Source organism: Panthera leo, chromosome C1 (genome assembly GCF_018350215.1).
Source record: "Panthera leo isolate Ple1 chromosome C1, P.leo_Ple1_pat1.1, whole genome shotgun sequence".
Classification (NCBI taxonomy): Eukaryota; Metazoa; Chordata; class Mammalia; order Carnivora; family Felidae; genus Panthera; species Panthera leo.
The window spans coordinates 87,907,421-88,051,599 of NC_056686.1; the positions used below are offsets into that span (position 1 = coordinate 87,907,421).

The 144,179-nt window shown below is 35.0% G+C and overlaps 2 protein-coding genes across 6 annotated transcripts; both read left to right on the forward strand.

The window, feature by feature from the left end:
- The first annotated feature begins 27,968 nt into the window (after positions 1-27,968).
- Positions 27,969-55,187, forward strand: RNPC3 (RNA binding region (RNP1, RRM) containing 3). 3 transcript variants are annotated; one of them, XM_042953110.1, is made up of 18 exons: positions 27,969-28,069; positions 28,187-28,395; positions 30,061-30,108; positions 33,877-33,995; positions 35,192-35,275; positions 35,942-36,053; positions 37,604-37,672; positions 39,332-39,474; positions 42,890-43,012; positions 44,041-44,192; positions 47,571-47,732; positions 49,015-49,109; positions 49,197-49,255; positions 51,389-51,521; positions 52,436-52,507; positions 53,532-53,575; positions 54,255-54,333; positions 55,113-55,187. In XM_042953110.1, the coding sequence occupies exons 2-15, from the start codon at positions 28,201-28,203 to the stop codon at positions 52,493-52,495; spliced, it is 1,554 nt and encodes a 517-aa protein (XP_042809044.1). In that variant the 5' UTR covers positions 27,969-28,069; positions 28,187-28,200; the 3' UTR covers positions 52,496-52,507; positions 53,532-53,575; positions 54,255-54,333; positions 55,113-55,187. The 3 variants fall into 3 exon arrangements, with proteins under 3 accessions (XP_042809044.1, XP_042809043.1, XP_042809045.1); XM_042953109.1 differs by lacking the exon at positions 27,969-28,069 and having other exon boundaries at positions 28,114-28,395; positions 53,532-53,590; XM_042953111.1 differs by lacking the exons at positions 27,969-28,069; positions 53,532-53,575; positions 54,255-54,333 and having other exon boundaries at positions 28,114-28,395.
- AMY2B (amylase alpha 2B) lies at positions 55,119-101,066 on the forward strand. 3 transcript variants are annotated; one of them, XM_042953112.1, is made up of 12 exons: positions 55,119-55,187; positions 85,395-85,598; positions 93,016-93,229; positions 93,557-93,703; positions 94,507-94,704; positions 95,123-95,353; positions 96,125-96,258; positions 97,048-97,170; positions 97,270-97,369; positions 98,880-98,998; positions 99,101-99,226; positions 100,831-101,066. In XM_042953112.1, the coding sequence occupies exons 3-12, from the start codon at positions 93,062-93,064 to the stop codon at positions 101,018-101,020; spliced, it is 1,536 nt and encodes a 511-aa protein (XP_042809046.1). In that variant the 5' UTR covers positions 55,119-55,187; positions 85,395-85,598; positions 93,016-93,061; the 3' UTR covers positions 101,021-101,066. The 3 variants fall into 3 exon arrangements, with proteins under 3 accessions (XP_042809046.1, XP_042809047.1, XP_042809048.1); XM_042953113.1 differs by lacking the exon at positions 55,119-55,187 and having other exon boundaries at positions 85,307-85,598; XM_042953114.1 differs by lacking the exons at positions 55,119-55,187; positions 85,395-85,598 and adding an exon at positions 85,753-85,823.
- The last annotated feature ends 43,113 nt before the right edge of the window (positions 101,067-144,179 follow it).

Here is a 144,179-nt window from a genome sequence, read left to right on the forward strand (position 1 = left end):
TAGAGTTTCTATTATGAACTGGAATCTTGGGATACGGTGGTGAGGAAAAAAAAGACAATATGGTTCCTAAAAGTCTCATGAGGAAGACAGATGTTACTCAATCACCAATTAACGTAAAAAAATGCATCAAATATAACAATGAAGCACTGACTCTGTGCCAGATTAATTCATATAATACTCATAAAAAGACTATGGGGAAGATATTTTCTACATTTTACTGATCAGAAAACTGAGGCAGAAAGTCACATTACTTCCCCTAGGTCACACAGAACAGGAATATAAACCCAGACTGTTTCACTCTCAAATCTGTGTTTTTAAACACTTCTGAACGTGGTGGTTAAAACTGAAACTTTGATATATGCAAGAAAGACAAATATATGATTGGAAAGCACTCATTAATTCACTATTTTGGGGGCATCTGGGGGCTCAGTCGGTTAAGTGCCTGGCTTTGGCTCAGGTCATGATCTCACAGTACATGAGTTTGAGCCCCACATTAGGCTCTCTGCTCTAAGCACAAAGCCTGCTTTGGATCCTCTGTCCCCCTCTCTCTCTGCTCCTGCCCTGCATGCTCTTTCTTTCTCAAAAATAAGTAAACATTTTTAAAAAATTCATTATTTTTGGCCTGTGAAGAAGCAAATACTAAAAAGACAAGACAAACACACTTAACTTCTTAAAACTTATATCATAAACACACACACGCATGAACACACTCATATATATGAGCACTAATGTATAATGCATAGGCTGTTATATGCCCAAAATATAATACATCAGGATAAGTGATTAGTGATGGGAAGGTGAGGAGGTACACTATTTCCAGGAAAATCCTCTCTGAGGAAAGGACATCTGAATAGACATTGAATAAATGTGAGTGATATGAGCATCTAGAAGAATGCTAGAGAGGTAGAAAACACAAACGCCATTAGGAAGGATTCTATTTTTCATTCTTTGTCTCCACCCTCCCACTCCCCTCCCCATATGAAACAAGGGTGACTAAAGGGGAGTGCATAAGAAACATAGTAGGATTATATGAATTACAGAAGTACCTTAAAAAGCTTTAGAGGACATGGTAAGGACTTTATATTCCAAGTGTGATGGGAAACCAATTGAAAGGTTCCAACAGGGAAATAACATAATCAAATTTGTCTTTTTTTAACGTTTATTTATTTTTGAGAGAGAGGCAGAGAGAGAGAGAAAGAGTAGGGGAGGGTCAGAAAGACAGGGAAACAGAATCCAAAGTAGGCTCCGGGTTCTGTACTGTTAGCACAGAGCCTGACACGGGGCTCGAACTCAGGAACCGGAAGATCATGGCCTGAGCTGAAGTCAGATGTTTAACTGACTGAGCCACCCAGGTGCCCCTCAAATTTATGTCTTTTAAAGATCACACTAATTGCTGTGAACAGAGTAGCTTGTAGGATGTATAGAGTGAAAACAAAAGAAATTGATCAGAAGGTTATTGCAACTTTCCAGGTAAGTCACAATTATGAATCTAAAAATCAGGGGTGCTGGCTGGCTCAGAAGGGAAAGGATGCAACTCTTGGTCTCAGGGTTCTGAGTTCAAGCCCTACGTTGGGTGTAGAGATTACTTAAAAATAAAAATCTTTAAAAAATTTTTTTAATCTAATAATCAAACTTACAAATAACTGTAATACAAAGGAAACTATAGGTGTCATAGTAGAAGTTACAAAGTATATAGGGCATCAAAGTTTGTATTTGTATGAAGACCAAGAAACTCATCACTAGGGGCCAGCATACACAAGCATACTTAAGTACACAGAGAATACGTGAATGTGTTCAAGAAAGAGTAAATACACTTTACTATGTAATAAGGTGCATGGAAGGGTGAAACATAAATTAGAGTCAAATAATGGAGCAACTAAAAGGACTAGGGACATTAAAATTAGTCTCTTTATTTTTTTTCTTCTCTGCTTTCTTACACAGCTTCCTGTAACAACTCAGTTACATGCTAGTTTCCATCTGTCATTGTGGTTGGTCTATGTCTTTTTAAATGTCCTTGAGACTGTTGGGGAGAGAAAATGTTGTTCAAAAATGGTTAATAAATCTGTTCAAAGACCACCAAACTGTACCACATCTCTAGTCTGACAAACGTAGGTGTATTTGCTGCCAAAAAATTATACATTAGCAAGAAATGCGGGGATTTCACCAAAACAAAGGTAGAGCCAGTGGTCTTATCCATTTGGGGTTAAGGTAGAGTTTAACTAAAATTTACTTTTTCATTTATTTTAATTCCAGTGTAATTAACACACACCGTTATATTAGTTTCAGGTGTACAATGTAGTGGCTTCAACAATTCTGTACATTACTCTGTGCTCATCACCATAAGTATACTCTTAATCGTCTTCGTCTATTTTACTCATCCCCCTACTTACTTTCCCTTTGGTAACCATCAGTTTGTTCTCTATACTTAAGAATCTGTTTTTTTGTGTGTGTCTTTTTTCCTTTCTTCATTTGTTTTGTTTCTTAAATTCTAAGTACGAATGAAATCATATGGTATTTGTCTTTCTCTGACGTTTCACTTATCATTATACCTTATAGATCCACCCACACTGTTGCAAATGGAAGATTTCATTTTTAATGATTAATAGTCCATTGCATATATATAAAACACCTCATCTTTATCCATTCATCCTACTGATGGAAACTTGGATTCCTCCCATATTTTTGACCATTATAAATAATGCTGCAATAAACATATGGATGCCTATATATTTTCACCTTAGTGTTTTTATATCTAGTTTTATATCTAGTAGTAGTCTTTGGGTAAATGCCCAGTAGTGTGATTACTGAATTGTAGGACAGTTTTATTTTTAATTTTTTGAGGAAACTCCATACCATTTTCCAGAGTGGTTGCACCAGTTTGCATTCCCACCAACAGTGTACAGGGGTTCCTTTTTTGGCATATTCTTGTTGATACCTGTTTCTTGTGTTTTTTATTTTAGCCATTTGGACCGGTGTGGGGTAATATCTCACTGTGGTTTTGATTTGCATTCCCTGATGATTAGTAATATTGAGCATCTTTTCATGTGTCTGTTGGCCATGTGGATGTCTTCTTTGGAAAAATATCTGTTCTTCTCTTCTGCCCATTTTTAAATTGGATTATTTGTGCTTTTTTGGTGTTGAGTTATGGAAGTTTTTTTATATATTTTGGATTAGCCATTATCAGATAGGTCATTTGCAAATACCTTCTCCCATTCAGTAGGTTGTCTTTTAGTTTTATTGATTGTTTCCTTTACTGTGCAGAAGCTTTTTATTTTGATGTAGTCCCAATAGTTTATTTTTGCTTTGTTTCTATTGTCTCAGGAGACATTATCTGGAAACATGTTTCTATGGCCAGTGTCAGGAAAATTACCACTTCTCTTCTAGGATTTTTATGGTTTCACCTTTCACATTTATGTCTTTCTTCCATTTTGAATTTATTTTTGTTCACAGTGTGAGAAAGTGGTCCAGTTTCAGTCTTTTGCATGTACTTGTCCAGTTTTCCTAACACCATTTGTTGAAGAGACTTTTTCCCATTGCATATTCTTGCCTGCTTTGTTGAAAACTAATTGACCATTGGTTCATGGGTTGATTTCTAGGTTCTCTATTCTGTTCCATTGATCTATGTATCCTTTTTTTTTTGTGCCAGTACCATAATATTTTGACCACTTTATAATATAATGAGAAGTCTGGAATTGTGATGCCTCCAGTTTTGCTTGTCTTTCTCAAGATTTCTTGGGCTATTTGGGGTCTTTTGTGGTTCCATACAAACTTTAGGATTGTTTGTTCTACTTCTGTGAAAAATGCTGGTGGTATTTTGATAGGGATGGATTAAGTGTGTAGATTGCTTTGGGCAGTATAGACATTTTAACAATATTTGGTCTTCTAATCCATGAGCATGAACTCTTTCCATTTCTTTATGCTGCCTTCAATTTTTTTCTTCAGTATTTTATAGTTTTCAGACTGTAGGTCTTTTACCTCTTTGGTTAGGTTTATTACTAGGTATCTTATTGTTTTTGGTGCAATTGTAAATGGGATTGATTCCTTAATTTCTCTTTCTGCTGCTTCATTATTGATGTATAGAAATGTGACAGATTTCTATAGATTGATTTTATATCCTGTGACTTTACTAAATTCATGTATTAGTTCTAGTAGTTTTATGTGTGTGTGTGTGGAGTCTTTTGGGTTTTCTATATAGAGTATCATGTCATCTGCAAATAGTAAAAGTTTGATTTCACTATTCCTTACTATTGGATACTATTGGATACTATTCACTACTTCCTTACCTATTTGGATACCTTTCATTTCTTTTTGTTGTCTGATTGCTATGGCTAGGACCTTTAGTATCACATTGAATAAAAGTGGTAACAGTGGACATCCTTGTCTTGCTCCTGGCCTAAGGGGAAAGGCTCTCTGTTTTTCCCCATTGAGGATGATGTTAGCTAGGGGGTTTTCATATATGGATTTTATTATATTGAGGTATGTTCCCTCTAAACCTACTTTGTTGAGAATTTTTATCATGAATGGATGCTGTACTTTGTCAAATGCTTTTATGCTTCTTTTGAAATTATCATATCATTCTTATATTTTCTCTTATTGATGTGATGTATCACATTGATTGATTTACAAATATTAAAACACTCTCACAACACAGGAATAAATCCCACTTGATCATGGTGAATGTTTTTTTTTTTAATGTATTGTTGGATTTGGTTTGCTATTATTTTGTTGAGGATTTTTGCATGCATGTTCATCAGAGATACTGCCCTGTAGTTTCTCTCTCTCTCTCTCTCTCTCTCTCTCTCTCTCTGTGTGTGTGTGTGTGTGTGTGTGTGTGTGTGTGGTATCATTATCTGGTTTTGGTATCAGGACAATGCTGGCATCATATAATGAATTTGGAAGTTTTCCTTCTGTGTCTATTTTTTGGAGTAGTTGAGAAGAATAGGTATCGACTCTTCAAATATTTGGTAAAATTCGCCTGTGAAGCCATTTGATCCTGGACTTTTGGTTGTTGGGAGTTTTTTGATTACTGATTCAATTTCTTTGCTGGGAAATAGTCTGTTAAAAATTTATATTTGAAAATTTCTTGTTTCAGGTTTGGTAGTTTATATGTTTCTAGAAATTTATCCATTTCTTCCAGGTTGTCCAATTTGTTGGCATATATTTTTTCATAATATTCTCTTAATATTGCTAGTATTTCAATGGTGTTTGTTGTTATTTCTCCTTTTTCATTTGTGATTTTATTTATTTTGGTTATTCCTCTTTTTTTTTCTTGATGAGTCTGGCAAGATGTTTACCAATTTTCTTGATTTTTTTCAAAGAACCAGCTCCTAGTTTCATTGATCTGTTCTACTATTTGTTTTTAGTTTCTGTATCATTTATTTCTGCTGTAATCTTCATTATTTCCTTCCTTCTGTTGTTTTTAGGTTTTACTTATTGTTCTTTTTCTGGCTCCTGTAGGTGTAAGGTTAGGTTGTTTGAGACTTTTCCTGCTGATTGAAGTAGAACTGTAATACTATAAACTTCCCTCTTAGAGCCTCCCAAAGATTTTGAACCACTGTGTTTTCATTTTCATTTTTTTCCAGGTACTTTTTTATTTCTTCTTTTACTTCCTGGTTAACCCATTCATTGTTTAATAGCATGTTATTTAACCTCCATATATTTGTGGTCTTTTCAGATTTTTTCTTGTATTCGACTTCTAGTTTCATACTGTGGTGGTTGGAAAAGATGCATGTATGACTTTCATCTTTTAAAATTTGTTGAGGCATCTTTTGAGGCCTAATATGTGATCTATTCTGGAGAATATTCCATGTGCACTTGAAAAGAATGTGTATTCCACTGTCTTAGGATGGAAAGTTCTGAATATACCTGTTAAATTCATATGGTCCAGTGTGTTATATAAAGGCATTGTTTCCTTGTTGATTTTCGGTTTAGAGAATCTGTCCATTGATATAAGTGGGATTAAGGTCCTCTATTATTATATTATTGTTGATTAATTCCTTTATGTTAATTCCCCTGTTAGGTGTATAAATATTTACAATTGTTATCTTCTTGTTGGATTGTCCCCTTTATTATATAGTATCCTCTGTATCTCTACAGTCTTTGTTTTAAAGTTTATTTTGTCCAATATATGTATTGCTACTTTTTCTTTTGACATCCATTTGCATGATAAATGTTTTCCATCCCCTTTCTTTATTATTTTAATTTTTTTTAACATTTATTCATTTTTGAAAGACAGAGAGACAGAGCATGAATGGGGGAGGGACAGAGAGAGAGGGAGACACAGAAACAGAAGCAGGCTCTAGACTCCGAGCTATCAGCACAGAGCTTGATGCAGGGCTTGAACTCACAGACCGTGAGATCATGCCCTGAGCCCAAGTCAGCCACTTAATTGACTGAGCCACCCAGGTGCCCCTATATCCCCTTACTTTCAATCTGCATGTGTGCTTAGGTAAAAAATGAGTTTCTTGTAGGGAGCAATAGATGGGTGTTGTTATTTTATCCATTCTGTCACCCCTATGTCTTTGATTGAAACATTTAGTCCATTTATATTCAAAGTAACTATTGATAGATATATATTTATTGCCTGCCATTTTATTACTTGTTTGTGGTTGTTTCCAAAGATTTTCTCTGGTCCTTTCTTGTCCTTTTCTCTTTCATAGTTTGTTGGTTCCCTTCATAATATATTTGAATTTTTTTCTCTTTATTTTTGTGTATTTGTTAGTGGTTTTTGACTTGTGGCTACAATTAGGTTTGTAATAACATCTTCCACATATAGCAGTCTATACATTTTTTAATTTTTTTTAACGTTTATTCATTTTTGGGAGCATGAGTCACGTAGGGGCAGAGAGAGAGGGAGACACAAAACCCAAAGTAGGCTCCAAGCTCCCAGCTGTCAGCACAGAGCCTGATGTAAAGCCCACACCCAAAACCCAGAGATCGTGACCTGAGCCAAAGTCAGACCCTTGACCAACTCAGCCACCCAGGTGCCCCATAGTAGTCTATATTATGTTGACAGTTGCTTAAGTTTGAACCCATTCTTTACTCCTCTCCTCCCCATATTTTAGGTATATGGTGTCAGATTTGCATCCTTTTGTTTTGTGAGTTCCATGATGGAGTTTTTAAGTGAAATACTCATTTTTCACTCCTTTGTGTTTCCTACCTTCATACTGTCATTTTTGTTCTTTCCTTTCCACTCTAACAGTCCTCTTTAATATTTCTTGCAGGGCTGGTTTAATGATCAAGAATTCTTTTAACTTTTGTTTGAGAAACTCTTTATCTCTCCTTCTCTTCTGAATGATAGCCTTGCTGCATAAAGTACTCTTGGCTGCAGGTTTTTCCCATTCAGTACTTTGAATACATCTTGTTGCTCCTTTCTGGCTTGCAAAGTTTCTGCTGAAAAATCTGCTGATAGCCTTATGGGATTTCCTTTGTGTGTAACTGTCTTCTTTTGTCTTCTTCTTTTTTTTAATGTTTATTTTTGGGGGGAAGGGAAGGGCAGAGAGAGGGAGACAGAGGTCTAAAGTGGGCTTTGTGCTGATAGCAGAAAGCCTGATGTAGGGCTCAAATTCATGAACTGTGAAGTTGGACGCTTAACCAACTGAACCACCCAGGTGCCTGTGTCTTGCTTCTTTTAATATTTCTTTCTTTATCACTATATTTTTCCATTTTACTCACAATATGTCTTGGTGTGAGTCTGCTTTTGTTGGGGGTTCTATGTGTCACTTGGATCTGGATATCTGTTTCCTTCCTTAGATTAGGGAAGTTTTATTTCTTCAAATAAACTCTCTGGTCCTCTTTTCTTTCTCTTCTTCTTCTGGACATTCGATTGAGTCATTGAATTCCCTAACTATTCTCATTTTGCAAAATTATTTTTCTCTTTTGTTCAGCTTGATTACTTTCTATTACTGTCTTCCAGTCATTAATTCATTCCTCTGCTTCTTCCAGTCTGCTGTTCACTCCAAGTGTGTTTCTCATTTAGTTTATTGAGTCCTTTATTTCTATTTCCTTCCTTATCTTTGTGTTAATGGTCTCACTGATGTCCTCCACTCTTTTTTAAAGTCCAGTGACGACATTTAGGATCATGTACTTTAAATTCCCCATCAGGCATGTTACTTATATCTGATATCCTTTGGTTAGATCTCCAGCCATGGCCTTATTTTGTTATTTCATTTGGGACAAATTCCTCTGTCTTCTCATTTTGTCTAAGTCACTGTGCCTGTTTCTGTGTGTTAGAGAAGTCAGCTATACCTCCTGTTCTTGAGGGTAATGGATTTATGAAGAAGAGGTCTTAGAGTGCCCTGGAGTATAGTGTTCCTTGTTCCCCAAGGACTGGTGCTTCCAGAAGTATATCCAGTTGTGCTGTGTGCACTCTGCTGTTGTGTCATGGTTGCTTTATCCTTCAGGTCAGTCACCAACAGAGGTTCTCTGACTGTTGTGGGCAGTATTTGGTCCCTGGCCTAAATGTGGCATATTTTAATTAGGTGGGCCCTGGTCTGCTTGTGAAATGAGACCTGCTGCTGGAACCAAGATCCTGAAAAACTCTAAGGTCAGGATATGCAGTGTTGGCAGGGGTATGGGCCAATCTTCTGGGGGTGGGGGTCCACAGTAAAGGGACTGAGGCATGCATGACTAAGAAGGGTGTTTCTTACAGAACATGGTGTGGGGTGGGGGTGTATGCAAGTTATGTAGGGAGAGCCAGCACTGCACTGGTTCCTGCAGGTGATTCTGTGTTTATGCTAAAGGGCAGATAGAGGGAAAAGGTGCCTGTCAATTCCTTTATTCCTGGAGTGTTTTCTCTGTGAATGCTGCCTCTCTGGGAAACACTCCAAGATGAGCAAGATGGGCCACTCTGTGCCCCAAGCATAGAACATAGAACAGATGACTGCTTCTATGTTGTATGTCTATGCACTGTTTGCCTGCCTTCTAAGAGCAGTCCCAATGTCCTCCAAGCTCTCTTAGAGCCAAGCACACTGACCTTTAAAACTCCAGGCTTTAAGCCCTGCAGGTTGCAGGAACTTACAAAATTCAGGGTCTCTCACTTTCCAAGCCAATTTGCTATGGAGATTCATTTTCCCCATGCACTCTCTTGTGTGTTAGTCTCTCAAGCTTCTCCATAACCATGGATCCCTCCTCACCACAGTGACCACAATCCATTTCTCTCCCAAGCCACATCTCTGCACTTCCTACCTTCTTCAATGTGGCCTCTTTTCTACCTGTAATTGTGGTGTTTGTTCTTCCAGTCTTCAGATCAATTTCTGGGATAGATAGTATGCTTTGATAGTTACATAATTGCATTTGTGGGATGAGGCCAACCTAGGGTCCTCCTATTCCTCTGCTATCTTCCCCTCCCCAAATATACTCTTATTATAAGACTAATATATAATATAACATATATTCTTCAATATGTATATAAAGCAAATTTAAAATCTTATAATAAATAAAAGCTATATATTCACATAGAGAAAATACTTATTTTGAGGAATTGGCTCATGTGAGTATGGAGGCTGTAAAGTCCCATGATTTTCCTTCTGTCAGCTAGAGATCCAGGAACGCTGGGTATATAAATCACTCCAAATTTGAGTGTCTGAGAACCAGGGAAGGTAATGGTATAATTCCCAGTAAAGGCCAGAGGTGAGATATTCCAGCTCAATAGTAAGGCAGGAAAAAAAGGGACAGACTCTTCCACCATATACTTCATGTTCCATTCAAGCTCTCAAGGGATTGTATGATGCTCACCAATATTAGACTAGGCAAACCACTTTACTGAGTCTACCACATCTAATGCTAATCGCATCTAAAACCACCCTCAGAGACAAACCAAGAAATAATGTTTAACCTGGGCATCCTGTGGCCAGTCAAGTTGACTCATAAAATCAACCATCAGAGTGTATTTTTATTCATAATAGAATTTGCTTTGCTATGGTTAAAAAAAATAATAACCCTAAACTATCAGTGCATTAACATAATAAAAGATATTTCTTAATTATGGAAAGTTTGGTGGGAGTCAAGTAATTTTGTAAGGCAGTTGTCATTTAAATGGTGACTGTGTATTCTGTTATGTTTACCTGTCTACTTATGTTTACCTTATCTCTATAATCTCAATGTGTGGTCCCCATGATCACTGCTTTCACATCTACTCTTCCATGCTATGGTCTGGAATTGACACATGTTGCTTTCACTAACAGCCCATTGACCAGAATGAACTGCATAGTCATACCTAAGAACAAGGGAGTTGGGAAATGAAGAACACATGGAATAATTGTTGAGCCTTTTTGTGTCTGCTCAAGGGGCAAGGACAAAAGTAGAATGGCCATAAGGCCACTGCAATTTCAGAAAGTTCATGGTGGCTTTAACAAGGGTGGTAACAGTGGGGATGGAGAAAAATGGTCCAATTTTTGATACATTTTGAAGGTACAATAAGGGTTTGTTGAATGGAAAGTCATGGGGTATAAAAGATAAAGAGAAATCAAAAGTAACTGAGATGGAAAAAACTTGAGAGTTTTAAAGAATATCAAGAGCTCAGTTTTATTTATTTATTTATTTTACTTATTTTTGAGAGAGAGAGAGAGAAAGTGAGCAAGTATGGGAGGGGCAGAGAGAGGGAGAGAGAGAATCCCAAGCAGGCTCAGTGCTCTCAACATGGAGCCCGATGTGGAGCTTGAACCCATGAACTGTGAGATCATGACCTAAGCTGGAATCAGGAGTCAGACATTTAACCGACTGAGTCACCCAGGAGCCCCAAGAGCTCAGTTTTAAACAAGTTATGTTTTTGATGATTATTATATAACATGGAGGAGGTATCAAAGCAAGAGGTTAGATATAGGAAAGAGGTATAGGCTGGAGATACTAAATTAGGAGGCATCAATATATGGATGGTTTTAAAAGCCATGAAACTTGATAAATTACCTGTAGGATGGGTAGAGTAAAAAGAAACTCCAACATTTGGAGGTCAGGGAGATAAGGAGGAACCAGCAAAAGAAACAAAGAGAGTGATCAGAATGACTGATGGAAAACATTGCAAGTGTGGTACCCAGTAAGTCAAATGAAGGGAGCTTAGTTTGGGAGTTGTGCTTTGTTTTGGTTGTTTTTACAGCAGAGAGTAAATAATTGTGTTTAGTGATATTGATAGATCAAGTAGCATAAGATCTGAGAAATTACCATTGGATTTAGCAATGTGTTGGTCATTAGTTACCTTGAAAAGGGCAATTTCAGTAGAATAGTGGGGTTGCTCACTTGATTAGAATAAACTGCTAATGAAAAAATTCAACTGAGTAAATTTGAAGATCTAATTGGCTTTATTAAGTGATTCATGAATCACTTAATAATCAGGCAGCATCCGATCTAACAAGCAGGTTTTTATAGGTAGGGGGCTGAAGCAAGAAGTTATTAGCAAAAGAAAAGAAAGGATTGTTCCAGACAGGTTTACCTTCCCTTAGGGGAGCTTAGGCAGATTACCTCATCTTCTTTTCCGGGGCTGAGAGGGTGCATGTGACAGACTACCTAATTGATGCTTAAGAGAAAACTCTTGATTACTTAAGACTAAATTTCTGGGGGAGGTTAAAACTCCAAGTAGGTTATACATTAAGCTTTGATTTGGTGACAGCCTAAGTGAAACCATTTTGGGCCTGTGGTTTTCTTTTTAACAATTCCCCCCCTCCCCCCGCCATTGATCAGACTCAGTTTAACTAAGAGATGTGATAAAAATGTAAGGCATCAGCACCGCTCTTCGCTACTGCTCTAAAATTCTTGCAATTTGTGTTTTTCCTTCAGTGTGGTAGCCATATGTCATGCTTAACCTCCATGATATTCACAAGTCATGGTTTCAGGTTCAAATTCTTTAAGTCAGTCATTTTCTTGGCTTCTCCTCCAAGGTTTCACTCTCAGGAAGATCATCTGCTTGGTAGTTAGCAGTTACAAACATGCATTTCAAGTTTTTGAGAGGATACAATATGCCAAGGAGATTATAAGAATAGTTCCCAATGTTCAGAGTGCACTTCAAAGCCATAGTCCCCAAGACATAAGTATAATCATGAATTCATAAACCTAAATCAAAAGTAAAAGAAAGACTTCCTTGAAGAAGTGAACTTTTTAAGCCAAGTGGCTTGCTCCATGATTTAATATAATGAAGTTTTAACTTCCCCAGAAGTGTTAATCCAGATACAGCAAGTGGTGTTGGCCACAGCTCAAACACCTCCTTGCTCAGCGGAAAGATAATTATGGGCTATCCTATTATCAAGAACTTTGGCCAGAGAGTCTAAAGACCTTTTTGGGGCCACCATTACTTCAGCAGATGGTTCTGCAATAATTAAGAATTAAGGAGAGTTTGTTGGTCATAGCCTCATTTACATTTAGCCCTAACCAGGGAAATAGAGACCTGACAAACAGAAAGAATCCTAAATCATGAAAACCTCAATAGGTCCTTTCTAACTCAACAATGTAAATTCAGGGGAGTCAACCAATGAGAGATCTTATTTTGCTTGTGAAAAGTTAGGGGCACAATTAGATTTTCTCCTAGCCTGAAATAAATTCTAGATTACCCCCTCTTAGCAATGGCCTGGGAGATATAGATGATGGCATTATCTTTCCAGGCAAATGCCAAAGTACAGGAAAAGAAAACAAGGGGAAAGGGTTTCATCTTTAAAATCTGCAGTTGATCTATTGTCATGGGCAGAATCAGTTTACCTTGATGTCACCTACTTCTCCTCCTTGTCAATGTGATTCAGAGGTCTCCAGTGTCTTATAGTTTCACAACAGTATCAGTGGTTAGGAGAACTTGGTAAGGTCCCTTTTAGCTGAGCTCAAGAACTGTCTTCCTTTGATAATGTTTCCAGAATACCCAGTCACCAGGCTTTGGACTGTGCCCAACAGGTTCCTCTGAGTTGGGATCCAGAAAGTCTTCTATAACCTGTTGACAGGTTTCAGCATAAGACATGGAAGATTTACTGTAGTTGGTCATACTAGCATGAGAAAACAAGGGATCTACAGAAGGCTGTATGCCAACAGACATCAGTCTGCCTGTGACTATATAATGTGGTATGAGTTTATGCTTCCCAAAGGAAAGCTTCTAATAGTAAGACCAAGGGCAATACCTTAAGACAGAGAAGTCCAGTAGTTTTGGCAAGTTTAGAAATGTTCAGTTTGAGGATCCCATTAGTTCTCTCAACCTTGTCTGATGATTGAAATGATATGAACAGTGATAATTCCAAAAAGTTTTCAAGATTTCCATTAAGGCTCATGTGATTTTTCTCCGTGAAGTAGGTGCCTTGGTCATCAGAGATCATGGAAGGTATGTTAAGTAGGAAACACATTTTCTAGCAGTTTTCTTAGCTACCATGAGGATATCAGCCTTATAGGAAAAGAAAGCTTCAATCTATGTGGAAAACACACAAAAAAGAACAGGAACATATTGGTAAACTATACTAAGAGACAGTTGAATGAAGTCCAGCTTCAGGTATCCAAAGGGTCCAAAGGGAGGAAGTGTGAATCCTCTTGGAAAAAAACAAGTTTCTCCAGGATTATGAACATGACAGGTCAGACATCATTGGTAGACTATTTTTGCAATTTTATAAAAGTCTTCCCTTCAATGTCTATTAATAATTTGAGACATCTTGAATGCATGAGAGTGGTTAAAAAAATGTAAACACCAAAAAAATGGGGCATGCCAGGGAGCCAGAAAGAACTGTGCAGTCATCTTGGGTTTCCCATAGCCTTAATTTAATTTTTCTATGTTTATTTTTGAGAGAGAGAGAGAGAGAGACAATGTGAGCAGTGGAGGGGCAGTGAGAGAGAGGGAGACACAAGATCTGAAGCAAGCTCCAGGCTCTGAGCTGTCAGCATACAGCCTGACACAGGGTTCAAACTCACGGACCGCAAGATCATGACCTGAGCCGAAGTCAGATGCCCAACCAACTGAGCCACCCAGGCACCCCAACCCCCCATAGCCTTAATTGTTCATTTAATTTACAACTATTGTTTACCCATCTTAATTTCTTTGTTTTAGAAGTAGGCTGTTGCCATGGGCAAGGACATCAGGATGGTAAAAGTCTGGCATCAAAGGGTCATTTTCTGCAGAGGCAGAATAGACTTCATCCACATATGCCACAATCTTTATAGATTCTGTTGCTGCTGCCTCTGCATGAAAGTCAGCTAAAGCATTTCCTTGATACTCAAGTTTAGTCCTTTTAATATGAGTCTCATTTTTGATGAGACACTTCAGAAGGTGAAAGAATATTTTCAAGTGGTAACATACCAGGACACATATTTCTAGGAATTTCACATAATTTCTAGAACTCTTATATATTTATACAAAAACAACATAAAAAAAGAATAGTATTAGTTCTTATTTGACAATACTTCCCATATAGTTTAACATATGAAATAAGCCTAGTTTATTAACAAATCCCTTGGAATGTTCCAGGGAAATTTCTAGAAAAATTCCAGTTTCTTCTAGGACTAAAAGACTTCACTTAGAATTTGATTTGGGGAAGTTTGTAAAAATAGCACACAAAAAAATTTTTTAGGTGCTGACCTGAGTAGTATCACAGACCATTATAAAACTTAATTACCTATTAGCAAAATTTAGCTTTTTTTTTTTAATATCCATTTATTTTTGAAAGAGAGAGAGAGAGACAGAGCACAAGCGGGAGAGGGGCAAAGAGAGAGGGAGACACAGAATCCCAAGCAGGCTCCAGGCTCTGAGCCATCAGCACAGAGCCCGACACAGGGCATGAACTCATGAACTGTGAGATCATGACCTGAGGTGAAGTTGGACGCTCAACCAACTGAGCCACCCAAGATCCCCCAAATTTAGCTCTTTTAATATTAAGAAGACTCAGGGGTACCTGGCTTTATCACTTGGTAGTGCATGCAACTATTGATCTTGGGGTCATGAGTTTGAGCCTCATATTGGGGATAGAGATTACTTTAAAAAGAAAAAAGATATATACGTACATACATACACACACACACACACACACACACACACACACACACACACACACATATATGGAAAACTCAGTTTTCCTAGGTAATCAAAGACCTGATAAAGACAGTAGACACAAGAAATTATTTTTTATAAAACACAGAATATTTGTTTTCTAGGCAAATCATTCAAAAGGTAAAGAAATGTTCATAATCTATTAAGAAAAGCAGACCAAAAATCCAGCAACTTTGTCCTTTTAATGGAGAAAACCAAATTCCAATTTTGTAAGTTTACTTCTGATATTAAAACTTACTCATTCCAACCTCCTGACTGATGGGATTTTGGAATGGTGGGGGTCTGTAGCCCATGGCCAGGAACGAATTCTTGAGACATCTTTGGTGCAAAAAAGGTGATTTTATTAAAGCACAAAGACAGAGGACAGGCTCCTGGGCAGAAAGAACTGCACTGGGGTTATGAAGAGTGACTGGTTATATACTATGTAATTTGAGGGAAGTAAAGGCAAGAGGGAGGCCTCCAGAAGGACTTTCATATGTTAAAGAGAAAAAAAATATATGCTAAAGAGGACTCCTAAAATACCTGAGTCCTTGCTTTTGTGAGGCTAAGGTTGTTTTCCCCCTAATAAGGGATTAACATTATGACAGTAGGGGGTTCCTGGAGAAATATTATACTCTATTTGCCTTAAGTATTTATTTGTCAATGGGCTGCAGGTTATAAAGAAATTTAACTTTATCTGCCATTTCCTTCTTGCCTTTGTTCCCCACATCACTATGGAGGGGAGGGTGATATTGGGGCTACACGTTTCTAGACATTAGGCTATTGATAAGATTGCCTTTTTCTTGTAATTTACTAAGATATTTGAAAATTGTCCTGTATGACTGTGATCTCTATCAGTTAACTGTTTGTTTTCTTTCCTTTCCTTTGTTCTTGGGCAGCCAGGAGTACCTGAGGAATATCACACATATACCATGGGTGGGGGTGGCTATAGGGTGTCAGCTTGCCTTATGGTCCCTTATCACTGACCACATATAAAATTATTTTCCAAAGTTTCCTTTTTCACAAACTTTCTACAATTTTCTTTTTTATATTCAGATTTTGTCTATTTTCTCTTTAAACAACAAGTCTCATTTTAGGACAAAATTACTTTCTTTTTCCTCAACAAAAATTGCATCTCAATTTCTCGTATCTTTTAATATCGAAAATACATCCTACTTTCTTGGTATGATAGGAAAAGATAGGATAAAATAAGCAGAGAGGGAAACTTCCTGAGGTCCCTTGGTGGGGAAAAACACGTATTTTGGAACAATGCTGGGAGTATCTGACCACAGCAAACCCCCTGGGGCATAAGGTTCCTCTTAAGAATGTAACAGACACCACCCCCTTACGTTTTTCTCAGGAATTTGACAAAAGACCTCACTAAAAATAAGTAGATCATAAAACCTATGATTCACAAAAAACAGGTATGGCCTTAGACCACCCCTTATACAATGGAAATGAGTCAATCAGGAATGGACAACCCAGCACCTAGCTAACCAGTCAATAAGAGTAGAACCTGAGAAGGAATAAGGAGGAAGGGTGCGGGGGTGTGGGGTGGTGGTGACCAGAACCTTATAAAACAAGGACCCCTGCCTATTGTCCATAGGTATGATGACTGAGCATGAGGCAGGCTGAGGGCAAAACACAAGCCAGAACCAACCTTCCCTCAAGGTGGGACATGTGTGATACTCCTTGGACACTCCTGGCTACCCAAGAACAAAGGAAAGGGGTTTAAGTGCTTGCCATGATAATGTGGGAAACTAAGGCAAATGAGAAATTAAATTCCCTTACTGCCTACAGCCCATTAACAAGTTCTTGAAACCAGCAGAGTGACCTCCCTCTAGAAGCTCAGTGATGACACTTGCTGGGGGCAAAAGAGAACCTTGGCTTAACATTGTCCCAACCTCACGGATCCTGTAAGTTTACCTCCTTTATCTTAACTGCCCCAAGATATATGCTGGCAATCACACTCCAAGCTTATAGCTCCCCAATATGCATCTGAAGGGTCTTATGACTGAGGTTTTATTAAAATGTTGATGAATGGTGTTTCGCTAGCAATAGCTAGCCCCTCAAGGTCCTGGAAACCTTGTTTCCAAAATTCTTTAGAGACTTACTCTATCCCTGATCTCCTCCCAACCTGAGGGTATATAATGAGTTACCCATCATGACTCCAGTGCAGCTCTTCCTGCTCATGGATCCTGTCCCCATGCTTTAATAAAATCACCCTTTTGCACCAAAGACATCTTAAAGAATTCTTTCTTGGCCATCGGCTCCAGACCCCACAAACCCCCCATCATCCCAAAACTTTTTCAAGTATTCACCTTCGTATGCCCCTCTCTGTAAAGAGAGCTTTCCTACTACTCTTCCTTTCTAATCTTATATTCTAATAAACCTCTGCCTGCTGCTCATTCTGTGTCCACCTCTTCAGTTTTCAAAGCAGTGAAACAACAAATCCCAGGTAATGAGGTAAAAAAATCCTACAACATAAGGAGATATTTCCCTTATTATTTCTAGTTGTTTTAATCACATATTAATTAGAATTCTTAACTCTTAGAAACCTTAATTTCTAGTGAAAACTAGAAGTAGGCAATTGTGAACCTTTATACCAGCATTCTTTACATTGGAAAATTTATGAATACATTTCATAATTTCCAGAAGCATGTGCCTTTTCCAATGTAGCATTAACACATCCGAATATCTTAGTTTCTCTGTTATAAAAAGCCAAAAGTAGAGAAATCTATGTTTAGTAATTAACGTTTTATTATTTTATTAGGAAATGATCCCAATATTCAACAAATTTAATTCATCCCTTAGCAAAACTTTAACGTTTTGAGTTACCAAGAAGATTTGGGGAAATAATTTTTAAAGTCTACCCAAAACGTTATCTGTTCAATCTGCTCGTTTTTAACAATTATGTTTAGATTATGTATAAAAACTTCATAAGACACCAGATAAAATCAACTATAATTCTAAATTATTTTTGCTAACAAATTGCAAATGATATTACATGAATTTAACTAGTAAATAAATTTAACTAGTAGAATAAAATTTGTTTATCAGAATTATATTCAATGTTGATAACTCTAAAGACATGCCTCTTTTAATTAAACCAGTGAATTTATTGAGCTAACTTTAATTTACTGAAGATTATCCCAGAATACAATGATGTAGAGAATAAAGGTAAAAGAAATATAGATAAAATTAAATCTCCTTAGGATTTATAGCCCATTGACAAGTACTCGGGACAGCCAGAGTGACCTTCCTCAAGGAGCTTAGCTGCCTCAATGATGATAAAACTTTGCTAGAGGCAAAAGACAACCTAATCTTAATATTAACAATATTAACCAGACAGCCAAGATCCTGTAAGTCTTCTTTAACAAATGAAAATCCTTTTGGAAACTTCCTTTGTCTGTACTTCCCCCAACTCCAAAGTATAAAATCAGCCATTTCTCACAAGTCCAGTGCAGCTCTTTCTGCACAGGGGTCTTGTCCCAGTGTTACAATAAAAACACCCTTTTGCACTTTTCAAGAATTCTTTCTTGGCCATTGACTCACGGACCCTAGTTCAAACCATACCAACAAGAACCTGAAAAACATTTGGGTTAGTTTCTATTACATTTCTGAGAACTTTTATGTACACTAATTTACGTAAGTGCTAGTTTGTTTAAGCCAATTAAACAGAGCTTTAGCAAATTAATTTTGGCAATACCATCTGGAGGTAGAAAATATCACACATCTACAAGACAGATACAGACACATATGAACTGTATGTTCAGATATACAGAGACCTTATAGCTTCCGTTTTAAAATTACTGCCATGAGGTGTGCCTGGTGGCTCAGTCCATTAAGCATCCAACTCTTGATTTAGACTCAGGTCATGATTTCATGGTTTGTGGGTTCGAGCCCCATGTTAGACTCTGAGCAAACAGCATGGGATCACCTTGGGATTTTCTCTTTCTCTCTCTCTCTCTCTCTCTCTCTCTCTCTCTCCCCCTCCCCTGTTCACATTCTCTCTCAAAATAAATAAACTTTTAAAAGAGAGATAGCTGTTTAATAGCCTCTTCAGAGTAGATATAAGTCTTATAATCTTTGTTTTAGGTACATTTTCTCTATTTTTTTATTAGACATTTGCAATGAATCTTCCACTGAAACTATTTTAGAAGTTTGAAAACTTTTGGAGACTTCTGCATGCAAATTAAAATAAGTATCCCATCCTATTTAATTTGGGGACTATTAATTTCAAGTATTCTTCTTAAGTGATCTTATCTAATTATAATGTTTCCCATAATGGCCATTGTAATTTTAGGTTGTTTTTAGTAAAACTGTTCATCTTGCTAGATATCTGCAACTTTCAGGACTATAGCTCTTAGATATAGAATAAGCAGGTGTGTGCTCAACTCTCTAGATCTAAAGAATCCTATTTCTTTAAGCTAGGCCTTTTAGTTAGGATTCTTGGAGGCAAACTCACACCTAAGAGGGATGTGCCATGGGGTTGGTTTTGGGGAGGTATTTTACAGTGTACCTCATTGTACAGATATTTTCTTGAAGCTGGCAAGTAACCTAGTGTCAGTCTAACTTATTCCATAACCAAGTTATCCTACCATGGGAGTCTTCTTGAGATGGCAAATACTCCAAAAGCCTTTAAATGCTCAACCTATGTCTATCAATGTTTGCATCTTTATTTTTGGCTTCCAATATTCCCATTAGCTACTAATTTCTATTTAAAACACCAAGTCTCACACTAAATGCAATCCAGCTTAAATCAGACCCAGTCTAATCCCGGACTCATTCTAGTTCTTAAATCAGACCCTGATTCTGAACTCAGTCTGGTTCTTAAGTCCAACCCAGTCCAACTCTAGCTGGTAACTACCAATATTTCCCAATACAGACCAAACTAGAAAACTCCAGTAAACAGGGACTGCAGACTGGAACTGGAGAAGGGATTCATATATCGCATTGTGGACTGAACCAAGGGTTGACTGACGATCTGTTACAGCTACTTTTAAGTCCAGAATGACTTATTAACTCTGGACAAAAAAAAGGCCAATTAGGTCACAGTTCAAACGTAAAGAGAGCAGAGCTGAAACTGAGAGGAACTCACCAATGGCATTTGGAAACAGCGAGAAAGACAGTGAATTCAACAAGGTTCATAGAGCACCATGCTTCTGTTTCTCATTGTCCCTGAATTTTGATGGAGGTTTGCTTTGGATCCCACTGCTGCCACCAAATCTGTTAAAGAACAAAATTCAGCTGAATAAATTTGAAGATCTAATTGGCTTTAGTAATTCATGAATCAGACAGCATCCCATCTAGAAGGTGGAGGGGAGCTCCAAGGAATTGCACAAAATAAAAGGTTTTTATAGGAAGGAAGATGGAACAAGAAATTATTAGCAAAAGAAAAGAAAGAACTGTTCCAGGAAATGTTGCTTTCCCTTATAGGGAATGGTAGAAAGTCTTTACTAAGTAGACCACCTCATCTTCCTTTGGGGGCTGGAGAGGGCCCATTTGACAGATGCTTAACAGAAAATTCCTGATGGACCAGTTAAGATTATATTTCTTGGGGAGGTTGAAACTATAATTACGTTATATATTAATTCTTATTTCAATGACTTGGCCTAAGTGATGCCATTTTGGGCCTGCAGTTTTGTTAACAAAACTGAAGAAAATATAGGAGAAAAAAAGTGGAGACAACAAATATAAATCCTATTTTTAGAAGTTTTGCTATAAACAGAAAGAGATGGCAGCTGGAGAGGGAAGTGGAAACAAAAGTTGTTTTTTTTTTTTTAATTTGTATATTTGCTGATGTGAAATGTTGGGGTTCAGTAGTGAATGTTCAAGAAAGAATTCTTGAAATGTCTTTGGTACAAAAATAAAGATGGTTTTATTAAAGCACAGGGACAGATTCCTGAAAGAGTTGCACTACAATTGTGAGGAGTGACTAATTATACACTTTCAAGTTGGGAGGGGGTTAGGGATAGCATAAGTCTCCGAGGAATTTGCAAGCAAGGTTTCTAGGACCTTGAGGGGTCATTTACTACTGTCTAGTAAAACCTTAGTCATGAGATCCTGCAGATGTATTTCAGTGGGCCATATGTTTGGAGGGCTATTGCTAACATATATCCTCTGCAGGAGGAGGAGGTGAGGGTAAGAGATAAAGGAAGTTTCCAAAGGGATTTTTATATGTTAAAGAAGACTTATAGGATCCTGGAGGTCAAGCTAATGTCAAGCTAAGGTTGCTTTTGCTTTTTGCCTCTAACAAAGTATTAAAGGTAAGGCACTTGAGTTACTAAAGAAAGATCACCCTACCTGTCCCAAGTACTTGTTAATGGGCTGTAAGTTGTGAGAAATTTTTTTTTTCTATATTTCTTTAGCCTTTGTTCTCCAAATCATTTACTTTGCTTTTTTTTTATTTTTTTTTTAATTTTTATTTTTTGAGAGACAAAGAGAAACAGAGCATGAGCAGAGGAGGGGCAGAGAAAGAGGGAGACACAGAATCCAAAGCAGGCTACAGGCTCTGAGATATAAGCACAGAGCCTGATGTGGGGCTTGAACCCATGAAGCATGTGATCACAACCTGAGTTGAAGCTGGATGCTCAACTGACTCAGCCACCCAGGTGCCCCTGCTTTGCTTTTTCAAAAAGCAAAATGATAATAGCATACATACTGAATGAGAATGGTTCAGAGTACCCAAGAAGGCAGGGGATCCACTTCTGAGGTGAGAGTTTGGCTTAACCAAAGAGAACAAATATAATTATGATTGATGGGTATGGGAGTCCTCAATTTTTTTCAATGAGATTAACAAACAAGGTTGTAATATAACAGTAAAAGTGGAAAGGAAGTTCAAAGTTAGGGGACAGAGGGAAAAATAAGGAATTGAAAATTTATTAGAATCAGGTTAGAGAAAAAGTGAGCTAGAACAATAAGAGAAATGGTATGTTTTGAAAACCAAGGGAAGCTGATGCTTCAAAAAGAAAGCTGTCAAATGTTTCAAGTGCTGTGAAAAGTTAAAATGACACTGAAAAAGTCCACTAGATTTAGAGATTTGGAGGTATCTGTTGACCCTAGTGAGAATTACTCTAAGGACTAATGGAATCAGAAGTCAGATAGAAATGCATTTTTGAGTGAGTAGAAGGTAAGTGAATAAGGATAATTTATGTTTCTCTCTAGATGTTTGGCTATGAAGGAAGAGGAGACTGTTTTTAACAAAAAATTTGGGAAAGAATTCATGAAACTCAATAGCAAAAGAATATACAATAATTCAATTAAACATGAGCAGAAAATCTAAGTAGATGTATCTCCAAAGAAGACATACTGATGGCTAATGGATACACAAATGGATGCTCAACATCAGTAATCCTCAGGGAAATGCAAATCAAAACCACAACGAATTTACTTTTTTTTTTAATTATTCATTAAACTATCCATTTATTTTTATGTACTTTTCTGCATGTAATTTCACATTAAAAAATTTTTTTAATGTTTATTTCTTTTTGAGGAAGAGAGACAGAGCGTGAGCAGAGGAGGGGCATAGAGGGAGACATAGAATCCCAAGCAGGCTCCAGGCTCTGAGCTGTCAGCACAGAGCCCTACATGGAGCTCAAACTCATAAGCCATGAGATCATGACCTGAGCCAAAGTCAGTGGCTTAACCGACTGAGCCACCCAGGTGACCTCATGTATTTCACATTTTATTTATTTATTTATTTATTTATTTTTTTTTTTTTTTAACCTATTTTTTTTTTATTTTATTTTTTAATATATGAAATTTACTGTCAAATTGGTTTCCATACAACACCCAGTGCTCATCCCAAAAGGTGTTACCTTCACCCATATTAAGAAATATACTATTACAAGAACAATAGAAATTTACTTCATGTCCCTTCTTGATAATGACCCCTACTCCTTAAATTTACTTCATGTACCTTCTTGACAATGGCCCCTACTCCTTACCTTGAGACAGTTCTTAATTCTGCCTTAGTTTTGCCTGTTTTTGAAATTTATATAAATGGAGTGATATGGTATATATCATTTGCCCTTTGCTTCTTTTGTACAACATGATGTTTGTGAGATTTGGTCGTGTTTTTGTTTGTTGCTATTGTTCAATCATTTTAATATCTGTATAGTATAACAATGCTGCCATATGCATTCTTGTACATGTATATTTGGGCACATGGGCACAGTTTCCTGAAAACTGTATACTCAATAGTAAAATGGCTACCTCAGTGTGCTGCTCCTTAAAAAAAAAAAAAAAAAAAAAAAAAAAAAAAAACCACAACGAAATACCAACTCATGCCTATTAGAATGGCTATTATCAAAAAGAAAGAAAGAAAGAAAGAAAGAAAGAAAGAAAGAAAGAAATAACAAGTGTTGGCAAGGATGTGGAGAAAAAGGGAATCCCTGTGCACTATAGGCAGAAATGTAAACTGGTATAGCCATTATGTAAAACAGTATGGGGCCTCCTCAAAAAATAAAAGAACTACCATATGATCAGCAATTCCACTTGTGGGTCTCAGCTGAATAAAACTAACTCAGAAAGATATATGTATCCCCACATTTACTACAGCATTATTTACAATAGTCAAGATATAGGCTAAACAACCTACACATCCCTTAATGAGTGAATGGATGAAGAAAATGTGATATGTAATGAAATATTATGAAATATTTATCAGAAATAAAAATGAAGGAAATCTTGACTTTTGTGGCGAAGTGGATGGATCTCAAGGTCATTTTGCTAAGTGAAATAAGTCAGACAAAGAAAAATGACATCTGATCTCACTTACATGGGACTCAAAAACAAAACAAAACAAAACCAAGCTCAGAGATACAAAAAGTGGTTGTCATAGGCCGGGGGGGGGGGGGGGGGGGAGGGTGTGGGGGGAAGATGGGAGAAATGGGTGAAGGATGTCAAAAGATATAAAGTTCTAGTTATAAAATAAATACTGGAGATGTAATGTACAGCATGGTAACTAGAGTTAATAATATTGTATTGTATATTTGAAAGTTGCTAAGAGTAGATCTCAAAAGTTCTTGATCATAAGAAAAAAAAAATTTGTAACTATGTAAGATGATGGATGTAAACTAGACTTACTGTGGTGACCATTTTGTAATGTATACAGACATCATATCATTATGTTGTATACCTAAAACTAATATAATATTCTATGTCAATTATATTTTAATTTAAAAAAAAGTCTGAAAAAAAAGAGTAAATTCCTTTCTCAGGTTAGCTCTCCACAGCCTTCCAAAAATAGCAGAAATAGGCCCCAGCAGTGCTCCTAGCTTCATGGGAAAAAATAGGGAGCTTGAAAATGGAAAGGAATGCAGATAAACTAGGGACAGAAACCAAAGTAAGGGCCAAGGAGCAGGGAAAGCTATTCTTCTCTCAGAAGGTACTCAGTGATAGAGGGGGAATTGATGAATATGAGCCCCTAAAAACCACATTAGCAGAGGCTTCCATCCACAGAAAGATAGAACCAGAGAGAATCAGAGTGAGATAAAGAACCAACATTTGGTCAATGAAGTAAGATACTCCCAACCTCTAACATTCCCTCCTTCCTTGCAATGAAGAAAATCAAAACCAAAAAGAAGTTAGAGCCACAATTCTCAAACTGTATGCTGAGGTGCCCCAGGTGCCCCGGCCACCTCACAGGAGTGCTATGGAATAATTTATTTTGATTTTTAATTAATTAATTAATTAATTAATTATTGTTTTAAGCAATCTCCACATGCAACGTGGGGTTTGAACTAATGACCCCAAATCAAGACTGAGCCAGCCAGATGCCCCTGCTATGGAATATTTTAAATATTTGAGGGAAACAGCAACACTCAATATCGGCCAGACACTACATGAATCACCAGCTTGAAATATTTTTGAATTTAAAAATGTTTGGTGGGGTGCCCATTGTCTCAGTCAGTCAATTCAAGCCCCATGTTGGGTGTGGAGCCTACTTAAAAATAAATAAATAAATAAACAAACAAATAAATGAATAAAAAATCTTTGCAAAGCTGGGTTTTTGTTTTTTTTTACCCCTGTTGCTTTGAGAAAAAACAAGTGCCTCTTGAAAGTCAAGGTGGAACAGGAAGCAAGGAGGCACCAAGGGATGTTATGAAAAAATTATTGAGACAATAAAAGCAACATGAGTTGAGAAAATTTGGGAACCTCTGCAGTATAACAAGAAAAGAAAATGAGAAATGTGCAACTCAGAACAGAGCACATCCACTTCTACTCAAACATGGGAGAAATAAAAGCAAATTATATCTTCCTCCTATCTCTCAGGTTAAGGCTAATATGAAAAGAGGGTAAAAAGTGAGGCCTGAATGTAATTTAGAGTTGACATTTCAAGACCACTGGGACTATTAACTGAAAGTGACTAAGAAATTATGAAATCTGTCTGAGCTATTGGCAAGAGAAGGATAAGACAGATTTAAGTGAGTGCAGATAAAAGTAATTAAATTAAATGGTAAACTATCCCAAAGAGTTGTGATACTCAATTATAATATATAAGGACCATTAAATTTATGTTGATGGCCGATGGAGCAATTTTTGACCATAAGAAGCAGTTATAAATATTAAGGTTAATCCATTCCTGAATTCATTCCTTGAACAGATATTTATACATTATACACTCATCATTTAACTAATGGTACGAGACACAGCAAAAGTTTGCAAAAGACAGTGTTTAAAGCAGCATGCCTTCTCTAATAAGTTTATCCCTCTACCCTGTCCCTATTTTTTTTTTTTTCTCCAAAGCACATATAACTCTCCAAAGGAACTTATTTACTTATCTACATGTTGTGGTCTATCTTTACTACTAGAATATAAGTGCCAAAAGAAAAAAGAATTATCTTGTTCTTTCTCCTCTCCTCCATTTCCCAACATTGGCATGCTCCATAGATCAATACTGGGCCCCCTTCCCCTGGCCTACACTATCTCTCATCCCTTGGATAGAAACATTATGTGTGTTGATGCTATATGTGCATCTCCGGTTGATATTTCTCTAGAATACCATATTTACACATCCAATTTCCTACTTGAAACATGGATACTGAATAGGTACTTGAAATTTAACATGTATTCCTCCATTTCCCACCCTTCCCTGCAGTCCCTAATCTAGTTAACATTTTAGTCGCTCTTCTCATGCTCAGTAAATGGCACCATCATCCACCTAGATGGTGAACAGTTTAGCGCTCAAGCTGAAAACTCAGAACTATCCTTAATCACTCTTTTTTATCTAAAAGTCTATCAATTCTACTTCCAAAATATGTTTCAATTCCAATTTCTTCTCTCTATATCTACTGTTACCAAACTATTTCAAGCAATGTCTTGTGCCTGGGCTACTATAGTAGCTTCTACTGGCTTCTACTATATTTTTCACACTGCAACCAAAGAGAAATTTTCATATCCAAAATTTAATCATTATACATAGACACACACACACCCATACTAGAAAAATCAGTCAGTTTACAATTAGTCTCCATATAATCAAGACTCCAAAGAAACATACTGGAGCATCAAAGTCTGACTCTACATAACTGACATTTGGGGGTTTTCCCATGTTTTCCTAGTTTTTATTAAAATCTGTCCCTTCCTGGGAAAAAATATTTACAGAGAGGGATGGAGACAAACCACAAGAAACTCTTAAATACAGAGAACAAACTGAGGGTGGATGGGGGGTGGAGGAGAGGTGAAAATGGGTGATGGGCCTTGAAGGGGGGCCTTTGTTGGGATGAGCACTGGGTGTTGTATGTAAGCCAGTTTGACAATAAATTATGTTTAAAAAAATCAGAAAATCGTCGAGTACTACCAAATACTAATACTAAATTAGAGCCTCCTGAATTGCTCATAGTGCTTAATACAACTATAGAATTTAGACGTCCAAGCTTTATTATGATAATAAACATCAGGGATTTCATGTTAAAAAAAAAAAAAAAAAAGTCCCTTTCCTGCTTCTCCAACAATGCTCCATGAAAGCAGAAGTTTAGTATATTGCTTGCTGTTATATCTTTAATACCTAATTAAGTAGGAAATAAAAAGTAGGCTCCATAGGCCCCTAGACTATAGCAGCACCTGTACAGAATGTAGCCGACTGTAACCAATACCTCTCTCTAGAATCCTCAAGGGATTCTAGAGAGAAATTTTCATATCCAAAATTTAATCATTATACACAGACACACACACCCCTACTAGAAAAATCAGTGAGGAAGATTTCTGATTGATTTCTTGGGATGATCTCTCCCTCACTACATTCAGAAACTAGGCAGGATAGTGGATCAAAGTGTAACGCCAGTCACGCTAACAGGGTCGAATCTCAGCTTTGCCATTTATTAAACATCAATGCCCTCATTGTATATCAATGCCCCCTGTACATCAACGTCCTCACTTATAAAATCGAAATGAGTACCTACCCCCTTAGGGTTGTTATGAGGATTAAACGTGAAGATCTATCGCTTTATCTATATAATCATTTATTTACATTTATTAGAGTATATCTCCCTAGAGGCCACCAATTCCGTGAAATAAACAGTGGCCAGAGCCTATGAGGCTGCTATATGCACGATGATTCAAGAAAGCAAAACACATTTCTTTGTTAACTTTTTGTTCCTTAAACTGAGTTCTAAGGGCACTTACTGAAGGAAGAACATGCTATCTTTAGGTTTTACTCTTCCAAGACTGTAAGCACCCCCCCCCCCCCCCCCCTCGCCGGCCAGCCAGTCAATACGCTTTCGCGATTGGCCAGGAAATAGGAATCCAGTGAGCTCAGCTCCCGCCCAGGCCAGCGCCGCGTCCAGTCTTGCTCCCCGCCTGCGCTGTCGCGGCGGTGGCTCTTTCATTCCCTGGGTTTACGTTCTTTCCCCTTCACGCGACTGGGACACCTCATTCCTTACTTGATACATTTTTAAATCCTCACGCTTCTCTAGGGCAAAGGTTTTTTTTTTTTTGTTTTTTTTTTTTATACCTTCAGCAGCTACCTGTAATTTAAAACCACTTTGCTTTTCCTTCGTTTGGAACCTAGTTCTTCATTTTCAGAAACCGGTTTCCGAAGAGACATCCGTCGCGGATGCAAGTCTCGCGAGAAAGTGACCGTCTATCGCGGTATTTCTCTGTTTCCAGAATCCTTAGCGCGAGGCGGAAAAATACTCATTTATCCCCAGCTTCTGTTGATTAGCTCATTTTCACTGCGGCCTCTTCTCTTCGCTTTCTGTGTTGCAGTTTCTCTGAGGGAAATGGCGGCTCCCGAGCAGCCTCTACCGCCGATGGCAAGAGGATGTCAGAGCTCTGCTTCACTCTCTCCGTCACGGGGCGACCGAACCCTTCTTGTGAGGCACCTGCCAGCCGAGCTGACTGCTGAGGAGAAAGAGGATTTGCTGAAATATTTCGGGGCGCAGTCGGTGCGCGTCCTGTCAGATAAGGGACGACTGGTAAGGGCGCTCCTGTCCCAAGCCGCCGGGGAAGGCCCTAGACTCGGGGAGGGGGAAGCTTTGACAGAAGGAAGACAGAAAAGAGTGGGAAAATGCGCTTGTGTAGTGAGGGCGTGTCTGTCTTTCCTCTTTAATGTCCAGATGTCTTGCGTACCATGTGAAGTTTTAATTGGCTTGAGCCTGCATTAGTCACAGCGCCGCCGAGAAGGGCAAGGCAGAAGAGTGGCTTATGTTCCCTTTTCTGATCCATCCGGGGAATCTCAAAACTCCTCTGAATTTGAGAGCATTTCTTTTAGACTCAGTACTCAAATATAAAGTACAAAGGACTTTGCAAAAATGTTGGTTCACGTATATGCCACTGTGAAGATATTCATTAAAATAGAGGAGAAACTACAATAGTAACTTCAGTAAGCCAGTTATAGAATTTCTACTAGACTTTTTACGAAGAAATTATTCATAAAATCTTTTTCTAAAGTAAAGTGAAAAAAATAAAAAGGGGCACCTGGGTGGGTCAGTGGTTGAGGCTTCATTTCTTGATTTCGGTCAGATCGTGTTCCGTGGGAGGTGAGATGGAGTTCCTCTCCGGCTACCCGCAGAGCTTGGACCCCGCTTAGGATTCTCTCTCTCTCCCTCGCCCCTCTGCCCCGCTCATGCTCGCTTGCTCACGCTCTCTCTCTCTCTCTCTCTCAAATAAAATAAAAATAAAATAAAAATTTATTTCTGACGGAATCTTTGGGGAACAATATTTTGAGACTGCAGGAATTTACTCAATAACTTCATTTGCTTTTATGCCTGAAGATGTTTTAGATGGGTTTCTCTCCATTAAAATAGTACGGTGATGTTAAGTTTCTGCAAGATGGTCTATGATGCAGCGAAATCAGTGGTTTTAGTCTCCTCTGGTGATTCTAATATGCAGCCAGGGTTAAGAAGTACTGAGAAGAACGACCAGTTTTGATCAAAGTGTCATGTATACCAGCAAGTACAAGTATTCTGTGTTATTCAGTTTAAATACACTCTTATTAGGTCATGTTGGATCAGATCTGACAAAATTAGAATGTGTGATATAATATAAGCAACTCTTGACAACAACTCTTTCACAGCATAAGGATTCATTTACTTTTGACTTATGTTTTTTTCTGATGGTTTTTAAACTATTTACAGTTTATATTGAAAAATAGACTTCTCCCATTGAACCCTTATTACAAGGATAAATCACAAAGGAAACATGCACTTAATGATTTTCTGTTGGTAAACATTTTTAAACTTCGCATTTATCTTATAGAGGAAAGTTTTTAAGATCTTCATATATATTATAAATTGCAGATATTTGTATATTGAGATAGTTTAAGAGTTGTCCTGTGTATAGTAGGGGTTTTTAAACTTCTGGTCTATTGAACTGTTTAAAAGCATGTGTAAAACATACTGTATATGTGTGTACACCTTCGTATTTAAAAGGCTACATAGCTGTCATCTCAAGGAACTCTGAAGCAAAAAAGATTCAGAACCACTGTACTGAAATTAATTATCAGTTAAAACAATCTCGATTTTCCATCCTTTTCCATGACTATTAATTTTTGAAATCACTGTCAACTGGTGAAGTATCAGACTTCCTTATGGAAGACTGAAATTATGTTACAAATAATTTGTACCTTAATTATTTTTCAGAAACATACAGCTTTTGCTACTTTTCCTAGTGAAAAAGCAGCTATAAAGGTATGACTTTTTTATTTATTTATTTTTTTACTATTAAAGTTGTCAGCAATTTCCTATTAACTTATCTTTGTTCAAAAATGAAATGTGATGTTAAACCACAGTTTTCAAAAGCAAAAGGGTCTGTATTTCAAGAGTTTTCCTCACAGACTGCATTTGGTTTATCAGTTGGCAAATCTTCTCCAATGTTTAGGTATTTGGAAATTAGAATAGATTCACTGGAGGGGCGCCTGAGTAGCTCAGTCAGTTCAGCATTGGACTCAGGTCATGATCTTGCACTTCGGGGGTTCAAGCCCTGTCAGGCTGACAGCTCGGAGCCTGGAGTCTGCTTCAGATTTTGTGTCTCCCTCTCTCTCTCACAATAAATAAATAAATAAATAAATAAACAAACAAACAAACAAACATAGATTAACTGGAAAGCAAATTAAGATTAAATTGTAATTTCATATGTACTTAAAAATAAATTCTAAAGGATGCAAAGATTGATAACTCTCTTTAACTGCAAGGTAAGATGTTTTAAGTATTAAAGGGAAAATACATGTATTTTAAAAATCCTAGGGATTCATTCACAAAGAAGTTGACCTTTGAGGTAGACCTTTAAATGATTAGTTGGATTTTGAGAAGAAAACAAAGGGAGATGGGCCCTTTCAGGTTGGGTGAACACTAAGTGAAGCTGTCAAACATGGAAAGTTGTAAGTAGAGCAAGAATTAAGGGTTGAAATGGAACTAGGACTTGGAAAATAGGTTGAGATCTAAATTTGGGTGGGAGGGAGGGACTGAATTTTGTTTAGTAGATATTAAGGCACTGATAGTTTTGAGCTGGCCAATAATATAGTCAGATCTGTGAAAATATCTGGTAGAGTTCATGTAATGGATTAGATGGGGAAAAACTAAAGGTAGGAAGACCAAATGGAAAGCCAAGACAAGAGAAGTGTTATAATGGGCAAGGCAAGATAAAAGGTCTGAATAAATCAATAAGAAGACAAAGGAAGAAGTAGATATATACTTGGTAGAGATTGAGTTTGTAGGTCTTGTGATTCCTATACATAATTAGGTTTGAGATTTTTGGGCTGAGGTATTAGGTTATTACATTAGCTGACATTAAGGGCAGGATTTAAAAGATACTTGCAAAGGTAGATAATGAATTCAAATGCTATCTGTTAACTTTGAGGAGTCAGTGAGCTACTTCTGTGGAAATATTTTTAATACAGTTAAAAATATGGCTTTAGAGCTGAGACAAGCTCAAAATGGAGTTTTTTGAATCAGGTGAATGGGTATGGTTGCCCAAGGAAGACAGACCAGCAAAGGAGAATGAGAAGAAGAAGTTGAAAAGGAAGTAGAACTACAAAGTAAGTAGCTGAGAGAGGTGGGGGAAATTAGCTAACATTAAAAATGAAAAACCATATATCCTTAAAGAGAATATGTATGACATCCATTTTGCGAGGAAGAAAATAATAATAAAGATTTATGTTCTCATTGAGGCTCACATTCTCTAAAGGGGAGGCAGATTATAAATAATAAACATAATTGTTTAATATTTTAGAAAATGATAAATGCTATGGAATACAAAGGAAAAGGAAATAGGATCAAGAGTGCTAGATGGGAATGGTTAAGTTGCTGTTGAGGTGATAAGGGTCATATTTGAGCAACGATCTGAAGGAGGTGAAGGACGTTAGCTAAGAGAGTACCTGGGGAAAGTACATTCCAGTCAGAATAATGGCTGGAACAAGGGCTGTAGTATGGGAGAACGTCATGTTTAAGTAAGCCAAAGTGGCTGAAGCAGACAAAATGAGGGGGAAATAATTGGATTTGAGGTTAGAGAAGTAATAGAGGCCATATCATGTAGGTATTCTTTTTTTTTTTTTTTTTTTAAAGTTTATTTAGAGAGTGAGCAAGAATAAGCAAGGAGGTACAGAGTGAGAGGGAGACAGAATCCCAAGCAGACTCTGTGCTGACAAAACTCACGAACCCTGAGATCATGACCTGAGCTGAAATCAAGAGTTGGACACCTAACCAACTAAACCACCCAGGCAACCCTCATTTAGGTATTCTAAGGATCCTAGATTTTACTCTGAGTAAATGGGGAGCAATTGGAATATTTTGAGCAAAGCAGTAACATAATCTAACATATCTTTAAAAGGATCACCTTGGGTGTTGTGTTGAGAAGAGATGTAAAGCAGGGAAGAGTAGAAACAAGGAAATCTGTAAAAAGGTTATGGTGGCAATTTAGTTCAGAGATGATAGCTGTTTGGAATGAGGTGATAGAAGTGGTTAGATGCTGGATATATTTTGAAGATAGAAGCAAACAATTTCTTGATGTGGGAAGAAGACTTACAGATGATTCCAGTATTTTTGACATAAGTGAGTAGAAGAATGGAGTTATACCAGCAACTGAAATGTGAAAAGTCCCAGATAGAAAATATTTGAGGGGATGAGGAGAGAACATTAGTGGCTTAGTTTCTGAAGTGTGAGAAGTTTGAGATGTTTGTTTGACACCTAACAGGAGCCATCCTGTAGTTTGGATATGTTTTCTTGAACTTCAGGACAGGTTTGCACTGAGGTTATGAATTAGGGAATTATAAGCATAGTGATGGAATTTAAATTTAGGATGCTGATTAGATCACCAAGATAGTAGCTGGAAAGAGGGCCCATAATAGAACTCTGGGGTGTATGCCAACATTTAGAATTTGAGAAGGCACAAGCCAAGAGAGTAAGCAGTAGAAACCAGTGAGCTAGGAAGCAAACAGCAAGAAAGTATGATGTCTTGACACCAAGTGAAGAACATGTATCAAGGAGGGAGTGATCAACTGTGTTAAATGCAATAAGATGATGATTGAAAGTAGACCATTGGCTTGGCAGTACAGAATTTGTTGTCTTTGCTAAGCAGTGCCAGTGGACTGAGTTGGTGACTGGATGGGAGCAAAGGAATTTTAGGTAAAGGGCTTAGGTAATTCTTAAGGAGTTTTACTGCAACAGTAATTAAAGGAGGGGGGAAGAGCAAAGTGGGATCAATGGATGAAGAAAAACAAATTAGGATGGGAGAAATAGAAGCATATTTGTGTGCTAATATGGACGATTTAGTAGAGGACAGAAAATTAAAGAAGACTTCCCATACAGTTTCAGGGAGCAGAAGAGAGACTCTTGAGTAGATGGGAGGGTGGGATTTAGTATACAAGTCAAGCAACTGGATTGAGATTAAAAACATGACTAGTTAATACATTATAGCAGAAGGTAGAATATGTAGATGCATATGCTGGTAGATGGGAGTTATGGTGGGAATCTGAAGTTCTCGTATAGTTGTTTCAGTTTTCCCAAAGTAGGAAGCAAAATCCTAAGGTAAAGAATGGGAAAGGAATGTTGTGAGGGTTGAGGAACCAGGAGAAAGTACAAAATAGTCTTAGAAATTAGTAGAAAAAATGAACTAAAAATGAGATATGTATGGCATCATTAAGTTCCACTCCAGATTTGTGGTTGTGGTCATGAATTTAAAGTGAGTCCAGGCTGATTGTGTTTGTTTTTCTAACCTTTTCAGTTGCCTAGGTATAGGCAGATTTGGATTTCAGCAGATTTTAGTTTTGGTAAGTGATAGGAAGCAGTCCCTTAATAAACGACAAAGGCTAACCAGCCTGACATTAGAAATGGGTAAGAAATAGCCAAGGAAATATTAACAGCATTAACAAAGAACATGTGTAAGTTATTATATAGATGTTCTCTAACAAATAATTTTTGGTGGAATTATAAAATATTTTACTCTTGCTTTTCCAACTGAAGGCATTGACAAGACTACATCAGCTGAAACTTTTGGGTCATACTTTAGTTGTTGAATTTGCAAAAGAACAAGATCGAGTTCATTCCCCATGTCCCTCTTCAGACCCTGAAAAAAAGAAAAGGTATGTAGATAGGTTTTCCTAAAATTTTAAAGTGTTTTTAATCAATTGTGTTTCTATTGGGTTGTCTTCAGACTAGCAAGTAAATGATTTCAGATAATAAATGATACATCTCTTGAATCTAGTATATTATATTTATGTTTGTTCTTAATTGTGCATTAGGAATCTTCAGTGTTGATTTAATATTAAGAATTTAATCAGTGTGAAGTGAGAAGAGGGTAGGGTGAAAAGTAATCAATTTTAAGTGGAGGAATATAACTAGACTTCAATTTTAAGTGGAGGAATAAAACTAGTATAAGTCCTTGTATTACAGATAGCAGGGTGTCATGAAAAGGCATGGCCTTTGAAATCAAAGACTTGTATTTAGTTCCCAACTGTAACTCTTTGTAGTTATAAAACTTATAAATTTGCTTTGCACTAGTGGTTCTCAGAGTACTCCCTGGACCAGCTGCATCATCTGCACCTCAGATTCTTGGGGTGCCTGGTGGCTCAGTTAAGCATCCATCCAGCTCTTGATTTCAGCTCAGGTCATGATCTCACTATTCCTGAGATTGAGCCCTGTGTTTATTATCTGTCAACACAGAGCCTGGTTGGGATTCTCTGTCTCCCTCTCTCTGCCACTCCTCTGCTCACTCTCGCTCTTTCTCTCTCTCTCTCTCTCTCTCAAAATAAATAAACATTAATGAAAAAAGAAATACAGATTCTTGGGCCTTACCCTAGTCCTACTGAATTTGAAATTTGGTGGGGGGAAGGGTAGGAAGGGGAAGATAAAGCCCAGCAGTCTGAATTGTAACAAACTCTTTAAGTGATATTGATACATGTTAAGAAATTTGAGTACCACTATTGTATACCCTGTGAACTCCAGGGGTATTTTTTTTTGCTTTTTGTTGCTGTTTTTTTGTATGTTTTGTCAATGAGATTTGTCATACCATCTTCATAGGGTTTCATTGAAGAGTAAAAAGACTAAATGAAAATGTGTGCCTTGTATAATGTCTAGGATAGAGAAGGACGTTTACTAATGTTGATTACTATTTACCTTTCTTTTGCTATTTGTTTGAGAAATGGTTGGAAGTTTTATTTATTATGGAACTATTTTCGTAATACAGTACCATGTTTGAAAAGGTAATATGTCTTTTCTGTATGTAGTTTTTTTACTCTATTTCTAAACATAAGATCAACTTTGATTCTGTATTTTTTAGATCTGATGATCCTGTGGAAGATGATAAAGAAAAGAAAGAACTTGGTTGTTTAACCATAGAAAATGGGATTGCACCAAACCATGGGTTAGTATTTTTTGTTAGTGTCTTGTTTTTTCAGTTTTGTCATTCAGAGTGTGTGTGTGTGTGTGTGTGTGTGTGTGTGTGCGCGTGCGTGCGCGCGCGCGCACGTGTGCGTGCCTGTATTGCAAATAAGATGTTCTACAGGATATTTTATTATCTGTCATGTATATTTTTAACATGTTGATTGAACATTTTCAGCAGTTAGAGTTTGTCACTGAATTTGGGACCATTAAAATGTTAAGAGCTATAAGGGCACCTGGGTGGCTCAGTTAAGCATCCAACTTTGGCTTAGGTCATGATCTCACAGCTCATGAGTTAGAGCCCCGCGTCAGGCTCTGTGCTGATAGCTCAGAGCCTGGAGCCTGCTTCAGATTCTGTGTCTCCCTCTCTCTCTGCCCATCCCCTTCTCACACTCTTTCTCTCTCTCTTAAAAATAAATGAACATAAAAAAAAATGTTCAGAGCTATAAGATAAGCTCTGGTAAGAAATACCTTTTTTTAGTGCAGTCAGAAAGCAAGTTTCTTTTTAAATGTACTTGTTTGGGATTATTAGGAACAAGGTAAATCTAAAAGTACTGAATTATGTGAGCAATTTTGTATGTTACCTAAAAGTGAGTTATTGATATGAAATTTGCTAAAACATGATAAACATTTTAAATATTTTTTTTAGGCTGACTTTTCCCCTGAATTCATGTCTCAAGTATATGTACCCACCACCTTCAAGCACAATCCTAGCAAACATAGTAAATGCTTTGGCAAGTGTGCCTAAGTTCTATGTACAGGTAAGTAGAATGAAACGTAACTTTCCTCAAAGTAAATGCTTAAATGACTTGATAATTATTCTCCATGTTAATTTTTATACTTTTCATAATAGTATTAATCAGACTAATTCCAACATGCAATGTATTATAGTAATTAAGGGTGTCTTAGTTTGGGTTGCTATAACCAAGTACTGTAGACTCACTGGCTTATAAACAGAAAATTATTTCTCACAGTGCTGGGGATTGGAACTCTGAGATTAGGGTGCCCGCAAGGTTAAGTTCTGGTAAGGGCCCTTTCCTGGGATGCAGATGGCTGTTTTCTCTTTGGATCCTCACCTTGCCGAAAAAAGGTGAGAGAGGTCTCTCGGGTCCGTTTTATAAGGGATACTAATCCCATTCATGGGAGTCTACCCTTATGACCTAATTACTTCCCAAAGGCCCTACCTTCTAAGACCATCCATCACACTGAGTGTTAGGATTCAGTATATGTATATGGGTGGAGGTTCAGTCCGTTGCAAAAGGTAATGAAGTGTTACTGGATTCAAGTAGAAGTTTTTCTAAACTGTGGTATAAGCATAGTAATATGCTTACTATTAATAATACTAATAAACACAATGTAATTTGGGAAATATAATTTCTGGTAATTTTTGTTACTTAAGCATACACCTTTAAGGTAGATATTCTTTCTTAAAGAAAAAGGCATAGTAGACCCTTAAGCAAATGCTTGAAAGTATTGATAGTAGTAAGATACTTTGAGGTACAAAATGTAGATGATATTTATTTTCTTTATTGTACCTTCTGTTTCATAATTCTACAATAATTAAGGGGAAAGACATAACATTTTGATAGCATTCACATTGCAAGAACATGACATTTTTAATAATGAGAATAATAGTATTTGTAGAATTGACAAACATTTCAGGAAGGCTAATCTTCTGAGATATACCAGCACCTGGTATTATCCCTGTTCTGGGATAAGGCAAGAGGTGGCCAGCCTTTGCACTAAATCAGGAGTGTTATTGCAAAGTTTTAAATTACATAAAATAGGGGCGCCTGGGTGGCGCAGTCGGTTAAGCGTCCGACTTCAGCCAGGTCACGATCTCGCGGTCTGTGAGTTCGAGCCCCACGTCAGGCTCTGGGCTGATGGCTCGGAGCCTGGAGCCTGTTTCTGATTCTGTGTCTCCCTCTCTCTCTGCCCCTCCCCCGTTCATGCTCTGTCTCTCTCTGTCCCAAAAATAAATAAAAAACGTTGAAAAAAAAAAAAAAATTAAATTACATAAAATATAAGATGTGAGTTGAATCGGGTGCCTAGGTGGCCCAGTTGGTTAAGCATCCAACTTCGGCTCAGGTCATGATCTCACGGTTTGTGGGTTCGAGCCCCGCGTTGGGCTCTGTGCTGACAGCTCAGAGCCTGGAGCCTGCTTTGGATTCTGTGTCTCCTTCTCTCTCTGCCTCTCCCCCACTTGTGCTCTGTTTCTCTCTATCAAAAATAAATAAATGTAAAAAAAAAAAAAAGTTGTGAGTTGAATTGTCATTTTATTATATGATTTTAAATGTGTTTCTGCTTTAAGGTTCTTCATCTTATGAATAAAATGAATTTGCCCACACCTTTTGGACCAATTACTGCGCGACCTCCCATGGTAAGAAATCTCTTAGAATTTTAAAGATTTACAACATCTCTTCTGAGGTGGGATTATTTAGGATCAAGTTCACAAATATTGTTCCAGTAACCTCTAATGTGCATTGAAAATAAGGGACAAATACAAAGTTAATAGAACATTAGTCAAATGAATAATTAAAAGTGGAAAAAAGCCAGAACATGAAAGAGATGCATTTGGTAATAGAGGCCATCATTTCTGTGATATCTTTTTTTTTTTTTAAACATTTTTTTAAATTAAGTAAGCTCTACATAGTGGGGCTTGGACTCATGCCCTTGAGATCTAGTCGCATGCTTGGGGTGCTTGGGTGTCTTAGTTAAGTGTCTAACTCTTCATCTCAGCTCAGGTCTTGATCTCTAAGGCCATGAGTGTAAGCCCTGTGTTGGGCCCCATGCTAGGAGTGAAGCCTACTAACAAAAAAACAAAAAGAGTGGCATGCTCTACCTACTGAGCCAGCCATTGGCTCCCTAGAGGCCATCGTCTGCTGCCAGTGTTGTTGTTCAGTCCTCTGATCCAGAACATTCTGCCATTTTATAAAATAATTACATTCAACAATTATGAAAATTTCCATTGTTTCTGGTTTTACTGCATATAGAACTTCATTTGCAAAAGACAAGAAATGTTGCTAATAATTTTTATTAGAATTTACTGTGCAAACCTATCAGTAATTTAGATCATCTGTGTCTGCTGTTGAATAATTCTAGTTTCTATTTTGGTGTAGTACTCTTAGTATTTGTTTAGACAGTAGCACTGAGAAATTATTTTGAATCCTAACATTTAAGTAGAACATTTGCTTTTCTACTATGTATTGCATATTGGCTACTTTTCTAATGTCTATACTATTAACCTTGATAATATTTTGTAATCCCAACATCTCAATGCCTGGCACATTACAGGATTATTAGTTAAGATTAGGCTAACTGTTGGGTGCATGGGGGCTCAGCTCAGTTGGTTAGGTGTCCAACTCTTGATTTTGGCTCAGGTCATGATCTCGTTGTTTGTGGGATTGAGCCCTGTATCAGGCTCTTTGCTGAGAGCATGGAGTCTGCTTGGGATTCTCTCTCTCCCTCTGCCTCTCAGCCCCACAAGCTCACATGCACACTCTTTCTCTCTCTCAAAATAAACAAAGATTAGGCTAACCACTGTTAACATAAAACTCAAATCTTAGTCACTTAACACAGTATAATTTATTTCTTATGCATGTTAAGTCCATCCCAAAATGGACAGAATGGTGTTGTACTCTACTGAATCATTCAAAAGACATAACTTCATTACGTGCATTCCCATATCAATGAGGGTATTACCATACATCTTGCAGATCAAGAAGGAAGAGAGGATTATGGGTGGATTTTTTTTTTTTTTTTTTTTTTTAATGCTAGCATTTTGTTGGTTAAAACTATTGTATGGTGAAATCTAACTGTAGGAGGTTTGGAAATTTAGTCCAGCTAGGTGTGAAGGAGGAAGAAACAAGTTTTGTGATCAATTAGCCATCTTCTGTAGCAGGTGTTACTCAGTGTTGCATGTGTAAAAGAATATCGTGAGGGAAAGAGATCTGAGAATAATGTGTCTGGATGGAAATGGTTTTTCTGTTCTATAAATATCATAGATTGCTGTAGTCTTTTTGTTTTTTCTTTTAATTAGTATGAAGACTATATGCCATTACATGCACCTCTTCCACCTGCATCTCCTCAGCCACCAGAGGAACCTCCTTTGCCAGATGAGGAGGAGGAATTATCAAGTAAAGAATCAGAATATGAAAGTAGTGATGATGAAGACCGACAGAGGTTTGTAATATCAAATAAGATTTGTTTAGATTTGAAGAAACAGAATGATTCACTTGCTCTTATTAAATTTTGCCTATAATTGTTCGTAATTTGGGGTGATTAGAATTTGTCCCCAACCCTCCAACTCTTGACCATGCATATTAGGTACAGATTAAGACCTGGGACTATATATTAAGACCTAAGGAAAAATTTTTGGATTATGAGTGATTTTTTAGATTGACGATTATGATACTATAAAGTACAATTGATCCTCATTATTTGTGGATTGCTTATTTGTGAATGTGCCTACCTGCTAAAATTTATTTGTAACCCCCAAATCATTACTTATAGATAGGGCTTTTATGGTCTTTTGGCAATGTGGGCATGGTGCAATGATGAAAAATTTGAGTTGCTTGACATGTGTATTCCCAGATGAGGTATAACAGGGTGACATTCTGCTCCCATACTGTTAACAGGTATCCTTTTCATGGTCTATTTAATACTAATCTTTTCACATTTTTATGCTGTTTGTTGGTGATTTTGCTGTTTAAAGCGGTCTCCAACCATAGTGTTGTAGTTCTGTCTAATGTTTACAAGATCAAGGAGGCTGTGATGTGCCTGATGGAAAAAACACATTAGATAAACCTTGTTCAGGTTGGAGCTGTAGTGCTGTTGACTGTGAGTTCAGTGTTAATGAGTCAACCATATTTAAAATAAGGTGCCCTTAAACCAGAAACACATAAAACAAGGTGTTTATAGATCAGTTGGTGAAATGTTAGAGAATAGGCTTGCAGGAAACTAATCCTGACTTTCCCCTAGGGGCATTGATTCATTCATTATTCACTAATTCTTTGTGGAGACTTTTTTTGGCAGAGGGGACACTTTATAAAACATAACTCTCTCGAATAACAAGAATAAGAATAGATTGTATTCATATTTTTTCAGCTTATTCCGTGAATTTTATTCACCTCTGAGTATTTCCAGAGCATTTCTGAGGGATTTATGCAAAGCCATTCATAGTTACTAATGCAGATGAATTTATTGGTTGTTCTTGACAGCCTACATATATTTTATTTAAAGATTCTGGTGAAAAGCAGTAAGTTGTTAACAATGTCCAGGTGTACAATCCATAGCATAGCCTAGAATAGGAATTGCTAAACATTTTCTGTATAGGGCTAGAGAGTTCTGTTATAGTAGGAAAGTAGCCATAGACAAACCTAAATGAGCAGATTTTGTTGTGTTCCAGCACAACTTTCTGTTTACAAAAACAGGTAGCTGGCTGAATTTGGTCCTAAGGCTGTTAATTGGCCAATCCCTCCTCCAGCAGACTAGTATGTGCACATGATGGGAATCTTTTTTTTTTTTTTCTTGTTTTTTAAGATTTTTATTTATTTTTAAGATTATTTATTTATTTTTAAAGTTTAATTGTTTTGAGAGAGAAAGACCAAGTGTGGGAGGGGCAGAGAGAGAGAGAGAGGGAAGGAGAGAATCCCAGGCATGCTCCACACTTGAGTGTGGAGCCTGACACGGGGCTTGAACTCAGGAACCATGAGATCATGACTTGAGCCAAAATCAAGAGTTGGATGGTCAATCAACTGAACCATCCAGGTGCCCCTAAGATTTTTTATATTTAAGTAATCTCTACACCAAACGTGGAGCACACCAACTGAGCCAGCCAGGTACCCCATAGGTTGGGAATCTTAGGTAACTGTGTACAGAAGTCAGATACAGGAATGCTTGACAGGAGTCAAAACCCAAGCAGAGAATCTAGGCAATATTTACAAATAATCAGTAAGAATTTCACTATTATTGAGTCAGTGTTCACTTAAGTAGTGGCTCAATATATATATTCTTTCAAGAGAAATAGTTAAAATCAAAGTGTAGGTGGAGCCAAAACTACATAAATGGGGTGACTAGAGTGTCTTCAATAGAGACATTTTAGGAAAGCTGACAGCTCTTGATAGACTATAACTTTAACTTGTTACTGAATAAAGAACAGCATAGAGTGTTGCCTTGTGTTAATTCCATAACCTCTGTAAATTTTACTTTCTTTGTAAAAATTATGCAAACTGGTGAAAACTCTGTTGTTTTATTTAGGTTTTCATTTAGGGATATAGTGAGGAATTCTCTAAGTAATTCATCTTGAGTAATGAGAAACAGTCTCTGGTTTCTGCTTTTCTAGTATCTTCTGGAAATTAAAAAAAAAAAAAAAAGGAAAAACAAAAACCTGTACTGTTCATTCAGCAAATATTTATTGATTACCTACCTAACTTATGCCTGGCATTGTTGTAGAGGCTTAGTGTACTTTGAGCAGTTTGTGAACAGAGGCATGTTTTTGTATTACTAGATTTATTCATAAAATTTTGGGTAAACTATGATTGTTAAGAGGCTTTATGTTTACATAGCATAAGTTTACATTTTTCCTCACTTAGATTTAAAGCTTATGTTAACAACTTAATTCTCTTTTCTTGAATTTTGTGTGCATGTTTATTTTGCTTCCAAATTTCACAAATGTAACTATAGATATAGAGCTATCTATGACTAGTGGTTTTTGAGCTTGTGCTCTGTGGAAACACCATGTCCGATCCTGTGGAAGATACAAAAAAGGCTAGACAAGATCTTTTCTAAATATTATTCACACTCACAATGAAGATAAACTACATACAATGTATCAATTGTTACACCTTGATAGTTATTTATAAACTACTTCAGAGTATAGTACTGTATTTGAAAACATTGTTCTCAAGTAACTTATCTTGTTTGTGTAATGATTCATGTGCAACAATTATACACAAAATGCTTTAAAATAAAAATACTTCAGTTTAGGCTATCTTTAATTAGAAGAAAAGTCAGTCAAGGAAAGAGAAAAGTTACATAAGTTGTTGTATTACTGTATCTTGTTTTAACTGTTTGGCATCAGGTGTAGTCATTTTATTTGAACAACTAATAATTTTTATACTAAAACCTATCTTTTAGAGATAAATTGAAACTAAGTAAATTTCCAATTCCTTTAAAGTAAGATGAAAGTTGACCAAGGAAATTTAGAATATGAGCTTATTTTAAATTATTATCTTAATTGATGGCTTAGAAACTGTACTTAATGGGGCCCTGGGTGACTCAGTTTGTTGAGTGTCCGACTTCAGCTCAGGTCATGATCTTGGCGGTTCATGAGTTTGAGCCCCACATTGAGTTCTGTGCTGACAGCATGGAGCCTGGAGCCTGCTTCGGATTCTGTGTCGCTCTCTCTCTGCCATTCCCCCACTCGCACTCTGTCTCTTTTAAAAATAAACATGAAAAAAATTTAAAAAAACAGACTATACTTATGCTACATAAATCCTAATTTACTAGAATATGTCATTTATACTTCTAGCTTAATTTATATTATATGCGCCTACATGAGGAATTTTTTGTTTTTATTTTTCTTTCCCTAATGTAGAATGACCAAACTAATGGAACTAGCAAATCTTCAGCCCAAAAGACCAAAAACAATAAAGCAGCACCATGTTAGAAAAAAGCAAAAAATAAAGGATATGTTGAAAACACCATCTACTGCACACAGGTAATTTTGTTTTGGGTTATGAAATAAGCATTTTCTGTGTACTTTGTCTACTTGCTTAACTCATGTCATTTAAAAACAATTATGGCAGATATTTTACTTGCCTGTTTGCCATGGAATTCTATGCATTTTAATATCTTAGATAAAATTATCATTAATTGCAATTTTAGTTTTGTTTTTTTTTTAGCTATTCTACAATATAATTTCCCTTGAACTTGTAAGTAACTTCATAGAGAGTTTGCTAAAAATCTTTTTTCCATTTGAAAGGAATGAGTCTTATTTTTTTAAAGTTTCATATTAAGTATAAATATGATGTATGTTTCTTACCTATGTATGTCTTGATACCACAGTCCCATGCTTTTAATCTCTATAGCAGCACAAATAACTAAAGATAAGTCATGTGAACCAAATTCAGTTTTCCAATAGCCACATTAAAGGAGTAAAAAGATGCAGATGAAATTAATTTTGATAGTATATTTTATTTATCCCATAATATCCAAAATATTATTTTAGCTTATAATTAATATAAACAATTATTGACATTCAACATTTTTTTGTACAAAGTTGCTATATTCTTGTGTGTATTTTATATGCTTATATTTTAATTTGGAAAGCAATATTTCAGGTGCTCATTAGCCACATGTTTGGCTAGTGGAAATTCTGTTGGACAGTACAGCTTTATTGTACAGCATATAGAATACAGTACATAAAAATGTGTATATTAAACATAGAATGAACTTCTTTGTGTATTGGTAAATATCCTCAAGTTTGGAATCAGTAGTCCCCAAGTACTGTCTCTATCATCTAATGAGTGATATCCCTTAATGTCAATCTCCTTGTCTAACTAGGAATTTAATAATACTCATATTAGAAAATTTGTTAGGATTTATTGAAGTATTAAGTGGAAGTTACTTTGTGTAATGCTTATAGTATTATGAGCACTTTATCATTGTTATGGTAAATATGAAATGAAGTTTTACTCAGGATTTTATTTGCAATTACAAAGTAATGCTGTCACTGTTTATAAACAGCAGTTTACATCCAGTGTTGTTACCTTCGGATGTATTTGACCAACCACAACCTGTAGGTAATAAGAAAATTGAATTTCATATATCTACTGACATGCCATCTGCATTTAAGAAAGATCTAGAAAAAGAACAAAATTGTGAAGAACAAAATTATGGTAAGCATATTCTAGTTCTTTAATATGCTATGTAAAAATTCTTAATCTGCTTTTTGTGTTAGAATTAAATATTTGAAATATGCAGACTTCCTTAATATCATGAAATACTATCCGTTTTGAACTTTTTCCTGTAATCAAAATTAGTCCTTAATGATGAGACCATCACTGTTGTCTTTTGCTAGTAATGAACTATGGGGTGAAATTTAGTCTGGTTTTTGCTGATGTTTACACTAAAAATACAATGGAAAAGTTTCTTCTGTTGACTTATGTTTTCATTGTTAGATGTGATGTTGTATTATTGATTAGGAAACAAGCTATGTGACTATTGTGTCTGTTGTAGATTTCATGTAAATATTTTTTTTTTTATCCAAAAGACATGGAAGATTGTGTACTAAGATGGTGTTAAGTTTAAAGATTATTAACATTACAGATACTTTTTCTGCTTACTTCAGGCATTAATTTGATATTATAATGACATTCCTTTTTTTTTAATCTTGTTTTTTAATTTTGGAAATAATACGAGCTTATAGAAAATAAACATATAAAGTAACATTTTAAGAGTTAATACCTCAAACCCCACTGTGCCCTGTCTTACTCCATAGAGACAGCCATTGTTAATAATGTAGAATATAGTTATTCTTCAGACCTTATCCTACACATGTGTAAACACGTTTTCTTTTTTTTTAAATGGGCATCATGTTTTATGTATTTGCCATTCACTTACTATTGACTTATTGAAAGTGTAGAGCATAGCAGACTTTGCTCGGCACTAAAAGACAAGTTAGGCATCGTCTCTGACCTCTTGGAGTTTAAAATCTAGTGGGAGTGGCTTACTGTATTAGAACATAAAATATATACCTTATTTTGTTTTATGGTTGCATAATACTACATAGTCTAGTTGCATTAATCTTTATTTTTATTTTTTTTTAATGTTTGTATATTTTTGAGACAGGGAGAGAGAGAGAGAGAGCATGAGTGAGGGAGAGGCAGAGAGAGAGACACACAGAATCCGAAGCAGGCTCCAGGCTCTGAGCTGTCAGCACAGAGCCTGATGCAGGGCTTGAGCCCACGAACTGTGAGATCATGACCTGAGCCAAAGTTGGATGCTCAACTGACCGAGCCACCCAAGTGCCCTTCATCAATCTTTATTTAACCATGCTCTGTTGGTAGAAGTTGAGGTTGTTTCTGTTTACTATTTGAGAAACCACTGGAACATAAATTTTTGCACATGTGTTTTTGAGCACTTATGTGAATATATGATCAGAGTTCCAATAACTGTTAAAAAGTGAGTGGAAAAACTGCTTTTAAGTCCTTTCTCATGGTTAGTGAGAAGGCATTACCTTTTTTTTCTTCTTCTTTTTTTTTTTTTTTTTTTTTTTAAGAGAATGGTATGATGCCTCCATCTGTACTCTTGTCCTGGCCCTGCTGGCATTAGGGTTGGGCTTGTGTCAGCCATCTGACCATAATCTCCACCAGAGAGGCAGCATGTACAGTACCCTGGCCCCAGAGCACAGTGCCCATCACAGAAGAGGAGATAATAAATATTGTGAGAAACAACCAAGATGATCCAAGTAAACTGCTTGGCCTGGTCTAAATGTCTAAATATTAGCTATTGTTGTTTAATAAATGAACAGTAGGTAGAGCACAGATAGCTCCTTTTTTGCTTATATATGTATGTGTGTGTGTGTGTGTATATGTTTGTTTATTTAGAGAGAGAGAGAGAGTGAGCCCAACCAGGGGAGGGACACAGAGAGAGGGAGAAAGAGAATCCCAAGCAGGTTCTTATGCCATCAGCGTAGAGCCCGATTCAAGACTCAAACCCACAAACTGAGATCATGATCTGAACCAAGATCAAGAGCCCAATGCTTAACTGACTGAGCCACCCAGACACCCCTATATTTTTTTTTTTGTATATTTTTCTTTCTTGTTTCATGTTAGTCACCCTTACATGCAATATTTTTAGTTTTTAAGTTTAATTTTCTCAAAGGTTTAGACCTCTTTGAGAGGGTAATAGTCTTCCCATTCTACATCAGTGCAAGTAGTAATGTTGAAGTACTAGTAGAAGCAGTCTTAAAGTTTTTTTTTCTTATTGATGCTTTCAGGCCACAGGAGATCTGTTTGTACAACAATTTTTCAACATTACGTACAAACTTTTATAATTCTAAATATGGCATATTCTTTGCACTATTTACATAGCTTTTTAGTTTTTTGGTAGTATGACTAGAATTTTTCTAGTGAACGTTTAACCCTAACCCTATCCTTCCCATACCAGTTTAATTTTTGCTGAAGGTAAAATTCATGTTTTGTAAATGAAATCTTTAATGTTGCTATATAAAATTTAAAATTTGCCATGTTGGGGCACCTGGATAGGTCAGTTTGTTAAGTGTTAGACTTCAACAGTTCAGGTCATGACCTTGCAGTTTGTGAGTTCAAGCCCCACATTGGGCTTTGTGCTGATAGCTTAGAGCCTGGAGCCTGCTTCAGATTTCGTGTCTCCCTCTCTCTCTGCCCCTCCCTGCTTGTTTGTTCTTTCTCTCTCAAAAATAAATAAACATTCAAAAAATTTTTTAAAATTGCAGTGTTTTTTAATTTTCCTAGTCAGTAATCTCTTAAGTATGATTACTTGTTTTTCTGTACTTCTTGCAGGATTCAAGAGTAGGATTGACTTTTTTTTTTTGGTGGGAGAGTGGGGAGAGGTTTAATGAAGTTTTTTTGGTAACTTCGAATGAAAGTGTCTTATGATTTCAGCAGATGTTCTGATCTTAATCTTTTAATAATCTTTGATGGTTGTTTTCTAATATTCTGATGTAGCATTATGAAGTCATCAAATGCATTGTATAATCTTGAATGACCACATGCCATTACAGAATGCCTTTGATAGTTATGTAATTTATTTAATGAATTGCAGATTTCTTTCATGTAATTATTCATAGTTCAGAGTGGGTAGGTTAAACAAAATACTGTTGACACCCCCTCCCCTCCAACACACGTTTCTGCTTATCTTGCTCACCACATTTAATCAGCTATCCCCTCTGGCACCTCAAACTAAATTCCTTGAAAATAAATTCAGTTTCTTTCTACTTTGCAGGCCCTTACAGGTAACAACACAAAGCAACCATTTGACTGTTTAGCTTTTGTCTGTGTCTGTTTCATGTTACAGTGACAGAGTTTAATAGCCATGATAAAAACCATATGGTCTGCAAAGCCTAAAATATTTGCTATTTGAACATTTACAGAAAAAGTTTGCCTACAGAAAAGTTCTAAAGCATTGAGAAAAACACTATAGAGTTTTAGTGCCAGAAGATACCTTAAAATGGAAAACAAAACCTGTTTGAAGGGAGGGAATTTTTAATTGCTGTTGTTAACGTTAACTTTTAGATTTACCTGCTACTGAGGGTGATGCACCCAATGTAGGATTTGGAAAAATCTTCCCCAAACCTAATTTGAACATCACAGAGGAGATTAAAGAAGACTGTGATGAAATGCCATCAGAGTGTATTTCTAGAAGGGAGTTGGAAAAAGGCAGAATTTCTAGAGAAGGTAATTTTGTGAAATAAACCAGTGCTCATTCCATTTCTTTGATGCTTCAGAAACAAAACTTTTCATGTTCTTTACCATATTTAAGGCATATCCTTCAAAACATCTTTCCAGTTAATGTTTTTAATCACTTTTTTTGATTTTTAATACCCATATTCGGTAGGGAGGAAAGTGTCTCTCAATACAGTGTTTTCAGTCTATATATAATTGGAAAAAATTTTTGTTTTCATTCCTAAAACTTTCATATGACATTTAAAAAAATCAAGTGGCCCATAATTTGTAGTTCTATATTCCAAATACAGTAGATATATCATCACAATATTGTGTCTGAGATGCATGCAAAGCAGTTGTTTGTTTTAAAAAAAAAGTTTCAATTTTGTAGTGATTAAAGTCTGTGTTTATGGATTTTATTTCCTAACATGATAGTTTTTTATTTCTAAAGAATTTTTCCTGTTTTACTACATTTTAGGAAATTAGGGGTTTTAATTGACGTGTAGCATGTTATAATTTTTTCCATAATAATGGGAAATAACCCTCCAACTAGCATTTTTGCATAGAATGTCAGTTGTTAGGAACTGATAATTGACACTTAATAGGAGTAACTGTATAGGGATTCAGAAGCCACAGTGTGTATGAAATACTTGATTATCAGGTTTGACTAAATTAATACTTACATTTGACTGTGTTTGTGCCTGGTGGTTTGGGAAATTGACTTTAAGCAAAACAGTGACACAAATGATTGATAACATTAAATTGCTTCAGTCTTTTTAATAAAGTAACATCATAAAGGAGCCTCAATAATATTTTATTGGATAAGTTTTGGTTATTCTAGATGCCTGAAGTTCTTTTTTTTTTTTTTTTTTTTTTTTTTAATGTTGATTTATTTTTGAGAGACAGAGAGACATAGAGCATAAGTGGGGGGTGGGGCAGAGAGGAAGACCCAGAATCTGAAGCAGGCTCCAGGCTCAAAGCTGTCAGCACAGAGCCCCACGTGGGGCTCGAACTCACAAACTGTGAGATCATGACCTGAGCCAAAGTCAGATGCTTAACTGACTGAGCCACCCAGTGCCCCTAGATGCCTGAAGTTCTTAAATTTATTTTCATATTATCAACTCACATTTTTAGTGGGTATTTTTGTTAATAATACTGCTATTAATGGCTATAGTTTTGACAATTTCATATGCTTTTTTCATCTATTTAACATTTGTATTATTATGGTTTTTCTTTGAAAAAAATTAATGAAAAAATACTAATTTTATATTGTTTTGTTTTCCTTTTAAATAAGAAATGGAAACACTTTCAGTTTTCAGAAGTTATGAACCTGGTGAACCAAACTGTAGAATTTATGTAAAGAATTTAGCTAAACATGTTCAAGAAAAGGTAAGTTGAAATTTATAAATTGGCTTTTTATTTTACCTTTTTTTCCCCTGAACCTTCTTATTTGTCTTTTTCTTATTAAAATTCTAGGACCTTAAGTTTATTTTTGGGAGATACGTTGACTTTTCTTCAGAAACACAACGGATAATGTAAGTGGAAGCATATTCTTAAATTTTTTTATTTTATCTGTTACAAATTAACCCCTTTTTATCCCAGCATTTCCCTGTTGCATAAGTTTTAGATATCTAAAGCTGTAGTCAGCAAACTTCTTTGTAAATGGGCAGGTAGCAGACATTTTCTATTTTTAATTTATTACAGGTCATAAAGCGTCTGTTGGAGCTACTCAGTTCTACTTTTGTAGTATGAAAGCAGGCATAAACAATACATAAACTATTATTTATGGCTGAGTTCCAATAAAACTTTATTTATCCAAGTAGCATAAATTCCATTGTTTATCCCCAGTTGTAAAGCTGTGGTTCTCAAACTTTACCCTGAGTAAAAATCACCTGGAGAGCTTGGTAAAAACAGTTTCTTCAGTCCATCTGGGTTGAGGTAAGACCCATGAATTTGTACTTCTAAAAAGCTCATGGATGATGCCAAAGCTGCTGGTTCAAAGACTACACTTTGGAAACTACTGCTTTAATAACTCATGCAGGAATATATAGCAGTCAGGCCTAATTTTCAGATTCTTAACATTGGTAGTAACTTCCCTTCTTTTAATTAGTCTGCATTAAGCAAGTCTCCCACTTTTGGTGAGAGCAAAAGAAATGGATGTGATTTGTGAATGAGTTAAGAGCTAATGTTTAGAGTTAGAATATCATTCTTTAAAATGCCATCATTAGTGAACTCAAGTATTTAAGACCCTCAACCATATAAATTAGAAGTAGGGAAAAGTAGAAAAGGCAAAGAGAGAGACTTGAGTAGAGGTAAAAGAGTGGAGATAAAAGAGTAACTGGAACTAGTTAGTCTTGTTTTAATCTTTTAAAGTCTGTCTGGCTTGTTTATACTTGTCAGTGGCAAATATCTCTTCTTATACTATACCAATAGTTTCTGTTGCTAGGCATGCAAAATACTGGTCCTTTTTCTTGTTTCTACTTTTGAATCATTATAAGAAACAGAAGAATATATGTATGAAATGTTTAGTGTACATAAATACATATGTGTGTGTGTCTATCCATTTCCTCTGTTTTTTTGTATTGCTGCATTTAGAATTTGAGGGGAAAGATAATTCTATATGGAGAAAGCTGTATACGTCAAAATGATCAATTAATTGTTTTCCATGGGACTAGTCATGTGAATTAAAAAAAAATTACTGCATTTTTAAAATGCTTTGTATGGACTATCACAGTTGTAGGCAGTACTTTAGTTGTAAATTACAGTTTGGTTTTTCCGATTTTCTAATATAGTTTTCCAAAAAATGTTGAAAAATGAATATGCTATAAAATAATAGAACACTACACTTAGAATAAAAAAAATCTGATTTCTGTTTCACTCTAACTTTACCTGTATGACCTTGAAGAAGTCACTCATTCTCTGTAGGCGTCACTTGTAAAAATGATTTTGACTAGATAATAAAGTCCGTTTCTACTTTGAAATTCTATGTTACTTTTCTGTGGTACCTCTCAGCCTTTCTGTTCTTGGTTATGTAGTTGTTTTTTGTCACTTGGGTAGATAGTATTGAGTTGGCTGTATGAAATTTTTTAAAAATAGAGCTACAAAATAAAAATTTAAATTTGTTTTCATAGTTTCTAGCAATATAATTTTTAAACTATGTAAATACAGCATGGCAGAGTATCTCTTTGACAAGCACACGTTGGGAAACAGTGATAATGAGAGCTAAGCCTTAGGCTGTCTTCCCATCGCCACATGGGTGACTTCCCTGGTCACTGAGGCAGTGCATGTATGTTGGGGTGACATTTTCCCTTTTCTATAAGTTGTACCAAAACATCTACTTAACTTCCTTCATTTGTAACATTCCTTCAAACAAAGTAATTTGGTACACCCCAAAAAATAAATAAAAATAAACTACCTAAATACATTTAACATAGCTTTAAAAAGCTAGATATAAGCACATTATCAAACTTATATTACGTAGAATCAATTTTAGAACAGAATACAAAACATAATTTTAAGAAGTCTTGAGTAATGTTCTAATCAGACACTGTAGTCATTTATACTCTGAAATAGAAAAAATTTTAGATGTTTGACACATTTCTATTCCCCTCATCAAAATTGTTTGACATTCTTTAAATCAAAACCTCTTTTTCTTCCTTGACTACTAGGTTTGATATACGTTTGATGAAAGAAGGTCGCATGAAAGGACAAGCTTTCATTGGACTTCCAAATGAAAAAGCAGCAGCAAAAGCCTTAAAGGAAGCTAATGGATATGTTCTTTTTGGAAAACCTATGGTGGTTGTATCCTTTAAACAGTCTGTTCCAAAGACAATGTGTCTTTTAAGCAGAAGGGTATACTTCCAACTAATTTTTATGTTATTGTTAAGAAGTCTCAACACTTGGCATTCTAGCTCCAGATACTCAGTTACAAACATACTTAGCTGAATCAGGTGGTTGTTTAGATTTTTATTGGAGAATAGAGGAACCTCAGCAGCATGGGGTTATTAAAATTTAGCCATGTTTAAACATTTCATTTCTATAGCTCAGTAGTACATTTTTATGCTAAGCCTAAAAGACTATAGTATTCACAAATCCACTAGGAGTCATTAAAAAAAGATATGATTCACTGCAGTTTTACTGTTTTATTTTGTAATTCATATTTCTATTTGAAAATTTACCAAAATATATTATTGATTAAACATTCTGCTTTTAGTAGTTAATGCAGTTTGCAAGATGGAAATCAGAGGGATATATGTAGTGAAGGTCCAGGTGTAAAAAAAATGACTATAAAGAAAAGGTAAATTTTTTACTTTTGCAAATCATGGGGAGCAAGTAGGCACTCAAAAAAATATTTGACATGTCTGAGAGTAGGAAGACAAGTATAAGAGATACATTTTAAAAACTGTACTTCTTGAGCGCCTGGGTGGCTCAGTCGGTTGAACATCCGACTTCGGCTCAGATCGTGATCTCAAGGTTCATGGGTTCAAGCCCCACATCAGGCTCTGTGCTGACAGCTCAGAGCCTGGAGCCTGCTTCGGATTCTGTGTCTCCTATCTCTGCTCCTCCCCTGCTCGCGCTCTGCCTCTCTCAAAAATAAATAAACATTAAAAAAATTTAAAAACTGTACTTCTACCCTATATTAGAATGTTCTTAATAATTATTTAGAGAGGATTACTGTCATGTTTGTGAAGGAAACCTTAATTTTTAAATATTAGCAATTTGCTCGATCTGCTAGACCAAAACAAGATTCTAAAGAAGGAAAAAGAAAGTGTTAAAAATTAATAAAGGTAAGTGTGGATATAACATAATAAAAGAACAAACTGTCTTGAGATAAAATTAAGGAAAGATAAAAGCCTGATAGTAATAAATTCAGGTATCTCCTAAGGTTTTTAAAGGATGTGAATCAATTGATCGATCCACCCATGTCTCTATCTCTGTGTCACTGTGCAGTTAATTCTCAGTGAATTTCAAAATTATAACTACCTTATGAATAAAGCCCATATGTATGTAAAAATTTAGTTTGGAGAATGAATTTATGAGAGGAATGAGTCTTTGTCTTAAATCTTTTTCTAGCTAGAGGAAAGCAATGCTTCTTAAACTTTAATATGTATTATGGTATTCTGAAGGTCTGATAAAACAGTTTGCTAGGCTTCCCCTCACCCTCACCCATTTTCTAACTCAGTAGGTCTGGAGTAGGGGTCTTGGGTAGTCAGTCATCCCAGTTTTCCTGTGCTGAGACTGGGAAAGTGTCTACCAAGCCAAGACAAATTGGTCACTCTTAATGGGCCTAAGAATTTGCATTACTAATTATATATGTCACAGAACTATTTACATATGTTTTGAGGCATGAAATTTTTTGCCTTTCCAATAAGTAATTTTAATGCGTACTTAAGAAATTTAATGATTAGAAGTGGTAGAATTAACCATTTTAAGCTTCAAAGTTTGTGTTACATTGTTTGATTTTAGGAAATCAAATGAGTAGAAATACATTCATTTTGTTTTATTTTAAATCTTCCTGCCTTTATAAACTGGAGGAACATGAAATAACTTGGTCAACTTCACTGGTGTTAAGCTGAAAAAAATATAATTAGGGAAAATTTTGCAAAATGTTTATTCCTTTTGTGAAATGCCATGATAATTTGAATTTTGTGAAGTATATATCCTGATGTAGTCAGAATTCTTACAAATACCTTAATGGACCAGTTAAAAATAAACAATTTTCAGTGTGTGTTTAAAAAAGTAATTTATTTGTAAATATAATGTGAAAACTGAGAAAAAAAAATTAAACTGAATTCTGCTGTTCTTCTTTAGAAGCATTCCTGCGTAAATACTGCTGTAATACTGTCATACAAAGTGTATCCTTTCTTGTTGTATCCTTTTTGGGGCAATGTTTTTTGTTCTTCCTAGAAATGTTTTGTCACTTTCCCACTCATGGATTCAGAATAAGCAATAGTTTTTTATAATTTTATTCAAATGAGTTATTTTTAAAATTATCAACATTGATTGGACAAATCATTTATGTGGTTTTTTTTTGTTTTGTTTTTTGGGGAGTTTTTTTGTTGTTTGTTTTTTTTGTTGTTTTGTGTTTTTTTTTGTTTTTGTTTTTTTGGTTTTTTTGCTTTGTTGCTGAATTTTCTATGCCATTCTTGAGGTTATGTAATTTTTCCAGGGAAAGTTAGTGAATCAGGTCAACGTATTTACTTGGAGAATGTATGCATTTGCTTTAACACAGAAATTAGTCTTGTTTCTTATATTTATGTATTTCCTAAACCTAATTCAGTAACATGCCTTCTGTTTTGTGATGTATCTGGTTTAGGTATTCTATATAATGTGTTGTAAATTTTGTTTGGGGAAAGGATTTTTTTCATTTAAAAAAGTACACATAATGAAAATTAAAATAACTGGATTTCCTTGTCAGTTCCAAATAAGAGGAGCAGACCTCACCTCTGAGGTTTTAATATTGATATGTCTTTTGAGATAGATAGCAAGCAGAAGTATCTTTTTTCCTCTTTCTTTTTCTAAACAAAACAAAAGGAATAAGAAAAGAGGAACAGAGAGGAGAAGACATAATGTTGACTCAGGGTAGCACATTAAGTGAAAAGAAACAATACTGGTAGGTATACATAATAACAATGGTTTCCAGACTAGTTGTTGACTGGTATTACCCAAAACAGTGGTTTTTAATCCTGGCCACATTTTGGAATCACCTGAGAAACTTTTCAAAAATACTGATAAAGAAAAAAGAAAAAAACCCTGAAAAATAACACTATTGCTTAGGTTTCTCTCCATTTTGATTTAATTGGTCTGGTGTACAACATAGATACTGGAATTTTTCAACCCTCCTAATGTGTGACCAAGGTTGAGAACCACTGAGGAAGGATTTTTACATATAAAGGTTCCTGGGCTTTCTCCTAAAACTAATAAATCAGAATTTCTGTGAATGAGACCAAGAATCTAATTCGAAAAGGTTCCTTCAGTAGTTACAAGGGCTGACCAGTTTAGATACTGCTTAGATTAGAATGGTTAGATGCGTAGCCATCCAACCTTCTACAAGTAGGAAAATCAAGAATTAGAGCCTCTACATTTCTTGCAAATCCTGCTATTACTAGTACTATGAAAATAATTCAAAATTCTGTTAATAAATTATCACTCTAAGAGTATGAAAATTTGCAGATGTTGAAATTGCTATTTTTTAATAGAGACAGTTAAAATGTTTTATTCTAATGTTATAAATCCGTTTCCATATAAGCTGTTTATGTTGACAATCAAAAATTTGTAGTACTGACATGATTCACTAATTTTCTAAATATAAATGTTTTAGCTTTTAGTTATTTTAAAACAATTGAAATGTTTTATAATCATTATTTTTAATGAATTCTTATGGTGTTTTAGGTTCCTTTTGCTTCCATGTCTTCCAACTGCTTTCCAACTTTGAGGAGAAGAAATTGACACCTGGACTATGGAACTGTGCGTAACAGCTTTTAAAGTATATTTAAAAATTAAATCTATATGCATTTAAATCTGTTTATTGGGGATATATTACATGTATTTTAATCATCTTCCTCATATATAATAAATTATTTTCTTTCCAATAAATGTTCTTAATTTTTCTTTATGTTTAATACATTTGGAAAGTGTAATTTGATAATTACATAAAAAATTTTTCAGGTAAAAAAATTTTTTTTTCAGGTAATTTTACAATACTAAATAGAAATTTTCTTTTATGATTACGGATACAGCTTTTTTTTCCTTCTTACCTGGATACCACTGCACTCACATACTTTTTTTTTTTTTATACTAATGTTACTTCTTATTTCTTGTAATTATTTTAGGAGTGGTTTGTTTGGCTATGAGTTTTGCTGTTTTTTGTTGTTGCTTGTTTTGTTTTAGTAGTGGGAGATTTTTCCCACTTCAGGGGATTTGTATTCTTGTTCTTAATTGTCTTTTATTTTGGTGCCCCCAAACCTTAAAGGTGTAAATGTTTTCCATACAAAAGTATCCTGTTGTCTTAGTGAAATTAGTTTCAGCTATGTGTTAATTTAAAACTTTGATATATTTAATTTGTTTATTAAAAGTGTCCTGTGAATATGTAATAGTAGCTTCATCTTAGAATCACTGCCCAAAGACTTGGGTCTTTGTTAGAATGCTGTTGTGAATCACATTTTATTCCTCATAGCATCGTGAAATAAAGAAAATAGAAATTTTAAAGGTAAGCATTAGAAGTATGGTGAAGTGAATCCGGGAACATGCTTGTGTTTAGATGTCAAATATGTAAAGAAGACTAAGGAATAGGCAGAAGCCAAATGAAGAAGGTATCTCAAGTAGGAAGGGGTGGTCAACTACATCAGATCTGTTCTTAACACACCTCTCCTGACAAACTGATTTGATGGATGGAAGAAATGAGAGGAGGTATTAGAGAGAATAGCAGAGAGGAATTTAATATAGTGAGAAATGAAGATGACTGTTAGAAGAGTCTTGCTCTCAAGGGGAATAGAAAAATGTTCTCTTAATCTAGGGAGGTACAGTATGAAAAAGGTTTTTGATTTTGTTTTGTTTTATAAAGATTTAGGATATAGCACGTTTGTGTGGACTAATCCAGTAGAGGAAAACGCAAAACCAAGGATGATATAGGAGGGAAAGGGATATTGCTGGAGGTACAGATATGGTGTACAAATAGAAGAGTTAGTTTTAAAGATGGGCATGCAAACATCTCATTAATAGCAACAGAAGGGACAGATTGTGTAAGTCTAAATGGTTATAGTTTGGTAGATACATAGTAGGAGCATGTAGAAGTTGTGTTCTATTTTTTTCAGTGAAATAGGAAGGAAGTAAGATCTTGAAGAGGAAAAGAGTGTTGGATCCAGGGGCAAAAAGGAAGGTGTAAAATAGACACTTGAATGGCAGAGTGAATAGACTTAGAAGGATGGCTAGAAGGTACTTAAGTGGTGTTTTGAAGTCTGTTGTTAATTTAAGTGACACTAGTCAAATAGTTCTATGTTCATTTCCAAGTATTCTAGAATTGGTGCTATCACTAAGTAGACAGAATTGAATTTAATTAGAATTGGAATATTCCTAGGTGAATACAGCCAAGTGGGAGAAATGAAAAAGTGTTGATACACTCAAGGGAATGAGTATAAAGAAGGGGTGTAGAAAGAGATCTGCGTAAAGAGCAAAGTGAGAAAATGAAGGTTAAGACACAATGGAGAAATGGTATGATCAATTACAGATTGCAGTATGATTAAAGATATGTTGGAGTTATATACTAGAGTAAGAAGTACAAATTTGGGAGGTTGAAATAAGAGAATAAGGTGACTGCAATTGACAATAGTAGAGAGAATACGGTAATTAGTGACTGCAAGTTCCAGGATGTGGACATGGTAGTTGAGTGAAAGCAGAGTCATGGAAAGAGATTAATTAAAGATATTGAGAAACTTGGGTATTAAAAGAAATATCTAAGTGGATTTTGAAATTATTAAGATTTATGACAGGAGCAGTGAGCTAAGAGCTAAATAAAATTATTCCTTAGAACATGTAATTGTGTTAGGTATGCAAAAAACAGTTTTTAAAAATTAATCATAAAACTTTTCTACAGTGACAGGAAGTTCAGGTTAATTTACTGAAAAGTGGTATACTGCAGTGGTTTTATAGATGTATATTCTAACATCACATCTTGTTTCTAAGGCTTAATTGCTTTATGGCCTTGGTCAAGTTATTACCTTCTCTATCAGTTTCCCTGGGCATAATCATAATACTTAGGGTTGTTGTAAAGATGTGTGATGAATATAAAATACTTAACGAGTCTGATATATGTATATCTATATTGTATTCAAATTCTCCATAAATATTAACTCTTGTAGTAGTAGTTGTGGTGGTTCTCAACTCACACCGATTCCAAAGGTGACGTAAACATTCTGAGATCTTAGACAGTCAATTTCTCCACTGTGATGACCAGAACTTCTATTGCCTCTGTTCAGCAGGAAAATTTCCTCTATTATTCAAGTTTCTTCTAGCTGATCTAAGAATTAAATTGACATGAGACATAATTCATAATTTCAAGAAATGTGCTTCTTCAAAATATAATCTTTCAGTAAAACATAAAATGTTCAGTATCAGACTCAAGCTTATCTTTAGTTTCTCTGTAACAAGGAAACCAAAAGTAGATAAATCTATGTTCAGTAATTAATGTTTCATTATTTTATCATATTTGGAAATGATTTATTAGATATTCCTTAAATTTACCTTAACTCCTCAGTTAGCAAAACTTTTAGGTTTCAGATTACCAAAAAGATTTGGGGACAATATTTTAAAAGTTGACCTAAAACCTTTTTATCTTACCTATATCTGTCTACTTACTTGTTCTTAACAATTAGGTGTAGGTTGCCCACAAAAACAACTCTGTCTGCAGAATCTGACATTATTCTCAGTTTATATTGTTTTGGGCTGACAAGTTTTGCAGTAGAGATTACATGAACTTATTTGACTTTCAGTAAACCCAGGTGGAATAAAAGTATTATTTTAATGCTGATAACTCTAAAGACATGTCTATTTTAATTAAACTAAAACCTTCAGTTAGTTTTAATACCAAATACTTTCCCAGATCACATGAAGTTGAAATTCATTTGGATTTTCTTTTTTATTTTTGAGAAATTTTAGGAATTCAAAATTATTATGTGCTTAATTTTCTTTAAGCAAATTAAACAGAGGTCTTTTACAAATTAATTTTAGCAATACCAACTGGAGTTAGAAACAGCCATATATCTACAATAGATACATATACTGACAAAGGCAGAAACCTTACAGTTAGCAATATTTGAAGAGAAAAAGGGGCAAGAGAGCCCTTTTGCAGTGTACTTTTTAAAAAGAGCTGCTTTCAGGGGGTGCCCAGGTGGCTCATTTGGTTGAGCCAAATGACTCAACTTTGACTCAGGTCATGATCTCCTGATTCATGAGTTTGAGTTCCACATAGGGCTCTGTACTGACAGCTCAGAGCCTGGAGCCTGCTTCGGATTCTTTGTCTCCCTCTCTGCATCTCCCCAACTTGTGCTCTGTTTCTCTCTCTCGAAAATAAATAAGAATTAAAAAAAAAAAAAAAAAGACCTGCTTCCTTCTTTTTTTCCTTTGCCTTGGTAGTTGTGGGCTGTATTTACACTTCAGAGATATAAGATTTATGACTTTAAGGGACAGAAAAAGAATGTAAAGTGTGTGTGTGTGTGTGTGTGTGTGTGTTTTCTAGGAGTTACAGGATAATTGCTGTTTAGAATTTACCTTTTTCTAAAATACAGGACAATTTTGCTTCAATATCCTGATCTTTATAGTATCTATAAATGTGTCAAGAGGAATAGGTGAGGTTTTGGAATTGGTAGAGACTGCGGGGGGGGGGGGGGGGGGGGGGGAGGGAGGGGGTGATTTGCTTCTAGAGTTGCATTTTTGGTTTTGTAGAAATTTGGCAGGCAAACTTGTTTCTAATTCCCACAAAGAACTGAATTACAGCTAGAATATCAGGATTGATCAGCCATTTTAACTAAACTTGCCTCTTTAGATCAGGGAGATTTCAACTAAAGTGGGAATCAGAAGATTTATATCTTTGTAAAAAATTCTGTAGAAATTATTTTAACAGAAGCCTTCACAATTCAATGTTGGCTTCTGTTAGCCCCTGAATATCAGCCTTCTGCTGTTCATTTGTAGGAAGGCCATAAGAAATTATGGGCATCTGTTTATTCTGTAGTGGGGAGGTTGTGAGTGGCTACTAATCTTCTAATTTCTTTCTAAATTTGGTGGGATCTTCTGAAAGTGGAGGTAAAAACGGGCTTTGTAATTTTTAAGATTTACTGCTCTCCTAGGGACATGAAATTTTTTTCCCCCTGGGTGGGGTGGTTCAGGATATATCTACAAATGATATTGCATAGGAATGCCTACAGCTGGCAGAGCCTGATTACAGAGCTCTGGAAAGTAGGAGTTCTTATGAAACAGGAAAGTGAGCCGTATCACTTGCTTCAGTGCTTTTGTTAAATTCCACTTCACGGGTTTTTATTTAGCATTGACATAAGTAACCTATATACTTTGAATCTAGAGTTTAGGCTGGAGTAATTTTGTACGGAAAGGGAAGTTAAAATAGGCAGATGGGGCCAGATTTTAAGAAGGGGAATTTACTTTGAATGTAGACATCAGTATTTGTCTTAGGTCTAATTTCTCTTTCATTTTGTCAAGGGAATCCCTAAGGCTCGCAATTATTATACTATTAAGACAAGAGCTCTGTATAAAGAAATTTTTTTGAAACAGCCAATGTGAAGGATTTATTGTCTCACCATTGATGAGTAAGATTTTATTAATTTTATTTATTTATTTAAAAAAACTTATTTTTTTTTTTTATTTATTTTTGGGACAGAGACAGACAGAGCATGAACGGGGGAGGGGCAGAGAGAGAGGGAGACACAGAATCGGAAACAGGCTCCAGGCTCCGAGCCATCAGCCCAGAGCCTGACGCGGGGCTTGAACTAACGGACCACGAGATCGTGACCTGGCTGAAGTTGGACGCTTAACCGACTGCGCCACCCAGGCGCCCCCGAAAAACTTATTTTTTAATGTTTATTTTTTGAGAGAGAGAGAGAGACAGAGCATGAGCGGGTGAGGGGCAGAAAGGGCAGGAGACGTAGAATCTGAAGCAAGCTCCAGGCTCCAAACTGTCGGCGCTGAGCCCAATGCAGGACTCGAACTCATGAACTGCAAAATGATGACCTGAGCCAAAGTCGGATGCATAACTGCTGAGCCACCCAGGCACCCCAAGATCTTACTAATTTTAATAGCAACTCAAACCGATAAGCCTTTTTATGGAAAGACTCCTAGGTGACTTTCTAGGCTTAGGCCATGAATGTGAGAGGCATATCTAGAGGGCATAGACGATAGATACAGTTCTCATGATCCCAAAGTTAGCTCCCAGAAATAGTCTAAGGAAGCAAAAACCTTTGTTACATAGGCAGTGTGGATGAATTTAGTGAAAACAGTGTCTTTGATAGCACACAGAAACCTGAGATACCTCCAATCATAGACCCACTAATCTGTGACACCAGGCAGATGCTACTGGAATGGGACTTTTCAGCAGTAATAAGCGGCAAACCACAAAAGTCCCTTATGGACTGGGACCTTTTATGACTTACCTTTCTGAGAGCTGGCTTGGCTGGACAAAGAGAGTGCTGCTTTCAACTTCATATCTCACATCCTCACTCTCTGTGGCTACCAAGGTGCACCCCAGTAAGTACACCCTCCAGAGTGGTGGAGACCAGAGAGAATATATTCACAGATCACAAATCCAAGTTCTCAAGACATAAAGCAAGACAAAAGGAAAAACCTCATCCAGTTTTTACGTGGGAGACCCACACAGCAAAGTTTGTCAAAACATATGCCAGTCTGATGAGAATTGTGAACTCAGAAGTCTGTAATACTAGTTTGAACAGCAGACTTGTAAGGGCCTTTGTTGATATTCTTAACCTGTAGTAATTCCTTTTTATAACAATGGAGCGACGATCTCTGGGAGGAAATCAGTCAGTAAAAACCAAGAGTACTCTCTACCAAATTAATTCGAATTGCTAAGCCCAAGCAACTATTTCCAAAAATATTTTCTCTCGCTCCTCTAAATTTAGAAAGAAAAAGGACTCATGCCGCTTGTTCCACCGGACCTTGCAGACAGATTGCAGGAGGTTGACATGGTAAGAAATCTTACCTTTTGCCAGCTGTCTCAGATGTGCCAGGATTTCTCAACTACAGCAATCTCAGGGTGAGCAATATTTAGCCAGTTAAAGTTTATCCTGCCAACTAGCCAACTGTTGGGGAGGAAAAAATTTCCTTCAAGATTCTTCTAACTGGTCTAAGAATTAAGCTGACATGAAACAAATTCATAGTAGGAAAAAAACAAATTTTAATTAATGGAGGCCCAATAATAACATGAAGTCTTAAATATTCAAGTTTTATGCTTCTGTACATTTTATGCAGATGTTGCCAGGTGAACTGGGGAGACCCAGGGAGATTCCAGGCCAGGGGGGGCCTCAACCTAGCTGAAGGAGTTGTCAAGAGTTGTCTGTCTTGTCTTGAAAAAACTCAAGGACAGGCACACAACACAGTGGATGAGCGACATAAGCAGGAAAGTTTATTAAACTGAAAAGTATACTCTGGAGATATGAGAGCAAGTGAGCTCAAGAGAGAGCTGTGTGCCTTAGGGGTTGGGTTTCTAACTTTTACTGACAGTTGTTAACTAGGGGGTGGAATATTTATTACTTAGGGCAGGAAGCAGGCTTTTATACTTTTTCTTACTAATTTGGTCTGGGGTTTCCTGTCATGGCATCTGCCATCTTGGGCCTGTCAGGTTTGATCCAGATTCTTGTGGACTGCTACCAGGACAGTCCTCTCTCTGACGTTTCTGATAGCTGGCCATGACTTCCTTGTTGCTGGTCTCCAGGTATCCTGTTAGAACCTAACTGCTTACTCCAACACAGACATAAATCAATGAGGAATTGACAAGATAAAGAAAACTTAATTTGGGAGCTTCAAATAGCGAAGGATTCTAAACAGAGTTTAGGCTATGGCTGTAAATTACTAAAACTAACAAGACATGTTCACACAACCTTCATAGCTCTGAATTTCCTATCTCTGGTGATAAAGATACCTCAGGGAGAGTGCCTTTCATTTATTTCCTGCTTTCTGGAGACAAGGTGGGGAGGGGGAGAGCATTCTTAATAATTAGTATGCCAAGGTGGCACATTTTGTGGACAGCCTGTCCTTGGCCTTCACACTTCTTGCCACACTTGGACGATGAGACTTCTTGGCAAGTTTAAGAACTTTGGTGTCCAGGAATTATTAACCTGTTTATGGATAATGTACAACCATCCCACCACTGTGTCTATTTCATAAATTGAGCATATGACCCGAATAGGTCCAATTAGAAGGATTTCCAGGGCTTGTACAGATCTTCCTTCCTTCCTTCCTTCCTTCCTTCCTTCCTTCCTTCCTTCCTTCCTTCCTTTCCTTCTTTCTTTTCTTTTTTCTTTTCTTTCTCTTTCTTTCTTTTTCTTTTCTTTCTTTTCTTTCTCTCTCTCTCTCTCTCCTTCCTTCCTTCCTTCCTTCCTTCCTTCCTTCCTTCCTTCCTTCCTTCCTTCCTTTCTTTCAACTGGATAGAGCTATACCTGGAGCTGCTAAGCATTATCCTGGTAATTGTGATAATTGTTTGTTATCAGTGAGTTTTTTAAAAAAATCATGGAGAAGTACTAATAATTTAAACCTATACTAAAAACCCTAACAGCTAGTCTGTCATTGAATTTTTTAGTTACTATAAACAAAGTAAACTTTAAATAAGTACTTTTTCCTTTTGCTGGAGGGATTTGGCACCCTTATGGGCTGACTATGGGTCATATATGTTACCCTTAAAGCATAAGGAGTGAAGTTTCATATAAACCACATAAAGTGAGAGTTAGAAAGGGTTTGTTCTTCAGAGGAAAAGCACAGTGCTATGAAATTAAGAAAGTAGGTACTTGACAGCCAAAATCAAATGTTTTACTACAATATACAATATATACTTTTATTTCCATGTGATTTTCCATTTATGCCTTCTACAAAGGCTGGGATTAGTATGAGGGAAGTGAGACCTATAGGGTATAAAATTTAAGTAGTCAGGCACAGAATAATGCAGGTGCTCCTCATCCCAACCTAGCATGGCTCTGCCTCCTACTATAGTAACATAAATGGAATCAGCATAATCCTGATTAGGTAAATCAAAAGGCAGTAGCATTCAGGTTTCTGCTTTAGATGATTTGGAAAGTATATGCTATACAAATAAGACTCCTTTAAAATCAATATCAAGATATATCAAGGCTTTTAAAAGAAGTAAGGGAAAATAATATTTATTGAGCACCTGTACTTACAGTAATTATTTGATCTTCATCACCCTATAAGAAGAGAACATTTCCCATTGTGAGCAATGGAGGAGTTTTTTGTTTTTTTTTTTTAATAAACTTTAGCTGTAAGTTAGTAAGATATTTGTTTTATTTATAACTCACTAATACATATAAAACAAAGAATATTGACCTCAGTATGATTGCTCAGGAGAGGTGATAGCCAACCACATATGTTAGGTACGTAAGAGAACTGATGATCTCAGGAGGAATAGTGTTCTCACTCTATTCAGTTCTATCCAAGAACTGAAGTTACTATATATCCTACTCTGACATTTTCTGAAAGGAAGCTGTTATAGAGGTATTGGATTCACATAAAGGCCAGTAAGAAATCTAAAGTAAACGGCTCAAACTCACTAAATATTGAAAAAATACTGGGAAAGGGAGAACCTGTATGCAACAAGCATAAGCTTTAATGCCTTGGGGTGAAGTTAGGAGATGAATCAACATGTTAGAACATCTGTGATTAAAAGGGGTTACATCTATTAGAAACTACATCAACTGAAAATGAGAAAAGGGGTATTTGACTATACGAGAAATGTTAATTTTTTTAAATTATGATATAGTACTGATACACTAGGATATTTGAAAATCTTAAGAATTCAAGAAGCAAGTCTGAGCAAGAGGTAATTTATTGTATGAAACTTCAGAGCTTAGAAAAAGATGCATAAAATACCATTAAATAATATTTATGGAGGCATTTAATATCTTGCTGTGGGAGAAAAGGGTGGAAGGAAAGATTGAGGTTTGGATAGCTCTATATATTGTACATTTCTTTTAAAAAGTTATTTGAAGAATATTTTGGTAAAATATTAACATCTGTTAAATCTGGGTCTTGGGACATGGGGTCTGTAATTTGTTGTTGTTGTTTTGCATCTTTCTGTATGACCTATATCACAACTTAAAATAAAATAGTGGAACACCTCTAATCCAGTGTTTTGCAGCTATGTTTTCATATGCCCTCCCCAAAGGAACATTTTTAGAATTTTTTTCACTAATCACTCTACATGAAATTTTAATATCACAGTATACTTTTTGTTTTTGAACTGTATGTTTACCTGTTATGCATAAATAGTAAGATTTTTCTTCCTTTCCATCCCAAGAACTAAACAACAGTGATTCATTTGGAAGACACATGATTTGGTACTGATAAAACATTAATAAGTTCAAAACCTTAACAGATCATATAAAGTATATTGTCTGACCTTAGTTGAACTGAATTAGGTATCAGTAACAGAAAAAATGTGAAAAATGTTCAAATTTCTGGATATTAATATTTCTAAATAACGTGGATCAAGACAATTCTTAATGGAAATTAAAAAGTATTTGAACTGAATGAAAGTGAAAATTCATAAAAAATTTGTGGAATATACCAAAAGAGTGTTTAGTGAGAATTTGCTTATATTAGAAAAGAAGAAAAATCAGATTTATGATTCAGTTTTCCACCTTAAGTAACTAGAAAAAGAAGAGCAAATTAAACCCAGAACAATCAGAAAGAGGAAATAATAAATAAATCAGTGAAATTGTAAGCAGAACAGTAGAAAGTATTGTAAACAAAACTAATGCCTAAAAGATCAATAACACTGAGAAAGTTCTAGCCAAATTGCAAAGAAAAAATACCCCCAAAGTTGTAAGAAAATATTTAGAATATTTTGAAAATGTGTTTCCATAAATTTACAACTTTGATGAAATAGGCCAATGTCATAAAAGTGACAAAATATCAAAGCTTGTTCAAGAAGTAGGTAACCTGAACAATCCTATAGCTACTTAATAAATTTACTTTGTAGTTAAAAATCTTTCTGCAAAGAAAACTAAAGGCCTAGATAGATAGCTTCACTGGTGAAATTTGCTAAACATTAATGAGGAAACCAACAATTCTATACAAGAGAATACTTCCAAATTCATTTTATGAGTCCTGTATTACCCTGATGCTAAAACAAGACAGGATACAAGAAAACTACATATCAATATTTCACATGAGTGTAGATTCAAAATATTAAGTTGAATCAAGTAATGTGTAAAGAGTTTTATAAATCATGACCAAATGCAGTTTTTCTTGGGAAATACAGGCTAGCCCAACCTTTGAAAATCAGTAAAAGTAATCCATATCAAGAGGCTAAGGTGGAAAAAAAACAAAACATGATCATCTTAATAAATGAAAGGAAAGCATTTGATAGACATTCATTCTTAATAAAATCTTAGTAATAATAGGACTAGAAAAGAGCTTCCTAAATCTGGTAAATAGTGTTTACAAAACCTACAGATGTCCTGATGGTGGCTAAAAACTAATTCTTTCCCCCAAGATTGAGAACAAAATGAGAAAGTGCACACTAATCTCCCCACTTCAATATCTACTGATAGCCAGTGCATAAAACAAAAACCATACAAATTGGAAATATATAAAGTCCCCATTCAGAGATGACTTGATTATAGAAAATCCCAAAGACTTAAAAAGCCTACAACTAATAAGTGAGGTAAGCAAGGTTGCAAGGTTAAAAGTCAATGAACAACTGGATATTGAATTTTTTTTCTAAAAATACCATTTGCAATAGTATCAAATAATAAATCTACATAATATGTACTAAACCTACAACCCTTCACCAGTTTTGATAATGAAAAGTGACTAAATAAATGGGGAGAGATAGATACTGTGTACATGAGTCAAAAGACTCATGATTCTTAAGGTTATCAACTCTTCCCCAGTTGATTCATTACTACTCAAAAATCCTAGCAGTATATTTTGTGATATTTCCAACATGATTTAAATTTCTTTAGAAAAGGAATAGAACTAGAATAGCCAGTGCAATTTTGAAAAAAAAAAAAAATCTTTTAAATTGCATAACTTAGACTACCTAATTCTAAGACTTATTACAAACAAGTTAGTGTGGTATTGGCAAAAAGATGGACACACATATCATTGGAACAGAAAAGTCCAGAAATAGACTCACACATGTACAGTAATTTTTTACAAAGGTGAGAAAACAATTCAGTGGAGAAAGTATGGTCATTTCAACATGCTGCTAGAATAATTGGACATCCATAAGCTAAAAAATAAAAACCTCTGTACATTGCTTTCACTTTACACAAAAATCTCTTCAAAAATGAATCATAGTCCTAAACATAAAGTGTAAAACTATAGAACTCCTAGGGGGAAAACAATAGGATGAAGTCTGTATGACCTTGCTTAGACAAGTTCTTAAGTACAACATACTAAGAAGGAAGGAAGGAAAGGAAGAAAGAATTGGTTTCTGTTAAATAAAAATCTTGTATTTTTCAGAAGACACTGCTAAGAAAATGAAAAGGCAAGCCACAGACTGAAAAAGTTTTGCAAAACATATATTTGAGTTTTATCCAGAATATATAAAGGACTTTCAAAACTAAATAAGAAAAAAACAGCCCCCCCAAAGGATAATAAATCTGAAGATCCTTTACCAAAGACAGATGGCAAATAAGCACGTGAAAAGATGCACATCATTAGTCCTTAGATAAATGTAAAACAGCCGCAGTAATATAGCACCGTACACCTATTAGAATGGCTTAAAACGAATTCCGACAGTAGCAACAATTGCCAAGAATGGAGCACTATAGCTTTTGTACATTGCTGATGGAAGTACAAGATGGTACAGCTGCTTTGCCACAGTTTGAAGAAGTTTGTTATAAAGTTAAATGTACACTTATATGTGATCTAGCTTTCACACTTCAGACTATTTAAAAGGAACAAAAAACTGTGTTCTCACACAAAAAACTTGTATGTGAAAGGATTCTGGAAACATGGTAGAGTAGGAAGCACCAGGAATCCGTCTCCCCAACTAGATGACAATTGCACTGGTAAGTATTTATTTGATGTAACTATTTTGGAACTCTGGAGTCTATTGAAGCCTTGCAACTTAACATGGGAAAGCTCTCACAGTAAATAACAAGTTAATTCGATTCAAATTTAGCTCTTAACAGAGTAGCAGTTACCTATTAACCAACCCCAGCCATATAGCCGGCAGCTCTGCATGTATTCCTGGAGCAGCTTGTGCACAGCTAGTGGGAGCCAGAGTAGACAAAAAGAACCTTCACCTCCAAATATTGGGTATCAGTGCTGATGGCTGATTTCTTTTTTTGATCATGGAGGTAAAGAATTGAGAAACCATGTTTGTTCTACCTCTTTCCATTGTAAGCAACCCCCCAACCCCTTATGAAGTGACTTCCAAGGGTATAAAAGGACTGATCCTCCTATATTCCCCGTTTTTCTTTGTTTTCCTTTCTGTTTCTGTTTCTTTTCCTTTCTTTTTTCTTTTTCTTTCTGTCTTTTTTTTTTTTTTTTCCCTTTAGAGAGCTAGACATTAAAGACTAGATATTCAAAAACCGCATATATCGGGGCGCCTGAACGGCTCAGTCGGTTAAGTGTCTGACTTCAGGTCATGATCTTGTGGTTTGTGAGTTTGAGCCCGCCTCAGGCTCTGTGCTAACAGCTCAGAGCCTGGAGCCTGCTTTGGATTCTGTGTCTCGCTCTCTCTCTGCCCCTCCCCTGCTGACACTCTGTCTCTGTCTCTCAAAAATGAATAAATGTTAAAAAAATTAAGAAAAAAATGCATATATGGGAAAAATTAGAAATTGACCACAAATACCCAAGGAAAGACTCAAACAATATCTGAGAAGACCTTAGGTTTTATACCTCAGGCTGATCCTTAGCACAGAGACAGCAAAAAACAATAAAAAACTAAAACAGTAACAACAACAACAACAACAACCAAAAAACTCCTCAGTAAATCCTAGGGAAAGAAAAGAATCTGATTTTCAGAATTAAGATATTGTTAGGTTAAAATGTCGTTTTCAACAGAAAACCAGAAGACAGAATAAAAATCAGGAAAGTATGACCTATTCAAAAGGGAAACAAAAAACAGAAACTGTCCCTGAAGTAGACCTGATGGCATTTACAAGAGAAAGACTTTAAAACAACCTGTAACGATGCTCAAAAGATTAAAGGAAGATGCACAGAAAGCTAGGAAAAAAACAAACCTGACTGAAAAGGACAATAAATGGAATGAAAAAGTCTCTAGAGGAATTCCAAGGAAGATGTGAGTAGGCAGAAGGAAGAATCAACAACCCAGATGAGAGGACAATGATTAAGTCTGAAGAACAGAAGCAAAAAAGATTGAAGAAAAATGAACGGAGCATAAGGGATCTGTGGAACACCAGCAAACAGATGTATATACACTATGGGAGTCCCAGAAAAGGAGAGAAAATGACAGAATATTTGAAAAATAATGGCTGAAAACTTCCTAAATCCGATGAAAATTATGAATATAGAGATCCAAGAGCTCAACAAATTTCCAGTAAGATGAACTCAGAGACCCATATCAAGACACACCATAATCAGACTTTCAAGACAAAGACAGAGTGTTGAAAACAGCAAGAAAGAAGTGAATTGTTAAATGCAGGAGATCCTCAATGAGATTATCAGCAGATTTTTTTTTCTCAGAAACTTTGGAAAACAGTAGGCAATAGGCTGATAGATACAAAGTGCTAAAAAAAGAAGAAAAAAAAAAACCTCTCAACCAGATATCCTATATCTAGCAAAACCATTCTTCAAAAGTGAGGGAGAGGGCTCCTGGGTTGCTCCGTTGGTTAAGCATCCCAACTTCGGCTCAGATCATGATCTTGTGGTTTGTGGTTCATGTCCGTGCTGACAGCTCAGAACCTGCTATGGATTCTGTGTCTGTCTCTTTCTGCCACTTCTCTACTCATGCTCTGTCTCTCAAGAATAAATACATGTTTAACAAATTTGAAAAAAAGGGAGAAATTAAGACAATCCCAAATAAAGTTGAGAGAATTTTGTTACCATTGGACCTGCCCTGCAAGAAATACTCAAGGGAGTCTTGCAGAGTCAACTTAAAAGACACTAGACAGTAATTCAAAGCTGTTTGGAGAAATACAGATCTCAATAAAGGAAAATATATGGGCAATTATAAAAGCCAATATTATAATAGTGGTCTATACACCTGTTTTCTACACAATTTAAGAGACGAATACATTTTTTAAACAATTATTAATTTATAAACCAGCATTGTAACTGTGGTTAGTAACCACAGTTTGTTTTCTACATACTTTGAGACGAATGATATTTAAAATAATTATGTTTTGGGGTACACATGTATGAAAATGTAATTTGGAGGACTTCAACAATGAAAAGTGACGACAGAACTGTAAAGGCAGAGGTTTTGTATGTTATTGAATTTAGTAAGTGTTAAAACTTTAGAATGTTAAATGTAAACCCCATGGTAATTACAAAAGCTACAGAATAAACTCAAAAGGAAATGAGAAAGTAAACGTCACTACAAAAAATCAACGTAAGACATTAATAAGGCAGGAAATGACACCAAAAAAGCCATAGCGCATATAGAAAATAGACAAAATGACAGAAGTCCCTCTTTTTAGTAAGTACCTTAAGTATAAATGAATTCAACTCTTCAAAACTCAACAGTTGCAAGAATATATGAAAACACAATTCAACTATATTATGTCTACAAGAGACACACTTTAGATCCAAAGACACAAAAATATTTAAAATGAAAGGATGGGAAAAGATACTGCATACAAATAGTAATCAAAAGAGCAGGGCTGGCTTTACTAATATCAGACAAGATAGACTTTAAATCAGAAAGATTGCAAGAGACAAGAACATTAAATTTTAATAAAAAAGCAAAAGGATATAGCAACTGTAAACTTTTATGCACCTAATGACAATCAAAAAATATATGAAGTAAAACTGACAGAATTGAAGGGTAAAATATTCAATTTTACACTAATAGTTCAAAACTTTAGTACTCCCCTTATGACAATGGATAGATGTGACAGAAGATAAGGATATAGAGGACTCACACAATAAACTAACTAGAACTAACCTATACGGAACACTCTACCTAACAACAACAGCATACACATTCTTCTCAAATGCACATGGGACATTTTCTAGGGTAGACCATGTATCAAGCTACAAATTAAGTTTCAATAGATCTATAAAAAGAGATGTACAAAGTATGTTGTCTGACTACAGCAGGATTAAATTAGAAATCAATAATGGAAGAAAAGTTGGAAAATTCACTTTACCACTGACATTAAATGAAATTCTTGAACAACCAGTGGGTCAAAGAAGAAGTCACATGGGAAATTAGAAACTAGTTGAGACAATTGAAAACCCAAATAATGTACCAAAACTAGGGGATGCAGCAGAAGTGGTGCTAAAGGAAGAATTTATTGTTATAAATCACACTAAAAAAGAAATATCTCAAGTCAACAAGCTAACTTTACAACTTAAGGAACTAGAAAAAGAATCCAAAGCTAGTAGAAGGAAGGAAATAATAGAGATAAATGAAATAGAGGATAAAAAAGTAATAGAAATCAATGAAACCAAAAGTTAATTGTTGAAAAACATCAACAAACTTGACACACTTACAATGGGTAGACTAATAAAGACTTACTAAAATCAGAAATGAAAGTGGGTACATTACTCCAGATTCTACAGAAATAAAAAGGATTATAAGAGTATGATGAACAATTCTACTCAAACTGGATAACTAGGCAAAATTGACAAACTCCTAGAAATACAAAACTTACTAAGACTAAATTATGCACAAAAATAGACCTATAGCTAGTAAGGAGATTGCACTGGTAACCAAAATCTGACAATGAAACACTGTGGAACTGATGGCTTTACTTTTGAGTTCTAGCAAACATAAAGGAGAGAGAATGCCAGTCCTTCCTGACCTTTTCCCAAAAATTGAAGAGGAGAGAACACTTCTTGCCTCATGCTATGAGACTAAAATTACCCTAATAGCAAAGCTTACTCACTACAAGAGAAAAAACACAAACCACTATCCCTTATGTACATTGATGTGAAAAAATTTTTTTTTCATCCAAATACTAGCAAACTAAATTCAGCAGCATATTAAAAGAATTACACATCATGACCAAGTGGGATCTATTCCTGGAGTGCAAGGATGGTTCCACATATGAAAATTTATCAATGTTCATTAAATACAGCTCATTAAAAAAATGAAGGACTAGGGTGCCTGAGTGGTTCAGTAGTCTAAGCATTTAACTCTTGATTTCTGCTCAGGCCATGATCTCGTAGTTCATGAGTTCAAGCCCCACGTCAGGCTCCATGCAGTCAGGGTGGAGCCTTTTTGGGATTCTCTCACCCTTTCTTTCTGCCCCTCCCCTGCTTGCAGGCATGTGTGTACTCTCTCAATCAATCAATCAATCAATCAATAAAGGACAGAAACCACATGGTCATCTCAAATTATATAGAAAAAGCATTTCACAAACTTTAATACTTTCTCATGATAAAAACATTCAACAAACTGGGAATAGAAGGAAACTGCCTCAGCATAATGAAAGCCATATATGAAAAACCCACAGTGAACATCATACTCCATGCTGAAAAGCAGGGAAAAATTTTCCTCTACAATCAGGAACAAGTTAAGGATTCCCACTTTCACCATTTCTCTTCAACATAGTGCTGGAAATTCTAGCCAGGGGTGTGGGGATGGAGGCAGGGAAAGCATTCAAATTGAAAAGGAAGAAGTGAGGGGCGCCTGGGTGGCGCAGTCGGTTAAGCGTCCGACTTCAGCCAGGTCACGATCTCGCGGTCCGTGAGTTCGAGCCCCGCGTCGGGCTCTGGGCTGATGGCTCGGAGCCTGGAGCCTGTTTCCGATTCTGTGTGTCTCCCTCTCTCTCTGCCCCTCCCCCGTTCATGCTCTGTCTCTCTCTGTCCCAAAAATAAATTAAAAAAAAAAAAAAAAAAAAAAAGAAAAGGAAGAAGTGAAATTATCTCTGTTCACAGATGGTATGGTCTTCAGCATTATTGAGTTATAATTGAGAAATAAATTTTTAAGATAGTTAAAGTGTACAGTGTGATGATTTAATATACATATACATTGTGGAAAGAATCTGCCCCCCCCAGTTGAGTTAATTAATATATCCATCATCTGACATATTTACCTTTAAGTTCTGTCCACAAATTTCAATTACAGAGTGTGTTACCAAGTATAGTCACCATGTTATACATTAGGTCCTCAGACTTTATTTATTCATTTTATAACTGCAAGTTTATACTCTACCAACTGTTTTTGTATTTCTGCCATCCTCCAGTTCCTGTTAACCACTTTTCTACTCTCTGACTATAGTTTTGACTTTTTTTTTTTTTCCTTTTTTTTAGATTCCACTTACAAGTGATACTGTGCCATATTTTTCTTTCTGTGTCTGGCTTAGTTCACTTAGCATAATGCCCTTCACGTTCATCCATGTTGTCACAAATTACTGGGATTGGTGGATCATATAGTAATTCTATTTTTAGTTTTTTGAGGAACCTCAAAACTATGTTTTCCACTATGTTTTCCATAGTGGTTGTACTCCTTTACACTGTCATCTACAATGTAGAGGGGTTCTCTTTTTTTCACATCCTTGCCAGCATTTATTATCTCTTATCTATTTTATGATAATCATTCTAACAGGTGTGAGGTATTAGTTCTCTGTGGTTTTGATTTGCATTTTCCTGATGATTAATGATGTTGAGCATCTTTTCATGTACCAGTTTCCTTTTTGTATGTCTTTTTTGGAAAAATGTCTATTTAGGCCCTATTTCCACTTTTTGTTTTATTGAGTTTTATTTTATCAAGTTGTAAATATCTTATATTAGAAAATCATAAAGATTCCATTACAAAACTTGTCAGAATTAATAAATTCAGTAAAGTAGTAGGATACAAAATCAACATGCAAAAATCAGTTGCATTTTGGGGTGCCTGGATGGCTCAAACATCTGACTCTTAATTTTAACTCATGTCATGATCCCACAGTTCATTAGTTTGAGCCCTGTATTGGGATTTTTTCCAAGCCCAATCCAAGCCCTGCTTGGGATTTTTTCTCTCTCCCCGCCCCCCCACCACCGTCCCTCCCACATGTTCTCTAAATAAATAAATAAATAAATAAATAAATAAATAAATAAATAATAGGTAAACAAATAAATAAATAGGCAAATAAACAACTAAACTTAAAAAAAATCAGTTGCATTTCTGTATACTAATGAACAATCTGAAAAGGAAATTATGGAAAAAATTACATTTGTAATAGCATGAAAAAGAATAAAATACTTAGGAATTAACCAAAGAGGTGAAAACTCATATGATGGAAACTATAAAACATTGCTGAAAAAAGTTAAAGAAGACATAAATTGAAACACTTCTTATTTTCATGGAATGGAATACTTAATAGTATTAAAATGTTAATACACCCAAATGTGATCTACAAATTCAATACAATGTTCTCTATAAAAATCCCACTGGCTTTTCATTTTTAATAGAAAATCCTATCCTAAAATTCATATCTTAAGGGACCCTGAGTAGCCAAAACAATCTTGAGAAAGTAGAACAAAACTGGAGGACTCACTTCTGGTTTCAAAACCTACAACAAGGAGTACCTGAGTGGCTCAGTCAGTTAAGTTTCCAACTCTTGATTTCGGCTCAGGTCATGATCTTACAGTTCATGGGATTGAGCCCACATCAGGCTCTGTGCTGACAGCACGGGGCCTCCTTGGGATTCTGTCTGTCTCTCTGTGCCTTCTCACTTGTGTGTTCATGCTCTCTCTCTCTCTCAAAATAAATAAACATTTTTTAAAAAATCTACTACAAGCCTATAGTAATCAAAACATTGTGGTACTGGCATAAAGGCAGACATATAAACCCATGGAATAGAATAAAATCCAGAAATGTATCCTTACATACATGTTCAAATGGTCTTGACAAGGGTGATGCCAAGACCATTCAGTGGGAAAGCTCTGTCTTTTCAACAAATGGTGGTGAGAGAACTGGGTATCCACATGCGAAAGATTGAATATGGACCTTTACCTAAGACTGTATATAAAAATTAAATCAAAATGGATCAAAATACAAAAATTTAAGAACTAAAAAACCTCCTAAAATAAAGCAAAAGCTCACAACATTTGATTTGACAGTGATGCATTAGATACAATGCCAAAGGCATAGGTAACAAGAAAAAATAGACAAAGTGGACTTCACAAAATTTTTAAAAATGTGTATATCAAAAGATGTACACAGAATGAGAGAAAATATTTGCAAATCATAAATCTGATACAGGATTCATATCCAGAAAACATAGAGAACACCTAAAATTCAACAACAAAAAAGTCAACCTAATTTTAAAATGGGCAAAGAATTTGGGGTGCCTGGGTGGCTCAGTCGGTTAAGCATCTGACTACAGCTCAGGTCATGATCTTGCGGTTCATGACTTAGAGCCCCGCGTCAGGCTCTGTGCTGACAGCTCAGAGCCTGGAGCCTACTTCAGATTCTGTGTCTCCCTCTCTCTGTGTTCCTCCCCTACTTATGCTCTGTCTCTCTCTCAAAAATTAAATAAACACATTTAAAAAATTATTTAAAAAATGGACAAATAATTTGAATAGAGTTTTCTCCAAAGAATATGTATAAATGTTTAATATGCACATAGGTACCACCTCACATTCAGGATGTCTATCAAAACAAAAACAGGAAACAAATGTTTATGAGGATGTGGCAAAATTGAACACTGTGCATTGTTGGTGGGAATGTAAAATGGTATAGCTGCTGTGGAAAATGGTGTGGCAGTTTTTAGTAAATTTAAAATAGAATTACCATATGATTCAGCCGTTCCACTTCTGGAATATATACCCAAGAGAATTGAAAGCAAGTTCTCAAAGTGATATTTGTGCACCCATGTTCATAACAGCATTATTTATAATAGCCAAAAAGGTGGAAGCAACACAAGAGTACATCAGTAGATGAATGGATAAGTTGCATGTGGTCTATCCATACAAGGGAATATTATTCAGTCTTTAATAAGAATGAAATTTTGCCATATGCTATAGTGGAGATAAACTTTGGTGAAATTGTAATAAATAAACTAAGCCACTCACAAAAAGACAAATGTTGTATGATTTCACAATATGGGGACTTGGAGTAGTCAAAATCACAGAGAAAGCTGAATAGAAGTTGCCAGGGGCTGGAGAGAAGGAGCAGTGGAGAGTTTCTAGCAGTTTGTTTGTTTGTTTGTTTGTTTGTTTGTGTGTTTCAAGTGTTTATTTATTTTGAGAGAGCATGAGCCAAGGAGGGGCAGAGAAAGAGAATCCCAAGCAGGCTCTGCACTGACAATGCAGGGCTTGATCTCACAAAGCATGAGACCATGACCTGAGCTAAAATCAAGACGTGGACCCTTAACAGCCTGAGCCACCCAAGTGCCCCTCAAGTTTCTGTTTAATGGGTAAAGGGTTTCAGTTCTTCAAAATGAAAAGAGCTATAGAGATTGATGGTGGTGATGTTTGCACAACATTGTGAATATACTACACTGAACTGTACATTTAACAAAAATTAAGATGGTAAACTTTTTATATATATTTTACCACAATATAAAAATTTTAATAAAAAAAATAACCTGTATGTGAACATTTAGAGTGGCCTTATTCATCATTCTCCAAAGTGAAAACAACCCAAAATGTTCTTCAAGTATCGTACCTCTATATGAAATACTAATGACTGATACATGTGACGGTATGGATATATCTCAAGTGCATCATGTTCAGTAAAAGAAGCCAGACTCAGAAAGTCACACAGTGTGTGGCTCCATTTTCATGAAATCATATAAAGATAAAACTATAGTACAGAGACCTGATGAGCCAGAGGCTAGGTGTGGGTGGATGAATTGACTACAAAGGGATGAAGGTATTTTGGGGTATGATGGAATATTGCATATTGTGGTTGAGATAGATATATGTACACATTTATTAAAACTCAGATTTATACATTAGAAAAAAAAAGAACTTTACTGGATTACTTATAGGTTGCTAGTGGGAGTATAAAGTGATACAATCATTTTGGAAATAGTTTGACTATCTTTATAAACTTTACATATACTTAGTTTTTAAATTTTTTTAAATGTTTTTATTTTTGAAGGAGAGAGAGAGAGAGAGACAGAGCATGAGTGGGGGAGGAGCAGGGAGAGAGGGAGACAGAATTCGAAGCAGGCTCCAGGCTCTGAGCTGTCAGCACAGAGCCCAATGTGGGGCTCGAACCCACAAACTGTGAGATCATGACCTGAACCGAAGCCGGATGCTCAACTGACTGAGCCACCCAGGTGCCCCCACTTTACATATACTTATAATAAGAATGAACACTTTTACATTTAGGTATTAATCCATGTGATATGAAAATACATGTCTATAAAAAGTCTTGTTTATCCTTGTTCACAGCAGCTTTATACATCATTGCCAAAACATGTAAATCTAAATGGCCATCAACACATTAGATAAACAAATGATGGTACATGTATATAATAGACTACCACCCAGCAATATAAAGAAACGGACTACTGTAATATATTTTTTATAAATGCTGTCTGATCCAATTTTGAGGCCCTGACTACAGGTCAATCAGACTTTCTTGGGCATCTGATTAAGTCCACATCCCAAACAACTTCCCTTATCAGACTTTCACACTCTGGGTCACGTCACTGTATACCTTCCCTAATCACCCAAGGGCCAGGTACTAGACAACCAGGAGTATCTTTCTACCCTGGAACCCACTGAAATTATTAAAAGTAGACATCCTAAGCTTGCCTACCCTCCTTCACCCATTTCTTCCTGTAGAAACCATAAAAAAGGAACTTGCTCATAGTTTCCTTTCCTTCTTCTGCTTGGTGACCAACTCTGGTGCTTCCCCTGAGTGGCCCTGTGTGATGTCCTGTTTCTCCTCAGGGTACTGTGAGCATAACAAACTGTAAAACCTCCTGGTTTCTCTCTCTTGATCTGAGTCGGACCTCACTATACCAAATCCACAATAATATATATAAACAACTACTGATACACAAAAGAGCACATACTTGTATTCGTTTCCTATGGCTATTATAACAAATTACCATAATCTTCATGGCTTAAAACAACAGAAATTTACACTTTTACAGTTCTGGGCGCCAGAAATCCAAAATCTTTTCACTGATCAAGGTGTTGGCAGGGCCATGCAACCTCTAGAGGCTCTAAGGAAAAAGCAAGCCTTCTTTCTTCCAGCTTTGGTGGCTGCCAGCATTCCCTGACTTGTGACTGCATCACTCCAATCTATGCCTCCATGGTATTGACTCTCTTTCTTCCTCTTTCTTATAAGATACATATGGTTTTCAGAACCCACTGGGATAATTCAGGTTACTCTATTCATCTCAAGATCCTTAACTTAATTACATCTGCAAAGACTTTTTCCAAACAAGGAAACATTTATAGGTTCTAGGGAATAGGGCCTGGTACCTTTTTAAAAAGTGTTTATTTATTTAAAAAGTTTTAATAGTCTTTATTTTTTTAAAAGCAGTTTTAGCTTCAAAGCAAAATTGAGAGAAACTACAGAGTTCACATATAATCCCTGCCCTCACACATGTAAAACTTCCCCTACTATCAACATCCTGCATTAGAATGGTACATTAATTGTAATTAATGTACCTACATTGACACATTATTATCACTCAAAGTTTACATTAAGGGTTATTCTTGGCATTGTACATTTTATGTGGTTTTACAAATGCATAATATATATCCGCCATTATACAGGATAAATCCACTGCTCTGAAAATTCTCTGAGTTCCACCTATTTATTCCTCCTTCCCCCTAACTTCTGACAACTACTAATCTTTTTTACTGTTTCCAAACTGTTGCCTTTTCCTGAATGTCAAGTTATATTTGTCAAATGTAGCTTTTTCATATTGTTTTTTTTTTTCACTTTGTAATATGCATACAGGCTCCTCCATATCTTTTCATGGCCTGATAGCTCATTTCTTTTTAGCACAGAATAAATTTGCCTTGTCTGGATGTAACATGGTTTATTTATCCACTCACCTACTGAAGGACATGTTGTTGCTTTGAAGTTTTGGCAATTATAAATAAAGCTGCTATAAGCATCTGTATGTATGCTTTTTTGTGGATATAAGTTTTCCACTCATTTGGGTAAATACCAAGGAGCATGATTGCTGGATTATATGGTGAGAGTGTGTTTAGTTTTGTAAGAAACTGCCAAATTGCCTCCCAAGGTGTTTGTACCATTTTGCATTTGCTCCAGCAATGAATGAGAATTCCTGTTGCTGCACATCCTTCTTCACAGTTGTTGTTGTAGGTGTTCTGGATTTTTGTCACTCTAATCAGTGTGTAATGATATCTTATTGTTTTAATATGCAATTCCCTAATGACATATGATATTGAGCATCTTTTCATATGCTTGCTTGCCATCTGTATATCTTCTTTGGTGTTTGTTTAGATATTTTGCTCATTCTTTAATTGCATTGTTCATTTTTTTGTTGATTTTTGAAAGTTCTTTGTATATTTTGTGTGATAATCCTTATCAGATATGTCTCATGTATATATTTTCTCCCAGTCTGTGGCTTTTCTTCTGATCCTCTTGACATAGAAGTTTTAAATTTTAATGAAATCAAGCTTATCAATTATTTCATCCATCCATTGTGCCTTTGGTGTTGTATCTAAAAAGTGATCATCAAATCCAAGACTATCTAGATTTTCTCCTATATTATCTTTTGGAAGTTTTATAGTATGCATTTTAAATGTATGTCTATAGTTAATTTTGAGTTAATTTTTGTAGAAGTATGTAGTCTGTGTCCAGAAACCCGCCCCTGCCCCCTTTATTGTTGAAAAGATGGTCTTTTGTCCATTGTATTGCCTTTACTATTTTGTTAAAGATCAGTTGACTATAGCTGTGGCTCTATTTTTAGGATCTTTATTCTGTTCCATTGATTTGTCTTTTTTTTCATTTTTATTTTTTTATTTTATTTTATTTTGTTTTTTGCCAATACTGTTCTCCTGAATACTATAGATTCATAGTGTCTTAAAGTCAGGTAATGTCAATCTTCTGACTGTTGTTCTTAAATATTGTGTTTTTCTGTCTCTTTAATCTCCATATAAATGTTAGAATCTGTAGATATCCACAAAATAACTTGTTAGTATTTTTAGTGGGATTGTATTGAATCTATAAATCAAATTGGGAAGAACTAGTATCTTGACAATACTGAGTCTTTTTACCTATGGATATGGAATATCTCTTCATTTATGTAGTTCTTCCTTGATTTTGTTCATCAGAGTTTTGTAATTTTCTTCATATAGATATTGCATATATCTTGTTAGATTTTTACCTAAGTATTTCATTTTGGGGGGCTGCTAATAATAAGATATGAACAATATAGAAGACTAAGAGACAGAATGGATAGAATGAAAACTATCATATATTCACTTGTAGTCCAAAAGAAGCAAAATAAATAAATGGATTGTGGAGAGCATGGCTATATAAAGTATGCCTTTAGAATTTCCTAGATCTGGTAAGATACACACACACACACACACACACACACACACACACTTCCAAGAATACACGAAAACTTTTTTAAAACCCATATTTAGACATAACACAGAGACAATATTTTTAAAGCAGAAAAATTTTTAAGAAGGAGAAAAAAAGGATTTCCTCCATGGAATATCAATTAGACTGACATCTGACTTCTCTATAACATCAAAGGAAGCCAGATGTCTGTAGAATATACTCAAAGTAGTGAAAGAAAATAGCTTCTATAATTTTACCCGGAGAAAGTAGTTTTGAGGAATAAAGATAAAACAAAGACATTTTGGCTGACTAATACTCCATAACATTTATACATCACCTTCTCCATTCATTCATTGAGGGACTCTTAGCTCATTTCCATATTTTGGCTATTGTGAATAATGCTTACAGTAAACATAGGAGTACAGATATGTATCTTGGAAATCCTGGTTTTATTTCCTTTGGGTATATACCCAGAAATGGAATTGATGGGTCATATTGTAGATCTATTTTTAACTTTGAGAAAGCTCCATATTGTTTTCCACAGTGGTTGAATCAAGGGTACCCTTTTCTGCACATTTTTGCCAACACTTACTATCTTTTGCCTTCTTGATGATAACTATTCTAACAATTGTGAGGTAACATCTCATTGTGGTTTTGATTTACATTTCCATGTTGGTTCATGATTTTGACCATTTTTTTATGTGCCTGTTGACATTTTGGATGTCTTCTTTGGGAAAATATCTATTTAGTTATGCCCATTTTTAAATTAGATTGTTTTTTCATTAAACAAATGATGTCAGTTTTTATCTTTTAACGTTTTGAATATTTCATTACATTCTCACCTGCCCTATAGAGTTTCAGGTTAAAAGTCCACAGATAGTTTAATGGGAGTATTTTTGTAGACTGCTTTCTTTGATATCCCTGGCTGCCTTTAAGATTCTTTATAACTGATTTTTAACAGCTTTTAATAAAGTGTCTTGGACATGGTCTTTTTCCATTGAAATAATAGGGTATTCTAGCTTTGTGGACTTGTACATTCGGTTTCTTCCTCAGGTTTGGGCAGTTCTCAGCTATTTTATATCTATATCTATATCTATATCTATATCTATCTATATCTATATATCTATATCTATCTATATATGATAAATGTATATATTTATTTTTGAGAGAGAGAGATAAAGTTTTATTTATTTATTTATTTATTTATTTTTTTTTTCAACGTTTTTTATTTATTTTTGGGACAGAGAGAGAGACAGAGCATGAACGGGGGAGGGGCAGAGAGAGAGGGAGACACAGAATCGGAAACAGGCTCCAGGCTCCGAGCCATCAGCCCAGAGCCTGACGCGGGGCTCGAACTCACGGACCGCGAGATCGTGACCTGGCTGAAGTCGGACGCTTAACCGACTGCGCCACCCAGGCGCCCCTATTTATTTATTTTTGAGAGAGAGAGATAAAGCATGAGTCGGGGGGGGGGGGTAGTTTGCAGAGAGTGAGGTAGAGAGAATGAACCCCAAGCAGGCTCCACACTTTCAGCGCAGAGCCCAATGCAGGGCTTGAATTCGTGAACCATGAGATCATTACCTGAACTGAAGTCAGAAGCTTAACCAGCTGAGCCACCCAGGTGCCCCTATTGTATTTTTAAATAACTCTTTGCCCCTTTCCCTTTCTCTTTTTCTGGTAAATTAATTATTCTATTTGCTTTTCTGATAGAATCTTATAGTACTCATAGGGTTTTTTCACTGTTTAAATGTTTATTTATTTTGAGAGAGCAAGAGACACAGTGCAAGGAAGGGATGGCAGAGAGAGGGAGACACAGAATCCAAAGCAGGTTCCAGGCTCTTATCTGTCACCACAGAATCTGACATGGGGCTCCAGCTTGTAAACCATGAGATCATGATCTGAGCTGAAGTCGGATGCTTAACCGACTAAGCCACCCAGGCACCCCTCTTTGCTTTTAATATAAAATCTTAATTTTCTCTCCCTTCTCACTGATTCATTTCTAAATTCCTGTCCTTCAAGTCACTTAGCCTTTCTTCCATTCTATCTGCCCTGTTATCTGTGCTTTTTTTTTAATATGAAATTTATTGTCAAATTAGTTTCCATACAACACCCAATGCTTATCCCAACAGGTGCCCTCCTCAATGCCCATCACCCACCTTCCCCTCCCTCCCACCCCTCATCAACCCTCAGTTTATTCTCAGTTTTCAAGAGTCTCTTATGGTTTGGCTCCCTCCCTCTCTGTTTTTTTCCTTCCCCTCCCCCATGGTCTTCTGTTAAGTTTTTTAATGCATTCTTCATTTCATTGTTTTACTTCTTCAGCTCTAGAATTTGTTTATTTTTACTTTTTTCACTTTATTTATTTTAGAGAGAGAGAGAGAGCACAAGCTAGGGAGAGGGGCAGAGGAAGAGAGAAAGAGAATCTTAAGCAGGCTGTGTGTTCTGCATGGAGCCTGATGCGGGGCTCGATTCTGTGACCCTGGGATAATGACCTGAGCAGAAAGCAAGAGTCTACTGACTGAGCCACCCAGGTGCTTGTTTGGTTCTTTTTTTAAAATTTCAGTCTCTTTGGTAGGGAACTCCTTCTGTTCATTAATTTTATTCCCAGGTTCATTGAATTGCCTTTCTCAGTTTTCTTGTAGCTCACTGAATTTCTTCATAAAATTTATTTTGAATTCTTTAACAGTTGTGTCTCAATATTTTGTGCCTTTGAGTTCAGTATATGGAGAATTATCTTATTTCCATTATATAATATTATCTTGATTTTTCATTGTGCTTAACAATATATGCCTCTGATTTTACATTTGAAGCAGCAAACACTTTTCCTACTTAAGGATTTGCGTAATTTGGCTTGTTACAGTTCAACAGGTTAGCAGTTAGAAAATTTTCTTTTGTAGTCCAGAAGATGGCACTATACCTCAAGTTTTTGGTTTCTCCTGTGGGAGATGGCTGTTAGGATGAAGTGTGCAAAAAGAGCTGGCAGCAGATTTGGGAGAGATGTGGGTTTAGCACCTGGGACTTTGGGCGTGCCTACAGCCCATTAGGTGAATGTTAGTGTAGGGAACTTCAAAAGGTCCATGAGTGGATCTACAGCTGAAACCCTGAAGCATACAGAAGGAAATGAGTTCCTTAAACGCCATTTGATATTCCTTGTCTACCTCCTTCCATTTCCCTTCCCTCCTCCAAGTCAGGGAGGTCATTCCTTAGAACTCTGGTGCTGCAGGAGAGAAACAAGCTCTCCAGCTGCAGCCCACGTGCAGCTGGGCAGTCTGTCACTTCTTGTGCTTTTCACATCCTCTGCCAGAGAGGTAACTCCTTCTGTTGCCAAAAGCCCAGAGTGTTGCACTGATGTCCTGGAGAGGGAGCCTGCCTCAGTGGGTTCCTCTCTTACCTCTGCCTCCAAACTCCCCTCTGTACCAGTCTGATGGTGTGCCAGGCTCTCCTATCAGGCTGATGCTTCCATGTGTATCTGTCCAGTGGTATACCCTCCAGCTTCCCCTTATCTAATCAGGGCAACGTGGGTGGAGCAGGTTCACCAATTCTGCTGAATCCACAGTTCACTCTGAGATCTATCCACTTTCTCTCGGGTGCACAAGTAGATAGAAATTTCACAGGTGTCCTGTTGTAATGTACAGAGGCACTTTTATTCATGTATAGGTGACTAATTGTAATCAAAGAGGAGATGAAAGAGGAACGACTCATACCACCATGATGCTGACATCACATGTCAATTTTTAAAAATTGTTATTGGTTTAATATAAATGCCACTTGTCTTAATCCTAGGTCTTGTTTTTTATATCAATAAAATAATATTAGATTTAGATAAGTGGTTTCAAATTTAAGAAGAGAAAGATAAGAACAATATATTAATGGTAGATATTTTTGTAAAACTGAATTTCATGACTTTTGTCTGAAAATATATTTTTTATACAATTTCTTTTAAAATTCTATTGATTATTTAGAGCTCAAAATCTAGAAACCATTGGACTATTCCAGTAGTCTCTTTCAATATAAATATTCTCTGATCTTATTTATTTTTTCTTCCTACATCCCAAGAAAAATGAAACGGCATATAGAATGTATTAGGAATCAAAGAGCTTACAGGAACTTAATGGTTGTATCAATCAGGATAGACTAGGTTATGCTGCAGTAACAAAAAGCTGAATACTCAGTAGCTTACAGTAGCCAAATTTATTTCTTGTGTTTATCTTAGATCAACAAGGGGACTCTTCATATGAGTCACTTTACAATCTGCCACTGAAACTTTATTTTAATACAGAGGCCCCAGAACAAAACATATTACTTCTGCTTGTATTTTATTGCCGAAGCAAATGACATGAAAATTCCCAAATTCAACAGGACAAGGTATATGTAACCTGCAGGAAGGAGCACTGAATATTTATGAATAGTAATACCTTCTGTGGGTATGAAATCAGGTATAAAACCTGTAACAGAGAAAGATTAATTTTGTTTAGTGTGAAAATTTGAAAAACAGGAAATATGAGACTAATAACCCTTACTACTTTTGCAATTTTATAAACTTATTAATGTTAGCTAAACAGAAATTTCCAGATTCTAAAATATCTTCACATAAAGTATTTTACTTGACTTTTATCACTTGACTCAGTGATGGGGACTGATAAGACTGAGTAATGGCTAAGAGCTCACTATGGAGTTAAACTGCTTGGTTTTGAATTTCAGTTGCAGTGTTTATGGAAATTTGACCATGGAATAGTTGTCTTACTTAATATTAGTGCTTCAGTTTCCTTTTTTAAAACTGGGTATAATCATAGTTCTAGCTTGCATTTATGTTTGTGTAAGGAATCAAAGTGGTAATAGTAACATTCAATGCATATTGTTAGTTGGTTTTACTTATTTTTGTACTTTTATCATATTTATCAACAATACTATTATCCCCATTTTCCAACTAAGATCTAAATGCAATCTATAGGCTTCTCTTTTCCTTAAGGTTCACATAGTAGGTCGCAAACTCAGATGCAAAATTAGATTTTGGTTTAGAGACTTTGTTTACATCCTACTCACACTTTTTTGTATAATGTAACACAATCATTTTAATCTGTGTCTTTAAAGGTTATTTTATAAAAAAAAATTCATAGATTGATATAAATGATTTAGGAAATAAAAAGACTAATTGAGATTGGGAGATAATACTGAAAAAGAGAAAGGAAGACCAAAAGAGAAAGCAAACAACTGAAAAGGTACAGTGTAATTAGAAGTGTCAGGGAAGCAATTGAGCTGAGGGAAGACAGTTGGTTTTCGGAATTGGGAGTGATAGTAGCTAATCAAGTATCATTGTGGAGCTCACATTACACTTTTTTTCACAGATTTGGTTTGGAGAGTTGGAACAGCATTGTAAGAGCACCTATGGAGAAGAAGAGGATTATAGAAAATCTATAAAGCTTTAAATTCAGCATTTTTTTCCTCATTGAAGAGAAAGCAAAACAAGAACTATATGATTTTTGTTATTGTATGATTGAAAAGACTGACCTGTCTACTTGAGAGTTTGCTGATGTAAAGAAGTTGATGTGGTAAGTTATCTTAATGTTTTGTGAGTATTGTAGTCCCTACCCCCCGTTTTTTGTCTTGAAATAAGTGGTTTCTGTCATATGATTTGATACAGGTCAAAGTTTTACAAGCTATTTTAGGTTTGTTGACAACTCAAGTTTCAGTTTCCAGCAGCACAAAATGTACTGTTTCTGTTTGAAGTGTGTCTGAGTCTTGGCTGAAAACGTTTCTCTCATTTAAAGAATCTTGTAGGTAAACTTGATTATATTTGCCTTCTTTTCTCTAACTTCACAGGTGATTTATTATCCTGAGCTCAGGGTTCATTTTCCTGTTTTTCCTTTAAGTTTTTTGTTTTTGTTTTTCTTTTTGTTTTATGGAGGTAGGTAGCTCATAGGAGACAGGATACTGTTTTGAGAAAATTGTACATGATTCAGTGTAAAATTTAGAGGAATTAAGACTTTTTTTCAGTAAGAGAAACCACTAACTTGAACAACTACTGTATTGATAATACTAATGAAAGTTCTAGAATATTGAAAACTAGAAAAATAGAAAAAGAAAACACTTGGAGATAAATAAAAGTGACAAAATAACAAGCATAGATGTGACATTTAAGGTATTTCTGTTAAAATTTTTAATAATATTTTAAACAACTTACTCTAAAGATATTTATATAGATATGAAGTATCTAGGCTAATAACTACAAATGACAAGAGTAGATAACTTGTTTATTTTAGGTTAATGTTAATTTATTTACATGTTAAAAAATATATTAGTATATGCCTGAGATGAGAGGTTGTTTTGGAAAGGGGAAAAGAACATTATAAATAACTAATACTTATATAGGTAACTGACATTTATATAGGTAGAAAGGAAGCTATAGAAATAGATACTGGTTTTTTGACTATTACTTTTTGCTTAACATTTTAATAGAGCTCCTTTATGCTATTTAAGCCATGGTATGATTTAGGTAGACTTAAGCTAAATGACCAAATTTATGGTATTTCATGTGTTAAGAGAAGTCCTGAATTTTTTCTAGAGCCTTTCCCTTATGATGTCATTTATATTGTAGACATTAAATAAAATAACAAGTATCTTTTATATAATACTGATTGAGAAAAAAAAAATACTTGAGAACATCAGAAACTAGAAAACTTATGGAGGCGTCTGAGTTAATAGATTTTTTTTTTCTTTTTAACATCGGATATGTTTTATTGGCACTTCAAATATAAATACTTCTTAAGGAGTATTGCTTTATTGGTAGGATATTATCAAATGTTCTAGCTCATATTTTTAAGGAACTCCCAAGACATCTCATATGACTTATTATAGTAACCCTTAAAACTTGAAAAGGAAATTTCTTCTTTTAAAGAAGAAATATGAGATGTGGGCAGCAGAGCATTGATATTAGTATTAATAACTGTGAATAGCTTCTCTGAGGGGAACAATTTTAGGAAATCTATAATGAGAAGTAGCCATAATAACTATCTCAAGTTCTTATTTTTTTAATTTGTTATTGATGTCAAAGATGTCAAGGATTTGTTTGCAGATTTTACTTCACAAGATATAAAAATATGCTTTAGTTGTTTTAATGCTTATGGAGTTTATAGCTCTTTAGATTGAGAGGAAAATTAAGATTAAATGAGAAAATATAGGACAGTGACTGACACTTGATAAAGATTATTGTATGATTGTATATATCCACCTATGCTGGGGTGCTGGTAAAATTTCTTGAATTATGTCTGTATAATTTTAATATGTTATCCCTTATTTTAATAACATCTTAACATACGTGTGAAAAACACTTGTTATTAAAAGAACAGTTCAGAATTAACTAATGAGGCAGTGATGAGAAGTTATGTCAAAATCAATGTGTGTCTGCTAGAAGTTCTAAAGTGGTTAAAACTAAAAGAGAGAAAAAGAAGAGTGGAAAAAATAGGTAGAAAACATTGCCAGTTCCTTCTTATCACTATCTATTCTTTCGTGTGTTTGTGTGTGGGGGGGGGGGGTGTGCAAATAGTTCTGAGAAATAGAAAGTATTATTAGAATTTGGCAAGAGTGGAATGGAAAGAGAGAATGTCCAAGTGATAATAACTAGAAGTAGAAAGAGAACATGAGTTTAGAGCAGTTTGAACAGTACCAGCAGTAAAAATAACAAAACAATAATAACATCACAGCAGCCAAATATATTGAGTTTTTATTGTATTCATGCACCAGGATAACAGCTTTATTGGTGTTAATTCACTTAATCATCATGACAGCTTTATGAGGTACATATTGCTTTTTCTAGTTCATAGATAAACTTAAAGAGATTATTTTCCACAGTCACACAGATGATAAATGACAGGGTCAGAATTTAAACTGTAGTTTGTCTAACTCCTAAGGTCATGTTCTTAACCATTACATTTTAACATTTGGAACCTTAAGTGATGTATAAAGTTCAAACCATGCTGCTCTTATCTAATTCCCGCCTCTTTATCACCATCAGCCCTATATCATCCACAGTCTCATCAGTCTTCTCTCCTATTCTTATTCTAATACTCATCTACCTCCAGTTGGTCTCTTGTCCTCCTTGCAAATTTTCCTTCCTATTTGTTTTTGAAAGCCTTTCTCTGGTAATAAAAGTCCTTTCCCTATTATGAAGGCACCTCTTTATATGCTCCCTCCAATCTCCCTTATCATATACACTGCTGGGCTTTACCCGAACAAAGTTGTAAATTTGGACTCAACAGCTGTCTTGTCAACTCTCTTTGTCTACTCTCAAAGGTCCAGCTCTCCAGGCCTGATAATTCATCCATGTTCATTGACTTATATATACTAGTTGTTTATAGATGTTATCTATTCTGATTGGTCAGTGTCTGTGACCAAATCCAGTTGTTAAATATTTTGTATGCCATTTCTGAAACTATCATTGCTTTGTTGAAAGTTCCCAAATCTATCTGCTTCTTTCTTCATATCTAATACTTTTTTATACTTCAATCTCAGTATATCCCAGTATTAGTTCTTCAGTTTCCCTAACCAAGTCTGCTTCTAGATTGCTCAAGAATGGTAATTGCATTGTCATTCTTCGATTCATTAACCTTTAAATCAGAGTCCCCTTTGACTCTTCCTTTTCTTTATTTTCCTACATCCAGTTACTTACCATTTCATGTAGACTTGGTCTCCACCAAATCTATTTTATCTTTCCTTTCTGTATTAGTGAATTATTGCCGAATAACAATAATAATGTATTATGCCTCACAATTTTATGGGTTGGCTAGGTGGTTCTTCTGCTGCTTTTGTCCTGGAATAACCATTCGACTACAGTTAGTTGGTAGATCAACTCAGATGGTTGGAATGGGTAGAAACAATTAGATCTCTTCATGTGGTAATTTATCCTAGTTATCCAAACAACACAATGGTCTTAGATTTTTCAAGAGATCAAGATCCATTGGGTAAATGCTAGTCAAACTTCTGTTTGTGTCTTATTTGCTGACATCCCACTGGGCAAAACGACTTATAAGCCAATTCCATAGCCTATGAAGGAAGAGACCCCAAAGTGGATACAAGCAAGTGTCATTCACTGGGTGACACTGATTGTAACAATTTATTATACACTCAATTTCACTCCTACTGCTATTTTCAATTGTTTCTATCTCAGTTCTCTTTGCTTCCCAATCCATCTGATATACTGTAAAAGCTCTAATCAAGTTACTGTTCTTTTTCAAAACAAACAAACAAACAAACAAACAAACAAATGAACAACACCCTTCTATATAGCTTCTTATAGCTTTAGGAAGAAATTCTACTTTCTCCTCCTTGACTTTAAGATATCTCAATATGACTCTCCTACCTTAATTCCTATGGCTCCCCTGCACCTTACTTAGTGTTCTACAAAACTATATTGGTTTCTTGATATTCTTCTTTCTCATTTCCTAAATTTGTTTTCATTTTTGTTTTTGTTTTTATTTTTTTTAGTCAGAGCTATTTCACCTTCTCTGTTTTATTTAAAGGTTAAAGTCAAACCTGTTCTTTGAATTGACTGTATCTTCCTCTGTTCTCATCCAGCACAAATTATTTTTTCTATCAATGAAATCATGAAACACTACTTGTATCTTTCTTAAAGTAGTAATCATATTCTTTATTTTATTATTGTTACTTATGTTTGTGTACAGATGTGTCCTTTCTCTGATTTAATATTATCTCTAGAATGGTACTGCCCATTAGAAATTTAATGAAAACTACATATATAATTTAAAAATTTTTGATAGCCAAATATTAAAAGATGCCAAAAGAAATTGGGGAAATTAAGGTTAATAATAAATTTTATTTAACCTAATGCATTCCAAAATATCATTTCAGCATATAAATGACATAAAATTATTAATTTTTTACATTAATTTTTCACACTATTTCTTCAAAATGTGGAGTATATTTTCCACTTATAGAACATTTCTGTACAGACTAATATTTTAAGTTATCAGTAGCCAAATGTTGTAGCTACCATGTTGAATATCACACCTCTAGAATACTATGAGGAATATTGGTATAATACAGAGAATGTTGATTTGTGGTAGGACCTATTAACAAATTCTGTCTTGTTATATACTGTCTGAGCCTGGACAGTTTACTTTTTATCTGGGCTATAGTTCCTTTATGTGTAAAAAGTTTTTTGCAAAGATTAAATTATATCACATAATTTCTGACAGTGTTTGTTTATTTTTAAAAATCATTGAAGACATAACCCAAGTTATGCCAATGCTTTGCACAGTGCCTAGAATTTAGAATCTTATGTTACAATTTGTTGATTACATAAGCCATTACTAGCTATTTGTTTTGCTAGTTTCTAGGAATTTAGATAGGAAGTCTACCTTTAAGAAGTTTTGTCCAGAATGATGGACACATAAGTACTTAATTATTTATAATATATTTACAATATAAATCAAATACAGCTTAATATTGTGATATATGTTAAAAAGCTATCATATAGATCAGTTATTAACTATGCCTGGGAATAACAGGATAGGCTTTAAAAGATGTTGCTTATGAAGTATACAAGGATGATGGAAAGTGATTATAGAAAGGAAAACACTTTGAAAATTACGGAGCAATGAAATTACTTGTGAAATATGAGGAAATTTTAGTTTTGCAATGGGTAAACATTAGGGACTAAATGTTTGTGTCTCCCCCCCACCAACTTTACATATTGAAACCCTAGCTCCCCGTGGGTGGTATAAGGTTGTGGGGTCTTTGGGAAGTAATTAGGTTTAGATGAAGTCATGAGAGTGAGCCCCATGATGGCATTAGTGTCCTTGTAAGAAGAGAGACTAGAGCTATACTCTGTTCTCCATCATATAAAGATACAGGGAGAAGATGGCCATCTATGAACCTGGAAGGGGGCTCTCACCAGACACTGAACCTACTGACATTTTGATTTCAGGCTTCCTAGCCTCCAGAACTATGAGAAATAAATATTTGTTGATTATCACCCAGTCTGTGATAATCTTGTTGTAGTAACTTGAACTGACTAAGAAAGTAGGACACATAGTGTTTACATGGTGAGTTGGAAGAAGGACCAAAGGAGAGCATTAGGGTTGCTAGAGAAATAATTATGGACCATAGTGCTCTACGTAACCCTTCCCCAAAGCTGGTACTTCCTTATTTTTCCTTATCTTAATGAATGGTATCATTACCAGATACCTAGTTCTTTAGTTTTTCTCTTTCCCTCATTCTTTAAAAAAAAAAAAATTTTTTTTTAATGCTTATTTATTTTGGAGAGACAGAGTCCAAGCAGGGGAGGGGCAGAGACAGAGAGAGACACAGAATCCTAAGCAGGCTCCAGGCTCTGAGCTGTTGGCACAGAGCCCAGCGTGGGGCTCAAACTCATGAACTGAGAGACCATGACCTGAGCCAGACTCATGAACTGAGAGATCATGACCTGAGCCAAAGTCGGCCGTTTAACCTGCTGAGCCACCCAGGCGCCCCTCTCTTTCCCTCATTCTTCAGCTCTAATCTATCCATAAACCTATTACCTCTCTGTCTATGAAATATATCCTGTCAATGCCCTTAGTCTAAGCCACTCACCTCTTTCCTAAACCACTAAAAAAGTCTAACAGATCTCCTTACCCCTACTCTTGTTTTCCTATAATCCAATTTCTTCAGAGTAACAAGAGTGATTTTCTTTTAAAGTACACCAGAGTTTCTTAGCTCCCTTTCTTACAGACACAATGCCTCTCTCTTTCATTATATTCTACAAGATCCTACATGATCTGGCCTAATTCTCAGACCTCATATAAATTTGCCCTTCCCTTTATTACATATTGTTTAGCTACACTGACTTCTATTTATTTATTTATTTATTTATTTATTTATTTATTTATTTATTTATTTAATATTGCTTGAAGTTTTTCTTTCCTTGGGTTTTTTCTGTTGTACTTTCCTCTAGATTGCTCTTTCTCTGATCTTCAAATCACTGGGTGCTTCTAATCCTTCAAATACTAGCTGAAAATCATTTCCACAAAGAAATCTTTCCTGAATATTTAGTTTAAAATACCTTAATGGCAAAGTCACTTTCTATTTTATTACTATTAATTCATACTAGTTCTTATTGATATCTTCAATGTATCATCATCATCATTTAATCCTATATTTCTTTCCACACTAGAATGTAACAAGAACAAGAATCCTATCTATCTTATTTATTACTGTATACCAAATATCATCCACATGCTTAAACAAAAAACAATATTCAGTTAATGCTTGTTGGATTAAAGGATTAAGTGTTTTCCACCTGTACTATTATTCTCTTTCATAGGTTTTTACTTACGTTAAGAAGAAAATGAGGTGTGAATTTATTAATTTAGTGTCCTATCAGGTATGAAATATTTGGCTATAAGGGGAAAAAAACAAAACGCTCTGCTGCTACAGCCACTGCATTAAGCATATGATTTGATGGAGTGGGGAAAAGTGTCTCTATCTTTATTTCAACTTCCAAATAGTTTCTTAAATCTTAATGTAGAAAGTTAAATAACTAAAAATTAGGGTTGGTGGTATAAGAAAAGAACTGAATTAAATATCCTGTTTCTTTTTGAAATTGAAACATTATAATGTTTGCAAATAGATAGTTAAGGCAATGTTTTGATTATAAATTCAACTGGCTTTGATTGTGATTTTCCTTCTATTTGTGAAGGACTTCAGAAAGAAATCTAATTCTAATTAAATAATCCATGATTGAGGATTCTCTCTATATAAAATTCCAGATGTTGAAAAAGGTTAATATTCCCTCAGTAAAGAAAGCATTAAGTTCTAAAAGGTCATTTAGATTGTTTGCCTGGTATATTGTTTACAGATATTCTTCACCTGTTAATATTATTATTATTGATAATTCTTTTCAGATCATGAACACTTTATGCTCTATGTATTTATTCATGTTAATATTTACCTAGTAAAATATTTTTCTTACAGGAAGATAAATAGTTGCTGCAAAGAACACTGACAACTTCAAAGCAAAATGAAGTTCTTTCTGTTGCTTTCAGTCATTGGGTTCTGCTGGGCTCAGTATGCCCCAAATACCAAACCTGGACGGACATCTATTGTCCATCTGTTTGAGTGGCGCTGGGCTGACATTGCTCTTGAATGTGAGCGATACTTAGCTCCCAAAGGATTTGGAGGGGTTCAGGTGGGTATTATTCTTAGTATAAATTGCAAAGTTTGCTGTGCTTATAGTAAATGGTATTATGATCTGTATCTGTGAAGCTGGAAGATTTTACTGCACAAATAGGTACTCTAAAACGGTTTACTGAGGAAGAAAAAAAGTTAGTATTATTGACAACTTTATGTTTTGTTTCTGATATAAACCTTCTTCAGGAGGACATTTCCAATGTGGTAGTTAAAAATGTAGCTGTATATGCAAAGATTCAGAAATAAGTTTAGATCATTGATTATGTTATAGAGTATCTGATGATATAAAGTAACCCATAATATGATACTTATTGTTTATTTGTAGATCTCTCCACCCAATGAAAATGTTGTGATTAATAGCCCTTTAAGACCTTGGTGGGAAAGATACCAACCAGTTAGCTACAAGTTATGCACAAGATCAGGAAATGAAAATGAATTCAAAGACATGGTGACTAGATGTAACAACGTTGGTGTAAGTGAATTAAAATTTCCTTTAAAAACATTATTTAGGAAAATTCTCTCTCTTGTCTCCTGTTCCTTATGAGCAGAATATATTCCATAGTTTTTTATTTTATTTTATTTTACTTTACACTTAAGCTATAACTAGAACTTAATTGTTACCTATGTTTAACTTTTGTAAATCTTTGTATATGTATCATTTGTCTACTAAAGAAAATTTCAATCAAAGTTTAAAGCCAAAATTATTTATAAAGCAAATATAACTGTACACATTTCTGGGGAATACTTTCTAGTTAGGAATTGGAAATTCCAGTTGCAATATTTGTTATAATTTTTATGTGGCTTGTATATGCACCTATAATTTCTGGGTCTTCTTCCCCATAGGTTTTTTGATGGTAAATAGTTATATTATGAGAGATTTACCTTCCTCTCTTTAGATGCTAAGTAGATAATAGAGGCTAGCTGCTTCTTTCTTAGGATGATGCATGGAAATTTCAAAAACCAACGTTCTCTCCTGTCTTTTATGATTCTGATCTGTCCCCCCAAAAGGCTATTTGCATTTTTTCATAGTTATGGTAGTTTTAGTTACCAGTTTGTCACTTATGTAAATATTTTACCAAGAGGGTAAAATGCAGATAGGTATTCAGTTCACATGGATTTCCCTTCACACTTAACTTTTGGTTTACTAGGAAGATAAGTTAAAAAATAACAAATACCAGTTTTGGAGTGTGATTACCATGCTGTAAACTTTAGTCGATAATACTATAGATTTCTACCTCTCTAAAGACAAACTGAAATAGAAACTTTGTTTTTCAGGTCCATATTTATGTGGATGCTGTAATTAATCATATGAGTGGGAATGGTGTGGGTGCAGGAACAAGCAGTACTTGTGGAAGTTACTTCAACCCTGGAAATAGAGATTTTCCAGCAGTCCCATTCTCTCATTGGGATTTTAATGATGGTAAATGTAGAACTGGAAGTGGAGACATTGAGAACTATAATGATCCTTATCAGGTAATTAAAGAAAAAAACCACAGTGATTGGAATAAAGAGCTATCCGTGCCTTTAATTATCTACATGTAGCTTATTGATCTTCATTTTAAATACTGGTTTAGATTCCTTATGAAAATAAGGATTCCAAGTCTGACTCTTTAAAAATTAGAAACTCAAATCAGTATTTAAAATATTTTTCCCAATTAAATTTGTCCCAATAAAAAAAAAAAAAAAAACTCATCTGCTTTATTTCCTACAGACTCCATTTTTTCTAATACATCAAAGATATGTCCATACTAGAATGTCAGTATGTTCAGTTCCCAATGCAAAAAAGACACTATAGAAACACCTGTTAATGAATAAATGAATGAATAATCAAATGGATTGTCAGGTTAAGGTGGTGTTTTGTGTATCAATCACAAAATTTTTACCTCAATAGGTCAGAGATTGTCGTCTGGTCGGTCTTCTTGATCTTGCACTGGAGAAAGATTATGTGCGTTCTAAGATTGCTGAATATCTGAACCGCCTCATTGACATTGGTGTAGCAGGGTTCAGAATTGATGCTTCTAAGCACATGTGGCCTGGAGACATGAAGGCAATTTTGGATAAACTGCATAATCTAAGTACAAACTGGTTCCCCGAAGGAAGTAAACCCTTCATTTACCAGGAGGTACATCAGTACATATATGTATATGTATTTCATAGGTATATGAAAAAATATAATTTAATTAATTAGAAAATAAATGGTAGATTTAATTAAAGATACAATTTCTGTAGTTTAATGGCTGTATCATTTGTATAGAAGAGTGTTCTTTAACTTTCTTTCATTGGAACAGCATCTAACATCTAACTATCACAAGAGGTTTTATGGAAGTGCAGAGAATTCATTTAGGCTGCAAACATCTGTGTCATTTACGGTCTCCCCAGAGACCATTAGAAAAGACAGATAATAACATAGTTGCTATCTTGAGCCAGTCTGAGTTTAAATCTTGGCTATAGCACTAGTAGCTGTGTTCACTTAGGCAAGTTGATTAACCTCTGTATGCAACATTTTATTTTCAAGTGAAGAAAAGGGATGGTGATAATAGTTATGTCTTTGTCTTTGTCCAACAGTTAAATGAGTTAATATTTATTAACCACTTAGAAATGTTGTCATCCAGATATCAAGTGCTATATAAGTATGACCTATTGTTATCATTTATGTACAATACTAAATTAGGTCAACATTCTCACAGGACAACAGATCACCTTGTATCATGTTATTTTTAATATTGTAGCATATAATTTAGCAAAAAAGCAAGAATCTTGATATAAAGAAAACCATTTTGGGTATTTCAAATAACATAACTAGTTTCAAGTCATTTTCTACATAATGTTAACCTTTTGGTTAAAATTCTTTAAAGTTCTTATTAAAGTAATATTTTTCTTGTATTTCTACTAGGTAATTGATCTGGGTGGTGAGCCAATGAAAAGCAGTGAGTACTTTGGAAATGGCTGTGTGACAGAATTCAAGTATGGTGCAAAATTAGGCACAGTTCTGCGCAAGTGGGATGGAGAGAAGATGGCTTACTTAAAGTAAATGAAATACGATTTGTCTTTTAAATTATTTCACAGATGTATTAGTCTTATTATCCCAATCTGAGTTATCTTCTTTGGAACTTATTTAGAATTTTTAAGGATTCAATTACGAATAATAAGGGTTATAGTTTCCCAAATTCCAATGTATCATCTTTATTATTTAGAATGTCAATCATGAGGATATCTCAAAACCTCAAATATAACCTAGAGACTTTAATCTATGTCTTATATAACTCTACTATATTTGACTAGTGTTTGTATACAATATGTGAAGGCCATGCTATTATTAAAATGATTGTATCATTTATAAAGTACCTAAAATGTGGCTACATTATGGATTTTACATATATTATATCAATTAATTAATTTCAAATATTAGAATGTTTATATTATAACAATACAATATTAAAACCTGATTTTAACCCAGTTTTCCATTCTGTATGATGTGATATGGATGTTGATCCTTCTGAAGTCTCATCTAAATTATACTGAAACCTCTAAAAGGACTTTTTATAACAAAAATCTCATACCTGTAACATGAATATAATACAAGTAATCCATACATATATACATACATTGAATGTATAGTATATCTATATATATAGTATATTTATCTATCTCTCTATATATTTATTTTTTTATTTTAAAAACACTCCTATAGAATAATCATTTAATTAGAGACAGAATTTCATTAGGGGATGCTATACCAAAAGAAATACACATTTAGGTTACCCTAAAACTATTGGAAAAGAATACATGTATTTTTGTGTATATGTGTTTTAATAGGAACTGGGGAGAAGGATGGGGTTTCATGCGTTCTGACAGAGCACTTGTCTTTGTGGACAATCATGACAATCAGCGAGGACATGGAGCTGGAGGAGCATCTATTCTAACATTCTGGGACTCCAGGTAGGAAATAAACCCCCCCCGCCCCATTTTTTTACATTTGTTTTAATGACATTAAAAGTATTGTTTTCTTCTATGATGATATCATTTTGTAACCTTCAGACTGTACAAAATGGCAGTTGGATTTATGCTTGCTCATCCGTATGGATTTACACGAGTAATGTCAAGCTTCCGTTGGCCAAGACATTTTGAAAATGGAAAAGTAAGTTTTTGTGCTGTCCAATATATATTTTTCTCAAGAAAGGAAAGGCAGTTTTGTTTTAATTGTACATGACACTATTATATTTACTATTTATCAAGTATTTAAGTGTAAACCTGATGCAGGATGCTTTTAGCAATTCAATTAATATTATGGTCTCTGTTGTCAAAGAGTATTGTAGGCTATATCAGAAGTATGACAAACATCCCCTCCCCAAAGAAACACTTTAAAATAAGGATATAGTAAGTAAAATATGTACTTCTCATACGTACCTACTTCATAGAGTTGATATGAGGATTACAAGTTAACACTGGTAAAGAACTTAAAACAGTACCTGCCCATAGTATGATCAATATAAATATTTGTTAAATACTTTTTTTTAAAAAGTTGTATGGAATGAAAAGAAGTTGTTCAGTTGAACTTTTGTTAAATAGGGAAAATATCTTATAAGTGGAAGGAAAATATATGTATTAAGGAAGGGAAATTTACAGACTATTTTGGAAAAGGTAAAGATGAGAAAAATATTTGGGGTAATATATGGGGTATTGAGTAGCAATTTGAAAAACGAACTGAGAAATATAATTATGAATGTATTGGGAAAGTTATTGGAATTTTTTTTTTTAAACTGAAGATTTCAGATGCAGCATTGTACAGCAACTTCATACCTAAACTAAAAATCTTTTTCACGTCAAACCAGACTGATTTCTTCCATTTTTTTTCTCTATCTTTAAAATTACCAATCCGAAAATCACAAGATTAAAAATTTGATCAATTTAGTAAAGAATATTGTGATGTATTGACTAGCACATTTATCCAAAAGGAAGAATGAAAGAAATGAATATTTATTCAGCAATTATCATATTCAAGGCATTTTTCACATAATTATTTAATTAGGCACAGAGAAGGTATGTATGTTAACTAAGTTTTCTTTTTTTTTTAATGTTTATTTACTTATTTTGAGAGAAAGAGAGTATGAGCAGGGGAGGGGCAGAGAAAGAGGGAGACAGAATCCCAAGCTGGCTCTGCACTGTCCAGCACAGAGCCAGATGGGCTTGACCTTATAAACCATGAGATAATGACTTGAGCCAAAATCAAGAGTATAGTGCTCAACTGACTGAGACACCCAGTCACCCCAATGTTATCTAAGATTTTTTATCTAATAGTAATAGAATCTGTGTTTTAATTCTGCTGTCTCTGACACTAAAGTTCTTGTCATTTCAATGTCATTCACTTTTTTCCCAGAGCTTAGCCATAACAATTCCTTGGAAAGAAAGTGAAGAGGTAAAAAAAAAAAAAAAAATCTGACCTTTAATATATGGCACTAAGAGAATTAGCAATTGGGAAGAAAATGGTGAGGACCTGGTAAAGGGCTATAAAAATACTGAAGGAGTTAGTATTACTAAATGAAGATGCTGTAGACACAAGTAAGACAGATTGGGTTTTGTGTAATAAAGAAGAAAGAAACAAATACATGAAATGTTAAAAAATCTAAGCTTTTTTTCCTTTAATTAAGGATGTTAATGATTGGATTGGGCCACCAAATAATAATGGAGTAATTAAAGAAGTTACTATTAATCCAGACACCACTTGTGGCAATGATTGGGTCTGTGAACATCGGTGGCGTCAAATAAGGTATCTTATTTAGAGATGACCTCTAATATTAAACATTCTTAAAATTTTATTTTAAACTGTTAAATGTATTCATCAGCATTTTATGTGGTATTTTATCTTTAGGAACATGGTTATGTTCCGTAATGTAGTTGATGGCCAACCTTTTACAAACTGGTGGGATAATGGTAGCAATCAAGTAGCTTTTGGAAGAGGAAACAGAGGATTTATTGTTTTTAACAATGATGACTGGTAAGTAGATATCAATTAGAAGTAACATTTTAAATAACATTTATACTAGTTTCTCGGTTTACTACTTTCTCTTATTACACATTTACTTTTTTTATATCTGAAAAAATTCTTTAGTCAGCAGATTAAGAAAACACAGGAATCTGAAAAGAACCAGAAGAAAAATAATGGCTCTTATTCTTCTGATCTCTTCCTTATTAGGACTTTCTGTTCTAAGTGGAATTATTCTATGTGCACCCTTGCATATCATGTGCAGATATTCTGCACATGTATGTTTCCACACATATACCCCACACAAAATACACAGAGTAGTTGATATAAAGGTTGTGAAATCACTAAAAGAACATGTCATAGCCCCTTTCCTCTTTCCTCCCCTTTTTTAAATAATGGAAAAATATTGCTTCAGTATCTTTTTTTAGCTCTTTTTTTCAAGTACTCTTTTATCTAATTTTTGGTCTTCTTTTTTTCATTTCCTTGTCTCTCTCTGACAAATAATATGTTTTTTAAAGCATATGTATAAAGAGCATGTATCTTATGGTCCGTCAGTGACCCGCCTCAGGAGATTTTTGAGTTTTAACTCTGAGACTTCTTATTGGCTTTCATTGGTCATACTTATATCCTCTGCCTCTAGTATATTGATTCCCTAATATATAGAACTATAGCTTAGAAGACATCTTTTAAGCAATTGAAATGTCTCAGTCCAAGGCCAACTTTCACTCATGCTTAGCTCATTCTAGCTTAAATTATATTTTGCTGACAAAAAAATAAATTGAATATATCTCTTTCTTACCAAAAGAAGCCATGGCTAGTCCTTTCATTTCTATCTTTTCTGGATGGGAGAAGCAAAATAAATTTATGAGACCTCTTTTTTTTTAATGTTTATCTATTTTTGAGAGAGAGAGAGAGAGAGAGAGAGAGAGAGAGAGAACATATGAATGGGATGAAGGACAAAGAGAGAGAAGACAGCCAAATAGGCTCCACTCTGTCAGTGAGGAGCTGGACTTGTGGCTTAATCTTACAAACAGTGAGATCACGACCTGAGCTAAAGTCAAGAGTCTTTTATGACCTAAGCCAAAATCAAGATTCACTTAACTGGCTAAGCCACTCAGGTGCCCCATAAAGTTATGAGACAGCTTTATATTTAAAACCATATACTTCACAAAATCCAAGATTATTTTTATCTCTAGCCCAAATTCATTTTAGCCTCTTGTGAAAAATAGTTTTGAAGAAATAATCAAATTTAAATTTTTGAAAGTAATTAGTATTTTCTTAAGTTTAGATGAGAACAAATTTAAAAGATTTGTGTTAACCACAAGAATTGCTTTTATCGAAAGGTGATAATTCACTCAAATCTTCACTGATATTCCTCAACTTTAATTTTGTGGTAATATTCACTATTGACTAGGGAATTAGTAAATCTTCTGTAAGATTACTTTTAGTCCTGGAAAACTGTTCACATCTACTGGAGAGGTTTTTGTATTTGGATTTTCTTCTCACTGAGACTTTGCTTAGAGTTCTACAGCACAAAGTTAACCTTTTAGAGATAGTCTGAATTCTTGCTTTTCATTCTGTTGAATTCAAGTTAAATCTTAAATTTTATTTTGCAGGCCATTATCTTTAACTTTGCAAACTGGTCTTCCTGCTGGCACATATTGTGATGTTATTTCTGGAGATAAAATTGATGACAATTGTACAGGAATTAAAATTTATGTTTCTGGGGATGGCAATGCTCATTTTTCTGTTAGTAACTCTGCTGAAGATCCATTTATTGCAATTCATGCTGAATCTAAATTATAAAATTTGAAGCAAATACACATAATCAGAGAAAAAACCAAGTGTATTTCTTTGTGTATGTGTGTGTGTGCGCGCGTTTGTATTCTTATAATTCATTAATTTTTGGTAAAAGCTATAAGTAACCAACTTGAAAAACTCAGAAAAGCATACAAATCATATATAATTATAAGCTAGCCACAATCAACATCATGTTATATTTTAGAAGACTTATGATGACTTATTTGTCAAAACAATTTCTAAGAATTCAGAGAGGCATCTTGATAAATATGTTTGTTGCCATTAACACCATTTGCCCAGTATGTATTTCTGTATTTCTTCCATCAAGTATTTCTAAGAATTAGTTAGGGATAGTTGATTTAATGATGATTCCCATACAGAGTTAGAACACTTGAATGGTTTTAACAGTATGAAAGCCCTTTTACAGTTAATAAGTTAAAAACTTAAATTATGCAAGGTATCATTCTTAATTATATGGAGCTCCCAGGAATATTCTTTCTGTATTTTTTTCTCTTTTTCTTTGTAATGTCTTTAACTTGATGTTTTTGTGTGTGTGTTTTCTTTCATCTCCTAACCCCCAGTATGAGTTTATTTATTTATTTAGGACTTTCATTACACCATATGCTCTGGATGTTTTTCCTGATCCTCTAGCTATTCATTTTCCTTCACCTTGACTTTAAATGTGTAATTTGGTAAGGATCTCATCTGGGTCTTATAACTCTCAGTTGTTTTCCTTATGCTTGAGTGATAAAATAAAACCATAATTGTGAATCTGTCTCTTCTTTTTACCTGTAAATTTATCTGTACTTGCCCCTGTTATTTTCTTTTTCCTGCCTGTCATAATGAAGAAAGTGTACTTCATTCTACCAAAGGCCATTCTTCTCACTTGTGTTAATAATACCATTTCCTTTTTTATCTTGTGGGGAAATTTGTTTCTTTCATTATTCTTTCTCTTCTGATTTAGTAATATTTCCCTTTCTGCTTAGATTACTCCCCTCAGGTTACATGTCTTCCAACTAACAAATCAATGACTCCCTCCCCAGTTCTTCCCAAATTAAATTAATTCCTGGTTAACCCTGATTTGTTAGGTCATAAATGTCATTGAATTTCAATAGAAGCAAAAAAGTATGTGACAAAATTCAACATCTTTTTATGATAAAATCTCTCAATAATTAGGTATAGAAGGAATGCACCACAGCATTATAAAAGCCATATATGACAAGCCTACAGCAAACATCATGCTCAATCGTGAAAAGCTGAAAGCTTTTCCTCTAAAATCTGGAACAAGAAAAGGATGTGTCATAGACTATGGGTCTAAAGTTCTTTCTTGTCTAGCAAGACAAGAGAATGAAAACCGAGAGATGGCTAATGTCTGGGAAAAGACAACAGCCCTGAATAAGGGTCCTTGCCCTGTATTTACTAAGATCAGAAGGCTTACAAACATGATGGGCATGCACAAAGAAACAAAAAAAACCTGGGAACATTAACTTGGGGATGTGAGGGAAAAGGGGGGTTTTGAAGGTATACGGTGTTTAGGATTTGGGTCAATATAAAACAAAATCCTGGCGCCAGGCAGATGGGCAGATGGGCAGTTGTTAACGGCAGGCAGGAGGCCCCATGTCTGTGTAGCTAGCCTAGGGGATAAGGAAGATAGGGGGAATAACCTCACAGTTAACAAGGCACCTTTTCTTTTGTTAATCATTTCTGCTCCGAGCTGCTTCCCCTGCAGCACAGCAGTCTATAGGGCAACTTACCTGTTTACCTAACTTGGTCCTTTCCTCCTGTGAAAGCAGCTTTTTGCTATAGTACTAAATTGAGGGGCTCTTCTTCCCTGAACGTCTAATCTCGCTTACCTCATATACCTTTGTATTGGGTGCCTTTGCACGCTTCTGGGGCCCTTGCCCCTCCTTCTCTATTCTGGGTGCTCTGCACCCTGTCTCTGTTCTGGCATGCCTTTGCACCTCCCTATTTTTGGTGACTTTAGCCTCCTTATTCCTGGGGTGCCAATCTTGTTTACCCAAACTCCGGTGTGAGCATCCTATGGCTTTGTACTTCTTTATGCCTTGTTAACCCATTGATGTAAGCCCAGGGAATTTCTAAGCTTATTCCCCACAAGGATGCCCATTCTTACCACTTCTATTCAACATACTACTAGAAGTACTAGCCAGAGAAATAAGGCAAGACAGAAAAATAAAAGGCTTCCAAATCAGAAAATAAGTAAATTGTCTCCGTTTGCAAATGACATAATCTTATATATGGAAACTCCTGAAGACTTCACCAAAAAAACTGTTAGAACTAATAAATTTAATAAGTTGCAAAATACAAATTAGGCATGCAAATATCAGTTGCATTTCAATACACTAACATGAACTTTCAAAAAGAAAAATTAAGAAAGCAGTCTCATTTGTAATAGCCTGGAAAACAATGAAATCCTTAGGAATAAACTTAACCAAGTAGGTGGAAGAATTCTATATGCTGAAAACTATAAGACATTAAAGAAAGAAATTGAAGAAGACACAAATAAATGGAAAGATATCCTGTGTTCTTGGTTTGGAAAAATTAGTGTTAAATGTCCATACTAGCTGGGCACCTGGATGGCTTAGTTGCTTAAGTGTCGTCTCTTGATTTTGGCTCTCACAGTTTGTGAGATTGAGCTCTGCATCAGGCTTTGTGCTGATAGTGTGGAGCCTGCTTGGTATTCTCTCTGTGTCTCTCTGCTTCTCCCTTGCTTGCACTCTTGTTCTCTCAACATAAATAAATGAACATCTAAAAAAATGTCCATACTACTCAAAGTGGTCAATTGATTCAATAAGATTCCCATCAAAATTCCAATGGCATTTTTTCAAGAAATAGAAAAAAAAAACCCTAAAATTCATATGTTTTCAAGATCTTTAAGTTATAAGAGCAGTCAATTTTTTTGTTAGCTATGCCCCTGTTATATCAACCTAGTATTCCTTTTTAAAGTTTTATTTAAAATTTATTTATTTATTTTGAGAGAGAGAGAGCAAGTGAGAGCAGGGGAAGGGCAGAAAGAGAGGGTGAGAGAGAGAATCCCAAGCAGGCTCTGTACTGTTAGTGCAGAGCCTAATACAGGGCTTGAACTCAAAAGCTGTGAGATCATGACCTCAGCCAAAATCAAGAGTCAGACGCTTAATCTACTGAGGCACCCAGAAGTCTCCAACCTAATTTCTTGACACAGGGAAAATGATGCCACACTGATCAGGATATAATACATTTGAAATCCACTTATGTTATGTACTTAGTGATTTCTCATACCAAGAAACTTGTTAACAGTTTCTTCCTTTAGATGTTTCATTTTATGTATTGAGGCAATTCTTCATGTGAACATTGAGTTATTTCTCTTTTCATGGAAGGGAAAATAACTATGTTGAAAAATTATTTTTCACGGTTAGCCTTTCACTTCCACGTTAAAAGTGAACCACTAAACATCATCACAGAATATGATTACAAAGAATGATTGAGAAAAGATCAGTGACTTTCCAGAGTAATGTCAACATTATTATTAGTAGTATCATTATTATTATCATTAAACTTCCAAATAAAGTATATCTAGATGCTAGACCAATACATGATAAGAGCTTCCAAAAAGACACTTACGTTCAATAAACCAGATCTCTAAAGAGATCACTTTCTGTGATGTAAGAGATAAATGAGACAGGTTTTGCAAATGATAGTAAAATATCTGAGTATTTAAATCAAAGTTTTTGAACATTTGTATTTTATTCTTATGGATATGTTAAAATAAATTCTTTCTTCCAATTTGGAAGTGAGTGGAAAAAAATTTCAGGGGTTTAACTCAGGGCTAGTTTTATTGAGTGAATCTCAATTTTTCTCTTGTTTTTTTTTTATAAGTTTCTAAAAAAAAGTAAATATAAAGCAGAAAAATCTAGATATATCAGATGTAGCTTATAGTTTGTTGCAGAAAATCCTAAGGTTTTAGAAGAAATCATCTAAGAACTCCAATAAAAACAGTGCTTAACAAAAACAGAAGGGTAAGTGATATATTAAAAGACTTTTAAAGGTCTTTCCCAAGAAATGGAACAGATGAGCAAATACACAGTCTGCTTGTTGTTTTTTTTTTTTTTTTTTTTTTTTTTTTTTTTTTTTTTTTTTTTTTTTTGTCCTTGAACTGAATTTAAACTCTCGGGGGGTGGGGGTGGGGGAAGTGTGGCTTAGAGCCACTCATATAACCTACTTAGGTAAAAATAGGTGTGTTGAAAGGGTTTAGGTTCATACAGCACCACTTACACTAGAATAAAAGGTGATACTTATTATTTCTCTATAATTGTAAATTTGTCGAATCCAACTCATTATTTTTTCTTTGATATTTTTAAGGATCTGTTTGGAGTCATGAAATCATTATATTTTCATAATCAATTCAAGGGACATTTTAAAAACACCTCTCTGAAACTCAAGTTTCCTCACCTGTAAAATGAAACTAGTATCTGCTTTTTTAGTTTGGTGTATTGAATGAGAAATTACATATAATATATTAACCACTATTTCTGGTTAAATACACATTTCTTTATCTCTTCAGTAAAGATATGTCTCTTAATGCTGAGGGCTGGCAACTTGATATTTGCCTAAAATCTAACTCAAAAAAGGGGGGAACCCACAAAACATTGGAATTGGAGCAGAAAGTAACATCTATACTAATGTGAAATTTTGCCAGGTTCAACCTATATGCCGTTGGCTGAAAGTTGACAGAAAATTCTTATCTTGACTATAGTGTTTCTAATTCAATTCTGGGTTCTCTCTGTAGGAATTCTTCTATGAGAAACTTCAGCCTCAGCTTTGTATATTATAATCTCACATGTGCTATAAGAGCTACAAATAAAGATTCAACAAATCTCTATGTAATAAACAAAATGCACGTCAATCAATGTAACATATTAGTTAAGTGCATAGCACTCTTTTAGGTACTTTGAAATATATTATCCATGTTTAAATATATAGTATCACTGGGAAAAAATATAACTATATGATACATTAAAGAAACTAGAGAAAAATAGTTAAAGTTATGCATAATAAAGTGTGGATAGTAGGTTGTTTGATTTCAAAGGAGGGCGATAATGCATGTGCTGAAATGGTCTGAGAAAGCTTGATGGAAAAGGAAGGTCTTCATACAGATAAAGAGGATTTGTAAGAAAGAGAAAGGAGGGAGGGATAAATCAAGAATAAAAAAGGTATGGCAGAAGCACAAGGGACTGAAACTGTATGGCAGTGAATATATCAGTTGATTAGTGCTGGAGAGCGGGGGATTCATGGGATACTAATGGAAAATAGGTAGGAAAGGTAGAGTAAGACTAACAACAAGATGCATTTTCTGTCAAGATTTTCCTGTTAGATTTGATATATTGATACCAGCAATGATATTTGTGAATATAAAGGATATCACTATCTATGCAAGATAATGAAATTGTAGAAACTATCATTCCTTATATTAATACAGAATTAGTTTATTAAGTTTTACTGTATATTACCTTTTTGGCTTGCTTCCCTCCTCACACCACCTCCCAGCTATGCAGTTTAAACAAAACTGAATTCTTCAGTCCACTTTCATATAGGTCTGCCAGTCTTTGAATGGTTTAAGATTTTCATGAACCTGTATTTGTCAGTCGTCACTCCAGACTTCTATTGTCATATGTTGAAATAATTGGTTTTGAATGACAACCTGCTTCCTGCTTACTATTTTTATGTCATTGGGGATAGAAATAATAGAACTATACCTTGATTTAACTGTCAATCAAGTGACACCTCAAGCATACTATAAAACTACACAAAGCCCCTCAATCTGCCAGGAACTAACGATTTTTACAATACTGCTGGCTTAGTAGAAGAAAGTTCATAAAAAAATGCTTCCCTATGTTATGAGTATTAATATGTTTTAAAATTAAAAAATGGAATTCTATCCAGTAAAATCCCACTTCAATGAAAATAAACTTCTATAATTTTCATTTGAGAACAAAAGCAATTGCTATATTTTCTGCTTTTTGTTCTAAAAGTAAAAAAATCAATAAAGAAATGTGTATGGATTTAACAAAAAGGCCTAGAAAGGGTGGGAAAAAGGACTAATATTTCAGTATTTTTTCTGAGAAAGAGAATGTTTCAGGAAAATACAGTATTTTTTGTTTTGTTTGTTTTTTAATATTTTTAATGTTTTTTAATAATTTATTTTCAAGCTAGCTAACATATAGTGTAGTCTGGGCTTCAGGAGTAGACTCCTGTGATTGATTACATGTACAGCACCTCAATGCCCATCACCTATTTTCCCCACCCCTATCAACCCTCAGTATGTTCTCTATTTAGGGTCTCTTAATGGTTTGCCTCTCTCTCTGTAACTTATTTTTCCTTCTTTTCCCTTATGGTCTTCTGTTAAGTTTCTCAAATTCCACATGTGAATGAAAACATATGGTATGTCTTTCTCTGACTGGCCTATTTCACTTAGCAAAATACCCTCCAGTTCCATTCACGTTGTTGCAAATGGCAAGATTTCATTCTTTTTCATTGCTGAGTAGTATTCCACTGTGTATAGATATACCACTTCTTTATCCATTCATCAGTTGATGGACATTTAGGCTGTTTCCATAATTTAGCTTTCGTTGATAGCACTGATATAAACACTGGGGTACATGTGCCTCTACAAACCAGCACTCCTGTATCCTTTGGATAAATTCCTACTAGTGTTATTGCTGGGTCATAGCATAATTCTTTTTTGAGTAACCTCCTCACTGTTTTCCAGAGCTGCTGCACCAGTTTGCATTCCCACCAACAGTGCAAAAGAGTTCCCCTTTCTCCACATCCTCGCCAACATCTGTCATTTCCTAAGTTGTTCCACTTGACAGGTGTGAGGTAGTATCTCAGTATGGTTTTGATTTGTATTTCCCTGGTGATGGGTGATGTTGAGCATCTTTTTACATGTCTGTTTGCCATCTTGATGTCTTCTTTGGAAAAGTGTCTATTCATGTCTTCTGCCCATTTCTTCACTGAATTTGTTTTTGGGTGTGGAGTTTATTTGGTAAGTTCTTTACAGATTTTTGACATTAACTCTATCTGACATGTCATTTGCAAATATCTTCTCCCATTCTGTTGGTTGCCTTTTAGTTTTGTTGATTGTTTCCTTTCCTGTGCAGAAGCTTTTTATCTTGATGAGGTCCCAATAGTTCATTTTTGTTTTTATTTCCCTTGCCTTTGGAGACGTGTCAAGTAAGAAATTGCTACGGCTGAGGTCAGAGAGGTCTTTTCCTGCTTTCTCCTCTAGGGTTTTGATGGTTTCCTGTCTCACATTTAGATCTTTCATCCATTTTGAATTTATTTTTGTGAATGGTGTAAGAAAGTGGTCTAGTTTCATTCTTCTGCTTATTGCTGTCCAGTTTTCCCACAACAATTTGCTAAAGTTACTGTCTTTTTCCCATTGCATATTCTTTCCTGCTTTGTCAAAGATTGGTTGGCCATATGTTTGTGGGTCCAATTCTGGGTTCTTTATTCTATTTGATTGATGTATGTGTCTGCTTTTGTGCCAATATCATACTGTCTTCATGCTTACAGATTTGTAATACAGTCTAAAGTCCAGGATTTTTATGCCTCCAGCTTTGGTTTTCTTTTTCAACATTACTTTGGCTATTTGGGCGCTATTGTGGTTCCATACACAATTTAGGATTGTGCGTTCTAGTTCTGTGAAGAATGCTGGTGCTATTTTGATTGGGATTACATTGAATGTGTAAATTGCTTTGGGTAGTATTGACATTTTAACAATGTTTGTTGTTCTAATCCATGAGCATGGAATGTTTTTCCATTTCTTTGTGTCTTCTTTAGTTTTTTTCATAAGCTTTCTATAGTTTTCAGCATACGGTCTTTTACATCTTTGATTAGGTTTATTCCTAGTATTTTACGGTTCTTGGTGCAATTGTAAATTGAATCAATTCCTTGGTATCTCTTTGTGTTGTTTCATTATTGGTGTCTAAAAATGCAACTGGTTTCTATATATTGATTTTATATCCTGCGACTTTGCTGAATTCCTGTATCAGATCTAGAAGTTTTTGGGTTGAGGAGTCTTTCATGTTTTCCATGTAGAGTATCATGTCATCGGCAAAAAGTGAAATTTTGACTTCTTTTTTGCCAATTTGGATGCCTTTTATTTCGTTTTGTTGTCTTATTGCTGAAGCTAGGATTTACAACACTATCTTAAACAACAGTGGTGAGAGTGGAAATTCCTCTCAGGTGGAAAGCTCTCCTGATCTCAGTGGAAAAGCTCTGTTTTTCTCTATTGAGGATGATATTAGCTGTGGGCCTTTCATATATGGCTGTTATGATGTTAAGGTATGTTCCTTCTATCCCAACTTTCTTGAGAGTTTTTATTAATAAAGGATGCTTTATTTTGCCAAATACTTTTTCTGCATCTATTGATGGGATTATATGTTTCTTATCCTTTCTTTTATTAATGTGATGTATCACATTGATTGATTTGTGAATATTGAACCAGCCCTATAGTCCAGGAATGAATCCCACTTGATCGTGGTGAATAATTCTTTTTATGTGCTGTTGAATTTGATTTGCTAGTATCTTGTTGAGAATTTTTGCATCCATGTTCATCAGGGGCATTGGCCTGTAATTCTTCTTTTTTGTGTGGTCTCTGTCTGGTTTGGGAATCAAGGTAATGCTGGCTTCATAGAGTGAGTCTGGAAGTTTTCCTTCCATTTCTATTTTTTGGAACAGCTTGAAAAGTACAAGTATTAAAGAGTTAACCCTTTAAAAATCTGGTAGAATTACCCAAGGAAGCCATCTGGTCCAGGACTCTTATTTGTTGGGAGATTTTTTTTTTTTTTTTTTTTTTTTTTTTTTTTTTTTTTTTTGTTGGGAGATTTTTGATAACTGATTCAATTTCTTCACTAGTTATGGATCTGTTCAAATTTTCTATTTCTTCCCATTTGAGTTTGGTAGTGTGTGGGTGTTTAGGAATTTGTCTATTTCTTTCAGGTTGTCCAGTTTGTTGGCATATAATTTTTCATAGTATTCCCTGATAATTGCTTGTATTTCTGAGGGATTGGTTGTAATAAATCCATTTTCATTCATGATTTTATCTACTTGTGTCCTCTCTTTTCTTTTTGAGAAGCCTGGCTACAGGTTTATCAATTATGTTTATTTTTTTCAAACAACCAACTCTTGATTTCATTGATCTGTTCTACTGTTGTTTTTTGTTTTTGTTTTTGTTTTTTGTTTTTGGATTCTATATTGTTTATTTTTGCTCTGATCTTTATTATTTCTCTTCTTCTACTGGGTTTGGGGTGTCTTTGCCGTTCTGCTTCTAGTTCCTTTAGGTGTGCTGTTAGATTTTGTATTGGGGACTTTTCTTGTTTCTTGAGATAGGCTTGGATTGTAATGTATTTTACTCTTAGGACTGCCTTTGCTGCATCCCAAAGGGTTTGGATTGTTGTATTTTCAGTTTCATTTGTTTCCATATATTTTTAAACTTCTTCTCTGATTGCCTGGTTGACCCATTCATTCTTTAGTAGAATGTTCTTTAACCTCCATGCTTTTGGAGGTTTTCTGACTTTTTCCTGTAGTTGATTTCAAGTTTCATAGCATTGTGATCTTAAAGTGTGTGTGATATGATGTCAATTCTTTTATATTTGTTGAGGTCTGTTTTGTGACCCAGTATGTGATCTATCTTGGAGAATGTTCATGTGCACTCGAGAAGAATGTGTATTCTGCTGCTTTAGGATGAAAAGTTCTAAATAGATCTGTCAAGTCCATCTGGTCCAGTGTATCAATCAGGGCCATTGTTTCTTTATTGATTTTCTGTCTATATGATCTGTCGATTGCTATAAATGGAGTATTAAAGTCCCCTGTAATTACGACAGTCTTACCAATAAGATTGCTTACATTTGTGATTAATTGTCATATATTTGGGTGCTACCGAATTTGGTGCTTAGACATTTATAATTGTTAGCTCTTCCTGATGGATAGACCCTGTAATTATTATATAATGCCTTTCTTCATCTCTTGTTACAGCCTTTAATTTAAAGTCTAGTTTGTCTGATATAAGTATGGCTACTCCAGCTTTCTTTTGACTTCCAGTAGCATGATAAATAGTTCTCCATCCCCTCACTTTCAATTTGAAGGTGTCCTCAGGTCTAAAATGGTTCTCTTATAGACAGCAAGTAGATGGGTCTTGGTTTTTTTTCTTTTTTAATCCATTCTGATACCCTATGTCTTTTGATTGGAGCATTTAGTCCATTTACATTCAGTGTTATTATTTAAAGATATGAGTTTAGAGTCATTTTGTTATCTGTAGCTTTCATGCTTGTAGTGATGTCTCTGGTACTTTGTGGTTCTTGCAACATTTCACTCACAGAGTCCCCCTTAGGATCTCTTGTAGGGCTGGTTTAGTGGTGATGAATTCCTTCAGTTTTTGTTTGTTTGGGAAAACCTTAATCTCTCCTTCCATTCTGAATGACAAGCTTGCTGGATAAAGGATTCTTGGCTGCATATTTTTCCTTTTTATCACATTGAAAATTTCCTGCCACTCTTTCTGGTCTGCCAAGTTTCAGTAGATATGTCTGCTGCTACCCTTATGCGTCTACCCTTGTAGGTTAAGACCTGTTTATCCTTAGCTGCTTTCAGAATTCTCTCTTTATCTTTGTATTTTGCCAGTTTCACTATCATATGTCATGCAGAAATTGATTCAAGTTACATCTGAAGGGAGTTGTCTGTGCCTCCTGAATTTCAATGTCTGTTTCCTTCCCCAGATTGGGGAAGTTCTCAGCTATGATTTGTTCAAGTACACCTTCAGCCCCTTTCTCTCTCTCTTCTTTTTCTTCTTCTTCTGGAACTCCTATGATACAGATATTGTTCCATTTCATTGAATCACTTAGTTCTCTAATTCTCCTCTCATGATCCAGAATATTTTTATCTTTTTCTCAGCTTCATCTTTTTCCATTATTTTATCTTCTATTTCACCTATTCTCCCCTCTGCCTCTTCAATCCTCTCTGTCACCGCCTCTAATTTATTTTGTATCTCATTTATAGCATTTTTAATTAATCATGACTATTATTTTAGTTACTTGATCTCTGCAGCAATAGATTCTCTGCTGTCTTCCATGCTTTTTTCAAGCCCAACAATTAATCTTAAGACTATTATTCTAAATTCCTGTTCAACAGTTACATTGTTTATATCTGTTTTGATCAATTATTTGGCTGTCATTTCTTCCTGGACTTTCTTTTGAGGAGAAATCTTCTGTTTCATCACTTTGGCTAGTTTTTTGTTCCTTATTCATTTTAAAACCTTGTTATGTGTCCTGCACCTGCGAGCACTACTATATTAAAGAGGAGTCATGCACTGTTCAGGGCCTGGCCCTTCAGGAGGTGTTTTTTGGAGTGAGTTATTTGCTCTCTATTGTTGTGACTTGGGTTACTTCATCTCTCTACTTGTAGTGATGTTTTAGACCCTCCACCAGGTGTGCTTTGATTTGTTCGTTGAAGTAGCCCTAGAAAGGAAAACAGGCAAACAAAAAAAACCAAAAACAAAAAAAAACAAACAAAAAATAAAACCAAACAAACACACATGCAAACACTCAAAAAAAACCCAAAACAAAAAACCAGAAACACCAGCTACAAGTACAAACAGGGTGGAAGTGGTGCTGATGGAAGAGGCCTTATCCCATACAAAGAGAGAAATGACAGGGACAGGAAAAAGAAAAAATAAAAATTGACCAGGTAGAGAAATTATATGGCTTAATCCAGAGAGAGAGAAAGGAAAATAAATATGGAGATGTAGAATGTATCAAGAGAATAGATTAAATATGTCTGCTTAAACAAACAACAACCAGAGAAACCAGACTAGGGGAGGGAAGAGATAAGAAGAAAAGGAAGGAAGAATATATCTATATAATAAGAATTGTCTGAGAATTAAACCAGACAATGCAACCATGCTGTTCTGGAGGAGGGGCTGTCTGGTTCATCGGTGTCAATCCCACTCTCGTAGATACACAGTTACCAGGTGTGGAGGGACGTGGTTTGTTGTAGGCGGGTCCTGCCTCTATTGTGGGCCTGCTGTCGTTCCCTGAAGGTTCCCCACCTGTAGCCCATTAGGTTGTCCAGGTGGGTCCCTGGAAACAATCTGCCTCTTTTCCTCCCAGACTCTTGGGTTTCAAAATTCTTTGGTGTCAACATGGCTTTGTTTGAGAGACATGGGAAATTTGGATCCCCCTACTTCTCCTCCATGTTGGCCCCTTCCTTCAACCCCTCACTTCTGAGGAACTGCTGCTCAGATCCTCTGGGGGAGGGTCTAACTGAGCAATGACCAGGTGCCAGCCTGCCCCCAGGAACGTTGGTGAGACTACGCTGCTGCTGGTACCCAGAGATGCGACTGGGTGCCAGCCCACCCCAGAAAAAGTTCGTGTGATTTTGTAACAGCAGCATTTCAGGGGTTATGGAAAATCACAACACCATCTAGTGCCAGGCTTCTTCATTAACCTCCTTATTCCAACACCAGTGAATGTGATTGTTCTCTGGTGTCTGCTGGGACCTTTGCCTGTGGGGTGGCCTCACAGCCTCTACCAAATGTCCTCCCTGCAGGGGAAGTGCCACTCCCCAGTGGCCCATGGACCCCTTGGAGCTTGCTCTCTGCTCCTAGGGATTTGCCCTTCCCACCAGAGCACTTCCAGGTATCAACCTGTGGAGTTTCAGACTCTGTGCTTCCTGTTTATAGTCTTAATGAAATTTAAACCCTCTCCTTTCTCCTTTATCCCTTTTTTGTTGAGTCCCTGTGGCTGTTTCCACTTTTCCACTTTCTCTCCAGATGCTTTTGGGGGGGGGTGCTTTTCCCATACTCTCCCCTCCCCTGTCTCCAACCTCTCTCCACAAGCAAAACCAGCTCCCTGCCCTCTGTGGCTTCTCTCCCTGCTGGTTCACCTCTCCATGCTGTGTACCTGCCAAGTTCTGTGGTTCAGGTTGTACAGATTGCTGTGTTAATCCTCAGATCAGTTTTCTAGGTGTGCCAGATTGTTCATTGTTGATCTGGCTGTGTTTCAGGGTTGAGAGACACAAAAAAAGTTTCCATGCTGTGCCGCCATCTTGGCCTCTCCTCCAAAAGGAGGTTCTTTACTCTGACATTGCTATGGATGGCTTAGGAGGAATCAGACACAACTGTATTTATGATAGACTGTGTCTTAGTTACCTCAGTGTCCCGTTGCTCCAAAAGCAAAAGTGGTTCAAATGGGTAAAATACTTGCGTTCTTGATGGTCCAATTACCGCTTTTTGTCATGCTAAAAGTTTCTCAGTGTTGTGTTCTTTTTCATATTCCAAGACTATTTCTGTTCACCAGTTCATTAAAGGATATGATAAGGACATCCAGATAGAAGAGATGCATAGGATGTGGTATAGGGAAGGAATGCGGAGCTTCCTTTCTATCTAGAGATACTCCATTCTCCCCAAATCTCCCTGTGTTCCAATTTCTGTCTTTTATGTGTTTTAATAGCTTGCTATGTGTCCCACACCTGTGAGTACCACTATATTAAAAAGGGGTCATCCTCTCTCCAGGGCCTAGCACTTCAAGAAGTGTTTTTGGAGTGTGTTGCATGCACTCTGTTGTGTCTTTGGCTATTCTATCCCACTGCTCACAGTGGGGGATTGTTTGGACCTTTCACCAGGTGTGCTTTGATTTTTTCATTGCAGTAACCCTGGAAAAAAGGGCAAAAGTATATGTTGGAGGGAAAGACTTATCTGGTACAAAGAGAAAAATGAAAGGAGCAGGGGGGAAAGAAAAAACAAAAACAAGACAGGGAATCAGGGAAACTATAAGTCTTAATCCAGAGAGATAGAGAGAGAGAGGAAAATAAAGAAGAAGGAGATACAGAAAATGTGTAAAAAGAATAGAATAAAAATGATTAAACAAACAACCAGAACAGAGAATGGGAACAAAAAGTATATATAATAATAGGAATTGACCAAAAATCAAATCATAAACTATGAGCTTGATTCCAAATGAAAGAAAAAAAAAAGGAGGGGGCGGGTAGGAAAAAAAAGGGAAGAGAGAAGAGATGGAAAGAAAAGAAAAGAGAAAACAACAACAACAACAGACTAACATACAAAATAACCGGACAGTTGTCTGTTGGCGCCTGGAACCGGAGGCTGTGCTCGTCTGGAGAAGAGGCCGTATGATTCCATCATTGTCCATCTCACTCCAGTAGATAAGCAGTTACCAGCATGGAGGGGTGGCATTTGGTGAAGAGGTCCCTGGCACTCCTCTCCTCTGCAGGCACTCGCACATGGTAGGCTCCAGTGTGAAGAAAGTCACCCAACTCTGATAACTCTAATCTGTAGCTCCTAAGGCTGTTTGCAAAGTAGAAACTGGCTTTCTTGGTATCTTTGTATTTTTCATTCCCCAGTCTGTGGTCCAGAGAGGTTTATCTCTTACCCAAATACAATACCACACTTCTACAGCCTCCCTTCTCTTCCTTTTATTTCTCCACCAACAGCGTTCCCCCACTCCATGACTATGCTGCTCTTTCTATCTCTCCCAATTCACAAACATGCAACTTGTCCTGCCAAGTTGTCTCTTTCCACCTGTGGAAATTTTTTTGTCACTATGCAGCCTCTATGCCTGGGTATTCCAAGCGTTCTGACCTCAATACAGCTGTGGGGACAAGGGGAATTCCGGTTCCCCTACTTCTCCACCATCTTAACTCCACTCAGCAAAATACAGTTTTATTTTGTAGAGATTTAATTTTGGATATACTATATGGACATATTTTAGAGGTACTGTATGCAGGCTTAGATGCTTCCCAATGTGTAGTACATTTTTCTGGGTCTTGGAGTCAAACTAATTGAAAAAGCAAACAAGAATAAGGAAGATAAAAACCAAAACATCACCTCTAGTAAAAAGCTGATACAGGAGAACACAATTTGTATCAACGGGCAAGTGGCATTTCTAATGGTGAACTGAAGAATTAGATAGGCATTCCCACTCAACAGCCTGAAATGGGGCAGGGCTCTCCCCTAGAGAGGAGCAAAGCCTCTCTAGGAAAACAAAAACAAACAAACAAATAAACAAACAAACAGAATATTTTATCAGCATATAAATCATTGACAAGGGAGAGAGGAGTGTGTCCAATATTTCTTTCCAAACATCAAGAAGATGTTATCCACTTTCTCTAGTGAGTGAAGTGGTAGTGTTCTGTAAATGTGAAACCAAAGTGTTCTGTAAATGTAGCTATTCCTCAGGAAAAGAAACAAGTAGAGAAAAACCATCTGCATGCTTTTTGGTATTTTAGAAGGGGAATAAGTATTTTGTATTAAAATCAACAAGTTTATAGGAAAAAAGATAAAAAGGAAAAGAATATGAAAACATAGCTTCTTAATTACAGTTTCTATCTATATATTTTCATTATTCTTTGCTAGTGACATTTTAATAGAATTTCAGAACTTTCTACAGTGGTTAGTTTGCTTTGGAATTCCTTTGCCTGCCTAATGATTATTTTTGGTCTTCTTTTCCTCCTACCATTATGCATTAAGAAGAGCATTCTGCAATTTTACAATTTTAGGGTCCACAATTCTTCCATTAAAACTTTTTGTTGCTGTTGTTAACTAATCTTAAAAAATAACATGTTTGTCATTCAAAGGAGATTCTAATTTCACTACAGTAAATATAAAAAAAAAAAAGGCTTACTGAGGAATGTTATAAACACATATTGTAGACATTTCATTATTCCACAGGCAGTTATGCTTTGACTAGCACATCTGGACTGGGTGGCCACAGAAAGTACTGCAGTAAAAAGGGAGCGGCCCCCACTCCCACAATGTCATATAAATATGGAGAGGGAATAGGAAGTGACTTTGTTGGAAAAGATGGCTTCTAGGGGCGCCTGGGTGGCTCAGTCAGTTAAGTATCCGACTTGGTCTCAGGTCATGATCTCGCAGTTCATGAGTTCGAACCCCGCATCAGGCTCTGTGCTGACAACTCAGAGTCTGGACCCTACTTCAGATTCTGTGTTTCTCTCTCTGCCCCTCCCCCACTCGGGATCTGTCTCTCTCTGTTTGTCCGTCTCTCACTCAAAAAATAAATAAAACATTAAAAAAGAAAAGAAAAGATGGCTTCTAGTCCAGCTTCTAATACTACTCTTCTCCCATTGAGGTCAGTGAGACCTGTGGTGTCAGCTTCTTGGTATGCAACCAAAAGAGAAAAGGAAATGAGTTTTCAAAGAAAATTGAATTTATCTCTTTTCACTGCCCCAAAGATTTAGTAGATGTTAATGGCTTAATATAGTTTTTATTAACTGAATTAATTTTTTAATGAAAAGAATTTAAATAATTATTTAAAAATATGGAGATATGGTGTCTTAACTCAGAGGTGTGAGTTATTGACATCATAATGGGGAAGATATGTAAGTAGGCTCTCGGTAAGTCTTCCAACCACTAACTGTCAGTAACTGCCTACTATTTCATTTTCCACTGTTACATGTCAACATTTTCTTACTATTTTTAACAGCACCATTTTTTAATAGCACCATTTTTATAAAATATACAATATTGAAAATAAGTGGAATATAACCCACAAGTAGTGTAAATACTTTAATATTTAGTTTTCTGCTATAATAATGCCACATAATCAACAATTTCAAAATCTCAGTAATTTAAAGTAACAAATGATTATGGTTTTTGTTCCCAAGTCTGCAGGTTATTTGGGGGATCCTCTCCTTCGTGCTGTGGTTTACCTGAGCTTGACTCCTGGCTGTGGGGGTGAAGTCACATCTGATCCATTTTCTTCAATCAGTGGCTACTCAAGGTATGTTCTTTTCATGGTGCAAGGCAGAAATACAAGGGAACAAGTCTTTGAAAGGTCATCTAAAACCTTTGCTTGCCTCAATATGCAAGCATTCCACTGGTCAAAACAAGACACATGGACAAGCCCAATATCAATTGGGAAAATGTACTCTATATTATAATAGGAATTGCAAAGTCATATGGCAAAAGACATGGGTGTTTATTTCTTTAACATTAACAGCTAAAGAGTTTGGAATAACAATCCAAATGAAAAATATCAAAGACAAATAAAATAAAAAAACTAAACTTGAATTTTATCATGGACACTTCAGGACAAATATGATATTCTGAATCAGCAACATATTAGACATTACATACACATGCATACTTTCCTCTACAGCAATTCTAAGATTTTATAATTTCCTTTTATAATTAATTATTTTAGTTAGTAATAACTCTTAGTGATAGTACAATCTGGGGTCACCTGACCTAGAAATCTTCCACATGTGCATGTGATGAATATTTATTGTATATAGCTGTCAAGCATCTTTTCCTCCTTTTTTGGTAACTGTACATCACCTTCCTATTAAGAAACCACCTGGAGGCCATGTTTCACCCATTCTGTGAAGGCACAGCTGACCTCATATCTCATCTCCAGGGGTAAGAATGTGATCTATGCTGATTGTTATCACATTCCATTCCCCTGTCACAATGTTTGGGTTCTGATAAGGCTTACAAATGAAGCCAAATCAATTAAGACTCATCCTTGGGTCTTTGGCTTAAACTGTTAGGAAAAAAGTGCTTACTTTTTTCTCTGAGTTTGCAGACCTGGTAGAATGTAAGCTTGACAGTGTGTTTGAACAGCTTTGCTACTGCATGAGAAAAGCCTGCCTGAGAATATAGCCAAGACATAGGAAGGCGGAGCCAAGAGATGGACAGAGATAATGTTTGAGCTCCTAATTCCAGTCTGAAGTCATCTGTGTATGTGTACTTCCCAGTTACAAAACTAACACATTTTCATTGTGCTTGAGTCATTTTGATTGTGTTTGTCACTTGAAATCTATACCATTCATACTAACACCAGTTGCGGGTTTTTCTTCTGCAGTCTTTCTCCAAAATGCCCCATTTCTGGACTCACTTATATCACCTTGCTTGCACACACATGTCCCCACATCTTTCAAGGATCCTCTACTTTCTTATAATCTTAATTTTTCACTATATCCTAGATGCATAATTCATTTGTTATTTTTCCTGAAAGAGCAGAGTTGCTGAATTAAGTTGCTATTTAACCAGCATTTTTGTTTTCTCATTTAAGCATTCATATTAACCCCCAAATCTCAGTGAAAATGTGTCCCAAGTTTTATATATTTCATCGTATGTCTTAAGACTCTGACTATACCTATTACTGTGCCATTCGTTTCCTTCAAAGGAAGGAAGACTTTCCTTCAAAGTATACTAAATTCTCTGTCTGGAAGAACAAATGCCATATCTCATGGATGAATGTATTCTTGTAAACCATGTGACACCTGCCATTTTTCTCCTTTGTATTTATGGCTTCATCAGTACCTGTTAAGCTACAATGTTAAATTGTCTTTTGACCAATATAGATTGCCAACCCCTTCCTTGCTGATGCTAAGCCTCTTTGTAAAAAGGCCATGATGTATTGAAGCCATACTTCTATGCCAAGACCACTAATAGAGCTTATGTACTTACATGGATGGAAGCTCTTGATATGCCAAAGCCTTGTTTTGAATTCCTTTCCTCCAACAATGATATGTTGCTTGAGTCTCAAATCAGTGTTGCCTTTTAATTCAGATATATCACAATGATTATCAATTTATATGCATAGTTTAATCTATGGGAACTTGTGAAAAAAAATTTGAAAGATGGAGGCAATATTATGGTACTCAGAATTACTCTGATCCCTTAAACCTTCGATCAGGTTTTGCCTTTCTTTCTATGACTACTTGCCTCAAGGTTTCTTGATTTCTTGGGAGGGAGAGGAGACTTGTCCCTTGCAGTCCTTCATTGGTGGAATTCTACATTATTACAGCTTCTGATCATGTTGAGAATCCCACCACAAAAAAATAAAACATTCAAGATTGGATACATTGGGTTCATGAATTCTTACAGGCATTAAACTTATAAACTAACTTCTAAGATACAGCTTCATTATCTCATCTTATCCTCAGAACAACAAACGATTAGATCAATGCAGGTTAACACTATAGAAGCTTAACACTAAAATTGAATGGGGTATATCTTTAGGCAAGCAGGAACACTTCAGAAGTCTCAGTGGATCCATCATTCTCTGTTAGAAATTAGAGAGCTATTAGAATTATTTAAATCATCAGACTTATTCTTTGGTTCCTTTTTTGACTATCTGGGATGGTTATTTTGGACTCACTTAAGCACCTAACTCTGCTTCAAGCCCCTACCCTTGAACACATACATATAAATAATTCTCGGAATTGACTTCTTGCTTCACTTATTTACTTTAATGTATTTATAGGTTAGCAGTACTGTTGTTACAATATTTAAATGCATAAATCCTTATATTTTGAAATATACTTTAACTCAGTACTGTGATAATTATTAACACTTAATAATTTATCTTATTTAAGTCTTTTGCAATGATACACCAATAGTTTCCAAACTTTTGTTCCTATGAAATTCTGTGAGAGAGGAAACTAAGTCAGGAAAGATGTGACAGTAAAATACTGTCCCTGAGGGGCTTTCTCAGATGCTCTATGGTGCAGTTGTGGACTGAATAAGTTAAAGTATAAACATCTTACATCTGGTCAGATTTTGGCCCTGTGATAGTGTCATAATGGAAGAGAAGCCACAGAATTACCTTCTCTATATTTAGTGTCAGCTGTAGCTGATATTCTGTGGTTGTACGTATTATTAATACCTATTAACCTCAGAATAAAATGTCATATTGAAATTGAAAAAGGATGTTGGGACTGTGCTAAAAGATTGCTTTTTCAGATGCAATGAGATGTAAAATAGAACCTTTGTTTCCAAGTGGTACATTTTATAAGAATTGGGTGTTACTTTAGGAATTCTGCACTATTCTATCTTAAGCACTTGTAATCTATCAATGCCAGTCCTCTCTGTAATTTAATTTGGGATATTTCCTTTTCTCTTTCTCTCCTTTTTGACAAGTGTTATTTTGCTGAAGATTTTCTATTCCCCTTCCAAGAAAAAATCGTTTTCTTTTAACTCATTGAAAATAACATTTGGAGTCCATAGAGATTAATGAGATGGTACATATGAAAAAGTACCAATATTATAATTAAAATATACTAATTATTAGAAAAATGATAATAAAAAGATATTGTTTAACTATATCTAGCACATTTTTGACAGCAGTACCAGGCACACATATTGGAAGAGTGACTACTACCAGCAAGATAAAATGCTAGGTATGAAAGGTAAAAACATAAAGAACTTGTGGCCTTTGCTCTGAAAAGCCTGTCATTTACTGAAATCTGGCCAGCATTTACCTGAAGATCAGAGAATTTTGCATCTTATTCCCTGGTTAACCCAAATATATATATATATATATATATATATATATATATATATATATATATATATATATATATACATACACACACACACACACACACACATACTATATATTGAATTAACCTTCATATATATGTATATGTATATGTATATGTATATGTATATGTAATTAACCTTTATATACATACATGAAAAATAACTATTTTACTATAAGGTCTTTTTTTACTATGTATATGTAAGTCTTTATTACTGTATATTGAACTAACCTTTATATATATACATATATATATATATATATAATCAACTATATATTGAATTAACCTTCAATTGTTAATATTAACAATTCAATATATAGTTGATTATATATATATGTATATATATAAAGGTTAGTTCAATATACAGTAATAAAGACCTTATATATATATAGTAAAAAAAGAGCTTATAGTAAAATACAGTTATTTTTCACTATATCTTTGAAATGAAATAAATTCCTTATTGCTGCATATAAAATTTCACACTGTAGATACTGATTTAAAATAGTTAAAAGTGAATCTAAAGTTTAGTCCTATTTGTCCTTTATTCACTCTTATATTTGTCTATAAATTATTTACAGATAGCATCCAAAAATTATTTAAAAATATAAACATTTGCTTTTCAAAAGCTTTTTGCATATTTTTGAAGTTAACATAGGGCCTTTGTTAATTCCAAATTTTTAAAAGCTTATTTACAAAAAAATCAAATACATGAGTTTGAAGCAAAATCTTGTTTTTCAAAACTTCTTTAAATCATAGAAATTTTAGTTATAGCAGTAGAAAGCCTTTAAAACAATGTTTCATTTTCTTATGTTGGGAGATTACAAAGGTATTTCTACTCCAACCACCCTCTTTGGTGAAAACAGAAAATAAAAAGAGCTAAACTATAATTCCATTCATCTCTAATAAAACTATGAGATTTCCAGAGGAAATAATAAACAATAAGAACCTGAATAGAAATGCCAATCAAGTGGAATTTGGAATAATCTATAGAGGAAATAGTACCAACAGATTTTGTGCATGGCACAAACTTCTTAGAAATATGGTGGTCTCTGACCTTAAAAATCTAATCAAAGATTTCTTTCTTTGAACAGTGAGCTACCAGGGATTTGGAACTATACACAAATCCTATTCCATAGTGTGAGAATAGAAAAGCCACAAAGAAAAAATATTTTTTCCACACAAGTTAATAAGAGTTGGAAGTAGTAGCAAGGAATATGTTTGATGATCAGCCAGATAATTGTATAAAGTCATTTAGGGCTATCTAGAAGTAATTAAAGCAGTTGACTTGAAATCTCTTAACTCTCTTGACTGTCAGATGTCCCGGGAGGAAAAATAGGAGGTAGGTGACCTGGTCTAATTTTCCTGTCAGCTGGATTTCTGGGGAAATTTTCTACTGATATCTGGTTGGGAGGAAGAAACCTTATCTCTGAAATGCCCTTTGTAGAGGGTCCCTGGCTAAGTGTTACCTATAAGAATTAGAATCTAGAATCTATGAAGCATGGTGATATTTTATAAGTTATGCAACTCTCTTAGATTTAAAATGGAGATGTTTTATATCTTAAAAGCTTCTATGTGTGAGATAACTCTATAATCCTTATTTAGAGATCCAATCTATTTTTCTGAGCCAGATATTCATGTGCAGTGCAGGAAGTGGGACCTGAAGAGCTGTTGTTGATATCTTAGGCTTTTCTCTGTTTTGTCTAAACCTCCTAATTAACTCTATCTTTGAAATTATTAGTAAAGCTTGATGCTAAAATAAGATCTCAGATTTGATAATCCAGTTCTACACGTTAACCTGGGGGAACAAAATGCACTAATGCCACAAAGGAATCCTATAAAATAAAAAGCTTGGTAATGAGCTATACAGATTTTCTGTTCATTTTAAAAACATATTTAGACACAGGCAAAAGTACTATGAGGAAAATAAATGATCTTTGAGCTTACACAGAAGGTTTGATAAAAAAGTGTCCTGAGACAATATATACAAAATGATGCTGTCCCAGCTCACATGGGCCCCCTAAACCCAAACATACAAATACAGAGCTTTAGCTGAATTGAGACCTAGTCATAATAAAAATTGTTAATAATCAAAAACTAAATGACAGGGGCGCCTGGGTGGCTCAGTCGGTTAAGTGTCTGGCTCTTGATTTTGGCTTAGGGCATGATCTCACGGTTCAAGAGTTCAAGCCTGGCATCAGGCTATGCACTGATGTTGCAGAGCCTGCTTGGGATTCTCTCTCTTTCCTTCTCTCTGCCCCTCCCCTCTTACTCTGTCTCTCTCTTTTTCTCAAAATAAATAAATAAACCTAAAAAAATACTAAATGACATATGGCCCATGTTAAGTAATTATAAAAGAAGGAAAGGAAGATAAACAAAAGATAGCAGTACAAAATCAATGGTATTCTTAAAAATCACCAACAAATTTGGAAAAGATAATTTAAAAACATATAATTTACAATAAAAACAAAACCATAAGGAACATAAGAATAAATGTAACAAAAATAGAAAGTGATACTATAAAGAAAATTTTAGAATGTTTAAGACACACAAAAAGAAACAGTAATATATTTATACATATGAATAGGATTTCTGAAATTAAAAATGTGCTAACTAAAATAAAAATTGAATAGAAAATTTGGAATGTAAAATTAAGGAAATATCTTAGGACATAGAGGTAAAAGACAAGAGATAGAAAATAGAATAGATAAGAATATTAGAGGATTATTCTAGGAATCTCAACATTTAATTGTAGTGATTTTTGAAGAGACTATAGGGAAAACAGGAAAAAGGCAATTGTGAGTTCAAGCACACAAGTACTGTATATAGATTAAAAATTGAAATATTGAGAGCAGTCCATATTGTAATACTTCAGAAAACTGAGAGGGGGGAAGGAGACAAGCTACTTAATTTCTTTGGATCTTAATTTCTTTCTCTGTCATTAAGGATACTACTTCTTCTTAAGTTTGTTATAAGAAATTAGTAGGCTAGTATAAAACTTGGTGCATAGGAAGTGCTAGATTAGTGTTAGCTATTATTAGAAAACTTACAGCAACACTGGAAGCTTGAGCACAGTAGAATAATATCTTTAAAATCTTCAGGAGGATTATTTCTAACTTAGAATTTTGTAGCTAGCCAAACTACCAGTCATGATTTGTGGCAGAGAATAGATATTTCTCACATGTGAAAACTTGAAATATTATAACTCCCATGTACCTTTTTTTCACCAAAATAAGGTAGTCAACCCAGAAAGAGGAAAATAAGGTTTTGAGATAGAATTAAATACCAAAAAGAAACTAAGGGAATGTTCAATATGACAAAAAGTCCCAGAACAGTAAGGTTCCACCAGGCTAGAAGTAAACCAGTAAATACTAGATTGGGACATTAGTGGGATTTGTGAGAAAGGTCTTTTTTAGGAAAATAAAGTTAATACATTATCTGACAGTTTTGGCCATGTGAATAATTTGAGTAAAAAGCATTAGAGAGAAGTGTTGGAGTTTGGAGAAAAGTTTAGTAGATTTTGAAAAATGTCAAGCAAGTAAAAGTAAATTTAAAAATTAACTTGGAAATGTAAAAACTCTTGTCTAAAAAAGATATTGAAATTCTTGGCTCAGAATAAAAGATGTTTACATAGACATAATGTTGAAGGCAGTAAATTTGGATTTAACTAATAAAACCAAATTGGGAGGATGAGAACCAGAAAATGTGCATGTATGAGGGATATATTATAACGCTAAATTATAGTCTTTTAAATTTGGAAGTCAATACATAATATCCACAACAGAGACAGAGACAGATAGAAAGGGAAAGAGAGACCAGATAACCGTTTTCTTTCTTTGTTGTTAAGTTTATTTATTTTTAAAGAGATAGAGACAGCATGAGTTGGGGAGGAGCAGAGAGAGAGAGAGAGAGAGAGGGAGAGAGAGAGAGAGAGAGAGAGAAGAGAGAGAGAGAGAAGAGAGAGAGAGAGAATCCCAAGCCGGCTCTGCACTGTCAGCACAAAGCCTGATGCAGGGCTCAAACTCACAAAACCATGATATCGTGACCTGAGAAGAAACCAAGAGTCAGACACTTAACCTACTGAGCCATGCAGATGCCCCAAAAGACATTTTCATGATAGGTATACCCTAGAAAAAAATGGAGAATCCTTATTTTCGCTTCACATTTATTTCTAAATATCAAAGGTCACCTGAATAGAGTGCCAAAGCCAGTGCTAGAGTCAAACTTTTTTTTTCTTATTTATTTATTTATTCATTTATTATTTTATTTTATTTTATTATTTTATCATTTTTCTAATTTTATTGAAATCCAAGTTAGTTAACATATAGCATAATAATGATTTCAGGAGTAGAATTTGGTGTTGCATCACCCACATACAACACCTAGTGCTCATCCCAACAAATGCCCTTCCCAATGCCCATCACCCATTTAGTCCATCCCCCTACCCAACACACCTCCAGCAACCCTCAGTTTGTTCTCTATATTTAAGAGTTTCTTATCATTTATCTCCCTCTCTGTTTTTATCTTATTTTTGCTTTTCTTCCTCTATGTCCATCTGTTTTGTTTCTTAAATTCCACATATGAGTGAAATCATATGATATTTGTCTTGTTTCACTTAGTATAATACACTTGTTTCACTTAGTATAATACACTCTAGTTCCATCCATGTTGTTGCAAATGGCAAGATTTCATTCTTTTTGATTGCCAAGTAATATTCCATTGTGTGTATGTGTGTGTGTGTGTGTGTGTGTGTGTGTGTGTGTGTGCGCCTCACATCTTTTTTATAAATTCATCAATTGGTGGACATTTGGGCTCTTTCCATATTTGGCTATTGTCAATAGTGCTGCTATAAACACTGGTGTGCATGTGCCCCTTTGAATCGGTATCTTTTTATCCTTTGTATAAATATCAAGTAGTGCAATTGCTGGGTCATAAAGTTCTATTTTTAATTTTTTAAGGGACCTCCATACTGTTTTCCAGTGTGGGTGTACCAGTTTTCGTTCCCACCAGGAGTACAAGAGGGTTCCCCTTTCTCCTCATCCTGGCCAACATCTGTTGTTTCCTGAGTTGTTGTTCATTTTAGCCATTCTGACAGGGGTGAGGTGATATCTCATTGTGGTTTTGATTTGTATTTCCCTGATTATGAGTGATGTTTCCCTGAAGTTGAGCATCTTTTCACGTGTCTGTTAGCCATCTGGATGTCTTCTTTGTGAAAGTGTTCATGTTCTTTGCCCATTTCTTCACTGGATTATTATTATTATTATTATTATTTTGTAGATTCAAACTTTTAGAGTCACTAACTACCGAAACCACATTGGACCCACATTCCTTTGTAATAATAATTTTTTTAAAAAAGAAACAAATGAAATGCTAAATTGCTTATAAATACAAGGACAGATTTTTGAGTTTTTTATTATATTTCAATGTTTTTTGTTTTTAAAAATATAAATATAAGGGAGCCTGTGTGGTGCAGTAAGTTAGATGTCTGACTCTTGCTTTTGGCTCAGGTCATGATCTCATGGCTTCTGGGTTTGAGCCCTGCATCAGGCTCTGTGCTGTCAGCACAGAACCTGCTTGGGATTCTCTCTCTCCCTTTCTCTCTCTCTGCCCCTCCTCTGCTCTGTCTCTCTCAAAATAAATAAATAAACAAAAAAATACATACATACATATATATATATATATATATATGTATATATATAAATTTTTCCAAACTATGCATGTTTTTCCTATTTCAGCTTTTCCAAAGCCACAAGCATAGACTAATTTATCCATTGCATGATCAATCTCAGGTTAAAATGTAGGCAGTCCTGCTGTAATATCCTGAGTGTTAAACAGACTTCGGAAAATCCTGTCTTTGTCCCACTGCATTCTGGGGATTTGGAAAAAACATGTATTCTACAGTATGGCCAACATGGTAGACAGAGTTGGATTTTATTAATGAGTGTTATAGAACTGTAAAATGGCGCTTTAAAGAAATAGGCACTCCTAGTGAAGAGTCAACTTGATGAATGGCTTAGTCTTTAAGAATGAGCTGTTTCTGAGAAGAAATTCTGTGTTTATCTGGTTCTGTGCCTTTTCTTTGAACTATGGGGAAAATAAAATTTACTGTCTTGAACTCCTCCTTTCCAGTGTTTGGTCTATTTTCTCCCAATCTTCAGTAATGATTGAATTATACAGGAGAGGATAAAAGTTCACGGCAGTAAAAAGCAAGTGTGGCCAGTCCCTACTTTTGCCATTTGAGTGTATGGGGTGGCATTCTTCAAAAGGATTCTGAAAAGATAAACAGGGACATGAATGGTGGCCTACAAGAAAGTTTGAGGCAGTAAGGATAAGTATTTGTATGGTGCACCATCCAAGGTTATATGTGAGACAACTGTTCTTTTTCTGTATATACCATAAAATGGTGACACTGATATTTGGAAGTATATTAGAATTATCCTTATAAGGATTTTGTATTCTTTTTGTCACATCTCAGATAATACCTCATATCATTTTGTATTTGATGTGCACAAACTAATATGGAGGCCCTGGTGTTGGTCCTAGACAATTCTCAAAAACAAAGGTTTCTCTGAAATTTCCTATTTTTGGCACAAATTCAGGTAGGTCCAAGAAGATTTTTCCTGCTCTTGACCTTTTATCTCCCATCAAATTAGTTGAAGTCATATTAGATTTTGGAACAAATTTATATCATTTAGCCCATCCTTGGTAGATGATTAAAGTCAAATCTGTATTTTAATACATGGATTTAAGTCTTTAAAAAATGGCTGCTTTATTTTGAGGGAAAAACTTATTCTGGGAATATTGGCTGTTCATATAGTTAAATCATCTGTGTTACATGAGTGCTTTACATGTTGCTAGGTCAGATATGCCCATGATCTTATTGCTGCCAAGTCCATCATCACATGTCATCCAGAAAAATGCTGACATATTGCCAATTAGGTAGTCTTCCTGTCACCCCGTCCCAGTTTTTATTGCTTAAAGATTAATACTGTGCAAGGATGAACCTATATGTTAGGGGACAGTCAAAAAATCTAAGAAAATAGGTTCAGTATAATTGGGAGACTGGGTCCATGTATAGGTCAGGCAAAACTGCATTCTCATTATTCCAGAAATTTTGGACAAAAAAATTTAAATGAGGAACTGGCAAGGTTTATAAGGGGAAAAATATATCAGAAAGCTTAGAAAAAGATTTTCAAAATTTATTATTGCATTAAGTATTTCAAGTTATCTATTTTAAGAAATTTATAATTTAAGAATAGCTCATAAAATGTTATAAAGAGGGCAAATCTTTATAATTATTCAAATATTTATTAACATCTACGGATATACTAAATCTTTATCACATCACATGCGACCTCTAAAAAATGACCTACATGCAAATAGATATAAATAGATAGTACAAGGATATTGATAATCAATAAATAAAGAATCAATTTTCACATTTGTAAAAGTGTGGGTTTTGGGTAAAATGGATTGGGTTTGAATTTAATACCTGCCACTTTATTGTGTGGCTGTGGGCATTTTCTATAACCTTTCTGCATCTTAGTGTTCTTAGTTAATTATTCTAAAATATACCTAACTTACAGAGAAGTTACAGAAATCAGATAATACATAGGCCACAGTGCCTGTCTCAATGAATGTGCAACAAATTATAGTTATTATTGTAATAAAACTTTCTTATTTTGATTAGAAAGAATAAATAAATAATGTATATAAATTGAGTAGTACTGGGGCATTTGGGTGGCTCAGTTGGTTGAACGTCTGACTTGAGCTCAGGTTGTGATCTTTTGGATCATAAGTTCAAGCCCCACATTGGGCTCTCTGCTGTCAGTGCAGAGCTCACTTTGGATCCTCCGTACCCCTCTCTCTCTGCTCCTCCCTCACTTGCTCTCTCTGTCTCTCTCTCTCTCAAAAATAAAAAATAAACATTTGATAAATTGAGTAGATACTAACCAATTTAATTACTTCAATGTATTCTCTTCCCTTAAGCTTGTTTTTAAATTGAATTTACACATAGTGAACTAAAAATGTAAACAAATAAAAGTTGACTTCACAGCACTGATAAATTTAATTTAGCAATTGTATTAGTCTGTGGAATTTTGAGCTATGATTTGAAAGAGTAATAAATTATAGGCATACATAATCACTTTTTAAATGTAAACTCACAAAGAACATCTGGTCCATGAGTGGTTACTATTAATTTAAATATTCAAAGGAAAATATAAGTTTGAATCTTATTAAGTATTTTGAATTTTTAAAAATGTTTATTTTTGAGAGCAAGAGTGGGGGAGGGGCAGAGAGAGAGGGAGACAGAGGATCTGAAGCAGACTCTGCACTGTCAGAGCAGAGCCCAATGCAGAGCTTGCACTGACTTACTGTGAGATCATGACCTGAGCCGAAGTCAGACACTTAACTGACTGAGCTACCCAGGCACCCAAATACTTTGAATTTTTATCATTTGATTAAGTAAAAGAAAATTATTTCAGTGAGTTGCCTAAATAATGATTTCATTTATTTTGAGTATCAGTGCAGTATGAAGTAATAGAAAGAACACTGGAATGACAATCCAGGGGCTCGAGATGCAGTTTGACTCTGATATTAATAGCAGGATCTTGGGAAAGACAATTTCCTCTATAGGTCTCAGGATGTTGGGCAAGATGATAGTTGATAGGGCCCACTTTCCATGGAGCCTATTTTATAGCTAAAAAAATAACTTCCCAAATTATAGAACCTGAGTAACAAGGCAGTTATGAGAAGTTGGAAATGTGTTATTTTAGCATCTGGCATCTCAATTCTCTCATAGATAAAATGCTCCTCTTTATGAAGATATCTTGAAAAGCCACTGGCAGATAGTGAGTGAGATTCTGAGACAAGACCTCAGAGTAAATGTGGTTTTCTAGTCTGTGCTATAAAGGAGGGGATTTTTTTCCTATGAAAAGAAATAAAGTTAGGAACCATGAGGACATGAACTCATTCCCTCCCTATTATCCTTTAACAGAAATCCTGATGGCTTTGGATTTCCAAAGATGGGTTGGGAGTTTTATCAAGGCTTATATAGCTCTCAAGGGGCAGGCAAACCCTAACTGACATCTAGACCACATTTTGGGAGCTTATCCAGGATCATGTGAACTAAGGCTTTGAATTAAATCACTACTCTTAAACTAAGTCAGCAGTAATAAATTGTTGGACACATGGAACAAAGTAAAAGATTTGAGCTGATATTTAAAAATGGAATAATTAACTTAATTAATACACTTATCAACCTAATATAGTTTGGTTTTTTTTGGTGAGATGAGAATGCTTAAGATTTACTTTCAGCAAATTTCAAGCATACAATACTTAAATACTATATTAACTATAGACACCATGCTGAACGCAGACCCCCAGAACTTACTCATTTTATGTCTGAAGTGTGTGCCCTATGAATGACATCTCCCCATTTTCCCAGTCCTTGACAACCACCATTCTACTCTATTACGAGTTTCTTATGAGTTTAATTTTTTTAAGATTCCACATATGAAAAATCATTGAGTATTTCTCTCTCTCTGGCTTATTTCAATTACCATAATGTCCTCCAGTTTTATTCATATCATCACAAATAGCAGTATTTCTTTCTTTTTTATGACAATAAATATTTTTGACAATAAATATTTTTTAATCCATTCATCCATTAATGGAAACTTAGGTTGTTTCCATATCTTGGTTTCTGTGAGTAATGCGGCAATCAAATGAGAGCTTGTATCAATTCATGATACTGACTTTGTTTCTTTGGGATAGATACCCAGGAGTAGAATTGCTGAATCACATGGTAATTTTATTTATAATTTTTTGAGGAACCCCTGTTTCCATACTGTTTCCCATAGTGGCTGTACCAATTTGCATTTCCAACAACAATGTATAATGGTTCCTTTTTCTTCATACTCTCTCCAACATTTGTTATCTCATTTTGAAAATAAACATTCTAACAGATGTGAGGTAATATCTCATTATGGTTTTGATTTAAATTTTGCTGATGATTAGTATTGTTGAGCACTTTTTCACGTACCTGTTGGCCATTTATATATCTTTTTTGGAAAAATGTCTATAAAGATTTTTTGCCATTTTTATTAGGTTACTTGTGTTTTGTTTTGGTCATTTTGTTAGAAGAGTTCCTTATATGTTTTGGATAGTAACCTTTTATCAGATATATGGTTTGCAAATATTTTCTCACATTCTGTAGGTTGCCTTTTCATTTTATTGACTGTTTGCTATGCAGAAGCTGTTTAATTTGATGTAATTTTACTTGTTTATTTTTGCTTTTTGTACTTGTGTTTTGGTGTCATATCCATGACCATTGCCAAAACCAATGTCATGAAGTTTCTTCTTTATTATTTCTTTTAGGTGTTTTATGGTTTCAGGTTCTACACTTAAGTCTTTAATTCATTTCCACTTAATTTTTGTGAGTGCTGTAAGATAAGGATCCAGTTTCATTCTTTTGCACGTGGATATTGTTTTTCAGGCAGTTTATTGAGAAGACTATCCTTTTTCCATTGTATGTTCTTGGCAATTTTGTCAAAAATTGGTTGACCATACATGTGTGAGTTTGTTTCTGGGCTCTGTATTCTATTTCATTGGTCTATATGCCTGTTTTTGTACCGCTACCATACTGTTTTGATTTACTGTAGCTTTGTAATATAGTTTGAAATCAGAAAATGTGATGCCTCCAGTTTTGTCTTTCTCAAGTTTGGTTTGGCTATTTAGGGTCTTTGTGGTTCCATACCATACCAATGAGTCAAGGAAGAAATCAACAAGGATATAAAAAATATATTGAAACAAATGAAAATGGACATACAACATGCCAAAACTTATAGGATGCAGCAAAAGCAATTCTGGGGGGAAAGATTATCAATAATTGCCTCCTTTAAGAAAAAGGAAAATATCTCAAATTACCAATCTAACTTTACATTTTAAGGAACTAGAAAAAGAGGAACAAACTAAGCCCAAAGTGAGAAGAAGGAAGAAAATAACAAAGATCAGAGCAAAAATAAGTGAAACAGAGACCGGAAGAACAACACAAAATAAATCAATGAAAATTAAAGCATTTTTTTTAAAGATAAAACTGACAAACTTAACTAGAGTAACTAAGAAAAGAGATAATAAAACAGAAATGAAACAGAAAACATTATAACTGATACCACAAAATACAAAGGATATTAAAGCACTACTATTAACAATTATATACCAACAAATTAGGAGAAATTTAAAAATCTAGAAGAAATTTAAAAATTCCTTGGCACATACAGCCTATCAAGACTTGGTCATGAAGAAATAGAAAATCTGAAGAGACCAATTGTAGGTAAGGAGATTGAATCAGTAATCAAAAATCTCCTAACACAGATAAGCTCAGGAGCACATAACTTTACAGGTGAATTCTACTAATATTTAAAAAGAATTACTATCAATCCCTATCAAGCTCTTCCAAAAAAACCTAACAGGAAGGAGCACTTTCAGACTCATTTTATGAGGCCAGCATTACTCTGATACCAAAGCCAGACAATAACACCACACAAAAAATGAAAATTACAGGCCACTATCCCTGATGAACACAGATGCAAAAATCCTCAACAAAATACTAGCAAACAGAATTTAACAGTACACCCTTTTAGATCATTCACTCTGATCAAGTGGGATTTACATCCGTGATGCAGAGATGGTTCAATATACTAAATCAATAAATGTGACATATTACATTAACACAACAAAGGGTAAAAAACAAATTATCATCTCAATAAATTAAAAGAATACATTGGGCAAAACTCAATATACTTTTATGGTAATACATCACAACACATTAAATACAGAAAGTACCTCAACCTAATAAATGCTACATATGCCAAGCCAATAGCTAACATCATATTCAAAGGTGAAAAGCTGTGAGCTTTTCCTCTAAGACCAGGAGAAGACAATGATGCCTGCTCTTGCCACTTCTTTTCAACACAGTACTGAAAGTCCTGGCCAGGATAATTAGGCATGACAAAGAAATACAGGGCATCCAAACTGGAAAGGAGGAAGTAATATTGTCTCTTTTTGCTGATAACATGATCTTATATATAGAAAATCATAGTGGTTCCACCAGAAAACTGTTAGAACTAATAAACTAATTCAGTAAAGTTGCAATATACAAAATCAGTATACAAGAACCAGTTGCATTTTCTACACACTAACATGAACTATCTGAAAGAGAAGTTAAGAAAGCAATCCCATTTATAATAGCATGAAAACCAATAAAATACTTAGGAATAAATTTAACCAAGCAAATGAAAGACCTGTATATTGAGAACTACAGGACATTGATGAAAGAAATGAAAACATAAATAAATCGAAAGATACCCCATGTTCATGGATTGGAAGAATTAATATTGTTAAAATGTCCATCTCCTTGAAGCAATTTATAGACTTCAGTGTTATCACTATCAAAATTCCAATGGCATTCTTCACAGAGATGGAAAGACAATCCTAAAGTTCATGTGTAATACATGCTTTCTTAAAGGGTTGGAGATTTGCTTAAAGGTGGTCCATAACAGATTTGTTTGATGCCTTAAAATCCCCATCATGTTCTATCCATATTCTGTAGCTATGATATAGTTGAGCATTGAAAATCTAAGACAGAATACATGCAGCTAGTAACAAGATATTTTTAAAAATGCCACCAAAATGGTGTCGAAGTGGAATGCTGAGAGAAGTATGGCAAATGAAGAATAAACATAGAAGATTGATATGACCCAGCATTACAAATCAGGCATGTTTCCTGTGAAACCAGTGTTTGTGTTTCTGTCACCAATTGCATGACCTCTGAAGGTAGTATGAAGATTCAGTGTCAAATGTTTGGCAACACATGAGTAGGAAAAGAGAAGACCCATTTTATTTGTGTTAGTTCTCCATAGACTACTATGTTTTCTGTATATTTAATATGCCTATGATTTGATAATGGAGATAACCAGGAACTATTATAAAAAAAGAAGAGAAAGAAAAAAAAATGTGTTGTTAGTGTTATCATTAGTGAGGATGATGATTTTGATGAAGCTGGGAAACTAGTCAGGATGTTGCTAGTGAAGAATGGGGAGAACCTAAATATAGATAGTGTTAGGAGGATATAAATTAAGGAAACGATCTTAGAAGTATTCAGGAAGTGGAATTAAGAGAATGGAATGGAATATGGATGGTGAAGAAGAATGCTTTAAGGATAATCTGTAAATTTCTGATTTAGTTTAGGAGATAAATGGTGCCATCACTAAAATGGGAAACAATGAATATGAACGGAAAATTGGTGGTGGTCAATAAAGAATTGAATAAAGGATGAAGAATTGGAGGTGAATGAAATGGGATAAAGATAATAATTAATTCAGCTTTGAACACATGAGTTTCCAGATAGTGATGTTCAGAGAACAGCTGGACATATAGATTAAGGCTTAATGAAAAAAATCCTTGCTATATGCCTTTCAGAGTTTTCAATATATAAAAGTAATTGAGGCCTTATGTAGAGTTTTACTTATATTTATAGAGAGTAAAAAGAGGAGAAAAGGGGAAGGAAGAGAAGAAAAGGAAGTGGAAAATATGGGAATGAAATAGTGAAAGGTTAGGAAAAGGACTTTATAAAGGAGATAAGAAATGGGTTTGGAGGTCAGAATTAGGGCTTATTTGTGTAATAAAAACAAAGGAGCTAAAATAAGGAAAAAGAGTCATAAGAGGTATAGGAGCAGAAAGGTTGAATAGACAACTGGTTACCTTGCCACTGGTGACCTGGGGAGTAACAGTGGGGTGGTGCAACTGGACGCCTCCTAACTAAGAATCTTATGGGGAAGAGAAACAATTTCAAATAACCATGTTTAGAAATTTAAGCTTAAATTCAGTCAGAACAAAAGAGTAATTTGAAAACAATATGCATAATATGGGCATTATGGAGCTTAAATGATTTTGTAAAAGAAATGTATGTTTATAAGGAGATTAGCAAATGCTTGAAAACAAAGTTATTTTTATAGAAGATAATTTAATTGTATAAATTTTTGATAGTTTGTGTTTTCACAGTACTGTGGCATTTAGATTTTTAAGCTTTGCAGAATTGCTAGCTGAATTGAAATAGATAGCTTAGGTTCTCTGATTTCCATTTAAATGCTCAACAAACTGTCACAAAGAAGTGGTGTTGCATGGTTTATAACAACTTTAAGAGATTTGCAGCTGTGCTATGAATACATCCAATTATACAAATATGACTTTCAAAATTACTTTTTGCTATTACCTGGACAAGTTAGTGTAGAGGAAGTGGTTTGCCTAGATATAGGAAGCTAATATAGATTTGAAGATTTGATATATGCAAATAACCTTCTGCACAAAAAAGGAAAAATTACAGCAACTATTTATTACAGATAAAACTTAATTAAAAAGAAAGAGTTGAGTTTTTAGGATTAGATTTTTTATTTCAGAGTCAGATACTTTTATTAAGTGTCAGGGAGGTCAATTAGAGTTCTCAATATTATCTATTGAATTTCAGATGATTTCATTTTTAATTTTGGTACGAAATTGATTACTTGGGAGGGCAGAATCTAGGATCATGTAATATTGTATCAGGCAGACATGTTGACTGTCGTCTTGTTAGCCCCAAACTCCCAAGGTGAAGAAATTATAGCTTGAAAAAGTTAAAGAGAAACAAAGAACCTGGGAAGGAGGGTCTAAATAGAGCACTGCAGTAGATGTGGAACAAATAGGTATTGGCTTCCCATCACTGGGTAACTACAGGATGTAGTTGATAAGCCATAAGGAGAGTTGGGATAGGAAATGAAAGCAAAGACAAAGCTCAAATACCATGAAAAAATTGCAAAGCTGTAGCAGAAGGTAACTCTATTAGCTACAAGATACCATATTAGGTACTAGTTTGATGAATGCCAATTCTTATTCCAGAACCACCAGATTTTATAAGATTTTAAACATTCCAGGTTGTATAATTAAGAAAAATGTATTTGGTATTTTTCCTTACTAAAAATAGATGTCACAATTTATGAGTTTGTAAATTTTCACATTAATCACTAAAAGATTTGTTGCCAAATTAAGAGATAGATAGACGCATGGGGTTAGGGGAAAGAGTAGGGGTGAGAGAGAGGAAGAATAATTACTCAAGAGTAACAATATTTATGTTGTTTCTTAAAGTATCGCTTTATTTTTTAAATTTTATTTATTTTTGAAAGATAGAGAGAGAAACAGAGTGCAAGTGAGGGGAGGGGGAGAGAGAGAGAGGGAGACAGAATCCGAACAGGCTCCAGGCTCTGAGCTGTCAGCACAGAGCCTGATGTGGGGCTCGAACTCACAAACTTCGAGATCATGACCTGAGCCGAAGTCGTATGCTTAACCGACTGAGCCATCCAAGTGCCCCTTAAAGTGTCACCTTAAATTCTAGGAGAATTAAAAGCAGTCTAAATATCAAAGAATAAGAGAAAATGGATTAAATAAATTAAAATCTACCTTTATAAGTGGCCCATTATGCAGTCATTAAAAAGCATGGATTCAAATAATGTATAATGACTTTGGAAAAAGATAATAAGCAGGAAATAGAAGTTTAAATATGTATATGATATAATGTAAACAATATAGTTTGATATAATATATATGTGTTTATAAGATGATACAGAAAAAGAAAAAATGAAAAGTTAATAACTTGCTATTATTCCACTTAATTTTGCTGTGTTTTCCATTTTGCTGTGTTTTGTGTGTTTTAACTTCTTTCAAACAGTGACCATTTATTTCTTTTATTATGCTTTGTACTTGTATCATTTAGGTTTCAGTCACACAAATAATTTCAACAAGATGTATATACTATAAAGAATAGTTAACCAAGTGAAAAATAGTTAACTACTGAAAGAAGTAAAAGGGAGCTCTAAGTGTAATGGGTTAGCAAATGCAGAAGGCTGCTGCCACCGCTAGGATTGAGGGAAATATGAACTGTAAATAAACTCAGAATTTAGGGAGACCTTCACCTCCCTCCCCCACCCCTGCCCCACCAAAGCTGAGATTCATTCTTCTGAGGCGATGATGTGCCTTCCCATCCCCTTCCCACCCTGCAGTGAAGAATAGACTTGTTGGAGGCTGCTTTTAGAAACATGAAAGCTGCCAAGAACAAACTTTTTGAAGACCTTTGGGAACCACAAGAGCATCCTGCTGCCTCACGGAACACTGAGAACCATACTTCCAGACACTCGCTGCTTGGGTGAAGAAGGGCAGGCAAAATGAAAGGCATTTCTTCCTCCTCTGGTTTTAAGTGATTTAGTATGCTCTTAATAAAAATGGACAATATGAAAGTGGGAAACAGAAATTTAAAAATTTTTTTTGTTTTGAAAGAGAGCAAGCGAACGAGCCAGGAAGGGGCAGAGAGGTTGAGGGAGAGACAAATCCCAAGCAGGCTCTGCACTGTCAGCACAGAGCCTAACATGGGGCTCGAACTCACTAACTGTGAGATCATGACCTGAGCCAAAGCCAAGAGTTGGACACATGACTGACTGAGCCACCCACATGCCCCAGAAACCTCATTTTTAATTATATTCTTATGGTTTATTTTTAATAATTTTAAAATTAATGCATACAACCTGTAGTTACACAGTTTTAACTATTATCTGGAGTTAATGTCTAGAAGAGACGTCAAATTGGTGCCTCATACATTCATACATTGACATGACTATTCTCCGTGTAATGATTAAGCAGTGGATGACTGTTAACTTTATTAACACTGGATTAATGTGTTTCAAAAATGCAAATCTGTCATATCATTCATTGCTTGAAAGTCTTTAACAGTTTCTCCTGGCTATGAGGATAAAGAGGCAAATCTATAGCACAACAGTTCAGCTCTTTATAATCTTGACCAGATTACCTCACAAATTTCATTCCATGACACACTGTCAATTTTTATGTTTCAGTCCCATTGGCTTTAATGTATTTACTTTAAAAAATCATATATTTTTTTCCAGTTCAGGACCTTTATACTTGCTTCTCCCTCTGCAGAGCTTGTTCTTCACAAGCCCTTCCATCCAGTCCATTCCTGCTTCTCTCCTCTCTTGACAGCAGTAAATGCTTACATAATTAGTTGTTTGGTTTTGCCTTCCCATCAGTTGGAAGCACCATTCAAACCTAGACACCTTGTCTCATAAGTCATAAGTGCTTTGTAATTATTTGCAAATTGAAGGAATAACTAAATAAATAAATGAAAAGTTGAAAAGAGTGTTCCAAAGTGTGATATAAGAGGAAGTAAAATTTTAGCAAATTTTCTTGGTCCTCTTCTCACCTATTAACACTAAACTTAACATATTTTAAATATGTTAAGTAAAAGTAAGATTTGGGCTATTCATATAAGAAGGTATATTGTCATAAAATGGTTGATGCAAGGTTTTGTCATTATAATATCAATGTGACTAATACAATAAGGTTCAATATTTAGGTTAAAAATCATTGCTTAATTTCTGAAAATTTAAGTTAAAATTTGTTAATTATTTCCTAAAAAAGGCAAATTTAGTGAAAAGTTGCACAGACTTTTTGTCCATATCGAAAAATACTGATTCTTGCATAGAGGGTTGATTTATTCTCTTCCTTTGGTTTGTCACACCTTCTTGCACATGTCATCTCTACTGCAAAAGATATTTTCTCTGAATAATTTACCCTCACCGTTTCTACCTGAAAATTATAAATATATAGTTATTAACTGTTATTTAACAGCATCTTTACTATGTTACACAAGAAGTAGCTTTCATTTTCTGGCAGAAGATGTAAAAAATTTATGAATGACTACTTTTAATCATAAAAGGTATTTAATATGCTTCCATGACTCTAAAATATAATTCCATTAACATATACAGGAGGTTAAGCTGGTAGTGAACATTTATCTTTTTCGGCTCGTTAAAGTTATGTTGACATTCAGAAATAACAAGGAGCAGGAGATATCTTTTGACTTCATTTTCATAACAATATCACTTCATGTGACAGAGCAGATGGTCAGCAATGTGTAAATAGAGCACTGAATTAACCAGATAGATTCCAGCATGTATATAGTTCAGACATATATGAGACTCAATTTCATTTAACTCTGCCAATTTCAAAACATCCCATTCCATGTTGTATAATAATGTATTTCATAGAAAAATAACTAATTTAATAATAAAAATTATTGATGCTATAGTCATTATTATATACTGCTTTTATATTAATATTTTTGACATCATAAATATGTCCAGAATTATTAATTTTAATTTTACTTAATCTTACACTGGATATGTTTATATAACCGAATCATATGTGATATATATATATATAACACATTATTCTTTTATGTTTGTAAGTAGCCACATAAGAAAAAAGTTCAAAACTAAAAACACTGTTGTATTGTTTTTGTTCAATTTTTTCTTAGTTTGTTGCTAAATTTGTTATTATTTTAATCCTAAAAATATGAATAAGCATTACTTGTGACACAGCTGATTGCTCACGGCTAAATTTTGAAATAGAAATCTAAAATCCTTGTTAATTTTGAACTACTAAATAAATATTTCTCCACTTTTTTTTCCTTAAGGTATATGAAAAATAAGCTCTAGTTTAATATTAACTTTAAATTTTAATTTTTTATATATTGTCCTTTTTTATTTGAATTTTTAATTTTTTTTTGAGAGAGAGAGAGAGTGTACACAAACGCACATGCACACACGTGCACATGCTTGCGCATAAGTAGGGGAGGGGCGGAAGGAGAGGGAGGGAGAGAATCCCAAGCAGGCTCCACACCTGGCATGGAGCCAGGGCATGAGGCTTGTTCTCTCAAACTGTGAGATCATAACCTGAGTCAAAATCAAGAGTTGGACATGTAACTGACTGATCCACCCAGGTGCCCCTGCATTTAAATTTTTATTTTGACAGATACAGAACTAGATATTAAATAAATATGTTTTTTGGTATAAGTGAATACTAATAAAAAGAAACAAATTTAGAGGCAATCCAAATTGAAATAATTAGAACCAGCCCTAAATCTTCACCTTCTAGATTCGTTCTTTGTCTTCTTAGTTTGTATACTGTTTCTTTTTTTGTCTTGCATCTGGCTTATAAACGTCTTTTACTGTCAAGAGGAAAAGTGGCTCATCAATGTACAAATTTCCAAGGGAAAATGTTCTATTTTCTCACAACCTATGTAATGAGGAATTTCTTCTTTAATCTTTCTCATTTCCACTTAATCTAGCCTAGGGGAAAAACATACTTCTCTTTAATTTTCTGTATTAAAATATCAGTGGATTTAGGAAGGGATTTATATTTAGCAGTCTTTAGGAGGCAAAGATCCTCTTAGTTTATTAAAAAAATTTTTTTAATGTTTATTTATTTTTTGAGAGAGAAAGAGAGAGCGAGCAGGGAAGGGGCAGAGAGAGAGAGAGGGAGACATAGAATCTGAAGCAGGCTCCAGGTTCTGAGCTGTCAGTACAGAGTTTGATCTTGAACCCACAAACTGTGAGATCATGACCTGAGCCAAAGTCGGACACTTGACTGACTGAGCCACACAGACAACCCACTTTTAGATTATTTTTAAATTATGATTGGACATGAATTATAAGCAACTCAGTGTCTGAAAAATACCTATTTGCTATAAAAAATTGTTTGGAGGATAAGACTATTTTTAAGGCTAATGATAGCTAAATATCTTATCACCAGCATAATAAAACAACTCCAAAAATTTCGAAATATACTGTCTTAACAGCATTGATGAAATAATTAAAAATTTTAATTTAATGAATATTTATTATTGTTTAAACCTACACTGGGTCACAGAGACCAAGATGCTGTTTTTAAGAAGCTTTAAATTTAAAGAAGGGAACAGCTTTTGCCCAATTTACCTACCCTTTTACTCTTGTTGATTGCTATTTTGGTTACCAACTTAGATATTGTAGAAAAAAAATTAAATTATAATACTATTGACTGGGATGAAGAAGAGAAATAGACATAGTTTTCATTGGTATTGTTTCCTTTTCCTCTCCCTGTAGTGTTCCGAAATTAAGGCTCTCTGGTCAAGCTGATGAAGTTTTGAGGTGATGGTGGGGTTCGTGGGGTCTGGAGCTGATGACCAAGAAAAAATTCTTGAAGATGTCTTTAGTGCAAAAAGGAGCATGGGGACGGGACCGGTGGGCAGGAAGAGCTGCATTGGGTCATGATGGGTAACTCCTTACATACCCTCAGGTTGGGAGGGGATCAGGGATAGAGTAAGTCTTTAAGGAATTATGGAAGCAAGGTTTCCAGGACGTTGAGGGGCTAGCTATTGCTAGGGAAATGTAATTTATTACCATTTAATAAAACCTCACTCATGAGACCTTTCAGATGTGTATCAGGGGGCCATAAGCTTGGAGTATGATTGCCAGCATATATCTTGGGGAAGTTGAGATAAAGGGAGTTGATTTACAGGATCCTTGAGGTTGGGGTAATGTTAAGTGAAGGTTCTCTTTTGCCCCTAGCAAAGTGTCATCATTGAGCTGAGCTCCCAGAAGGAAATCACTCTGCTGGTTTCAAGGACTTGTCAATGGGCTGTAGGCAGTAAGGGAATTTAATTTTTCATTTACCTTAGTTTCCCCATCACTATGGCAAGCACTTAAACCCCTTTCCTTTGTTCTTGTAACCAGGCATGTCCAAGGAATATCACACAGATCCCACCTGGGATGGGGGGGGGGTGCTAGCTTTACTTTACACCTCAGCCTGTCTCATGCTCCCTCATCACAGCTAATAGTCTAGTCTGGCCCCCCAGATAGGGAGAAAAATAGAGTTGGAACTTAAGGCAGAGGAATGAGCAATTTCCCTGGCTATTAGCTAGAATTTAGTCAAAGTAACTTGCACAACAGGAAGATAAATGTACTTGTTATTCCTTTTATTGTCTAGTAAATGTTCAATCTAATTGTTGATTTGGATTGAATCATATGCACAAAACCTCACTGTAGTTTCCAGATCACTTTAGGATATATTATATAATTTAACTATTCTGTATATTTTTTAAATATCTCCTTTCTAATATAACAAATACATGCTGGGAGAAAAAAATTATTGGAAAATATTAAAAAGTTATTAAGGTTTCCATTAGTTTAAGCCTCCAGCACATACACATACACACACATAAACACACAAAATCCCACTGTATTGGGTTCCTGGCTTTTTTTTATATAGAAATTTAAATTTTCAAAATATTTTGCATCTTTTATTGCTGGAAAAATGGAATAGAAATATGGAGCAAAACAAAAACATTAAGATAAGGTAAATGAAATGCCCTTTCCAACCAGGCTCTATTAAAATATTTGTTCCATTCTAAACAAAGGATTGTGAGATAATAGAATTTTTCTGTCCTCTCCAGGATACCTTTCTTGTTTGAAACACTCTGATAAATGCTATGTTTTGCTATTTAATGTATTCACCATTTTTTTTCTTGAGCTTATTTTGTCAGCCTTTCTATTTCCTTCTATGAGCAATAATTAGAACCAATTATTATTTCTTTTACAAAATTTTGTAAAGCCTGGGAAAATGTTTTGAATATAATGGCTGCTTAAAAGTGTTGATGACTGTTACTTTAATGGTTAATAAATAAAGAAAAGTTGACTCTTTTTCTTTAATAAATGATTTTAAAATGTCCTAAAGGAATCAAAGTACTTTTTCTCATCATATCTTTGTATATTATATAGGTCAAGAGAATGGTTAAGTATAAGGAAATATGGAATAGAATTATACTGAAATATCTTGTCACAAGGTGGCACTGCTATTTCAAATATGAGGCTATATCTAGCACTTTTCTTTTATTGGATGATCTTTTAAAATGTTTAAAATATTTTAAAAATACTTCACACTACTTTAAGGATTTTAGATCTCAGATAAACTTTTAAAGAGAAATATTCACAGTTAATGTAGCCTACTGGCTACAATTTTTTGCATTTTGTTTTGTTTTGTTTTTTGTTTTTTCGACGAAGGCCTTTTGAAGTTTCTAGTTTCAAACATCCAGCTTTGATTAAATTTAGATATACTAATGTAATCTAATGCCCTTAGGGAAAAAATGAGCAGATGGGCATTCCAGACCATAACACTTCTATTTTTTACTTTTATTTTTTTATTGACTTCTTAAGAAAATAATTGATTCTATTTTACTAAATGTTATTATTAGGACATGATAGTCAGATTTTGTCCATCGGGTTAGTAATTATTATTAATTTTAGGAAAAAGAATATTTAAGGTTCTGAATTGGTATTTTGGTAAAAAAAAAGTGTCATACTATCAAAGTACATCTCATATGCACAAAGTTGAAATGAAACTGAGTAGAATAGCATCAAATGTTGTTATATTCTCTGGGAAACACTCATTTAGGCTTATTTTCACTGAATATATGGTCATGGTTTCTATAGCTATAGCTTTAATTACAATGTATTATTTTTTACATGAAAACAGTACTCTCTGAATAAAGTATCTGAGCTACAGAAGCCAAAAGGTGAGAGGTGATGCTCATTAAGCAGGCTGGAAAGAGAATAAGGATAAAAGTTTGCTAAAGGCAAATAGTCACCTTCGCAAGTGTTAAAGAGAAAAGAACAATACCCAAACAACCTTCCCGCCTGAAGTTACCAAGAGACCTAGAATTAGTTCAAAAATACAGTTTTAGAAAGGATAGCACAACAGCTTTTAAGTTTAGCACGTTGTATGTTCTCAAGGAATAATTAAGTTATATCTCAAACTCTGAGTGAACCTGCTTGCCGTTTATAAATAGCTTGTGTTCTTGAATTTGGATTTAACACATGATTCAGTCATGCTAGCATTT

What these genes read in the sequence shown, in the direction of transcription:
- RNPC3 (XM_042953110.1), top strand. Translation starts at nt 28,201, where the DNA reads ATGGCGGCTCCCGAGCAGCCTCTACCGCCGATGGCAAGAGGATGTCAG. An exon ending in GTGAAAAAGCAGCTATAAAG is followed by an intron (nt 30,109 to 33,876) that starts GTATGACTTTTT and finishes TTCCAACTGAAG; the next exon opens with GCATTGACAAGACTACATCA. An exon ending in TGCCTAAGTTCTATGTACAG is followed by an intron (nt 36,054 to 37,603) that starts GTAAGTAGAATG and finishes TTCTGCTTTAAG; the next exon opens with GTTCTTCATCTTATGAATAA.
- AMY2B (XM_042953112.1), top strand. Translation starts at nt 93,062, where the DNA reads ATGAAGTTCTTTCTGTTGCTTTCAGTCATTGGGTTCTGCTGGGCTCAG. An exon ending in AAGGATTTGGAGGGGTTCAG is followed by an intron (nt 93,230 to 93,556) that starts GTGGGTATTATT and finishes GTTTATTTGTAG; the next exon opens with ATCTCTCCACCCAATGAAAA. An exon ending in CTAACATTCTGGGACTCCAG is followed by an intron (nt 97,171 to 97,269) that starts GTAGGAAATAAA and finishes TGTAACCTTCAG; the next exon opens with ACTGTACAAAATGGCAGTTG.